At 38.8% G+C, this 110,916-nt stretch overlaps 1 long non-coding RNA gene across 1 annotated transcript; it reads right to left on the bottom strand.

The window, feature by feature from the left end:
* Nucleotides 1-9,160: 9,160 nt before the first annotated feature.
* LOC112995466 (uncharacterized) lies at nucleotides 9,161-107,992 on the bottom strand. The gene is made up of 5 exons (XR_003262186.2): nucleotides 107,750-107,992; nucleotides 106,442-106,892; nucleotides 36,617-36,719; nucleotides 12,782-12,874; nucleotides 9,161-9,269 (listed from the first exon to the last, which is right to left on the bottom strand). It is a non-coding gene; the product is annotated as an uncharacterized LOC112995466 (long non-coding RNA).
* Between the last annotated feature and the right edge of the window lie 2,924 nt (nucleotides 107,993-110,916).

Genomic DNA, 110,916 nt, shown 5'->3' with positions numbered 1-110,916 from the left:
CCTGTATGCTGCGCTGCAAATGTCCCCCAAGTATTACACACAGCAATTAAACTATACATAGACAGGTATTGAATCCTGAATTAAAGAAGCAACAAGTAATTATTGAAGTTACAATGTAGTTCCCTAAACAGGCAGAGTCACTAATCCCAAACTCTGAAATTCTTGAGGGAGAAAAAAAGATGCTGGGTGCTCTCTTTTTTATGGTCTCTGCATCTCAGATTTTTAAACTACGTTTACATCATTGCTTTCCAGGATCTTCCCTAAATTGTGAAAATTAGAAACATATTGAATTCAGTAGTAGAAGCTGAGATTTTCATGTTTCCAAGAGCTGTGACTTTAAAAAGCCATAAAATCTTGAACTCTCATGATAATTTTGTGAAGACTGATCATGATGCCTATGTGAAGTACATGAAGCATTTATACAGTTTCCTATTACTGACTCAGGTAGCTATCAAATTTTGGACATTTAGTCACTTATTATTTTCACTAGAGAAGAAACAGTTGAAGGGGCAAGATGCTGTTGGGTCTTTTTTTCATATGATTGTGGATATAAAGAATGTGAGAAGTCCTGTTTCTCTGATCATGATAGAAATCAAGCAACCACAAGTAGTTTATTTGACTTTGGTTCTACTTTCAGGCAAGACCATCCAGTAGCTCCTTCCTTTTAGTGATTTCCTGCATCAAGCTGCCATATAGCTGCGAGCTATATGTGAATAGCCCTTGGTTTTGCTGGTTATTTTGCATATATAGACAAATACAGTGTGTCTTCTCAATTCCCCAACCTTTTGGATTGTTAATTAGAGATGTCAAAAAAAATCTCTTTAACTGTGTGGTTCACAGTTGTACTTTGGGCAGAGGTTGCTGTAGTTTCAGCTAGCTGGTTCCATAAAATATGACTGTTTTTTACAGTTATTTTAAATGAAGAACAATACACTTACTCACTGGTTTCCACAAGGTTTTGATTAAATTCTACAGTAACAGTAGTTATGCCTCATTACTATCCTTGTGTAGCAGAAATAGAAACTCATACCTGAAAATGCAATGTGTATAAACTTTCACACTGGGATAGACCTCCCAGACTGTATGTCACGTAGCAATTATAACAGCCATTATCATCCAAAAGGAAAAACTATGCAAGTGTGAAAATGAGAGATGAAATCCAGGTGAATTCCTGCACAGGAATGCATTGATCATTGAGCAAGTCTTGGGGCAAGACAGGGCATGAAAATCAGCCATAGCACTGCGCAGCCAACATCATATGTAGTACTTGATTATCAACCATTAAGCAAAAGTAAGCTATGAGCTTCTTAAACAAAGAAAAGCACAAATAGAGGGCTGGATCCCAGACATCCTACAGTCTAACACGTTTTGTGGGCTGTAACTCTTTATTGAAGTCAGATGGAGCTTTCTGTTGATTTCCTTCAGCTCTAATTTGCGGGAATCAGCACAGCGTGGAAAAAGGAAGGAAGAATCAATTCTCTTTTTCCTTGATGTTCATATTTGCTTTTATTTATTAATGTTCTTGCACATTGCCAATCTTGCAAAACTGGCAGAGACCAGAATACCAGATACAATACCAGAACAAATCTCTGCTGGCTTTTTAGGACAACAATGTTAAGAGATTGCTACTTGCCCATCCAAAGTACTTATTTACCCACAGTGAGTTGACATTGCAAAACCAGGAAACTATCTATAAAACAGATATTTCTGATTTAAAATATACATGGACTTTTTTCCTCCCTTATTTACCTCAGTGGGAGTTTCTGACTAAATAATTAAGGACAAAGTTAGCTTTAAAATTTGAGGAATCAAGTGCTCCTTTGAAGCAATGAAATAACAGGAAGCCAAGAACACCAGTGGACAAAGCGGCTTACAGCATGATCTGAATCACTTAGGGGCAAGTTACGGAGATACAAAGGCTCCCTTAACCAAATTTCAGCCCCAGTAACCAAAATCCCAGAAAAAACACAGATGACAAGGCAGAATATAGAAATGCAAGCATATTTATACTATAGGATTTACTTTAATCCATATCATAAAACTAGGTCAGATGTCTATCTAAGCAGGTAAGGATTAAATGAAGAACAACTACAACAAATAAGAAAGGAAGGAATCAATGAAAGATAAGGTGAAAGAGCAAGGCAAACACAAAACATTGTACTGGGCCTAAGCAGCAAAACACGTGCATGAAGCGCTGGAAGGTTAGTTTGTGGTGCTTTGTATGTGAACGTAAACTCAAGGAAAAGATTCCAGAAGGTGATAGAGGGATTTTTAATGTAATTAATTAAAAAATATTATATTTTAATGTTCATGGTTTGATGTTTTCTATACCAGTTTCAGATCACATTCTAATACAAAGGTCATGACACCGTTTTTGTAGAATCCATAAAATGGACAAAGAAATCAGGATTACTGATTCCATATTCCTTGATACAGCTCCAAGTATTTCACGCACTGTGTTTCACTCGGCAAGCTGAGGTGATAGAAAATAGCCTAATGTTACACTTAATGAGCCAAGGTGAGGACATCAAAGTTTTGCAAGGTAAATGGACCTTGGGATCATCCTGCCTGTGTTCATGAAAGATGTGTATTTTACTGGAAAGCCAGACTTTCTTCATTTGCCCACATTCTTATTTTGTCTTTCCTAAAGTTTCTCATTCCAGGAAAGTTTTTCCAAAGGCGAAAAGACTGGAGAGTGGGCAAACATCATGAGAAAGGAGAAAAGTTATTTACAGAGAAGCTGGACTTAGTCTGATAAGTGACTATTCTAATAAATGTTTGACTTTTCTCCCCCACTTTCTGGAGAGAGATTCAGGCTTAAGAAATAAAATGACTAAATTAAGAAACTTAATAGTTTCTGCATTTAAGCTGACTCGGTGGCTTGTGGGAATGCTTAAGGTTTATGCTAGAAATTCCCTTGCATCCTAGGGATCAGGAGTGGAAGCTGATAAGATAACTTGAGGCACGGGAGCAGCATGCTCTGCTAGCTCTGCCTTCAGAGAACATTAGTAGCTGGCATGAGGATGAGTCTAGGTCTGTTTCAAAAGCACAAAGGAAGCAAAGACAGATTGCTACAGTATACTGCCTATAGTTACCACCATGTGCTCCCCTGAGTGTGGGAACTCATTTCTATTTGCTCAGTGAGCTTTTTCAGATTTCTTCATCATGGTAGAATTGTTGTCAGGTGAAAGGAAAGGAAATAAAGCTTTGCATCAATTAGTATCAAGCATCATATAGCAACATATGTCCAGGAGTCTTGTAACTCATTTTGTGGTCAAAGCAGTAGGAAGAAAAATTGTTTCCAGATCATCTTCAAGCAGAATCAAGACTGTTTCCCTCAGTCCAAATGAATATAGAAATAAATCCATTGAACAGATTTCCTAGCATCATTTCTCCCTGCTGCACAGGAAACAACCTATTTACCTAGGACAGTATTTTTTCTATATATCTAGAGAAGATACCACCTAACATTTGGCAGAGAGGATGTGTAACCCACACTGCTGGGCTTGAGTAAGGGAATTAAAGATTAAAAGCTTACACACTGTCAAAGAGCGAAGCCTAGGAATTGAACCATTCACCATAATTGTGCTTTTCCAAACCAAATATTTCCTCTTCTTCTTAAGAGCTTTGGTGGAGAGGGGGAGGAGAAGATGGACAGGAGGTTTCAGAAGCTCCTTGCCTCTATTGAGCCACACTGCATTTTGAGAAGCTACTTTTCACGCAGCCCTACTGCACACATGTGGAAGCAAGATGATAAATGCAAAACCACAATATGTATCGTACAGTTTGGTTAGCTACACATTGCTTTTAAGTAGAGATATTTAGTGCCATCAGTTAATGGCTAGTCAGCGTGACTGAACACTGCAAAATACCCTCTGTGAACGTTTGTTTCAATTCCTAGTCAAATTTGCCTGCAATCGCATTCCTTCTGCCTACAATTCTCACAAATGGGCTATTCATTTGTTTTATGCTAGGCCAGGAGTGTGTTCTGAAAAGGGAGCTGCTCAAAACGATTTCCATTTCAACATTTAAAAAAAAGGGAAAAGGAAGTGGAAAAGTTTGAGTGCATTCACAGTTATGAAGAAGAAAGAGTGGAAAGTAAAAATTGAAAATGAGTTTCAATTTGTGGCAATAGCAAGTCTCTAATGGGTCTCTAACAGGTAGAGACTGCCAGAGTGGCCCTATCCTATGCATAACGCTGAAGTAGGGGCATCCCTGCATGTACTAGGAAACTGGTCCCAAACAGCATCTGAGGACATCCAGTATGTGCCAGTTAAGGATAGGGTTAGATAAAGGCTTGAAATTCTAGGACAAACTAAAGGCATGCCAAAAAGTAAGGACAGAAGTTGTATTCCTGTTGTCTTCCATCTTTTGTCTCTTTAGACTCTAAGTGCTTCAGGGCATGTCTCCAAATATGCACATTTCTAGATAAAAACAGCAAAGGCAGGCAAAAATTGTAGTGTGTGGTGAAAATAACTGAGAAAAATGGTTGAACAAGTAAAATCATGAACGTATTCTTCTGTTCAGATTACTCATAAAATGTTCGGAAAGGAGCTGCAGGTATTGCCTCAGGGTTTTATTTAACCAAAACTGATATTAAGAGTTGGGAGGATGTGTCAAGAAGAAGAGATGAAAGGGTGAGGCAAGAGGAGCAAAGCCAGCAGCCCAAGGGTTAAGGCAGCTTTGAAAGAAAAAAAAAAAAAAAAAAAGCCAGGAAGATGATGACAAAGCAAACACTTAATCAGCAGTGTCCGAAGCCAAAGATCAAGCTATGGCATGTAGCTGGTAACACTGCCGGGGTCAAGAGGCTGCAAACCCCCTTATGATGGTTATCTCTGTCTCTCAGCTTCCCATGTTTTGGACTTCTGCTCTGTTTTTCTTTCACCAGCCCACATGGTAGGGGCCTAGCTGAGGGCTGTTCAACTCAGCCTTTGAGAAAGAAGGATAAGCCCCAGCTAGCATTTCTGCAGCTTCTGTTTCCTGTGTCAGCAAATAACTCTGAGTAACAAATACATTCAGGAAAATCAGGATCTGTTCATCGACAAATTGCAAACATAAGAAGATTAAAAAATTCAATGAAAAACTGGCTTGTTACAAATTATTGTCTCTGCCTCTTCTGTTTGCAGCTTAGCAAACAGGGGCCAGTCAAGGCAGCAAACTCCTAAAAACATAAAACGAATCACTTCTGACCTTGTTCTTCCTGTGACCTTATAGCTGTGGCTTGCAGAAAGAATATGCATATACAGCTATCTTGGCATAGCTTCAAGAGCAGTTCAGTAAGTAGTTCACAACCACTGACCATCTGGCTGTTAGATCTAAGAAGGACCTATTAATGTTAGAGCTAGAACATTGCCAAACTGCAGCAGAAATTGCATGACAGAAGTGCACATAGGCTCTCTTTAAACTCCCAATAGAAATCATTGCAATTGTTTTATCCACCCATTTACTCAAGTAATATCACATTATCTCTGGTGCCATCACGTCCAGGGTCACTGCCTAGGAAGGAGCTCCGTTGCTCCACATTAAAATGTTGCACAGCCCCAAAGAGCTTCACATTCGAATTTATGTCTCCATCATGCATTGGAGAAAGACAAGTTTTTGTGCCTACTCTTAAGAAGACTTGGTCTTTCCTGCCCTCTGAGCTCATCAAAAGCAATGGACTATGTAGGCACAGCTACTGTTAACACAATGCCAAACTCCAGTTAGAGGCAAAGCAAATTAAATACGGCTCTGTACTGTAGTGTGGTTACATGGCTCTCGGTCAGCTGAAAGCCTGGTAGAATAAGTCTGTATCAGCCAGCTGTTTACTGTGCTGGCAGAACTTACGATAAGCAAAGAAAAAAGAGAGCGGGGAGGAACTCAGTGGGTCAATTTATGGGTCAATTTATACAGCATTATGGGGGCTGATGCATGAAACCTGTACTCAGACATCTCTCCATCACCCTTTTATTTTATTGGTGTCATAGAAGAAATGATCTTGAGGGATTTGGCAGTAACAATATGTATCATCAGTTTAGGAAGGTCTTTTCATTCAGTGGGAGCAACGAGAAAGAAAAGCTAGGAGAAACGTACAAAAGTGTAATGGGTTGGAACTGTTGCTACTAATTTTACAAAATATTAAGTCATTCTGGAATCAATAAAATATGATAGTAAAGTCTGCATTTGCCCGTGAATAAAGATCGTGAAAACTTTCTAAACACCCATGCTATCCCTTAAAGCTGCATTTAAATGTATTTAGAGTGTGTATTGACTTTCAGGCCCCAGTTTAAAATGCATATTCTAAATATATTCTCCTTTTCCCACTGGGCTGATGAGTCTAACTTAAAATATTACCTCAAATTATGTTTCCCTCTTATGTAGGCCTCCAGTGATCAGATCAGTCTATGAAATTTAGGGAGCTGATCTAAACTGAACCCAGTATATAAACCTTTTGAGGTTTGCCTATCACTGCTTACATTGCTGTTTTGAAAAATAACCTCAAGGCTATTTAATTAATTGTTCATTCTTTTAGTCTCCCAGCCCAGGTAGATTAATACCTGCACTGCCCACAAATCAATGAGTTCTGGAGTCTCCTACAGATTAGCACATCTGTAGTTTAAAGCCACTTTGCATTAGAAGGAAGGAAGGAAGGGAGGGAGGGAGGGAGAGAAAGAAAGAAAGAAAAAGGAAGAGAAAGAAAGAGAAAGAAAGAGAAAGAGAGAAGGAGAGAAAGAACGAACAGACATATTCCCATGGGAAACCTTTCAGGGATCAATTCATAAGCAAAGGAAAACATGCTATTCTCAGCAAGGAAACAATGTATTTTATGTCTGCTGTTGTGATTAATAACATGCTATAGCTAGAGTATATTTAAAGGGCTCCATCAATCTATTTAGACCAAAAGCTGACCTACTTTAAATTCATAAAATATGATAAGAAACGCTCCAACAATTTTTTGAAACTTAAAGAAAAAAATCAAAGCCACAGAATTGCTACCAATAATTTCCTCAACCCAGAAAACTGAGTATCATAGTGAAGAACTCCCAGAATATTTGGTAGAAATGTAGCACTAATGCTCTTCGAATAAAATCTTAGGGCTCTAGAGAAAACAGTTTAAAAATCTCCAAATCATGTGGTAGGTGGGAACTGCAAGATATCCTGCTGCTAATTTTTTGTGAGTACAGCAATTCAGAAAGAGAAGGGCTTTTTTCCCCACCCAGATCAGATCTTCCAGGAAATGTTCTGCCTATCTTCTGACTTCCAGGACCATAAATACAGACCTGGCAAGACGAGAAGTGAGAACATTTCTCTAGAACTGATGAGATAACCTGGATGTCTATAAGCTTGCAGAAGCTTAAAGGTTACATGTTAGGTTACATTTAAGAAAATCAGCCTTGAACCTTCCCTCTTCCACATTAGTTGAAGTTCAATGTATTGCTGGTCTTCTGGGGCCTTTGTTCTGAAAGGGACAATTCCTTGCAGATGAGGTTTAGTCAGTAGATGAGACAGCACTTTGTATCTTTAGGAATCAGACCCTTGAGCTCTCCTCCAGCGAAGCGCAGGTATAGCTACTCAGCTGGTGAGTAATCTTGATGATTTCAGTAAGGCTTCACAAAGTCACATTGGGATTTGAATGGGCTGGGGGCCTTCAGAAATAAATAAATTCACAAATCCTCAAAGCATGAGAAGACTGAAAAAATAAATTTTTAAAAAACCATCAAAATCTTCAGTCAAAATAGATAAAAATCTCATTTTTCTTATCTAGTGAAAAATACATTTCATTGAAGACAAAAACTGAATTATTAATATACAGCCAATAGCCAAACATAAGATAGAGTGTATGCTAATTTCAGAGTTCAAATAGGCATTTATGATCCTAAATTTAGCCTCCCATTAAAAAAATATCTTGGCCAAGCTGTTTGAAAACACATCAAACCTAATAAGGGTGAAGCTCAAAAAGCTAGGACAGGGTCTTCGGTTGCAGACGACCAGGCAGCAAAAGGGCTAGCAAGCAATACCTTCTTCCATATCATTGCATGGATAGCATGTGGTAGGAACAGCCAGTTGCCAATGCCACACATTGCAATTAAAAAAACAAAGAAGAAGAAAAAAAGCTAACCAGTGAAGTTAGCAGGACTGATGACAAAACAAAATCCTTAATATAATACGGACTGGATAAATGATAACACATATTGTACTCTTGGGGCCCAAACCTGGGCAACTGGATTAAAAATATCTTGCCATGAAAGAGGCTGTGAGTTAACAGGCAGACAAATGCACACTAATCATCCAGCCTGAGCATGCAGCTAGGCTAAAACTATTGCTCTTGGGCTGGGACACGCGTTGGTTTGGTCCATTTAGTTGATGAGTGCCTCAGATCTGCCTTCCACCATCTTGCGAACAAAAGCTTCATGCCCCTTTTGCTCACTTTTTCATGAGAAAATCCTACAGTGCTGTAGGTCTCTAGCTGACTTCAAAAGATTTAGGGCAGTTCACAGCATCTCAATATCAGCCCCCCAGCATTTGGAAAATATGGGGTCTCAGGCTTATATGTCCTTAAAGCATTCCCCAGGTTTGGCCCTACCTTAGCAAAACGCAGTGGGTTAGCATTATCTGCATGTAGTACATAATGAAATTCATACTTGAATGCCAAGTACTTTAACTGCTTTTTCGTACTATATCACCAATGTATTTTCTGACTCTAGTTATTACTTATTTCTAAAACCGTCATTACAGAAGCAGTTAAAAAATAACTTTCTCCTTTTAAAATGTTGATTTGTTTTTCTAGCAGAGAATGTGCTGTGAAATGTCGAGGTAAGCATTAGTTAAAGGACTACTCCACCATGCCAGCAGGAGCAATTTACTGTTTATGCATATATTCCTGAACACTATTTTGTTCCCTTTCTCTTTGTGAATGGGAACCACTTCCTTACAGAAGTCAGAGTGCCTTGCTCCCCCCTCCCCAGCCCTTTCTTCATCCGCTCAACAGCAAGACCATGTTGAGGGCATGGGCAGTAGAGGTACACATAGCAGGTCCGTCGATCAGTAAATACACTTGCCCCAGATAAACGCTGTCTACAGACATCATTTCAAGCTGAAAATTCAACATTTTCTGTGTGTTAAAACTGTGTTAAGCTGTTTAATTGTTTTGTGATTACCAGAGCACTTACCTTGTGAGGATATCAATTATCCAGATATAAAGAGACCAAGTTTTTCTGGAAGGAGAGAGCCATTCTGATTTTTTAAGTTATTCTAGTTTCTTTTACTCATTCCAGTTAAATAGATCTTGCCTGGGAAAGAAAAAAAAATGGGTCTAAATGCAAATTAACATTACTGTTTAAATATCACAGACCATTTTCTCTGAGCCCAGTTACAATAACTAGTAATTATAAAAATTGCTTGCCTTGGGCTTCTGGCTAAGCCAATGCTAAACTTGTCCTTTTATTAGATCTGTCAGACTGAGTTAATTATCTTTATGATAATAGATGTGCCTTACCTCAAACAAAACAAATACCCTTATAATTAGCTTTTTAGTTAGAATTTTAATTTATTTATAAAGACTGTTTGTTTTTTTTTCCTTTTCATGCCTTACGAAGAAGTTCAGTTTTTAACAGATTACTAGTCAGCTTAGTAATGTTTAAGAGAAAAGGGACTCATTAAGCTGACCGAAAGGTTTGTGGTTAACACTGCACCCCTTCAAGCCAGTGTGAAAACTGTTGAGCTCTGTCAGTGTGTCTGTGTATGTTTGTGTGAAAGATGAGAGAAGGGGAGAGAGGAAGAAACAAGGCATATGCTTTTATTCCAGAAAGTTCTCTTTGAGCTGACTTTTGAAACAGCACATTAACTGAATTTAATAGCAAAGAGTACTAGCAAACACTAATCCTAGCTGCATGTTTTCTTTTGAATCCGTGTTCTGAAGTCAGAGCTGAACTTCCCTTAGACTGCTGAAAAGAGAAAGCATAGTCTGGTTTAACATATCTCTGTCTCTGCAAAATCCCTTTCAATCTCTCTCTTCTTCTCCTTTTTTTCTGTCTTATCTTCCTCACATATGCTCTGAACCCATCCTGCAGCCCTCCAAACAGAGCTTCCAGAAAGAACTGAGGGCTTGCAGAATGGGGGCTGTACTTTATGCAGGACATCAAATGTGTTTCTTCCACCAAAGAAAAAAGAAATGCCTTATGCCTTGGGACCACCTCTTTCTTTGTAAAGAGAAAAAAAAAAGAAAAAAAAAAGAGAATGCCCAAATCAGAGTGGAAAATACAGTTTGCAGATTAATGAACTAAAGAACATGGTTAGGAAACAAGTGTCTTGTATTTTATTTTAGTTCTGTCACAGCAGTAGGACCCACACTGGACTTGCTAGATGAAAACTGCCTAAATCAGAGTCATAATGCAGCTCCCTTAACTTTGCAATATCTAAGTGTCTCTGTCAGGGTAAAGCAGTCCTATGTGAAAATGCCGTCAGAGGCTCAGTCCATTAATATTTCTATCAACATTTGAAATCCAGGAGCAGATAAGTCTAGCTAATACTATTTTATCCTATCTTATTTCTTCTTATTGAAGTAGTTGAACCGGCTTGATATGCAACAAATGTAAAGGGAATGTGGATAAAATGTGGTGGCAATTACAGTAAGAGGAGACATTACTAATATTTACAAGTTTTTCAATTAATAAAGTAATTTCAAAAGTAAACAGCTTTGCAACCAAATGAACGCAAACGCAGGTATTTGGTAATGAAGGAAAAATACCATGGCCACGTACCTTGTGTAAGCATACAGAAGGAAAAAAGGGCCCAGCCAGAATCAACAGAGATATATCGTTCACTGTATGTATACATAATACCATCAAAACTTGCAAGCACCTCAGAAATACAGCAATTAATATGTAACAATGAAATATGTAATATTTACTAAAAATAATAGTTATAGCTAACATTAAAACTAACTCCATATAGACACAATTCTGTTTGAAATTAAGAATTTCTTCGTTTATTTTTAGTAAGTCAAAGCTCTTGCATGAAAAGACTATTTCTGTGGTTGCTAATTAAAATGAAAGCAACATTAGGTTATATTCCTAACTTTATATTTGAGTGGCCTAAGTCATCATTAAAGGTCGGATGATGGTGCCATATTTTTGAGAGATGGCTGGAGAAATGGGGAGAGAAGGAGAGAGCAAATCAAAATAGAAATGGAAATATTTTAAGTATGAGAGAGGAAGAGAGCATGAAATATAGCGGCAGCATGCCCTCCTAGAAAAGAAGTTTGTATGCATTCCATAATTGCCAGAAGTTTTATAAATTGTGTAAAATCTTTAAATTAGGAAGATCAAGTTTATAACTTTTTGAGTCCTTCTGTGGTCTTCCAGTAGCTCTGTTACAAGTAACAGGTCTGTGTAAGCTTCTTTTTCTGGGGGCACGGGAAGAGAGGAGGGGAGGCACCCTTGGTGTAGTCACCCTTTCGGTGACTGCAGTCTCTGGTCCCTGGTGAATAATCATGCCAGCTGGCAGCCCGGTGGGCATGGCCACCCTGGCAATTTTTGTTCCACACACATGAATAGTCCTAGTGATCCACTAGTGATGCAGAAGTACCTCCTCAAAACCAAGGATATTTTTTTGCCAGGACAGGTGCTGCAGCTGGATAAAGAGATTTAGAACAACAGGTCAACCCTTACCAAAAACAAAAAACCAGAAAAACCCATTCCTAAACTTGGCATTTTGCTCAAGCCAATAGAGGGGAAAGGACTCATTTGGTGCTTCTCCTGGAGCCCTAGAAAGACCTTTTCCACTGAAAACAAAGCTGATCTCCCTCTTTCTTAACAAGTCAAAGTGCAGCTCCATGACAACATAAATCAATCAAAGTTGAGGCTTCCTCTGTCAGCCCTCACTCCCACCACCAAGTTTTGCCTTCCTGGCCCCTTGCATCAGCATCGCTGCTTCTCTGACCCTGTAGGGAGCTGTTTCAGGGAGCTGAACTAGCAAAAACTTTCTTTGCCGGGTCCTTTTTCTGCTGGCTTAGCTGTCTGAACCAAGTCGCTGTGGTATCAGATGAATGCCAATGCCTGTACAGGGAGGGGGTAGAAATATGAACAGCTCCACACTAGATGGTTTTTTTGGGGTGGTTGCTGGGATTCTCTTTACCCAAGCCAGTATTTTAACTTTCCTGAATAGTTTCTTAAAATTTTCTGGTCTATTTCTCTGTCAAGCAACATAACAGAAACAAGACGTGCAAAATAATCTACATTTGTCCCAGTTTTCCAGACCCTTTTTCCTTAGTTGCCTTATTTAGATGGTGAGATTCTGATTGATAAAGATAAGGGAACTTCAGGGTTGAATCACTATTATCACCATTACTGCCTGTGTTTGTTTATAATAAGAAGTATGAATTTGCTGTGGGTTTATTTATTCTGTCTTGCATGGAAACATGCAATAACACTTCCTGCTCAGAGAATTTATATTTTGCATTGAGATGAGATACTCTAATTCTGTAGAAGCATACCTGAGATGTAGGTAGTCTATGCATAGCACATAATATGAAAAGAAGTTATAATATCTTTTATGTTTTTTATAGTCCTAGGGAACTCCACATACATAGAAAAGTACGTAAGGAACTCTCTTCATCAAAGCAATTAATATTTTCTCCCCCTATAACATTTTCCAAAATTCACCTTAGTCATGGTTGTGTATAAAATACATAGAATCCAAAGACAAAATTTTTTATTTTCTCCACAGACTAATGCAAATGTCCTTAAACATGGCTATACTTAAAATTATGTGATCGAATGCATAAAAATAGAGAAATTCTCACCACTGAGAAGTTGTGCCCAGGAAAAGTCAAAGTATTATTTGACCCAGTTCTGTGCCATTACAGTTCATGCAGATCCTATGCTCCACCTCTGTCCTGCAAAGAAAAGTGTGCCACAACATGGACATGGCAGGGTTAGTTCCTAGAAATCTTTAGAGTTATCCTTTTCATATTCTGGTATTTTAAAGTGAACTTCAACATGGACTGGAGAGATTTGTTGCATATCATAGCCATACAAATGATCCTGTGTGCACCACAGAATGTGAATATTAACTAAACCTATGGGGAAGGAACATTATTAAGGTTGCAAAGTCAGACCTTCCAAAGTTAGAAAATGTCACATTTAAGGTTGCAACCTTAACTTAACTGTCTTGGATACATGCATTATGATACAAGTTTTAATTAGTTCAAGATCTCTTCTTTTCCCCAGGACTACTGCTTGCAGGAAGCAGTAGTATGCATCATGGCTGGTTCCCCATATAATTTAAGATTATGAAAAACATTGTTACACAGGCTAAACATTATTTCTGAAACATCTCAGTGAAAGATAGACTGGTGTATATAAATTCTTTGCATCCGTATGTACTGTACATTATTGTGAAAGCTGCTTTCCTCATGAGATTAATAGTGTCAATTAGGCTGTCAAGGATGAGTGAGCCTGTCATGTGGGCTTTGACAGAATGCTTGGGTTGATTAGCTTCATGCAGATATCATGGTTTAATATTTACATTTGAGTAACTAACATTTTACAAACGCTCTTTGCATTTCTTTGGCTTAAAGAACTGCATCCATAAATATAATATACATCTTACAAATAACATCATCATGTATTGTACATCACTTAAGTATGTTAGTTTACATAGGTTTCGGACATAATTATCAAATCAAGATTAAAACAGCATTTTGCATGACTTTATGAATTTTTATTTCCAGGCAAAAAAACAGTGAGTGACTTTGTTTAGGCTTGTTGTTGTAAGGACACTTTTCTTATTCCTGTATGTACTTTATAGGGCTAGTCAAGGGTGAGTAATATTTAGCATCTACACTGCTGGGAAAGTGAAAATCTTCTACCTGTGGAGGAAATACAGCAGACAGTGTCCTGTTAGCTGGACCACACTCTGCAGTTCCTGTAACCCTTCCTAGCAAGCGAAGGACCCATAGACACATCTCCTGAATACCACCTCCTTCTGCTGCTTCCTCTTCACATGTCTTTTCTTGGTGGATCCTCTTTTCTGAGCAGCAGTCTCCCAGCTTGGGAAGTGGACAGGAAAAGGAACTGCTATTACCCCTTGCTGCAACCTTAATGTAAAGTGATGGAGGCACAATGAGGCGTGTTACTGATGGGAGCTGGCCACATGGTTCGTGCCTCACTCTGCAATGCAAATGCAGTTCTCACTTACAGACCAGCAGGACCTGGAGTGTGGTTTTTACCAATTCATAAAAGAGATCTTAAATTTTTAAAATGATAATACAATGTGTCAAAGGCAGATTTTCTTCAGAATGTCATATATCGCTCTCAGCAGGGCTTTTAGTTTTCAATGATCTCTGTTATATATGCCATCTGCTTTCTGTTGTGTCCTGACCAAATCTCCTCTTGGATGCTATTTCAGGGCTGTAGATCTTAGACATTACAAGGTCAGAATTCCAGGCAAAGCACTGTCACTGTGCCAAAAGACAAACAACTTCTCGATTTTTATTTGGTCCGTACTCAAGTTAACCTTTCATTGACTTCAAGTGAGGGCTCTGGAATTTGGTCCAAAATAATATTTCTAATAAAATGTGATTTCAAAAAGTAAGATAAATAGAACCACATATGTATGCAATGTTTTAAAACATTAAATAACATGTATCTTATCCCAAGGACATCTTTCATCATACACAGACTGGGTTCTTGGTTTTGTAGCAGGAGTTTTACCCATTCTGGTTCTGCCTAGGTCATGTGTGGTCTCCAGTGAGACTGCAGGGGAGTTGGATGCAGGCTGAGCATTCAGGCCCCTATAATTTCAGTGCAAGCTTTAATCTTTCTTCACCTGGGTTTATCCATAGCACAAATGAAGAACAGCCAACGGGCTAATCTAAATCAGAGCAGTAGTACTCATTCTCCCCCATACTGTGACATTGAAGGACATGTCACAGGCTCACTAAGTGAGGCAAGAGGAAGGCTAGTGGCTCCTATGTTGGCTTTTCACCACGTCAAATCTTGCTGTGTCAGGGATACTTGATCACTATTATGGGAATTAGTAACTATGTAGGAAAAGCCAGGAAGGATTGTTCAGAGAAGTGTATTTTAAAAGAGGGATTTGAAGAAACACCAGCGGAGCAAATGAATAAAACATGACAGAGGTAATCAGAGAAGTAAAGGAGACAAAGGGAGCATTAAAGTGAAAATATGAAGTGAATGATAGGGAGAAGGAAAAGATGCATGGAAAGTAAAAATGAAGATGTGGGGTAAGGCAAGATTGTCAGGGACTTTGGGCGTTCAGGTCAATAACTTGAATTTCTTTATTATTTATTTGCATTGCAGTCATGCCAGGAACAAAGACAGTGAGCAGTAAGATGGCATGAGAAAAAACATAGCATTTGGAAGTGAAGGAAAGAGTATGCTTGGCTGGCACCTTTAGAAAAAGCAGTGAGGAGAATACCTCTCTGATAAACTCTTCTTGAATGTGCTGCCAGCAATTTAAACATAGCAGTGATCGAGCTGAACTCTCCGTTTTTCACACAAAACCTCTTTCCACTTCTCAGCTATAGGGTCACTGGAGAGATGGTGGAGGAGGGAGAGAAAAGCTCACATTAATTACAGCTTGACTGTGTCAACTCCATTACAATATGAAAGAACAAGAGCTGGTGCTGTGAGACAGGTAGAGGGAGCACATATAAAAAGTGGAAAGATCTGAGAAGGGGCTCATAACCTCCACATCCCTTACTGCGCCCTTTGCAAAAGAGCAGTAACCAGGGCAAAGCTCGAGTGAGCTACAGGCTGTAGCTGAGGATAAGAAATTAGGCAACAGCATTCTCTCTCCTCCTATTGCTTATTGTGGAACAGGCTAAAGCAGGAGAGAATTCGAAGGGGATCACTTAAAAGCACCATAGCTGCACTAAACACACCCATGTCTTCTCAGGACTTGCAATATATGTGACCTGCTAGGGAGACATGGGACCTGTAAGGGAAGATTATGTAAAGATATTATAATATCAGACAGATCTCCCTGTCCAATTCCCAAGGTGAAGAATTACCTGAAATTCACAAATTAGTTCATTTCATCTTTACAGATCACAAAAGTTTTCCAGGAAAGAAAAAAAGGAAGTCACTGGATTATAGTTACTACAAAGCCAGAGGGAAAAATTGCACAGTAAGTCAATATATTTGTATCTACAAAAACATAGAGTGCAAACAAAACAAAATAAAACTAAAATACCCCTAAGCAATCCAAATTGCATTGCAAATAAAACTTTATATTAAGAGATACATTTGCATACAAGGAAAATTAGATGTGAAACTCATAGTAACCATAGATCAAACCCTGAACAGTAAAATGTAGTCTATGGAAATCTTGACTGAGTGATGACTGAGAAAATACTCAGTAAGGCCTTTGTGATTTGACCTAATAATAGGATTTGCATGTCCAGTTTTAAAATGAAACTCCATGGAAGTCATTTTCTCTTGATACATACACGTGCTTCAATGTAATAGTAAAGGGAGAAACATGAACACATTAAGGATAGAATATACCATGTAAGTATCCCAAAAGGACTTAACTGAGTTTAATTTAGATTAATAGGATACTGCATAAATACTTCTTGCTTGTTAAGCACTTTTTGTTAAGATATAACTACTGTCTTATGCTTTTCCATCAGTCACACTGCAGAAACATAGAGAGAATAGCATTCTCAAAAGTAATGAAGTTCCATTTTCAGAAGCAACTAAGACACTCAGAGCTGGGTTTGTTTTTAGGAGTGTAGGAGTGGTATTCATCTCTCCTAATTTTACCTCTTCAAAGGACAATTTAATCTCGTCATTTAATCTAGTCTAGCTGTCTAGGTTTCTGTCTAGGTTTCTGCAGTCAATGGAGAGCAATAGGATGCCTCCAGCAAATAACTCATCCATCCTAAAAGAGGAGTCTAGAAAAGGTAGGCTGTGTCATCCTCTGGAGATGTTTATTTCTCATCTTTAACACTGAAGTCATGTAGATGACCACCTCAGACCAGACTCCTAACCTTTACATACCTGAAATGAAGTTAGATGAAGCTCCCCTCAAGTATAATTTTCACAATCTCCAAACTGCCGATTATTTCAATACTATAAGTATGTGTGGCCCTTAAGCTACTTCAGATGGGACATTAGTGCTCTTAAATCGTCTAGTCATTTTAGATGATGTAATCTCTGCTATTTATAAAAACTATTAAATGAGAATGAGAACTGGTACTTGCTATGGAAAGAAAACAGGTCATGACTCTTTATTGTTTTATGTTAATGGAAAAATATTAGCACATTTATTTTCACCAGTGTTAGTGTCCATATATGTGACTATTACTCTAAAGAGAGAGTACAACCTAGTCCTGTTACCCTGAGTTGTAAGAAGGACTTCTCACTTCCCTTTGAAGGCAGTGAGAACTATATGTAGTGGGACTGTAGTTTCAGGGGCATGTTTCTTGAATATGTGAAAAATAAGTATCATGAACTGGAGCAGGCAAGTGATGGGAGACAGAAGGCCAGACAAAATTGTTTTACTGCAGAGAGAAGTGTAGAGGAAGGATGCCTGCCACTGACAGAGAGAGAAATATTTACATGTGCATATTGGCTTAACTGTTATATCTGAATGTCTCTGCAAAATGAACAAGTATATCTTCACAGTTTTATTCTGAGGTAAAAAAACCCTATTATTTATATGGAGAAAACTGAGGTCCAGAGAGATTAAAGACTTGAGTCAGAAAAGCATTCATGGAAGTGCTAGACTTTAATGTCAATGAGAACTGTAAGCTTAACACGTGCTTGGAGCTTTGCTCAATCCAGACCATAATTCTCTTTTCAATTCTTCCAAGTAGTTAAAAACTAAGATGGGTATAAATTGCTATTTAATTGTGTACATTTTATAGCATTTCCATAGGACCTGATTTATTATGTATATAACCCTATTGATTGCATCTTTATTTAACTCCATTAGAATGCTACTGAGAATGAATGAATTAAGAACAAACTCACTCTTACATTTAAAATCCCCACCAAGATAGAATTTTTTTGAGGCTTATAAAATAAGAGATAAATATTTAAAAATACACTTTCTAACAGGCCCATTGTTATCTGTTGTCACCCGGGACAGAAGGAACAATGGAAGTCAGTCATCATGATACTTCTGACAGAGCAAAAAGCCAAGGAAATTTTATGAAGCTCCTCTTCCAAATTCTCTGTTCCCGTGACATAATACAGGAACTTGCTAACACCATTTTTCAGAGGGTAGGAGTCACCTTACAGCTTGGATAGCAACTTGCTTTATATAACCTTGTTGAAAATGTATTACATATATTTCTTCTGTTTTTACTTATCTGTAAGAAAATATCCACTACTGATTATAGCAGCTGGTAGAGGAACAATATACCTTTAGTCATGCTAGCGGTAAACATGGTCAGAGTTGTTTGCAACCACTGTGCTTAAACAGCCAACTAGCAAGTCCCAGTCTCCCCAGAACCAAGTGTTTTCAGAAGATTATCCACACTTCTGGATGTCTAAATAATTTGAAATCTCAGGTTTTCTAACATTCACCTATTGCTCATTTCTTTATATTTGCTCTGAGTTGCTGTTTTTGAAACAGTGAAAATTCTCAACGCGGGAGAGGCCTACTAAATGGCAGGCTAACAGTAAGCGTTTCCTGAAAAATGACATCTTATCCGAAATGTGGAAATATAGGGTCAAATTCTGGTCTCAGAAAGCGAAGCCATGCTCATGAAGGGATTCATTAGCATGATGTAATGAATCTGAAGAGAGTGTAGCCTTCAATGCATTGTGCACTTCCAAATACCATCATTCCTCTTCTTACATATGTCCACCTAGGTATAGGCGTTACGCCATTGCTTACTATTAAGGGCTGCTTTTATCTGATGAGTTTTGGTGACCTCCTTCTACTTCTACAAATTTCAGTGTTTATAGTAAACAGAAGATGATGAAAGCTCTTTGAATCAACATCAAAATACTGTAATCACCATTTTTCCTAAGACTGACTCTCCTGTGCTATACCTTAATGGCGTGTGCTTTAATCTTACCATTTTCAGTTTGTGACAGAGTTCAGCTAACCACAGTATCCTCAGTTCAACACCACCCACCGTTTCTATCCATTTTGTACTGTCAGAAGCACATCAAGCAGCCTCCGAGTGTAATCACATCAAAATCGATTTTCATGGCTGAGAGAAAAATAATGGAAATTTCTCTAATGTAGAAAATGTATGTGTTCCTTTTGGTTAACCAAAATAGACTACATATCAGGGCTGTCAAAATTAAGGTTTTTTGATTCAGTGCTCTTCCCAAGACTTGTATACAAATTACAAGCCCTCACTACAGAATGTCTTTAACATAATTTTCTGTTGGACTCCCTCAATGTGGTTCCCACAAAATGAATGGCCCACCCAAGTGATAGACTACAGATCATTCCCCTGATCAGATCCACAAGTAAATTATTTCAGGGGATATAGACAAAATCCCTGAATCTAGACTGAAATGGGCAGCCAGGACTTTATACTTGCATGGAGCCGCATGACATTACTCTGACTCCTAGATCCTGCAGGGTACCGAGGCTGCACATGGAATCACGGAGCAATTTGTATTGCCTCCCGAAAAAAGTGAGACCTTCTGTGCAATATTGTACAAGTGAATCTGAACAAAACTTTTAAGAACAGTACTTTACAAAGCAGAAGTGTGCTGTAAAGAAATAAGAACCTCTGTAATATAATCATTGTTTTTAATTATCTGACAGCATTTTCTGTGAATGGTGTTTAGCTGTTGGTTTGCTATTTGAAATGTGTTGCTTATCTGTGAACACTCAGACCAGTGTGTGATACTGTGTCTGTTCCAGGGTTGGACTTCCGTAGCTCTTTTAGACAAGTTCGAAATACTGAAGTGAATGTACATAAGCTTACTTTCAGAGATTCTTTTAGGAACCAGAAAGAGAGAAAAAGCCCAGATACACTCAAATAGCAGATGTTGTTTCCTGGGGTTATCTTAGAAATAGGTGCCAGAGAAGCATGTGGCAGTAGTAATAGCTAGGCACATGTATTTGGGATGCAGCAAAGGCATTTTCTGTGGAAATGCACAGGAATCTTCTGAAGGTAATTACAGATGGCCATAAATATTTATTAAACTTTGAAAATGAATATGGTAGTGACCTACACTCTTAAAATGGGATTTGTTCATTAATCTTAAAATGTGCTTTTTCTGGTGCATATGGAAAAATAGGAGTGTCAGGTTTTGATATAGAAAGGCTTTTGTTGTTGCGTCACCTGATATTCTGTTACATATGCTAAGGAGACAGTCTAGATGAAATTATAATGCCATGGGTCAAAACTGGTTAGGGAACTTAATTCAGAAAGTGGGGGTATCAGATGGGGTTCTGCAACAGCTTTTTCTGGATCTTGTTCAGTTCAGTCACTAACTATTTCGACAATGGAATGAAGAATATGCTTATTAAATTTATAGCTTACACAAAGCTGGGAGAGCCTGTGGATAGAGTTAAGGACAAAATTAGAAATCAGAATGGTCTTCACAGATTGAAGAAATAGTCTGAAAAATGTATAGTGCTATTTAATAAGTATGAAGTATTAACAACACACGCAGGAATGAGCAGTTGCATGATGCAAGAAACAGAGCAGTTGATCAGCAGTGAATCGGGAGGGCATAAGGGCCTACAACCTGAACATGAGCAGCACGATGCCAAAGAGGTTAATGCCATATTAGGATGCATAAATAGAAGTTTAAATGCAAAATATGTGGCACAATCTTTCTTTTCTACTTAGTCCTGGTTAGGCTTAGTTAAAATAACATGTCCAAATTCAAGTGCTGCACTTCAGCAAGAATTGAACCACTTGGAAAGACACTTCCAGAGCAGAGCAACCAGAATAAGCAGGGGACTAGCAAACACAATCTAAGAGATAAGATTGAAAGATTGAGTTATTTAGTTTAAGAAAGAGAAAAACTTTCAGGAGACCTGAAGAGGCTGTTTCACAGCAGAAGGGAACAATACATTCTCCACGTCCTTAGCTCACAAGATAAAAAGTGATGATCTCTAATTGGAGCATAGAAGATTCAAGTTACAACTTAGGAATGATTTTTTAAATTTAAGATAGTGAAGCTCTGAGGACATGCTTTCAGTGCCAGAGAGCCTTCAGTGTTGGAGATCTTTAAGAACAGGCTAAACAAGAACAACATAGATTTGCTGTGCTTATCTCTAACCAAAGAGATGGATTAGATGAAGTTCTTTCCAGCTCTGTTTTTATATGAAATGATGACTGTGCACTTAGGTGTGTCTGCACAGACACTTGCACAGGTCCAATTATCTTGGTCATGATGGTATGTAGCATTTGCTGGTGACAGATGCACCTAAAAAAGCCATCAGTGTTGTCAGCGCCTGCAGTTTTACATTGGTTCAGCTCCTGAACTCATATGGTGACAAGAAAATCTTTGTTCTCATAAAGAGAGAAAAAAAGTAAATTTCTAATCTTATCTTTGTGAAGAAAAACTTGAAAATCTGAATCCAAATGGCTTAAAAAATCAGATGACAAAGAAAAAGGCCCAGTGTTTCTACACCATTAAACTCTCATGGTTTTGGGGGGGGCCTGACTCATGGTTTTTCAAGGGAGTTGGCATTAATGATAATGGGCTAATTTGAATAGACAAATTTAGAAATTGATATTCCTGAACTTCCTATTATAGAGAAGGCAATACTGCCTGAACAGCAGGTCTATTTCAGGAAATTAAAACCTCCTCGTATCCTTTCAGATGACTTGATCGTTTCTACATTTCAGTCAATGTTACACAGGGGACATTGCACAACGCTTAACATGGTGGCAGAAAATTCACCTAGCAGAGAGTTGTGGAGGCCCAGTGTCTCTGCTGAAAGACAGTCCAGCTGGGAACAGACATAATGGGGGCACAAGGAATTCATTCTTGGGCAATCTCGGTTGGGAAGCTGTTGCCTCAAATTAGCAATACTTCTCCCACGGGGGGATCAAGGTACAAATTGCATGCAGAACAGCTCTCTGCTGCACCAAACAGACCCAAAGACATCCGCGTTCTCAAAAGACAAAAGTTAAAATGTCATAGATGTCAAATGAGAGATTTGTTTGATGGAGGTTCTGCCTGTTGAAACAGAGAGAGCACAGGATGCAATCACAAAAAAAAAAAAAAAAAAAAAAAAAAAAAAGAAAAGAAAAGAAAAAAAAAAGAAAAAAAAGAACTTTCAAAATGCCTTTCTCCTGAATAATCATGTCCCTTATTATAAACTTTATTTTATCTCTTCCACAGTATGCAGCCTTACTGTCTGTCTCTATTTCTCCTTTCCTGGAAACAGGTGTTTTCTGTCATCCATCCCCTCCTTCTCACAGAGAAGAGAGAAGACTAGTACCATGACGGATCACTTTCCAAGGATGGAGAGGAAAGGAAAATCATAGAAAAGACCTTTCTGATTAGCTAGTCTACCTTCTGCAGCACTTGTCTTATTAAGACCTGGAATAAGTATAGTGTGTGTTTTACAAAGTTCTGATTGAATTATGTTTATAGATGGGGTGTTTACAGGTGTTATTTAGGCTCTGTAGGACTTGGTCATGTGTCAATTGCCAAAGCAGCCTTTACCAACATCACAGCCCTTCTGTGGGATCTCCTCTCTCAGCTTTCACAAATTTATAGGAGATTCATAACACAGAGACAGCACAGAGATGTCTTAACTACTGCCAACCTCTGCCTCTTGACATTTGGTTCCTTCTGTACCTTTATCTCTGGATTTAAAAGATCTTGTATCAGATATCTTCTACAGGCATTGCTAATCAACTTGTCCTTTGGCTTTTTCTTTACTAAGATGGTAAAATGAGTATTGTAATTCACTCTAAGTAGGTAGTATTTTTTGCACTAGGAAGCATTTTCTGTAGTACTCATTCTGAATCCTCACCCAGTTCTAATCATCCTTTTGAAAATGCAAACTTCTCAGAAGGCTTCAGCTGAGACAGCCTTTCCATTTTGCTGCTCTTGCTCCAACTACTATCAATAAGGCCAGAAGCCACTGAAACTCCACCGTCAAGCACTAACTTTCCTGCTGCTTCCATTGCAATTGCTTGTTTCATGAACTTTCAGTTCTGCAAAGAAGAGCAAGAGGATCTCTGAAGCATTTGGGAATGCAAAGAAAGGGAAGAAGAGCTGTTCTTCCTTTGATGGAGTGGAGAAGCCATGTATACTCATGCTGTCTCTTAGCTTAATATCTGCTTAGAAACACCCGTGATCTGAATCGCTGACAAAGAAGGCACAACAGTGGGACTTTTGGCTTCACAGCTGCAGGGAGACGAATTCTTCCCAAAAATCCTTGGAGCACAGTGTTGTGTTCCCATAGCTGGATTTAGTCCAGTGAATGCAAATATGCCCTTAAGTTACTTCTGAAAAGGAAGAGCCTCCTTGCAAACCTTAAGCACAGTTATAATGATCCATACATAAAGATCAGAGACCTTGGAGAAAAATCCATTACTGTTGCTGCAAAAAACTGTAGCAACTCATGAGAGTTTTACTTTGTTTATTCATGTTGCTATTAGGAGTTGCATTATTACTAGATCCTGGCTGGCACAGATGGCTGCTGCGCTTTGAGGTCTGCTTTAGTCATGTTTTCAGCTGCTTTTTTCTGCAGATTTTATAGGGTTTGGGCTGATTTTAGCTTCCTTCATTTGCTCGATAATTGTTTTGTTTTTTGTTTTAGTTTTTACTTAATTAGCAGGAATATGTTCATGTTTATAGTGTGCTTTATTCACTCTTTTTGAACTTGTGGTAACCAGAATGAGCTATACCTTCTGTTGTTTGTGTGGGACTGGCACAGACCAGATGCTTTGATGATGGCAACAGCTTTCCTGGAAGGTCAGTACCAATTTGTTGGCACTACTGGACTGATATTTCTCACCTGTTGATAGCTCTCTCCCTTGCATAGCGTCTTTCTCAATATCACTTTTTGTTTGCTGCTAGAGCAATGAGGAACCTCTCATTCAAATGGCTGTTTCCCTGAGCCCATCCTCTGAATCACTGCCCAAATGCTGCTGATGATTTCTGCTTCCTGGGCTCCTCCTCAAACATACATACGCTCATCTTAGACATCATTTCTACTGCTGCTATTTTTTGCTTGCCTAACAGATTATCTGCATGCAGAATCTTCTCGTTCTTTGTGCCTTCCAGCTGCTGTCTTTAATATTAGGACAAACACCAGGAGAAGATTATTTGGGCTGCTGTATCTGGTCACCTCTAGTCATAGGTGTGACTGAGCAGAACCTACTGATGAACTTTAGGCTGCTGTTAGGCAGCAGGTCAAGTTCCATCACAAACAGCTGTGCCTACAATGCAGTTTACCCTGGCTGCATCCTTAATGTGGGTGCACGTTTCTGTGGGCACTGCTTTCCTCTGAAATGGAGCATGTGAGCCAGAAGAGGAGGTGTGGTGTGTTCCTGTACATCTCCTGGGCTGCATGATCTGTATTGGGCCTCTGTGGTAGACCCTGCCAGTAAAACTTGTGGAAAGTGTCTGTATACTTACATGCTGTACTTTGTCTTCAGTAATTTCCTGTAGTCCTGTTCTTTGATCACTAAATGTCTGGCTGGCTGTGTAGAAGGGTTCCTGAAAAGCTTTGAGTCTTGGCAGCCTGTGGTTACACTACCTGTTCTCTCCCTTACTCTAAAAATCACCACCCATTTGGAACAGGTAAAGAGAAGTTTTAAAGTATAAAGTTTGGGAGCAAAAGCTTCATTTTACTGAAAAATGAGTGCTTTGCAGGCATCTGTGTTAAAATTTAGTTTTGAAAACCTGTGGGTCTCACAGCTCTCCCGCTACAGGAGGCAAGTAATTAATTACCATTGTCTCAATGTCATAGGATAGTTTTCAGTGTTATGACCAAAGGGAAAATATCTTGAATAGGATGCAGTAACTTACTGTAATTGGCTCCTAATCTTCTGCCATAGGATTTGAGTAACGGCTATGAAAGTCCATGGCAGTTGTTTGTATGCTGTGGCAGGGGACCAGGCCCCTTAGCTTTTACCTGCTCTCCATGTTGGCCTGCCTGAAAGTCTATGAGCCCAAACTATAACCCCTGCTCCAGATGCCCCCATAATTTGGATCTGGCTGAGAATTTAGGAGCTCAGGCCCATCTCTAATTACAACAGACAAATTATTGGATAATTTCTTCTGCTTTATCTTTTCAATTCACTGGAGCAGTTAATTTCTCCAAAAGCAGGCACATCCTTTCTCATTAGAAATTCCTTTTCGGCCTTTTTAATACGAGTTCCTTATTATTACACACATACACAAACACGCACACACACACAAAAAAGTTTTGTCAATAAGGGATTATATAACTGGTACCTACGATAACATGAGATGTTTAACAGAAACTTGGCTTTAGCCACTGGATAATATGCCACTTCATGGAAGCAATTGCAGCTGACTTCTTTTTTTCACAGCTACAGCCAAAATTCAAAGAATAGAGGAGGAAGAAGAAGAAGAAGATGCACATTAGTTCATATGTTTTCATAATACAGAGCTGGTGAGCAGCAAGGAAGAGCTGAAAGAGGAAAGGACGGGCTAGCCACTGATTTGAATAGCCACTTTGTGGTGCTATGGGACATGATTTTCTGGTTTCTATTTTCACAGTTTCTGGTTTTGTTTCTTTTCTGCCCTATGGTGGAAGTGAGATATTCCTCAACTGCTAACTCAGATACTTGTATTACCTTTTCTCCACCTTTCTGACCTCTTTTTGCCCAGTGCAGGCACACCCTTACTGATTATTTGCAACACCTAGCCCTACCCCAGCTCAGCCCTGTACAAAAGCACACTGGAGAAGCAGAGAAGTTTCGGTCTGTATAGACTAAACAGAAATAAGGGCAGGATGTTTGTGATAGGTGGAAGTGCCAGTCCGCAGTTGTACAGTCACCTGTGGCATAGTCAGAAATAAAACTCCAGTTTCTTGCTTCTTCTCTGCTTTTCTCTTGCTGTGATTCTTCCCATCCTTACAAAGCAGCTGGAGAAAAAGAACTTATATTTTCACAAAACATCCCAGAAAAAGACACTTTAAATACCATTCTGCTTTGCTTCATATTGACTGAACACTGCATTATTCAGTTTGAAGTTACTCCATAAGAATGCCAGGGGTTTATCCTGAGACTTGCAGGGCAGTAACAATGGCATCTATAATTTTGAAGCTGTTGATTGTGATTTTTTTCCAAGATCTCTGCTATTAAATCAGTAGTGTTACTTAGGAAGTCCTGGCCGCTTGACTTAGCTGCAGAACTGCATGCCTCTCAGTTGCATGATATTTTGGAAATGCATGCTTCATTGAAGTGTCATTGATTTTCAACTAAAGTGAAAATGCCCTCATTTAATGCTTTCTTAAGAGAATTAGAAAGGAGGCTGGAGAGGGTTTTGACAAAGTCATTATTAATTGTACATCACAAAATTGGGATTTATATATTTTTAATGCAGACATTCTTTACAGCTCCTAAATCAAAACGCTGTTCTAAAATTATGTCTAATTTTATAAATGGAAAGACCCTATTTTGCTCAAGACTTTTAAATTCCTTTGCTTTGTTCAACAAACGCCTGTACTTGCTGTGAGGGGATTGCTGATTGCTTTGTCAGCAAGACCAATGATATTCAGTCTTTGATTTCTGATTCATTTGCTTCTTCCTTTCCTTTGATGAATAGAATAAATGTCTAGATTTCTCCTCTCCTTTCAGAAATACTTCTCGTTTCTCATTTCCTTAGTAGTGAGACTGTTTTATGTGTGAAATATCCTGCCCGTCTTTTGGACTATCAGTTCCTGTTCACTGAGCTCCGAGCTCCTTTACAATCTTGTATTAGAGAAAACAAATTTCTGTTTCCTTCTATTGTGGCCTCTGATGTTGGGTGTCAGCTCTGCCTCTGAGGCCAACACTCCCTGCCCACGCCTCAGGCCTTCATACCAGCATTGCCCTCTGAGGCTGCCAGATTTATCCCCTGCTCCCATAGGAAATGGGTAAGATGGCCAAATTCTGAAACTGGTGTACATAAAGTATGCTGTGAGACTATGGAGTCTGGCCTAGCCTAGCGTTGGCATTGGAAGTCCAGCAAACCCTAAAGCATAGGGGATTAGCTTAGTTACAGGAGCAGGATTGCGCCGTAGGTGCAAACAACCTGTCAGGCACTGTGAAAGCTGCAACCCCGCCGAGAGCTGCCGAGAGGGGCAGATGGTGAGTGCCAGCCCTGGCGACAGCCAGCTGTTTGGTGCCGCGGGAATTTGAACAAGCCAATGGAAAATCGAGTGTTCTCTACCCAATCCTGCACCCGACAGTGTCCAGAGTCACTTGGGGAGACTCTGCATGGGTCCCCACCATGCAGGGGACCCCTGGCCCGGCCCCAGGACCACGCGCTGTGGGGCTGCAACCACTATGCTGACTGTCCTGACGTTTCTCCTAGACAACATCATCTCCTTCATGGGGCAGGACAGTCATGTAATTCATAAACTGCGTATGTCTGTCATTACAGTGTTTCGGTGTCTGAGCCCATCTAGTCTCCACATTGTCAGTTAGTCTTTCTTAGACTGTGACCCAGGCTTCTGAAGTTGTATCTTATTAACATTTCAGAAAGTTGCCAGACATGCTGGCATGCTATGTGTCACACAAACGCACGGCAAAAGGCAGTTCCTGCCAGCTTGAGCATGATGTACAAGAAAACAAAACAGACACTAAATTGGAAAAATTAACTATTAGCATTCGTGTTTAAAGGTGGAGGAGAAAGGCTCACTGGGACAAGCAAACTTACCAAAGGTCAGGCAGCAAATCTGAGAAAAAAACAGGGTTAAAGATCAAAGATAGGATCACAACCACGTTACCATGTTACAATTGCTAGTTTTTCTTGTTTGCTAAAGAAATCTTAAAACTACAGTTCACCTGATCTATGCTAAATTATAGTATACTTTGGTTAACATGAATTACCAGATGCTAATGGTTCAGCTAATAAAAAGATCTTTGTCCTGTGAAAACTTGACCAGTGTAGTTAATCGCTTTGAAAAAGCAAGCATGCTTCCTCTGAAATGCTGACTGCAGCTATCTCCTACCCGCCTCAGTAGATATTAATTGCAGTAGGAAAATCATGGCTCATCTCACTGGGAACATCTTGCCAGATTTGGCTTTTGCTCCCACTCTGAATGTTGGAGAAGTCCGAAGGCCCCTTTTTGCCATGCACCTTGGCAGACAGCACAAATAAGAAGCGTTAGGCAAAATTCCTGCCTCAGAGTCTATTAGCTGTCATCCTGAGAAACTATTTATTTCAGTGGTACTAAAGAAATGTGAACAAATATGTACTCAGAGATACTCAGGTGAGACTGAGGCTGCAGATACATCATGCTTACAGCATGAGCTTTATAAAAACCTTTGCAACGTAAGCAAAAAAATCAAAATATTGATTGCAAGGTTTGATCAGTTGCTCTTTTCAGAAGAAATTTCAATCTGATTTTTAATGTTATTGATTTTTTTCTTGCTCTTTGAGTAATTATTTTCAGTTATTCTTAGCTTCACTTTGAACTAGTATCAGATATCAGATTTGGGAGGTTTTATTTAAATGTGAGAAAATATTAGAATTAAGAAGAATTATAAAGTCAGATCTGAAAGAGAAAGCTGGTATGTGTCCTTTGGGGGAAAAAAGAAAACAGAAGCACTTTCTACTTCCTAATATGGCAAGTAAGACTATTTAACAGTGTGAGAAAAGTAGAACGTGGTTTATTATGTTCAAAGGTGGAAGATAACTTATCACATCTGTAATTCATCACATGCTTTACAGTGCTATTTACCTAGGTATCACTTCCAAATGTAGCTAGAACATTTGTAAATGTGTAATGACATACCTTTAATGCAATAGGTATTCTTTTCTATGATTCAGCAAAAAGTTGAGTAGTATATACAAAGTTTGCAGCTCCATCAGTAAAGGTTGTTAAATCTGGACAGGTGACATACTGAAATGAAGAGACTTTCTCTGCTTGCTACCTACACAGGCTGTTTCAAAATTATTCTTCCCTCTTCAAGTAGAGTGAATAAATAAACTTAAATGTTTCCTGATTATTAGTCTACTAAGACTAAATGATCCAAAGTTTGCTGAGATCAGTCAAAACAGCCTGGCAATTTTGGATCAAGTTCTCTAGTTGCTTATGATCATTAATTGACTCAAAATGCACTATAGGCAGTGAAACTTCACTTTTTGAACATGGATTCTTCTCTCTCTCTCCTCCTACTTACTGTAATACATAAATGTATTTTCTACCTTTGGCAAAAATGATAAAATCTCAGACATGCCTTTTTGCAGCACTAATGTGCATCCAGAACATACTGACTTACTTAATATGCAAATCTTTTGCAGAGCATTCTAAATAAGCTTCTTCTCAAAATTTGTCCCAAAATACAAATACAGAAAAACATGGAATGAAATATTCAGTTTCTTCTCAGAAAGTCTGTATTTAGGTACATCACAGATTATTGCAGAGAGCACACTAGCTCCTTTTTTTTCCATGGCACAACACCTTTTCCTTGAAAGAAGATCATCAGCTTGAACACATGAATAGGCCTCCTCTTAAGAAAATTATTATGTGTACATTTTAGAGAATAAATCTAAGACCATAAAATAAAGTAGCATAGTTTTAAAGTCTCTGGAGAGGCATAGGGGGGAGGTACACTCATGAAAGTACATACATTCCTATGAAGTAACTGATCCCCGTTTCTTTGCAGATTATTGTACAAGTTAAGCACTTTTCCTATGCAGCAATAAGTATTCCTGAAGCAGGTTCACTGCCTAATGTGCACAAATTAAGGACAGTCCCTGCAGCCTTTCTTCATATGCAAAGTGTTGAGGTAAAAAGAAATAGGATCTTGGTAGCAGTTAAAGGAACAAATATTTTTAAAAATGAGAAGTCAGTTGCTGGAAAAAGAGAGCTTTTAAGGGGTTGGAAGAGAAAAAAATGGCATTTTTACAAATACATCCACATTTTTATATTTTGTCTATTTAAGATTTCAGGCATTTTTTACATAAGTATGAAATTTGAAAACTTCAGTGTAGAGATTTTCTGGATTTGTAATTATCGAATCACGGAATCATAGAACAGTGGTGGCCAGAAGGGGCCTCCAGAGGTCACACAGCCCAGCCCCTGCTCAGAGCAAGTCCAGCTAGATCGGATTGCTCAGGGCCATGTCCTGCTGTGTCTCGAACACCTATGGGGATGGAGATTCCTCAGCTGCTCTGGGCAACTTGTTCCAGTATTTGACCATCCTCATTAAAAAAAAAAAATCTTTGTATATAATTGAAATTTCCCTTCTTGCAGTTTGTGTCTGTTGCCTCTTGTGGCACTGTGCATGTCCAAGAAGAGTCTGGCTCCATCTTCTCTACACCATCCTCCATTCCTTAGGTAGCTGAACACAACAATAATGTCTCCCCTTCACCTTTTCTTCTTAAGGTTGAACAAACCAAGTGCCCAGTGTTTGTATCAAGAAAGTCCGCTCACTAAATAATTCAATTTTAGAATTCTTCTTTTCAGGGTTATGAGGACAAAATATGATGAAGTATGATTTCAGGGTGGTATAACTGGGATTTCTTAAATGTTGTTACTGAAAAACATGGTTGTGTTAGGATATTTGGGGAAAAAAATGTTAGATTATGCTCTTTGATTAATTGCAGAACTGGAAAAAATAGCAGTTTAAAAAAGATTTAAGATATTTGCTTGCACAAGCATTACTCAGAGCCAGTTTTATTTTTAAGGATGTAATTTTTCTGTCAGTCTATAATGTGGTACTGTGACTGGGTAATATATCTTCAGGCTTTGCAGACTCTTGGCATGACATACTCTTTGACACAGTAGATCTTAATAGATCCTTCTGCATTAATCCTGACTAATGAGCAGATGAATAGTTAATTAAAAATGCTCCACACAAGCTTTGACACAGTAGACCATTGCAGCTTCACTATGGTTCTTGCTTTCTAATAGATGAACAGAACTTAACTTCCATTTTTCCATTAGATCATAATGGCTCAAAAAGCTCCATTACAGTTTGCCAGATCATTGATCTATGAACTGAACAGTATTTAAATATTTCTTGACTTGATTTAGTATGGTATATGATCTTCTGTGCCTTCACTGAATCCATACAGTAAAAGAGCCATTATGTCATTTCTTTAGTCACTGATCTAGCAGATCATTAAGTCGTCTTTCACTCTGTGGGCCTTAGGTGTAAAGGCCTTGATTTTTTTCTAGTGTTCTGGCTGGGTTCTCTACACAGGGGGAAGCTCTTAGATACGAATGGTTCTTTAAGGGCAGTATGTGCAGCCTGCCCCATAAAGGCAGCCCATATTGAGTTAAAATGAGTCTTCTCTATCTAAATAGAATCATGTTTTTATTTCCTGAATTATACATTCACTAGTTTCTGATAACAGTGCACATTTTAAAAAATGCTGGGAGGTGTAAATGGATGTAAAAAGACTGAGTTTTGATTTATACCAGAGAAGAATGTAGCCTTCAACTTCTTACTGAACTCTCAATGAAGTTTACTTGTGGGCAAATCTTCTTTACTTCTTTACTTGTGGCCAATGACCCACTGAAAACAAGGAGTGGACTCTAAATGGTAAGGATAGCATGACTGGTCTGAAACATCTACGAAACAGATTCAGTCAGATCAAGGTCTCGGTAACACTAACACTAATTTTTTGCAACTTAGTATTTTAGCCCTCAGTTACAAGGGAATGGTCATATCTTCATTTAGGAATAGATTTAACCTTATTTTCCTTTACTGAAATCCAATCTGTTTTGGGAGTAATCAGTGTTCTTATATGCAGTGATTGTATCTTGCTTCATTAAACCAAAAGCAGGCTGTCCCTTGTTTAGCTATGCAAATTTGAGTCCTTTTTTTTAAAAGACAATATATTTCACAAAAGGACTTTCTCTAATTTTTCAAATTTCTGCATTTAAATGATGCATACAATAAAATTAAGCAAGGTTTATTATTTTTGTACTATCAACATTGTATTACAAAAAATGCATCAAGCTGGTACCTTTGGAACAAAGATCAACCCAATCGCATTGGATCAGAGCATTTCTTATGCATTTGCCAAAAATAATGGTTGATTTCAATGTTTGCTTTTCAACAAAAAATAACACTTTTCGCTTGAAATTTTGCATGACTAGAAACTAATACCAGGTGCTCAAAGGAAAGTGCAAGAAATCAGAGAGGACAGCAGACGACAAATGTGCCCACTCTAGAAAACTCTTTATATAAACACTACTTAGATCAAGTATATGCCTGAAGCACCAAGATTTACATCCCTTTTGGTTAAAAAATATGTTCTATCTAATATAACTATATTTTGTAAAATATCTTTCTATAGTTTGAATGCTTCTCAGTGGAATCAAACACATTAGTTGGATTAGGTTAGAGTTTTTTGAGAGATCTTTGTTCAATTCTAAAAAATAACACTGCAAGAGGATTATCAAACCAGTAGAAATTAGGAAGAAATGAGTCATGGTAATTAACTTTCTACAGGACTCTCATGTCAGAACCTAAATGTTACTCCTTGATAGATTTAGCTAAGGTATAATATTCTACCTACAGTTAATAGTAACAAATGCTCTATTAGCAAAGCAGAACATTTAGAAATATGATAAAGATAATGCTCAAGAGAGCTGAACGACTGCTAGGATTGATTGTTGTACTACTTTGATGTCCAAGTTTAAGGCTACTTACACAGTTATTTTCTGCTTTATTTTGCAACTCATTAAAGAAGAAAAAGAGCATCCTACCAGCAAGAAGTATTGTGTTCCTCCCAGTAATAAAAGAATGTTACACTGGAAAACTACAGGGACACTGGCCAAAAAGCAATAAAGAGAGACCAGGAGAACTTCTGAAACATTAATGATGCCCTTCTGCCAAAGCCTGTAAAAATGTGCTAAAACTTTGAGTATTCATGAATATGGCAGCTTGAGATTTAACTCACCTTATCAACTCCCTAGGCTAAGTTTTCACTTACCCCAGACGGGATCTTGGTAGGTTTATGAGAGAGAAGGGGGGGAACACATACAACCTCCTTAGCCAAGAGATAATTAAACAGAGTCATCAAGGCCAGACCTCTAACTGGGCTGTGAAATCTACTGCCAGATGTTCCAGATACATCTGTCTACTAACAGGATCCCTCTCATTATAATATTCAAGCTTTTCACAAATATTAATGGGTTTTCTCTCAGGAAAAGAAATATTTTTTCATTCTAATATAGTAATAGACAGAGCTGAACAGATAACCGTAATAACGTAGGGGTTTTTTTTGAGTTTAGGGATTGTTTTCTAACTTTTCTATCTGTGATTTTTTTGTATATGGGGGGAAAAAAACACCTAAACTCTCCAAAACATGAAAATCTGCAGTCTAGTTGCTTCCACATAAAAGACTCTTTCCTCCATAGTTCTGCAACTATTGTTCTGCAGCCACACTTTTTCACCCCAGTATATTTTTAGGTCTACAAGTCTTAGATAGTGTAGTAGTAGTAAATGTGGCCTAAAGATTCAAGAATTGAAAGACAAATGTAAGGAACTGCAAATACATATATACATATGTAGACAGGCATAAACAGCAAATTAAATGTGTGCATGTATACAAATATATTTTTATAGAATTTGAAATCTGTCTGTATGTATTTATAATCACACACAGAGGTCCATTATTTTTCATCTATTTCATGGTGCTTGCAGGTTGCCTTATATTTTCGGAAGAGTTTGGGTTGGCCATCCTGAACTGCCTGCAATTGCATACTCTCTACATGAACACAGCTGTGAGAGAGGTAGAATATTCTGCTTCTTCAGTTACTTCGTTTTCTTTATATTACTGTGGGTTATCATCCACATTGTGAGTAGGAACAAAGATGAGAAAGGAAAAATGGGGAAACAGCATCAAATCTCATCCTTTGTATTAGAAAATAGAGGCCTTGTCTGCAAAAATTCAAGGAAACCTTACAGACTAGTGGAGGAAAGCTTGTGTGCACATACAAGTGCAAAAATGGGACATTTTCAATAGTTTTGGTATAAGATGACAAATAACCAAGTACCACGTGTAAGGGATCATTATATATGCACATCCAGGTGCTGCAACAGAATGCAAAAATATTTGTTTAAATGTCTGCAGTGTTGCATTTCAGGAAATTAATACGTCATAATTGGAGATGTTACTGAGGGAACGTATTAGTAATTTGGCTATGAGGTTGTATTCTTTTTGTTAGTGAATGGCGTCCAGGTCACACTAGCTATTACTGCGAATAAAAAGATAAATGCTTTCTGTCAGTGTCCAGAAAAGAGGTACATTTCCATTCAGTAATGCTAGGAATAGAGGCTAAAATTCACTTCAACGCCCCTGTTGCTGATTGCAGAAAGCATTTCAGCTAGCTGCCAGTGTATATGTTGGTCTACCCTCGTTGCCTTGGTTCCCCATAGGGGTGCCAGGCAGCCCAAGGAACCATTCGTACCAGTCCTTGGGCAGACTCCACCACACTCGTGCCTGCCTTCCTCTGATGACTACAGAGAGAACCTGAACCTCTGTGTAGACCTGGCATGAGCTGTCTTTAAAAGGCTGAAGATGGGGGATTTGATCTGGAGATATTATCCTGTGCACGTTCCTTCCCTAAGCCAGTCAATGCTGAAGTATTTGTTTTCTTACAGAGCAGTACAGATTTGGCAAAAGCAGCTGAGAATAGAGTACACCAGAAGCCTTTCATATGGTGACCGTGGCAATCTTCTTAGGAAGGCAAAGGGAAGAAACTGGGGATCTCCTGAAGCCCTAGGAGACATCCAGCAATGAGGCTATCAGTGGAGACAGGCACAACCATGAATGGAGGCTGGGTCCCCTCCTTCCAAAGAAAGGAGAGGGCAAGCAACCTTCAGGGAGGGCGAGGTGCCTCCGTGCTGCCCTGGCGAGGCACGCTGTCCTTTTTCGGTGTTTCCTATTAGCTCACTCCAGCCAGCTGCGTAATGAATGTGCTGACAGAAGGTATCTTTGTGCTGGGAGCCCTGGCAGCTGTCAATCTCTGCTGTGTCTCACCCTCCAAGCTCTGTACAGGGAAGGTCAGCTTACAGTGTTTAAAGACTTAGGCTAAAGTACATTAATCCATTATGCAGTTTCCTAAGTATCGCTTGCCAAATTCTATGATGGCATCACATATGTCACACATGGGCACCTGCTCCTAATCTAACTGGCATTTCTTCTTCTTCACATGCTAATTAATGATGTAACTGTGCTATACAAAGTTTTAATGTAACTATTACAGGTGCATAGAGTTAGGATAAATAAATGAAAATTTATTATTAATCATTTGTTAGTTGTATGCTGTATATAGCTGCATATGCAATTATATCACTTAAGAGCTCTGTATTTTACCACTTTATTCACATTTTTAAAATAGCCCATTTGCATTCTTGATTCTGTCCCAAGGGTTTAGCTGGACCTTGCTGGAACTTGAGAGGTTAACCAAACCAGGGTTCTTCTTTTTTTTACATTTGAGCGCAAGCTTCAATTTACAAAATTTTGTTAGCTTTTAAACACATTTTTTAATTCACTTTAGAAGATGAATTAGGTTATGGCCAGGAAACATCTTGACAGTTGCTAAGCAGTTCCACAGCAAATGAAACAAAATTGTTTGGGGTCCATTTATCTGTCAGTAAACTTTGATGTTGTCACTGGAATAAGAGTGATATACTTGTGATATTGATATATTTGAAAAACGCATGTTCTTTGGGCCTTTTGGTTTTTTAAATATACTTCCCAAGATTAGTTAAGTGTTTTCTATGATGATGTATAGTATACTTGATGCTATGAAGTATTTCACCAGATCTCTTGGGGACCTGCTAGAACTTTTAGCACAAATGTTCCTCACTGTGTGCTGCCTATGTTCTCTCTACTCTTTTCAAAATTGGGAGGGGAAAATGAGTCTCTGCAGAGCTGTGTATGCTGGGAATTACATTACAGTCCTGTTCATTGTGCTCTTGGAGGTGGAGGTAGAGTTTTGTTTGGTATATGTGGAGTTTGTTGCCAATTATTTATTTAAATCCTGCAATTTGTGCCAGAGAGATTTAAGGCCTTGGCTAGTGACATATTACCAGCAAACTAAAAGAAAAAAATGTGATGCCAGTCCAAAGGTAGTCACTGCCCTGTTTGGAAGTTGAGTGTGGCTTAGTTTCCTTCTGATCTTTGATTCTCAGAGCTGTTGTAAACCATATCTCCCTCTAACTTCAAGATGAGCAGAAGACTGCACATATATCAGGCTGATAACTGTCCTTTATGTTATTTCACTGATGTAAGAATTCATAAATTCCTAATTAATGCCAATATTTTAGGACCTGCATTTTCAAAGTTAGATCTAATCCTTCATCCTGATCTAATGACATTAACATGCTACAGGCCCAATCATCTCCATCACTTTCATTATTAGAAATGTTGCTCAAGTGCTCCAAGTGCCAGATGATCCTTTTTGCTGGAGCAATGTACGGAAAGCTTGGGACAGTGGGTAAGCAGAGTGCCCCAAACTGTGAGCTGAGCCATATAGATTAGTTTCAAAAACTACATGCAGTACCCACCTTGTTTTCTTCTTAACATCATCTTCATTCATGTGCAGATGTAACTCAGACAAATCAGAGGTTTTTACTAATATTTTCTCCATTCAGGAAACCACAAATAGGACTGGAAAAAAACATTATATTAGCTAAATTAGCCTTTGCCACATTTCATACAGAGCACTCTTCTGTACAGTCAGTAATGGGACTTCCAATATTTTCCTTGGGAAGCCTTCCAACAATTTAATGAATAATATCATTAGCACACTTGTTCTGAAGTCCAACTTAAGCTTTTCTCTGCTCAGCTTCACTCTATTACACTTAGTTTTACCTTCTTGCATTTTAATAAACAATTTATTTCTATCCTTTACAGATACTAATAGATGAATCTCAAACACTCAACTCTTTCTAATAAGTTGGCCATATATATCCCTGAAATTTTCCTTATTAAACATATTGGCTACTCCCTGAATATGTTTTATATTCTTTTTTAAATTGCTTCTGGTTTGCAGATAAAGGATACAGAAAATTTTAGTTTTGAGTTGTCACAAATAAAATTAGTCATTATTCTTACAAAGTTCTTTTTACACTGGTACCCCAAAGTTTATTACAAACATTACACAATTAATTCTTTTCATGCTTCACTAGCAAAGGTGTTTCATACTTTACTTGTAAAGCTGTGAAACAAGGCACCCCTCAGAACTGCAAGATTGGTTTTTGACTTGAAATTGCTCAGTCCCTTTGAACATCAGGCAATAGGGTTTTCAAGTTGGATAGTCAAAAATGCAGACCTGACAAAAGAAATTTTCAAGTTTGATTCCATTCGTCTGCTGTAGTCCTGCTTACAAAAGCAGTGAAACATACGCTTACACTTAAAAAGTGCTTATAACCCATTGACTTCAACAGGACATAAACACATTCATCAAGTAAAAGTATGTTTTGGATCAGAGCCTTATTAGTATATCACATACTGCCTGACTGCATATGTACATAGTATATTCACTATGTCCATACTATACTAATGCACACATTACTGCTTTGTGAATAAATTATAATACTGATTGTTCCTTAATCACTGAAATGTGAATATACCTTCTTTCCTTCAGTTGGATAGAAATTGAAAGGGATCGAAAACAATGACTGGAAGTCTCGTCACAATTGTTTCCTTTGGTTCATAACATATGTCACGCAGAAATGCAAAAGCAGGCATTCAGAACTAAGTGGTTGTCATGGAGGGGGGGAATATTAACTCTGGGTTTATTGCAAACAGATTTATTGAAGACAGCAATATAGTGTAGTCATAGCAAACAAATCTTACTGCACATTTGTTATTGCCCAAGCCTCAGTTCCTTACCTCTCCAACAGTTTCTTGTCAGAGGTTCCCTTAACTCCTTGAGGCGTCCCAGCTCAAGGGGAGATTCACTACCGTGCAGCCCGCTGCCGTGCAGGACAGTTCTGTGGGCTGTAGCACTATTTATGGGCATAGAGTTTGACTCATGGTCATACAATATTTGGTGTGGAGATAGACCTTTTTTGGTGACCTCATGCCCTGTTGGGGAAAATAAACTCTTTTTGCTGATCTCATGCCTGTTTCTGGCCTCACCAGTCACAACCAGTATCACGTAGTTCCTCCTGGTCAGCACTGGGCTCTGTGAGTTATTTGTGGTCAGCTGGGCCTGAGATAAGTGGAGGGGGATTGCACTCTGCCACAGTGGTCAGGCTTTCAAGGCTAACTACATCAGTCCTGGGTGAACGACAAGCATAAAGGCTCATCACGTCTGGATGATGAACAAGAGAAATTAGGATGATCATCTATCTCTTATTTTAAGCAAGCATCCCTTACCACTGTTATTTTCCTCTTAGTTGTTACCTATCACTTATTTTAAGAGATATTCCTTAATTCATTCATTTGTGGTAGGGATAAAGCAAAGGCTGAATGAGTTAATCAAAACTTTGCAGATGTTGCTTACTTTCAGTGAAATAATTCAGCATGAAGAAACCTTTATTTGCTTTATTTTTTCACAAAATAAATCAAAACATAACAAGAACAAAAACTCCCTTTCTGAGTTGTACTGATGAATTAAACAACCAAAATACAAAACACAGATCTTAGTCTACAATTCTTGCTAATTTCTTCCTCACTTCAGCAAAAGTCTACATGCAGGGAGTAGGTACAAGGCTAGAAAGTGTCCACAGTCATCTCATATCAGTTCATTCATTAGGCCACTAGATCATATGTCTTATGGCTTTGGACCATAAGCCACCCCTTGAAGAGCCTTAGCTGTAGTGTGATGGTGATGTTCTGGGAAGCTGAGGCATTTATGAGAGAGTTCACTTTTTAAGATCCTAAAAGGTGTATTTACAGACATTGTATAAATATGATATCGTATGCCAGAAATGCAAGAAGATAGTTTTGAGACATTTTTCCAGAACCGCAGCTAGCAGCCTGAACAGTCAACTATTTAGTATCTAAACATGATTTTGTCATGTTTTTATCATAGGCTAAATACTAGATATGTGAGTATCTAGGGTTCACTGGCCTGCTCCATTACAGATACAAAGCAGACAGTGAACATGGTCTTAAGTAGCATTTAAAGGTTATTTATGTGTTTCTAATTGGCTGAGTTACAGTCCAACCCGGCTTATGACCATGACAGCAATTGCGAAGGAACATTCATTCAACAAATCAAGATACAACCTGCTAACTGTCTCATAAAGATAGGGCTACTTACTCCTTTATTCATGTCATGCTTCTGAAGACATTATTATAAAAATGTTATTACTCCCTTTTTGTAGATCTGCACAGCAGAAGCCAAATAAGACCTAAGTTAACTTTTCCATTGCTAAAATTAAAAGAAAAACATGAGTGAGGAAAACCTCTTAACAGGTTGATATCATAAAATCCTTAGCTTGGGAGGACGGAAGGAATACGAGGAAGTAAAGATGCCATCTTCAGAAAGCAGACCAAAAAGATTATCTTTAAAACGTGTCATCACATACATTCATTATGTCACATATTCTTTTTGCTAAACTTGAATATGTGCCTTACATTCTACTGGTGAACCATAACTTATTTGTTTGCTTTACTTCTACATTAACATCATTACGTGATTCATTATCGTTATAGTAGCTTAACCTTGTGGGTGTCTTAACAAAATGTCCAGTATCAGAACAACCCTGGGACTTAGCCTGCACACATTCCAATCTAACAGATAACCATATCTTTGTAGTCTGTTCTCCAATTAATACATGGTAAAATTAGCCTTTCTGGGTAGAAATCTACATGTATCATCTTACCCATAATTCATTTGCTTATGCTAAGTAGCAAAACTTCTAATTAACTAAGCCTCTCAGGGGCCTGGTTAACTTCTACTTGCACTGCTATATTGCTAAAAACCTTAGTATGGTCAACAACCCCCTAAAAAGGAGATGCTTTGCACTTCCTGGCATGAGAGGAGAAATGATTTTGCATGGATCGGTAAAGATAGCGATAATTACTATAGGGCTTACTGTAATCTATGCAGAATAAGTTTCCCAGTAGCCTATAGTGGACTGTCAAATGTGAGACAGCATGCAAATGAAGCAGATCACAAAAATAATTTCTAGCCTAGATTCTAAGAACAAAACTCTCAGAACTTTTCTTTATTGCTAAGAAATGTGGGCATACAGAAAACAAGGTCTTTTCTAGAAAAGTAAAAAAAGTGCATATTGTATTATTCATACACTTTTGTGTATCTGCAAGAAACCAAATAATACAGTTTTCTAAGATTTATGCACAACTATAACTTGGTAGGACAAAACATTTTCTTATATTGCCAGCAGTATATTTGTCTTCTTTCAGTTTAGGAAAGAGTTCAAGTTTTGGTTGATATGGTGTACCTCTCTGGCCACTTGGGCCTTAAGCCATGGAGATACAGAATATTTCTTGTAGTTGAAAGGTAAATAAACCATTGTCTGTTTGATTATTTTCAAGACAGCAATGAAAATACATTAGGAGTATTTGGAAAGTAAAAACTGAACTGAAGTCACATAGTTTGAACTTTGGCAGTTGCAGTAGATACTTCTTGGAAAGAAGAATAAATACTTACAGGCAGCTGATTGTCTAGCTCCTGTACCGCATATCTCAGCAAAGTATGGTATATGTGACCTTGAATATAGCACTTCAAACACTTTCAGTCACTTTCTACCATCTTCCTAATGACTTCCAGCATTCTCAGATAGCTTAGTTAATTTTGAATACATAGAAACATTGAAGCATATCTTTCCAAGATGGCTTCCTCTGCATTTGAAAGGATCTTAAAATGTTTTTTTAACTATTAGCATTCATCTGTATGCATTGCATGTGGGACTTGTCTCTCCTAAGTTTAGCTATATAAAACTATGTAATGTCTAATCAAAACTAGTTGTCTATTGCAATCATCTAAGGAGAAAGATAAGCACTTTCAGAGAACAGTTCATCCCTCATGCTTGGCCAACATGTAGGAAGTGGAAAGAAAAATCCTGAGGGAGTATTTGCTCTACACAAGAGTTAAGGTTTTATTGCTGCGATGTCCTAATACTAAACAATACTTCGATAGCAACTTAGGACCTTTCCCTCAACTATGCTGTGGTCTTCTGAGAATCTCACCTCAAAGCTAGTTCCTGTAGTTGGTATTTTCTATGCCCTTAGAGTACAAGCTGCATCCCCAAGTGTATAAACTCCTTGCCTAGCAGCCTGTACTCTCTGTATGTCAGAGAGGAAAGGCAGACTCCTCATGCAGGTGCTCTGAGCTGCTCTGGATGGTCTTTTACCCCAGCAATTCTAGATCTCTAACATAAACTGCTAAATTAGGTATCAAAAAGCAGTGAGAAAAGACAGATGCCTTCGGTTCTGCTTCATGTGTTAGCACTCTAGTTCACTGTTCTTCACTTAACAAGGACAGTAATATTTTGGACCACCTGACCCTCCTAATCTTACTGGCTACAGTGTCATCTTCCAGGTTTTATTATGCTCTGCTAATAATTAAAAGGGCAAATGAAAATATGCTGTGTAAAAAATATGCTGTGTAAAAAAGAGAGCTCCACACTCTATATCTGCCGATGACCTGCCTACTTTTTTTTTCTTTAGCCTACATAGCTGAGTGACAGTAGACATCCCTTTTTCTTTTTCTCTGCAGAAAATACACTGCTGCTTCACCTGTTCCTGATCTTGTTTTACTTTACTTATCTTTGGGAAGACATAAGTCTTGGAGGGATTTTCGGTGCTATTCAGAACCTGACTGCTGCAGATCAGTGGCTTTAGCATTTGCCTGTCAATGGCAGATGTTTGTGTAATCCCGCGCTCCATACTCAGAATGCTGGACGTTACAGCCCTGACATTTGGCCTAAGATTGAGGAGTCTTGATTAGTATTTCGCCAGGAAACTGACACTTGATGGACAGGCTACATAATCCATGCTTGGATACGTTTCTTAGTGAATTGATCTCCATTTCAAATTGACATGGGCAGAGACACAAATGTAGTAGATGACCATCTATTCTCCACCCACGCTGTATTTTAATACAATGCAACATGCATCACAGTGTAAGCTATGAAGTGTATAAATCAGCAGCATGCAGTTTGAAATTTGCTTACAAAATACTATGAATGCCTTCCACATTTCCCTAGTGTTTATTTACTTATGCAGTAAGCCTAGAAAAATATTTTGATGTATTGCATGCCATAATTTTTAACATTACTCAAAATGTTTCAAAAGATTTTTAGGCAAAGTTAACCTACATCAATCATGACCTTGACATGAAAAATTACTGCCAACCTTTAAATAAAAAAAGGAGAGGGAGCAAGAACTCTAACACTCCTGGCTGATGCTGAATTGTTCAGAACATTCACAGTGTTATGCACATACTCTGTCTACAGTGGAACTGTGTAAAAGGAAGCCAATCATTTATTACCATGGTGAATGCAATTAAAGATTTTTTATCTTTTCAACTTATGCGATCCCAGAATATGCACTTCATGTAGTGAGACTATTAGTAACTATAGTAACTATTTCTACTTTCGATTAACACAGATTCCAGTGAATTCCCTGGGAGCTTTTCAATTTTAGTAAAAGAGTGCATTCCTGGCTATGGCTCTGTAACATATGTTGCTCCTTCCTCACTGTATTTCCCCTGCTGAAGATGTAACTGTTGTCCAAACAAAAGATGATGTTACTAGATGAAGCAGGTTAACCTGCTTTTCCAGTATTCTCCTTACTAAGGGAAGAACAAGGAACTGCATGCCAAGGCATGGTTGTCTCCCAGGATCTGAATATAGAAAACTTTCATTTTGGTAAGCACAAACAGTGTTGCCTCCGACTCCGTGCCAAAAACTCATTAATGTGCCTAATAAAGATGACATATATCACATAATTTCTCAGAGAGGAGTAGATCTTAAGGGAAGCCTGAAAGTTAGGTCATCATCTCAAATTCCCTGCATCTATGGAGAGTTTTGGTCAATGAAATATCCTTGGGCACAGAATTAAATATGATTCAGATGAGGAAATGCTTCTTTTCTCTGTTGTTATGGAAAACTTTAGCCGTAAAATATTTTAGCTGTACATTCCTCTAGACTAGATGCTTTATAAAACCTTGTTATTACAAATCCAGCTTATTTCAAAACCTTGATCCACAAAGCCTCTTTATATACAGATTTCTGATGTTTTTACAACACATCTAAATCATATCATCTAATTTATTCAGAGTTCTGACTGTGCTTCTCAGTCTCTTACAGCATTTCAACAAGTTGTGAGATCTATGAAATTTTATGGAAATATTCTATCTACCTTAGGATATAGAAATTGCTGTCCTCCATCTGACTTTTTAGTCTGTTCTTGCAGTGGTCAGATTCACCCATAGATGTCATACTTCTAAATCATGCAGTTCTGGATATCATATGGAAACAGAGAAAGGCAATTTCCTTTGCTCATGGTGGTGGTTTTACGCGCTTAACTTGAACTCTCACTGCCAAGTGAACTAGAAGCACTTTAACCAAGCTAGTAAAAGGCCTAGACTGGGCAGCATTCTTGAAATAGCCTCCTTGGGATCGGAACTGATTCTACAGTCAATTTAAGAAAAACAGTTTCCAGAGAACATGCAGTGGTATGAACTGTGACCACAAACAAGAAACTAAAAGTAATGAAAAGCAGGTGCAACTATTCAAGTTCTTTCCTATGACCTCTTTTTACTGCCTGAGACTTAAGTTTAAATTCAGTGTTCTTCAGTAGTAATTAATGAGACATCCAGGACTGAGTTTATAACTATGAGTCTTTAATATAACTTGTAAGCAGCCAATATTAAAGGAAAACACTTTTGAATGAGAAAGTGGGATCTGTGTGTACACTCGTGTTTCTTTTTGTCATATTTCTCACCAGTAGCTGGTTCAGCTCTTGGAATTCAGAGGAGAAAACAATTTATTCCCAGTATCTTGAAGGACTGGTCAGACTTTCATCTCTCTTTTCCAAAGTAAAACAAATGATTGACAGCACAGACATTAACAGTTTTCAGTCATTCTTAGAGCTGATCTCCTCTGTGTTAGATAACTCCAAAGCATCTCATGATGTTTCAGTCTCCTCATTTGTCTGTTTTTTGTGGGAGATGCTGAAAGCTGCTTCTTTTCTCTTCTGCCTGTTTTCAGTAATTGCCTCATAATGGCAAGGAGCACTTCAGGAGAAGGTATTGGCCATGTTAGATTATGTCTGACCACTAGACTGATACTCTAAAGGCTTTAACTCATGGGATCCTGTGTCATAACTCTGCTTCCAGTTCATTTTTCATGGCATGTGCAAGAATTTATAATGCCCCTATTTTTAACATCAATGTGAGACAGACCCAGTTAACCTGCAGTTCAGTAGTATGTAATAGATGTCTGAATTTGACTCTTGAGTTATTTTAATCATTCTTTTCACATTTTAACACAATTTACATGATGCTCTTTGCTTGTAAACACCCTTGGCTCAAAGTCTTGTAGTTAAAATCCTATCTTTCAAAAAATACTTAAATGATTATGTAACACATTATAGTCAAGCACCTGTGTTATGTTTAACAAATATGGAGTAACACATGAGATTAAATTTTTAGCGATGTATTCTCTATTAATAATTTTTCTGAATAGTGGAAACAATAATTCAGAACCAACATGTATTCTTTATAGTGGTGGAAATTTGAAAAAGCTGCTGTAAATTTGAGATTTCCTTTCTTATCTGTTGTATTTTAAATTAGTTTTGCTTCCTCTGTCTACACTTTTTATTTCTATCTCCCGTGGCTTCTATCCTTTGATAGCAATTCCCAGCCTTTTTGCAGCCGTGGTCAATAGCCTTCTGCACCAGAATGTGCACTGGTGAGAACATGGAACCCTGTTTTTTCCTCTGACACGTGTTTTCATGTGAATTATTAGCAATAAGTTTGCAGTGTTACAGCAAAATTTGTCAAACCCCAAGCACCAATCTGAAATCCAGTCTGCTAAATATGTCTACCAATCTCTGTCTGGGATTTCCCACAGAGAAATATCTTCTTATGTGTGGTAAAATAAGCCCAGTGCAATTATAAGGCAACTCTGATGTTTCCCAGACCGGTTGGATTTATTTTATTGCGTATGCATAGAACAGCTGTGCAGCACAAATATGGTTGCTCTTGCAGAAGCCTCTCTGCAAATTTCCACACACCTAGGAACCCTATAAGGTTGAGTGCTACTATGCATATCCAGTGCAACTAGCCAGGCTACCAGATGTCAACAAATCCCAGACAAGTTCACTGCAAATGTGCCAAGCAGTAAGGAATTACAGGCATTCAACAGCGGGATTCCTGTTACTGCATATGCTCAGCAGCAAACAAGTTCAGGATGATCTGATAGGACCATGAGAGAAAAATAAGTATTCTGTAAAAATGTAGAATTATCTTCTCATGCTTTGCAGGCTCCTTTTCATCTGGAAAAGGACATGTCCCAGGGAACCCATTTGTGCGGTAACTCTGATTAAATAAATAATAATAATTAAAAATAAATGAACAAAAGAGTAGTGCTATGTTCAATCCACTTCAGTTCTGCAGGCTAATGAGGAGCTTGGACAACCTGGAGGATGGGAAATGGCCACACCAACTCATGCTTAAGATAAGATTTACAGATAGCACACTTTACAAGAATGTCCATCCCCAAAATGTTTTTAGCCCAGAGCATTTCAGACACCTTTGGATAGCTGTAACTTTGAAGGACTTAGCTTAACTGAGCTCCAGAACTATGTATATAACATGCTTCAAGAGACTAAACTGTCACAGCTTATTTTAAGCACTGATACGGAAGAGAAAACATCACTAGTAGTATCCTCTCCCAATTTTGTGGTAAATTTTGACTTGTATGTGCTGCATTTCCACTGTACACTTATATCGCATTCATGCCAGCAATAGCAGAGCTGAGACCTTCTGTACATATCTAAGAGGAGATTTTTGTTGCTGGAGAGGATCTCATAGTGTCTGAAGGATATAGATTTGTTTGTGATGAGATTTGGTCATTGTTCCCAGAGCTCTGTAATTAGTCTTAAATGTTCTGGATACAATCCTAGCACGGATTTCTATGTGTAACTGTTGGTTATTAAAGCAGGATATGAACAACAGAACTGAGCTTTTACTCTCTATGAGGAGTGATATATGAAACTGCCCACTGAAATCACTGAGAGTTTTTTCTGCTCTTTGGTGAGTCAGGATTTTCCCCTGTGCCTGGCTGAGTACTCAATAGAGAGTCATTCTCAGAGCCTCTATTCCTTATCCCTTCTCTGCTGGTTAGATAAGATGAAGTATTTTCAAGAAAAAAGTAAAAAGAGGACTAACCCAAATAAATGCATAATTTCGATATCCTATTTCTCCCTAGCATAAAAGGAGAAAGAAAGGGTTTATGCTCCTACTATAGTTTTGATTCTAAATCCAATGTAAATACAGAATGAAATGTAAAGCCACTGGCTTTTCATGTTGTGAATTTTATGAACATTTTTAATATTGATTCAGCTATGTACTGGAAAGTGTCTTTCATTAAAAAATCCATAGACAGCTGAGGAAGGGTTGAGGTCATGTCCTTGTATCTGCTGAAGTTTAAACTCCTCTTGTATACAGCCAGGTGAAACCCGGGAGCAAGCAGAGTGACGTAAATTACGTCCTTCTCTAATCTCCACGATTTTAAGCCATACTTGCCTTTATACTTGTAACTCCTTGGTTACATTTTAATTGAGCTCTCCCTCACTGTGTCACTACCTTAAGTATTTTTCACTTTTCTAATGTCAAAAGCTCTTCTGTTGAGAGGACTCAACAGGAAGTAGATGCAGGGAGTATGAGCTCTGATGAGATCCTTTAATCCACCCCTAATCCCACTCAATTAAAACTCCATTGATGACAGAAAAACCATTAAGTGCTGAAGAACAGGAAAATGAGGGAAAACAATCCTGCATGAGAAATTAGATGCTTAGCTTTTAACAAGGGTGTCCTGCTCCTTCCTCATATACCTCCTTTCTGTGCCATCCCTGGAAAGCCAAGTCCTTAACTCTTACAGTTGAATAGGTAAAAATGTATAATCTAGTTGGCAGTTTAAGTAGTGCAGCTCTCAGGATGTGCGAGGAGCGTTACACACAGAATCCCTCACAGATCGCACATCCCCTGCTGCGGGGGGAGGCGGAGGATCCCGAGGCTAACATGAGGTGTCCATTCAGTGACTGCTCTCTTCTTCGGTTGAACTCTAAACATGTATGCATTGCTGCTTGCATGCGTATTTCTGTAAGTAACTTCCAGATAGGAAGTTTGCAGAAACTGGAGAAAAACTACAAGGAAAAATAAAAAATTCATCATTCTGTTTATAAATAAGATTTAATTGCATTCTTTCCTTTTTCCTAATGTAAACTACAGAGGGAATTTATTGTCCAATATCTTTACATTTAGTGTCTCAATTTTTCTGCTGTATCTCTTCCCTACTGCAGTTGTGGGGAAAAATGAAGTAAAAAGCCAGAACAGCAATATTTAATGCTGCCCTTCCCCTTTCATTGCATGTCCTACTCCTCCAACGCATGCAGGTGACTTTTAGGTCATAAGGAAATAGGAGACATAGTAGGGGAGGTAGAAAGAGCTAAGGAGCAGCAGGCCTAAAAGGTACTTTCCACTGGGAAACCTGGGAACCATATGCTGCAAATGTTGAGTAAAGTTAATGTGGCTTGAAGCAGCATTAAATTCATTATACACTGCGTAAGCCCCCTCCTCCCAAAGTGCACACATGGATCACAGAGACAAAAGCAGCACAGCAACCAGCTGGACCATGTTGCTGGTAGTAGCAGTGGCCAGAAGAAAGCCTTTGGGGATAGTGTCTTTGCATGTCTAGGCCAAAAATTTATGGCATTGAAGTCCTGATTTCTCATGGATTCCTGGTCTTAATTTTTTTCTTTTCTTGGCCTAGGCTAGCCCTGTTTGGCATCTCAGATAATCTCACAGATGTAAGGAGGGCATGAGCTAATTTATAGAAACTTAAGGCTCAAACAGTACCGGGTTTCTTGGACTTGTTCATTCCCCCAATGTGATTTTACACTGGAAGGGAGTATTTACACTTTCATCTTCCTTCATCACTAACTTAAAAAAAGAATGTTCTCGTACTTTTCCAGGCAATCTGTGTGCACCTATAAACTGAATTGCATCTCATAAACATTAACCATGTTGAAACAATACACTCGCTGTTTGCGGTCACATTATAAACAACTTGGATGTAAGACACAATTTGTAGACATCTGTAATGTCACTGCACTGCACAGGGAAACCCAACCTCCACACCTAAAACACAGACTAATTGTCAGCACGTATATTTTTGGCTTGCTTTCAACCGATATTTATAATGTCCATGTGACATTGCTTTTAATAAGTATTTCTTCATCGAATAGCACTGGTAGTTAACCTCTGCTCACTTGTTTCATGCCTCTTCTCCCTGTTTCTCTGCTTACACACTCACTGCTCTCTACTTCAAGCCACAGATTACCAGAACTTCTTTGCGACGTGCAAAGTTCCTTCTTCAATGCCTTTTATGCCGATTCCTATTTTGTACCCTTAGGCACTGCGATAAAAATAATAACTCATGAGTCCTGGACCTTGAGATACTTCCCAGCACAAGTAATACCCACTAAGGCAAGCAAGCGTGTCCAAGAACAGGCTGATGATTTGTGCCACTGGCAAGCAGAGTCTCAGTAGGTTCTTTGGAGGTTTCACTTGATAGACCAGCGAATGTTGCCATGCTTGCATTCACTGACATTTATTTTGATACAACAAAAAGCTTTTGAAAGATATGCAATTTCCAAGTATTGAAGTACTTTGCAATTTGGTTGTAGATTTCTCTTGGACAGCTCTGAAGTCCTCTTGCTTGCTTTTCAGTCACCAGAGACATAACCGGTTGCCAGTTGTCAGCTTCAGCTACAAAATTACATGACCTGCAAATCTGCCACAACTTTGAGCTCTTTTCATAGGACAATACTCTGATCTACGCTCACTGTTTCTGGTGCCAGCGATAATTTGAGAGGCAACTTGGCTGGTGTCTTCTGTCTCCTTTTTGCACTGTTTTGAGGCAGGTGAGGAAAGGTCAGAGTCAAGATCATGCTGAACGATTTCTCTATCATAACTTTTTGTTATTATCAGTTACTCAGTGCTGTTGCAGAGCAGTCCACTAGCAGACACTCTCTATCAGTTTATTTTTTGTATTGTGAAATAAAAAAAAAAAAACAGCTCTTCTGGGTTTTTGCAGGAGTAGAGACCACATAGTTTAATTAGCCTTATAAATAATAGTCGAGACTGTTTTTTTTTTTTTAAATCAGCCAGAGAATTTAGTTACATAGTCCCCTGAAGAGTCAGAGGACACACACAGGAGCTGCAACACTCAGATGAGCCCCACAAAATGTCTGTTCTGTATCAGCTGTGATACTGCTATTCTGACCAGCAGGTAAGCTGGTTCCCCTCCTTTGGTTGCCTCAGTTTTCTCATCTGTTAAATAGGACTGAAGTTCCTGATCACTTGTGAAGGTTCTGGGTCTATGAATAGTCAGTCTATTACAATCAGATAAATTACGGTCAGAGTTCATCCTGCAAAAGAGCCATTGCCTGTTGGCAAGGGACTGTTACCGCCAACACATAAAATAATCAGATATTCTACCTTCACAGATGTTCTGCCTATACAAACCCAAGCACTATTCTACACTGAGTGTAGCTCTCTGAAAAGAGATGTGTTCATCTCCCCAGCGCCTGCTGTTGCTGGTGACCAGCACCCACTCACTGACTGCAGCTCCTTTATGATGTGTTCCTCTATGAATAGGAATTACAAACGATGCAGGCACGTATGCTATTTTCCATCCATGGATAAGGACTTTAAACCTCTAAGCAACTCCAGTGAAAACAGTACAAGTTGTGGGATCAACAATGGCTTTGGCACAAGTCAGGTGTAAGAAGCAAAGTGTTCAATACGCTGCCCCGGGGAGCGGTCCAGGACACAGACGGCAGCATAAGAGACCCACAGCCTGCTGCCTGCCTGGCCACGCACCAGGGATCTCCACCAGACCTGCACAGAGCCGTGGCTCGGCAAGATGAAAACAAGCCTCTACAGGTTCTCCTCTCTTCTTTAGCCTGCACAGTGAAAGAGTTGGCGTTAATGAGGCTGCTTTCCCACCACCCCACCAGTTATTGCAGTTGAGGAAAAAAGGATTTAAAAGTGCTTTATGTCCCCTTATTGGTCATGCATTATGGGCGTCTATCTAGCCCTGTGTACATAGGAGTAAGGGGTTAATATTTTTCTCCTGGTGGATATTTTTTTTAATCTCAGTCTTACCAGAATCAGCATTTCTAGCATCAGACATTTATGTCCAGTACAAGCCAGAAAAAACACCTATGAAACTGCCTGTCTGTGGAAAGCAAGTCAAAGGAGAAGAGGTGTATGCTTTTAAGATGTGTACTATGGGAAGTCAGTAGTCTGTGGGAGAGGCAGAAAAACAGGTGGAAAAATAAAATAATAATCAGAAAGTCAAAATTCAGGACCTTTCTGGTGTCTTTAGAGATGAAAACAGCACCTATTCCAAAGGCAGTTATAAGGCACTTGTGATACGATATCTGCTCAGCTAGAGGAGACCCAGTGCTGTAGTAGCTGATGTGCAGGGTAATGGCAGGCCACCAAAATCTCAGATGCCTTTTTCCCTGCCACTGCAGATACAAGACTGGAGCGAGAAGTGATCCAGACAAAAAAATGTGAGATGCTGCCATTCATTTAAAATGGTTTAGATCATTTCTAAAACACACTTGCTTGCTGAGAACAAATGTACTGGGTATCTTTCATCTGTGTTTGTTCTAGTTAGCACTGCTAGCCTCGCAGATATTGCACTCACTAAACATGCAGTAAGAAGCCAGCCATAGCCTTGATCCAGCACTGACATCATGAGCAAGATGTAATCATTTGTACCTACTTCAGTTTCAAAACCTTGTTTAACTCAGGTGAAATAGGGGACTATGACACTGCTGCAGTTGTATTGGCTGATTTCTACTAGTTTGCAGAATTTGTCTTGTGAAATTTAACTTTGGGGAGAGAGCAGATGTCTTAGAGAAAGGCTCGACTCAAAGTGCTGGGAACGCTCTTGTTTCTTCAATTCTACTTGATAAAACAATAAACTACATTAAAACACGAATGTTCCCGATAGCTTCTTATATCAAAAAAGTTTTAATAGATGCAGCTCAAGAGGTCACTCACAAATATCACCAGTTAATACAGAAATATCCAAAGTAGGGTTTCTTAGATTGTTGATAGTTTTCATACAGATTCCTTGCTGAAAAACAGTTTCAGTAGAAACAAAATTTCACTAAAAATGCTTATTTTGCATTATTTTATATTTTCATTGTTTTGAAAATATTCATTTCATTTGGACTTGAAATATCAGGGTTTTGTGATATACAAACATAATAGACTAACTGACTTTGGATGTTTTTTTCTGATTATTGATTTGAAAAAGGCATTTTCTTGTTGCTTTCTTTTTTCTTTTGGAATTCACTTTTTCCTCAGAAAACTAATGCAAATCAAAACTTCCTCACAGAAAGGAATTATTTTTTAAACTACAACCTTAGAGAAAACAAATTTAATTTCTTCCAGGATAATAATCAGATTTACTATCACTAGGATTTTAATGGTGCCCATTTAGCAGGGAAGAGCAATTACAAGCAGCTTACCAAAATGCAGTCAGGTACAAAGAATAAGGAAAAAAAAAATCACAAAACCACATACATATAAAAGCACATTTTTAAACAAAGAATACTGCATTATTTGTTCTTATGGATTGTTATGGCTTGCCTCTTTATGAGCTGTTGAATGACAGCTTAATTTGCAAGTGGGAGAGCAAAGAGTATGATGTGATAATTTATCTCCAAATGAAGACAGAGCAGTAGCACATACAAAATGAATCAGCCCCCTTCATAGACTGATTTTGAAAATAGTCTTTTAATAAAAAGTATTTCAGCATTTTAAAAAACAATTGTAGCCAACTGAAATTAATTTATCTTGTCTTCTTAATGGCCTTTTTAGATTGGAAACTAATGCACCACTTGCCACTTGATAGGGCAGTATATGGGTGTCTTTCAGTTTGAGAGGAGGGTGCATTTTAATATGCAAGTCTAATGGTGCTATTGGGTTTTTAAGAATCAGAATGATCTATTTTGTTTCCTAAATTGAGCCTACATATCGTGGTATTCAGAGACATGTTGTGTCTTGTTAAATTTCTTCTGTAATATAGAAGAGGAACACAATAGCTTCAGTAAATCAAACTAAAATGAGTGATTAAGTACCTGATTTAATACTGTGCATTAATTTTAGTTCAGATGGTCCTTGCTTTGTTGTATAGTACAATTGCATGCAAGTCTACATCATTTGCATGCTACAGCAAGGTGCATTATAAAAGTAATCTTAAATTACCAAGACCTGAAAGGGAACAATCGTGAAGATATGGTATCCACATATCAAAGATCAGCCTCTAGTGAAGGTGCTTCTTGATTTCTCATTTAAGAGCATGTACTTTGTTGCCTTAGCAATTCTTCCTTTTCCTAAAATCCAGTCACAGTGGCATCCCTTCAGGTTTCTAGAGGCTTAGCCATTACTGCTCCTCCTGCAAACTGTCAGTAACCTCTTACTTAGCAAGTTTTAAATTTTCCTGCATCTATCTCAAAACTACAGGTGTACTGTATCACATCCTTCCAAAGGATTCGCAGCTAAAAGGAGAATTGCATTCCAAATTACTGCTTTAAAGTACTGTAGATCTACCCATCTCTTTGCTGGGTCCTGCTATCTTCCTTCAAGTGATTATTCCACTTCTTCAGGTTTTTATCTTGGCTGCTAGTTGTTCATTGCTCCATCTGAGATGAGCACCTGGCTTTGGAAGCAGGGCAAACTGTTCACTAGTAAGCATGCGGCTTGTTACATTGGGTGCTTTTAAAGCAAAAATAGCGGATTAAGAAGGTAGCTGATGTGGTCTTTCGGAGAAACTTGTGGCCACCTCACCACATGCCATCTGAGTTGTGTCTATGTTTCTGCATGTTTGCAGTTCTGCTACTACCACACATCACTAATACAAATAGGGTATAACACCAAACATAGCAGCCACCAAGAAGAGTTTTAGCATTGCTGAAAGGAACCTGATCTGTGCTTTTTCCAGCTATCAAAGGTCCCTTCACTGTGCAGCTCTTTTAAGCTTTATCTTGCCTTTTTCCCATGCTGAAAGAGCCTATACATCAAAACCCTTTTCATTCAGAGAGTGGAAAGGCTCGTCCTGAAGCCTGGAGGTCTCCTCAGGGCCCAGGAGAACAGCCATTCAACCCGGCAAGAACCACTGCCCTCCACCTGCCAACTCAGCATGATCCTTGAGATCTTCCTAAGATGCAATGGAAAAGCAAATGCATTGAGTTGTTAAGCCAAGAAGAGAATGGACCTTACTGATCTCAGTGCAGTGAAAAAAAGTTATACATGTGCCCACACCCATGTGCAGGAGAGGAAATCTGAATGAGTGCAAGGGATGGCTATAGTGACCAGCTGAGTTTGGGATGGTGCATAATGGTACAAGCCAGAAATAAAGGAAAACACAGGGGGTAAGCACTGAAAAAGTTTTGCAGAGAGACATGATGACCACAGGGGTACACTGTTTAACATCTCTTAGGCTATGTAAATCTTAGATGTTTTGCTATGCAGTAATAAACAGTTTTTTATTCAGAGTACCACTGAGCAAACTAACAGACCAAGAGGAAACTCACGTTCATCACAGCTCTTCTTCCTCTGTGTACAACTGACTCACTGCCTGTTCTCTCAGGAAGGACGTATTTTGAAAGGATTACAGAAAGGAGAACAAATCTGCATTCACAGAAACACAGTTTTTTCACACTAGGAGAGAGCACTGCTTCCTCCTATCCAGTGTCCTGCTTATAAACACAAGCACGTTAATAAGAAAACAATGGTGTCGTAGCTCAGTTGTTAACTGTGTTATAATAGAGATGACAATCTCCTACTGACCCCCACAGATCATCAACTTAATCTCTGAAGCATGAGGCTTCACTACCCTTGTAATTCTTTGGGAGCAAGGCTACAAAACTGATGTTGTTTCTGTTCGTATGGATACCTAATCCCTTTTTAATCCTCCCAAGTGGCTTACCTCAGCAATTTCCATGGCAGTGATTCCACGCACGGGCTACCCACTGTGTAAAAAGGGCTTCCTCTTACTCTGCCTAAGTTTGCTGACATTGATTCTCACTCAGTGCTCACCAATTTACAAATCAGAGAAGGAAGGAAGGTCTCTGATTTGTGGAGATCTCCAAGTCCTACCGTGTTCAATGGGAGCTATGGGGTGCTGAGCCTATCTGTAAATCAACCTCTAAGTGGAATGTCCATTGCTTGATAAAATATTAAAAGCCTGTAATTAGTGCATAAATTGTAGGAAATGCTACAGTTTCTCCAGTCAAACAATGCACACTTTTAGGATTTATCCATTACTATGCACAGATAGACATCTTTAGATATTTCTTGCACTTTCTATGTATGTGTCTGTTTGTGTAATGACAATTATTAAAGAAATAATATCTAGCAGTGGATACTATTGAGTTTATTTCACAGAAGCAGCTACTTGCCTGTAAGGAAGCAGCCAATTTGGCTAACAGAAAACTCTTTCTCATTAGCTTGTTTTCAGTTCTTCTTGCTTGAGAAACTTCCTTTGTTCTCATCAATGTGACTTTGAAATGAGACTAAAGGGAAAGAAGCTGGCTGGCACAGAAACTTCTCTTACACATTATTCTAAGTCTTCATAGCAGAATTTTTATAGAAGAATCTGCAGGCATAGGAGTCAACAGAGAAGTCAAATGATTCCCTGTAGCTGTCAGGTGTCCAAAATAACATAAACTTAAAAGTCTCACCTCAAAAATATTTAAGCCCTAAAAGTCTTTAATACTATGTGGTGGATTTTACCTTAAAATAGCCTTTTTATAAATTCCTCCCATATGACTCTTAGCAAGTTGTACCTTATTTTGTTACTTTTTAACCTCTCAAGATGCCATTATTTAATTGTCCTCACTAGTATTCACAGTGTTTCCTAATTTAGTATCACTTGTGAATTCATTTGACATGCTACTTTTCCTCTCCCATATCTCTAATAAAAATGTTGTAGGAATCTACATCCAACAAAGACCCTTGTATCATACTTCTTGTAACCTCCTACACTGTTATCTTTCAAAACGTATCAGAAAAAGGCTATATGCTTCTCATATTGTCTATGGAAAACTGATCTGGAAATGCACATGAGCAAATACCTTAACTAACCTATTTTAGGGAGGGAAGGGACAAAAGACCTAGAAGCTGTCTCCTTTCTTTCTCTGACTGTTATAAATAAGCCAGTTCTTATTTATGTGCATTTTTCAGCCCCCATTTTCCTCTACTTAGTTTCCAGTAAACTCACTGGCGATCCTTTGAGTCTGTCTTTGTTTCTCTCATATTTATATATTAATCATTTTACAGGACAATGGGAAATAGCTGAGCAACAATGAAAGCAGATTGTAAAGCAACTATGGTAAGCATAAAGACCAAATTCCAATCCAGTTATATCAATGAGCTATGTATTCCTGCCCAGCAGGACTCCCTTTTAGTTCAGTAGATTATCTACAGACTTTTAACAAGAGAATAAATGGTATAACTTTCCTCTTGGTTCATGTGAACCTCTAGGAGCATAAGTGCAAGACATTTAGCAATAAAGAATGCCAGGGAGAATTAGCAGCAGTGCAGAAGTCTCATTTGAGGAGTGCCTGGTTAGGGCAGGGAACAGGCTCCATCTCTAGAACAGATCTCCTATGGCAAAACTCCTGGGAACTGAACAACGCAGGCTAAAGCTGCCCTCCTTCTCCAACCAGGCCTTTGGGGACAACTGCAGGTAACATGACCTGCCTCTCCAAGGATGCATCAGTCTCTCTGGGGAGCAAGGGACTTGTCTGGTCGAAGAAAGTCACCCCCCCACACCCCAGCAGGGGGGACTCTGTTCTCACTCCTAAACCATGGGTTAAAATCTATCAGTCATTTTAAATGCGTCATACACAGAGCTCTAGCCTACAGCATTTGAATAAACAATGTGATACTGGTTTTGTATTATTTTTCTTTCATGTACTAAATAGCCTCTTGTACACGCCAGTACTACAGTAATAGGCTCTGGATAATAACTTAAACAGGAGGAGTTAGTCTTTAACCATATTGCAGTGTTTGTCCTTACAGTACAACAGCGTCATGGCATTTTACAGCAAAAATATGAGAGAAAAGTGATGATGAACAAATATGGTTGCATCATGTTGAGAAACAATAGGCTAAATGTCTATCTTTTGGCATTTCTAAGTGATATCCTTGTGTTTATACTATTAGTTCAAGCAACATTACTCTGCTTCGTACTAGAATAATAACAAGAACAGAACCGTTTGTTCAGCCTGACTGCAAGGAAAGGAAAATGACGTTGCGTGTAGAACTGCAGGAAATTATATTGACTGATAACAAATATAATTATTTCCGAATTGTTATGATTGTGTCGCAATCATTCCAGGAATGCAAAAGATTTATTCCACTCCTCCCTTCCCCCTCTACACCATAACTCCTTATCTTCACTCTTTGTTCTTACCTTCTGCAGCAGTTGCAACACTGGCACTGTGCCCCAGCACAGGAAAGCTATAGTATTGTGGATTATCAGAGTTTTGCCTGGAATAAGATGGATGCAGAAATACTCTGTTTAACAAAGGCCCTCCTTTATCTTTTCCCAGTCTTCTTTTCCCTGCTCTTTGAAGCTTGAGTTAGGTATATTTTGTCACAGGGCAGCATAAAGAGTAGCTAATTTCTAAGAGAGTTTATAGGCTGCAGAAGCAGTCCAATTTTTGGAAACAATATGGATCAAACAAAATATGTCAGATGTCACTGAAAAAAAGGTTACTGACTAGGGGCTGAGGTGTTCGCTGATAGTGAGAAAAAGTACATAAAATGAATTCTAACAGGAACAGAGTAGAATAAGAAACAATGATTGAAGAAGGCCCCCAAAATAGGTGAGGTATTGAAAAAGATTATAGCTGATGAGGTACATTTTAAGGCAGCTGAAGAGAAAGGAGATGGCTTGCGAAAATTAGATGTAGGTGAGGAGAAAAGTACTAAAAAAAAGTACTAAATTAGAATTGATCAACAACAGCCTGTTAAATAATATTGAAAAAAAGTTACCTGAAATGGGAGAATGGTCCAGCTGTTGGATTCTGGTTTTGCATGAATTAAGCCACAGGAGATCATTTAGAAGCGAAACTAGCATCACCTGAGACTACCACAGCTGTGTCGGTGAGGAATAAAAGGTGGAAGTCTCTGTTCTAAAAACGCACTGGCCATAATACAGAAAGCCCTCAACTCACTGCATTCAAACAATCTTTTAGTGGCACCTGGACCTAGGAAATACCCAAAGATGAAGAAATATCTAGAAGGCACTGATGAACTTTCAATACATTCATTTGTAATGGCTAAGTGACAACAGATAGGACAGGTTTACAGAGGATAATTATAGAACATGTCAAAGCAGAACACCGACTTCAGTGCAGAAAAGATCATTAGTCAGTTGCAGAGGCCAATGTCCCATGACGTGACAGCTCTAGTAGTCCCCAGCCGCCCCTTTATTGGGCTATGAGCCATAAGAGCTGGAGGATGGAAGGCAGATTTGTTTATTCGATTGCTTTGCTGCATAAGGCTGGCAGTGAACTGCTGGCACTGGAGGTCGGTCACTCAGAACTGTGAAAAATCTCTTTGAAAAGGGCCATCATGACTGTCTGCCTTGCACAGTGTAACCAGTCACATCTCATCAGAGATGTCTAATGTCCTAATAATGTCTGCCGATCTTAATGATTGTGCGCAATTGAAAAGACTGTTTCAGAGAAAACAGTCTCTCCCAAGTACTAGCTCTGGATTGAACTCAGTTAAATCAGGTTTAGACATACTCAAGCTAACTGTATCAGAAGGCTGTTGTTTTGAAGAAGGCTATGTTCACTCCTCCTACTCTCTAGGTCTTGGGTGCCATGTCTACTTTTCTTCTCTGACTGGTAGAGCGGGGATCTGGAAGCCCGGGATCATAGCAGCAGCTCCTAGTAGGGCTCTTCAACATAGTGAATCTCTTGTTGGGCAAATCCCACATAAGGAGAGTTTCAGATAAAGTGTGACGTACAAGCACAGCCAACAGCTGTTTGAGGCCTTGCTCTTTGTGGAAACCTTAGATTCCAGGCAAATCTAGAAGTTCATAATTTTGCTTTGTAATAGATAACTCAGAAGGCCATTTCCTACCAAACTCATTTCTTTTCCTCTTCAAACTGCCGTGTGGAAGGGAAGCAACTAGGCTTTCATCTTGCCTTTCATATGGCCCAAAGATAGCTTCTTTCTTGTACCATCAGAATTGGCCTTTTGATCTAGGGGAATAACACAAACATCTATGCAGCTTTATTACACAAATCCATGAGGCCTCTGACCAAGTTTGTACTGCTGCTTTGATTCTTAAGAGTCCATTTTGGAGTGTATGTCTTGCAGTACATAGGAGAAACATGAGATCTCCCGTTATTACATATAAGGTAATAGAAGTTAAAGAATATGAAATATTCTGAAACAGCTATACCCTTTTCCTTCAGAAAGAAAATGTATTAAAACTACCTTAGCTGCAACCTGTCAAAGAAATACTAATCATGGGGTCTTAGACAGGGAAACTGTTTGTAAGGAACATTCAAGGAAATGGGTCACGAACTCCCCAAATAACATTGTCTTGAAACAATGAAAGTGGAAGAGACATCCAAGTTCTGGAAGTTTATCTTGGTAGATAAACTAATGTTACCAGCTACTTCTTAAGCAAGCTAATGTTTAATTTCACTAACCTTGCGTTACGGCCTGTGTAAGAGGCCCAGCTGGACTCAAAGGAAGAGATAAGGAAAAACATAAAAGGTTTATCAAGGAGAAAGGCTAGTGGGGGATTTTTTCTGTTAAAAAAATATATTCTTAATGAGAACCAGATGTAGAAGAAAGGATTTTAGAACATACTAAAGACAAGAGATTTGAGCTATATAAACTGTATTATGCAAAAGAACTGATTAATATATATTTAAATATAAATATATATACACATATATGCATTTTGCATAGATATGAAAAGCTTTATATCTTGAATCACATTCTAATCATATTTTCCCTTTCTGAAATCTACATACTTTGATGTTGGCAATGGGATTACACTATTTGTGTTCTCTCTATTTATCTTTACTGTATAAAACTGTTAGATATATATTATGTTACATCCAAGGCTTTGATACACAGTAATACTTTCTCTTTTAAATTATTACCATTCCTTTTTGCTCATCAGGAGCTTCATCACAGCTACTTGCCTGTAAGAGACCAGATTTATGCAAAACATCCTTTGGGCTTTATATCGATATACCAGGTAATTCATATGGGCTGAAGTGGGCCATCTACCTGTGAGCACCTTATGAGAGTATGCTGAAAAGAGCAGAGAACATAAAGAGACCTTGTTCTAGACCCTGTCACAAGAGGAAGGTAAAGGAGCATGAGGAGACTTTGTCCCAGCTTCCTCATCCAACCGTGAAACACAATGAACATGCAGCGAGGGCTGCAGTACTGGCTTGTCATGAAAGCCCTGCTCTGCTGCGCCAAGTTTCAATGGATTGGCCATCTCTAAAGCTGATCAAGAGCTCAGTCAGCTTCTGGGCACTTCCCAGGAAGCCTCAATTTCACAGAAGTCCCCATGGTTTCTGTTGTCTAGATATTGCTAAGGACCTCAAGATAGCCAATGGAAAATACTACATATTAGGACTTTACTGGAATTTAGAGCATCTGAATATGGCCCTAGGTTAACCATCCCAAAAACACAGAATGGCTACAAGAGTAAAGAGACAAAAAAGATGACATTTTCTTTGTCCAAATTCCATCAGCCATTGCTTAGGTGGTTGGATTAGAGATCAAAAGGGCCAAAGGACCACACCATTATAGTTTCATTTATCCATATTGAAGTTTGTATTAAGTGCAACAAACGCCAAGGGTATTTCTGAATGTCAAATACATGTGTGTTTTATATACTCCTATATGCATGTATATAAATTATATATAATGTATGTAATAAATATGTAATATATAACACCATATAACACATAACACTACTACTCATATGTAGGTAAATATTAAAATAAATATATAAAACAATGCCAGTATGTGTAAAGGCTAAGAGTGGTGGTAGTATTACTAGAGCAACTAGATTTTTTTTTTTTTTTAGTTTTAGATTAAAGGACCAAAGAACAACTATAAAGTGCCTTAAGTAACAAACAGTATGAAGCATCCTCAGGCCATAGGTTCATGGGCATAAGAACATAAGCAGTTAAAGCCTAGGGGTCTTGCTGGGTGAGTTTTAACCCAGATTATTTCCCCATTCTGGTTCAAAACACAACATAAGCACATGTTGACAGAAGAGAGGAGAGAGGGCACAAAGCTGGGAATGAGCATTCCAGGGAGAGACTTCTTTTACTGGCTTTGCTGGTTCAAACTGCATGTGAAATTATGGCCCCAGCAACAGCAGGCATCTGGGAGGGCCGTGCAGGAGGATTATAAGAAACCAGTTCTGTTGTTATATTGCCACATACACCAAGAGCACATTCTGCCCCATGTGCATATCAGGCCTTTATAAATAATGCATCCTTTGAATCTTGTTACCAAAACAAACATGCCATTGCTAAAACACTGCGCCAGCACCTATCTCTTATTTCTACTAAAAATATTCCTTGGACTTTAAAGTTTCAACTGTCAGCCTTATAAAGCAAGAGGAAAAGGTCTCAGACAACTTGTAAAGAACAAAACTTTAATCGAAACTTCAGGGTAAAGCATGTTTAAAGTCCTTACCTGTTCAAATCTTTCTTTTCTTGTATTTCAGTGTGTTTTACTATTAGCTCACTGGCTAATAATAACTTCCTGCATGCTTATTGGAAGATTGATGTGTTTTATTTGCCTGTGTAAATCCCCCAAATCTGCCCTACTTCAGCCATATGAAGATAAAATATATTGGTTCATGAGGTATGAATAGGTTGCAGTAAGGGCACAGTCTGCTGGGATGAGACATTTATTCTTCCCATAAGGGGCTATATCCAGTACCTTCCAAGTTTCCAGACGTGCTTGTGCCATAATGAAGACAGATATTTCAATTTCTCCAAGTTTTAAAAAGGGAAGAGTAGAAGCATTATGGTTAAAGACCCTTTCTGGCATGTGTGTATTAGTTTTGGACCAAACCTTAAGTCTTTGCTTAGGCCTAAATCATCATAAGTGGATATGCCCATGGAGGGGGGGGGGGGGGGGGGGGAAATGCTTATTTAAATAGAACGCTGACCACAGAGGAGAAAGAGAAGGAATGAAGGCAAGAAGACTCATCATCCCACATCTTTCTGAAGCACAATGTGGTCTGATGCCTTGGAGATGGCCACAAAAGTCGCCATAGGTAATATCTACTCCTTTGTGCAAATGTTCACAGAGTAGCCTTCCTCTTTCCCTTTGCCACCCCTGCAGTGAGTGCAAGGTCTCCTCCTCTGGTGTGCATCGCTAAAGGCATCTGGCATCCCTTTCAATCAAGGAAATCAAAATACAGGGCATGCAAAATATAGCAGGCAGTGTGCAATTCAGATCCAAAGTGAAGGAAACCACAGCCCCAAGGAAGATCTTTAGGTACGCTGTAATTGCTGCAGGATGCATCCCACTGGCATAACGCACAGCTCCAGCTTGTCTAAACTAACCTGCAGGGCTCTACCGCAGCGTTCCTCATGGTCTAGTTGTTCAGTCAAGCAGATCTGACACCTATTTGGAGCACACCGCAGTTCCTGTTTCTTCCTGTGCCTGCCTTTCGTGTCTGTGAAACTGAGAAGAGAGAAGGTGGAGAAGAGACTTGCCACTGCAAGGTCTCACACTGGGGCAGAGTCACAGAAGGGCTGGGGCATGTGTCCAGTCCTTGGAGCTCCTAAATTTCCCAGATCAGAGGCTGGGGCACGTGTCCAGTCCTTGGAGCTCCTAAATCTCCCAGATCAGGGCCTGGGGCATGTGTCCAGTCCTTGGAGTGCCTAAATCTCCCAGGTTAGTCAGAGCTGCTTTGTTACCGTATCTTTGTACTGTGGTAGTGACTCTTGTCCTGAGGTATTTATATGGTCCCTATCGTTGCCATGTCTGAGTTCCTCCCAGTCTTAAATGTGTTTATTCTCATAACACCACTGTGAGGGCAGCAATCCCAGAGCTAGGAAGCTGAGACACAGGACTATTAAAGTCTAGATAAAGTCAAGTAAATAGCTGTCTTTCACCAATTTCAGTGGTATTTAGACATCTAAGCATATTTGAGTGCCCAGGCCTAAACAATCCACCCAACACCACTTGGTAAGTAAAGGACATGGGAATTCAATCTCTTGCTACTATTAAGCTGGTCCACCACCCAGTAGACAGCTTTCTTTTCTATGAGGAAGATATCTGGCAATGAGGAAGCTATGAGAATCACACTGTATAGCAAAGATGGTACCAGCCCAAGGAACAAGTATTGTGGTCCCTTATTACTGTGTAAACGATTTTTAAAGATGAAAGTGGGAGAACACTGAGCTAATGTAGAAGAGAAGTAATCATGTGGTTAAAAGTTAATCATTGCTTCCCACAGCCTCTGAAATTTCTTTCTAACGTTACGCCTCCTAGAGGCAAACTTTTCCCCTGGCGAGATCCCGATAGGAAATTCACATATGAGTAACAGAGTTTTCCTGCTGTGCTGTGGGTTTTCCTGTTCAGGATATTCCAAGATTCTCAGTGCCAGGAATTTTTCCTGCCTAATGATTACAAGATTTGGTCTTTTAATTGGTTTCTGTATATTAATTGGATCTGAAAAGCTAAGGTATTTATCTTTGTAAAGCAGTTCTGAATGCTGAATAACCAACTATTTTTCATAAGGAGTTTTACTATACAGCCTGAAAGGGAATGCAGATTTATACAACAAATACAACAGCTCCGAAGGAGATCAGATTTATCTTAACAACTGGTAAAGTCTCTCTAGAATTCATCCCCAGTCCCAGCCTATCAGTCAGTGTATCTTTCTTCTAAGGCTTTAATGCAATAAAGCATACTCTTTTATAAATTATAAAAGTTTTATTTTGCCTGAGACATGAGAAATTCCTTCAAGTGAGAGGTTTTTACCCTTAATGGATCACATTAATAGCAGTAATATTAATAATTTACCTTGTGTCCTAATCAGGATTGTATCCAAATTATTTGGCATGTCCTTGAGCATAAATGAGCAAGGGCAAGGGCAATTTAGGGTGACAAGTTCAGCACAGTCTCTAGAACCAATAAATAAATAAACAAAAATCTTATCAAGAAACAGCAGAATCTTAGCAATTGCCAAGCCAGCAGGATGGCTGGGATCTTCAGGAGTTCACCCTTTATGGCCCAGGAAAAATACATTGTTAAGCTTTGTTGTTCCTACCAGCAGACCTTGAAGTGGAAATTAACGAGTGGTGGTATTCTCTCACACCCAATCCCCTGTACATTTGCATTCATTTGCATATGAATGCCCAGCTAATTGTTTTGAAGTAACAATTAAGAGAACAATAGAGGAAAGAAAAGGGACTCCAGGCAGCAACTGACACCTGGGAGTCTGTATTAAGAAAAGCTTTTACATATTTGAATTAAAAATAGACAAAGGAACAGTAACAGACAGGCATATAATTCATTACTAAAAAAAAAAGGAAAGTAGCACACCACATCCGTGCATGCTATCATGCTCCAGGATGTTTCCCACTCATGCAGCCAAGAGATGTATAATGTACTGGATGGTAGAGGTGGTTTTTCCTTCTTTTGTGTGTTTCAGAAAAGGTTGCTTTCTCACATTCCCGGTGTGCCTGAATGCAAGAGCTTGAGTTCAGAAGGAACGGAGCATTTTGCCAGTTTGGCATCTGTTTCAAAGTGGATTAGCCCTTCCAGAAAAGTTCTGCTGTGTACGGATGTACTACAGTGCCTTTAAATCATTTGCTTTTAGTTAGAATTGGATCCACTGCAATGTGATAATAGGGGGTATAATTTCTGTTATAACACCATTGGTGCAGTCTGAAATTATCACTCAGGCTGCATTTCCAGTGGCGATCCAATTACCTGATTGTTCATGCAATGTGTGTTTTGTTAGACTCACTCCTCCCTGCTGATAATGATGATGTAACTCTTTTTATGTAGAGCAATTGCAGTTGTTAACTGCATGACTTGCAAATGCTTAGGCTCTGCCGTCCTCTCCTGCAAAGAGACATGCGGGGCTGGGAAGTAAACTAGAAATGGAACTAGACGCAGTTTCATTCAGTAATAACCCCTGCTACTAAAGAGGTTTATTGGCTCCAAATTAGTGATCACTTTAAGAACTTTTGTACCCAGTAGGATCATCTGAGCCCTTCTGTAGAGAAAAATACCAGCACAGAGAAGAAGGAAACGAAGCTTGAGGCCATGAGGAAGGCCACTTGGGCCAAAGACATGGGGAGCCGGCGGAACTGGAGACCTGAGACCAGAGCACAGATCTGGACAGAGCATCCGGGGCTGGGAGTTTGCTGGGGTGAGCAGCAATCTGGGGGTGGGCTCCTGAGAGGAGCTGGAAGATCAGCCTCAGGACAGCTTTCACGGGACAGTAATTTGTCACTTAAAACTCTTCCCTCAAAATTTGCTTTCATTGAGCAAAGAGAAGGCAAATTGTATGCCATGCATACTTTACAAAATAAAAAAAAAAAAAAAGAGAGAGAGAGAGAGGTTCAAAAAGAAAATTCAGGCTCACATCCACCTATTCGTGATCCAGGTGGGAACGTAACCTGCAAAGGATGTCTGGGAGATACTCTTAGAGCAAAGATGAAAAATATAATATGACCATAAATTCCATTGCTTGGAGAACAAAATCAATAGTCTTGGGACACTGTGAAGTAGTTCAGATGTTGCAGATAATAGCACCTTGGTGCTCTGCTTGCTCACAGGTGACAAAATTCCCAAGTACTCACCATGCCTTTTTAAGTGAGAGGTCTTATTATCCAGAGTAATCAAAACCTACTCTGTTTTAATTAAATAGAGCTTATTTTAAATGGAACATCATATAGTTACAGGAACAGGATATCTTTTTTATTATCCTTCCTTAGCTATCTCTAACTCCTGTTTTATTTTGATAAAGATGACTGTGATGTAAATAGGTTATGCAATTGTATATCACATCACACAAGGTATGTGAATGTAGAGCACTATATATGAAGGTGATCCTATTTGTGAATGAAATGTTCATAATACACACTTTAATATTGTCTGTTCAAGTTGTCTGAATTGCTGGAGAAATAAATTTCGTATCTATGTATTCTTATAATGGCTTTTCTCTTACTTTATCACAACGATAAGTAAGATAGACCGCAGAAAGACTGATAGAACTTAACTGTAAAGGATTCAAAAATATGGAATAATCCATCTTTACATTATTTGCTGAAATGCTGTACCATAAAGCATTTCTATCTCTACCTGTTGTTTTACTTTTCCTGCTTTTCTATTCTTTTCATGTACTTCTAATACATTAAATAGAATGTTATGGATTGAAAAATAAAGGTCTCAGTTATGGATGAATTATTTTTTTCCATCAAGTTGTCTGAAGGTTAGACAGTCAACACCTACAAATTACATAGATGTGTCATATTCCTAAATGAATTGTATTATGCTGGCACACCTATGAATACTAAAAGAGATCTGCCACAAACCTCAGTATAAAACGTACCTCTCTAATTTGTCTGGGAGTATCCTGAACGCAAGAACGTTCTGCCACTCTAAAAAGCAACAGCATGTTCTTTAGCAATTAGTTGTATTTGGCCTCCATTATTTATCTCTTTGATGAATTAACAGCTCTCTATCCAAATATGCAAATAAATGAATGACTATGCATCAGTGATATTGTTACACTGTTTTCTCATCAAAAACATTCCACACGCATGTTGTGCAAAACAAGCAGTACAAAAACACAATGCTGGAGGTAGGTTCTTTAAAGGTCCCCTTAAAATATAATCCCCTATCAATTGCCCTCAATGAGATGTCAGGAAGGAGAGAATTAGCTGCCAATTTATAGTAGCAACAAATGATAATTACTCCTGCAAGAGAACCAACCTTGGAACAGTTGATTGAGGAGCCAAAGCATCTGAAGGAGAGTTGATTGGGTGACCTTGTGATGGGGATGAAGGCAAGAGAGTATATGAGTAGTCTCCACCTAAAAGCATGGTGGGAGCAGGGGTGGGAAAGTCTGTTGCTAATGCCAGGACAGTTGGCTGTTTGGACTGATTTAACAGCAGAAAGACAGGAGAATTTTCAGGTGTAGAAACTATGGAGTGAAGAGGGTTGGTCACTTGGGGAAGGTAAGATGAAGAATGGGTTGAAAAAAATGTTAAGGATATTAATTGGGACAGGCAGGTAGTGGTACATTTGGAAGTCATGCAATTTTAAGGATGATTAGAAGAGGGAATTTGGAAGTGGCACAAGCAGAGATAGACTGGTGCTCAGGCAGGCCAGGAGAAAATATAAATACATATAAAACTATTATTACAGTGCATAGCATAGCTGGGCCCAAACCTTTAGGTGCTACCATAATACAAATAATAAATAGTAATAATAGCTTACCACAGAACTCATCATACCATAAAATGTTAGTTTTAAACATATGATGCCATTATGACTGTGGTTTATTCTAATATGTAGTTATTTCAGAACAGTATATATTTATTTGTTTATTTTATGTGCTTTTAACTTTTTAATTTAATATTCATCACACTACAAAGTGCCCTATTATTTCATATTTATTAGTGACAGCTTAACCTAAGATGTCACAAATTGTAATTTTGTTGGTGGACCTAGTGAAAAGTAGATTCTATTTTCAACACTAAGCTCCAGTGGTAGTATGGTAGTAAAATAATTAGAATGTATATGTGAAGGCTGAGATGAAATGATTCCCAGCGGGCCACTGCTAATGCATACAGTAGTATAGTAGAAATACATAAAAAAAGATTATACACTGAATAGTCCAAAGAGATTCTAGTCAATCTACCATGAACAAGAATCATAATTGCCATAAACTATAGCAAAATGTGCACCTAGTCAGAGGTCACAAAGACACAAACAGGACAAGCAAAATGAAGTGTGGTCAAATAATAGAACTCACCCTGAAGAGTTTTAATTAGGGCACTTACTACTTCTTAATCTTTAATTGTGCATGTGTAAGGTGTGTTGTCTGCCAAGACAATTCTAAGTTGCATTTTCTTCTGTGTGAATGTGTGAATCAATATTAGTGATTGAGTAAGACAAGCTCATCTGTTCACTCTGTCTTGAAACATGACTTCTGTGGTGAGACTACATCTAGTGGGAGGGCAACTGAAATACTTATAGCCAAATAAGTGAGAGCTTGCCAAACAGGTTTTCTGATCTGTAACAAAGGCATCTGGACAAGTGTTAGTGCTAAAATTGTCATTTAGTTTGGGATCAAAGAGGTCTGCATTTACCATAGCTTCTGCTCTTTTGTTTGCCTCAACTGAGTTGTTAGGTGAAAATCAGCTGTGTCCATATGCCTTCTTGTTGTGGAGCCATGGAAGCAGCAGTTTCATTTTTTTAAGAGCAGCATTTTTAGACACCTGCAGCTTGCTACTCGCGTATTTCAAGGAGGAAGAATGCTGTAATGCAAGACTAACCTACTGTTTTTGTGTCCAAGTTTATGAAGCTGGTATTTGGTGCTCTTATTCAAGCTCATTTCTATTCAACACTCTTTATTCCATTATTCACTATTCCTCAGACTAACATGCAGTGTAAATGCTCAGCCAGTGTTTGGACTGAACTTGTAACTGCTTCAGATTCTCAGATTTTGAAGAAGGGGCAGTTATTTCCTCTTGGTTGATGAATGCTGCTCACATTTTACCGTGGTAAATCCAAGCTCTGCTCTGAGTTGCACAGAAAGAGATATAGAGACTTCCCCTGAAGCCAAAGAGAAAGGAGAGTCAAGCTCAGAAAGAGAGTGTATGGGCAAGAGAAGAGCTACAATGCTCTTCATTAGCTTCATTAGATATGGTAAATTACATGTTAGCAAAGTTTATGAAAGTCTCAGTCGCTTTATGTTTATTGACATTGTCTACTATGCAAAAATCTGTAAGGTCGTCCTCTTGAATCATGGCATGTGAAAAAATCTGTCCTCTGAAGGCATTCTTGCTACTACTGATGCTGTTGTGGTTTCTTTTTGTGCTTAGAAAAGAAGACGACATGACTGATGATTGTGAATTAAATGTAATCCAGTGAGTTGTCAGTGACAGATATGCATTACGTGCACTAGTACTGGTCCAGATGTCATTGCGACACTAGTATTCTCCCTTTAGCAGCTTACAGCCCATAATTAAGGTTTAACTTTTTTTTTTGTCACTTTCACACCCCAAAGACCCACTTTATCACAGTTAGGTATTTGAGAAGAAAGAAGGTGCCATGACATGCTCATATATATGTAAGAATTTTTGAAAAAAAATATTATTTCTTACCAAACGGAAAAAGTAATTTTCATTAGTATAACAAACAGGCAAAAGAATACCACCTCCTAAGAAATGATAGATAGTCATTTATTTTCTTTTTAAAATGTTTATGTGGTGAAAATTCAAGAGTAATCTATAGCCACAAGCACAAAACTCCGTCTGTATCCACTTCTGCTCTAACAGCTTCTTTTTCACTTTTTTCTTTACCCAGTTTCTTGTTTCTATAGTATTAACCCCTACATTTCCAAATTGCATACAGGGTTTTAACAGCATGACTTCCACTGACTTTAATGAATCTTGATGCTAAAGATTTTGCAGTTGACTGATGGCTGTAGTCTACATGTACGGTATGCAGCCACAGATCATTACACTGTCCTGTCTCTCTTGCAAGCTATAAGCAGTAGCTATAGTCTCTAGCAATCAACTTAATTTGCAATGGGTTTAACACAAAATATCACTGGAGTTGAAAGGAAGTGTTATGCTTCCGAACCCTGTGCTAAAAAGAGAAATCTTGACTTAATACTGTCTGATTGGAGAAATCTTCCCCTCCCTCAAGGGAACTGGTACTTCTCTTTTGCCAGTCCAACTTCCCAGGTCACTAGTAAATTCCTCTTTCTGTGAATGAACATTGACAATTTTCAGGTTAAAAGGTTGTTCAGTTGTAGCCTAATCCATTACCAAAGGGTAAGATCTTAACAGAAAATGTATTGGGGTTGTGTGGGTCCTGAGACTTTCCTGTCAAAAATGGATGGGAAACGTGCAAATGCTTTGTCTGCCTGCCTCCACAGCCACTTTGGAGAAGAACGGAGAGCAACAGCTACGTCTGGAAAACAAGCCTCAACTCTCAGAACAGGCAAAAAGGGCCTGGCACGTGTGACTCTCCTGGGACTTTGGGAGAGAGCCATATAATAATGACGATCCTTCCTTTTTTCTTCATGTGGCCCAATTTTTCTGCCATGGTCTTGAAAAGAAACTCTGGCTGGAAGCAGTTCTATTTTCTTGTCTTCTCTGTTCTCCAAGGAAACAGCCTGTGATAGGACAGGCAAAGTTGCAGTAATGAATGGGAGCTGCAATCATTTGGGGTGGCTGCTTTAAAAGTATACGAGAACCAGTGTCCTGCTTGATCTTGACACTTTTGCCTTGACATGGCTGCATTACTTCAGTAAAAGCACTAAGAAGATTTGTATGGTGCTGTCAGATTAGAGCAGAGAATGGAATTTTTAAATTGGTTCTTTTTGTCTCACTTTTCTCAAATACTTTATTATCTCTCTTGAGATTATAGTTGAAATCTCTTGCTTCCAACTCCTTTTAGTCTCATACTAGTCTCACCAGTAGGAACGAAACCTGAAGTATAAAAAACAGTAAGTTTTACTTGTGAGGCAATATTAACTTATTAGTTTTAAATAAGTATTGTAAAGAGTTAGCAAATTAGTGCTATTATTGCTGATAATGAAAGGTACATAAGCTCTATATGTTTCTGTTGTATGGAATGTTTTATGAAAACCATGCAAGAAAAATATAACTTTGGATTGAGTCAATAGAATATTATCAAAGATACATTTAACAGAGATGAATATGTTATTTCTGGCCATGATACAGAAATGTGCAGAAAATAACTAAAGAATTTTTAAAAAATACTTAGTGGTTCATAATATAAAGGGGCAGGTAAGTAATAGACACACATATGGTCAGACCTTCAATGAGCATAAAAATGCTAATTTATCTGGTCATATATACAAACAATGAGTTAATAATTATAATAAGCTACTAATGAGAAAGTGATTAAACTTTGTTAATATAAGTAGCATTATGTAGTTAATTGGAGGCTGTTCAATCATGAACAAATATCAAGATATGTTTACACAAAAAAAGTGAATACCTGCAGGTCTGTATAGGTATGTCACATATATCTTCAACTTTACCATATTTCTAAGCACCCTTCCATTATTGATGTGCATCAGGCATCCCTGTAATAGGTGAGTGCAATTACACCCCCCCACACACTTTACCATTGGTCAGTGTGAGGGACTGAAGTTCATACAGGAAGTCTGCAGTGGAGCAGCAGACTGAAGCTAGCTCTCCCGGGTCCCTGGCTAGAGCTCTTATTTTATTAAGAACCTTTCAGTCTGGGAAACACCCTGAAATCTTCAGGAAATTATAATATTTATAAATTCATAAATTGGGTTTGCTCCACAAACAATGCAATTTTTCCACCTGCTCTCAAAATTGTCTTAATCATAATGATTAAAGAAATGTAAGAACAAACAAAATTCTTACCAATAAGGGCAAGTGGCTGTTGAAATTGATAATGGGTTTATAATACAATGATTATAAAGTGAGTGAAATCATTTTATCCTATTTCCTGTACCATATAGATCTTACTTGGATTGTTTTTGAGAAAAAAAAAAAACAACCTTGACTTTAAGATTATCTGGAAAATCTTTCTGTTATGTTATTTTGGATGTAGGCTTTTGTCAGTTTACCTGTGTTTTGAGCAGCTTTTCTGGGCATCATCCCATCTTCATCTTTTGTCTCTGTAGTCTCACTGATGTGCTCTAGTCATTTGGCTGCCCTCACCATTGCTTTTTTATGGTGCTCTCTCATGACTCTTCTCATCTAGAAGTCTACCTTGTGCTCAGAAGTAACCTGACATGATCATTTCACTACAAGAAGCATAGCCAGTGCTTCCTTTTTAACCCGATGTATCACTTTCCGGTGTCTGCCATGGCCTCTTTAGAGCAGGCTGTGCAAAAGGGGGCTTTGCCTCCTCCAGAGGTACCAAGTTGTAGCTCCAGCTCTTCCATAAATACTTTAGCACTTTAAGGCTGGTGCTCACTTATAATTTTATTTACTCTTTCAAATACCTACTCCAGGTCTTTGGCACATCCCACGCTCCCTCACTGTAGGCTGTCTCAAGGGTTCAGAGGCATCTGAAGGACAGATGCAGAATCTGCAAACATACTGAAAACTAGACAAATTCATCTTCATATCTGTTGGCTTGGGCGTTTTCTTACAATTTCACAGTTTTCACAGTCCTTCCAAAGATCATCAGAATGCATATAGTATAAGAGGAACTCAACTCTTCTCACCTTTGCTTGTAGGTTGGTAGGTTAATATTCTATTACCAATATTTGCTAAAACGTTGCTTCAGTTTGGCTTCATGGATCCAGATTGCCTCAGCATCCCATCTTCTATAACAATCATGTCATAACCTGTGATGATCTTTACATCTAGGAGTCCAGTTTCAGCCCTTGTCATGCCTGGGCTGATGCCCAAAATATCTGCCAATAGGTATGGCAAAAGTTGTCAAGAAACTAGATAGCTCACCTCGTTTAATATGCCAGAATCCATTCTTTACATCACAAGCAGTTTGACCATGAATAAATCACAGTTGCAGGTCTCCAGTCAGTGGCAATGGATACTGACTTCTTTCCAGTGCTCTGTTCAGTGATTTTGGCTCAGCACAGATCCTCATTTACCTGAAGATTTTCCAATGACTTTTCAGTTGCTGATTCACTCTGTGCTAGTTTCAATGAGCATAATAATACCTCTTGTTTGCAGTCTTGTCAGTTCTTTCTTCAATGGCCTCATCACAGTTAATGGTGCTTTGCATTGCAGTAGTTTCACCAGCTACAAATAGGGATGCATTTCTAGTTTGACTTTGCCCTCGGGGTGTCCAGTTCCTTGAAATATGTCCTTAGTTTTAGATTCTTGACAGGCCCCAAGATGACTTCTCTGTGTTTTTCCTTCTTGGTGACGATATTCTCAGTCTGTACTATGACCAGCTCCATGACTTGCTCTGCCCTGTATACCAGCAGTCAGTGCTACCTACCTCTTTGTGTCAACAGCTATACACACCAAGTAATGACATTGCCTGTTTCTGGAGACTCTTTATTGACAGCATGCTTTTGCCCAGCAGCCTCAGGAAGCTTTTATTATATTTCAGTCCTTTGTCACATTTCTCAGATCTGATATTACCACTTACTCGCAGTGCTGGGACCATACTTTTGTTGGCCCTGCAATTCTGCTGGACTACTGAGCAACAGTAGGCTGTTGATCATTTAGTACCCCAACCAATATGGCAACTACTGGTTTGCAACCTTCTTCTGTAATATATTTATTTATTTGAAGCCCATGTATCTTTGAATTTGCCAAAGTCACTTTCAGGCAGCTTTCTCTGTATTGTCACTGTTTCAATCCTGGGCATTTCAGCAGTCCATGCTCTTTGGAATAAGATCTGAATTAGACCTTATTCCCTCAACATTGTCTCCCAAGGATCCAGTCTGCAGCAAGGGGATCTGTTGCTTCCTCCAGTACATGAGTAGTTTTGGAGTTCTCTAGCACAGAAACGAAGTTCCCAGCTCTGCTATATAAATGTTTGCCTTTCTTGCAGCTTCCAGGATCCAGGTGAAAAAAGCATTTTCCTCTGCAATTTCACTCTATATAAGAAAAATATCACCTACCAAAATTTACAGCTGACTCACTTCTAATGTTTTTTCCCAGTGGGATAGTACCTATCCTCCCTATTCTAACATGCTGATCTCTGGGTAAGGGCTCAATTCTCATTTCCAGTGTTTTCATTCTTCTGGGATGGTTTCTGTAGAAAGTAATGGTTTTAAGAAAGGACATTTCTAGTGATAACTTCATACTGTCTCTTTGGGTTCTTTTCAGTTGAGACTTGCCTATTAACCAGACAGTTTCTTGCTGTGAAACTCAGTGGACTGACTGTTGCCAACATGTTTCATGGACTGCCTCCTGAGCAGAAACATGAGAGGTCTCCATGTTTTAAAGCTTAACTACTTAGTTGTGATGAGTCATGTCCACAGAGATGCTGCAAGTGCAGTTAGCGTTCCTGGCCCAGTTTCCCAGTGACACCCCCAGAATTCCTCTCTCCAGCAACTTAAGTTTTTCTTCCTCCGAGGACCGTTACATTTATCACAAGTAGATGCTGACAAGTAAATTTGTTGGTAATGCTACTCCAAATATAGTTATCTGAATCAGGAGATGAGTAACACAGAGCTATTTGGCCAGAAAGATCCAGTTGTATCAAAATGCAAATATCTAAGTGGAGAGAGTAGAAATCTTCTCTTTTGCAACTCTAGCTTCTAGAAATTGTGATAAAATGAGACTGATTTTAGTCATATTCCTAAGGAGGTCACGGTGTGTGCATATTTGTGTCTCTCAGTTTGTATCCCTCTGCTAATAACTTCTGACCTCATTAGCTGATTTCAACCAAATTTGACTGAAGGGTGCCTTTATCCTTCAGTCTAAAAAATAATTAAATCTGCATTTTATTAATAATTAATTAGTGTAATTAGCTGATAATTAATGAAATAATAAATCTATGGGTTTTATGAAAATAGCCACAAAAAGAATAAAACCCATGTAAGTATTCCCTGTACAAGAAGGCAAAATCGCCATGTGAGCATATCCTTCACATGCCTTAGACATCAACGAATCCACATCAGAGATACAGTTTATAAATGACAAGGACAAAAAATATTTTATAATTAAGACAAAATAAAAACTGAAGGGAAAACAGGCTGCTTTAGTTCCAGAATTCCCATGAATATTATTTAAATATCATCCCTTCATTCCAGTGCAATTTCCAGGTTTATCCATACTGGGAAATTGCAGACTCGTTGGACAAGTTAACATACTAGTGATCATACACAACAACTGGTAATGTAGAAAAGTCAGACGCCACTACTGGAGTGTGTAAAACCTAATTGCCAATACAGCTGAGGGCTGCTGTAATATGTCAGCAGTCTTCAGTCCTCCTTAGAGCATCTGCAAAAGAATTCATGTTAGCTGGTGACCTAACAGAGACTGGAAGCAATGACACGGGAGATCTTTTTTAGTCCTCCTATGCTCCTATATCCACTAGCTGTAACGAACTGACACAAAATCAAAGGGGTTTTGTTTATGTCAAAGACTTTTTGTCTACTCAGACTGTTAAGACATGCTTAATATCAATGTTACTTCACTTATCTTTAACATTATGCCATTTTCTAGAAAAAACTGTTTTCCTACTCATATTTACAATGGATAATAATCCCCAGTAACTCATCTCATGGGTATTTGAAACCAGACTGTGAATGGAACATGTTTTATTTTATACAAAAAAACTGTCCTTGCACCTCAACGAATATTTGGAGATGAGATTTCTATCACTCTGGTTTGAAGACTGAGACTTGGTCAAAACAGCTACCAATAGAGACCGTATATTTCATGCCTGTATAGCTGCTGAATCTGCTTTGATTTTCCATTCCTTGCTTCAGAATAACATACTAGAGCTTAACCTTCATCATATGATTATGTCTGTACTTCTCATGGTAATTAAGTGACCTTCCAGAACAGTGAGCAAAACTTTCAGACTGAGAGATTAGTTCTGAGAGGTGTGAACTGTTCTGTTCATCCCAATCAATGTTAACTCTGATGCCTTACAGATAGCTTACACTTCAGTCTGATTAACTACTTCATGGCTGAGCGTTTTGAGTGAAAAAGCTAGCTAATGTAATTAGGCCCCAACCTGGCTTGTCTCAAACGACTGTATCTTCCAGACTCACCAGTTTCCTCCTATCTCTAGCATCTATAATGCAATTACTTGCTACCAGAACAGGCCTCTATAGCATAGTGAAGACCAAGACCAGAAATGTGGGAAAAGCACATAATAAATTAGATTTCATAATCAAATAAATAAAGCAGGGGCCTCTGTCCTGATTTTATTATTCATGCTCATATTTAATTCAGGAAATACCTCTTTATTAAATGTAGATGAAGCTGTTGCAGAATTTCCAGGCTTACTCCACAAGAATGGAAGAGAAGCTGCAGCAGAACATGGGTCCAGCTGGAAAAAGCTTAGCTCGAGTCCTCATCTTAGACAAGCAGATCAGCACAAAGAGAGAGCCTAAATGCTTTTATTTGCAATTACTCAGGGAATTTTATTTGCAATTACTCAGGGAAGTAAGAAGGTGACTTTGTTCCCCCTGTTTCTAGGTGCTGATCATGTTTAACTCTCACAAATACTCAGGATTTAATAGCGTTAGACTCTCTGTTATTTTTTATGCCTCATGTATAACGGTTTGTCTATGTTTGTGAGTTATGCCAGGGTGAAGTGTAAGAGGAATGTGAAGCAGCTGAAATAGCTCCCCATGTAAGCCTTCTTACTCAGCAACACTTTTCCACCATAGATTAAACAACATCCAAAGCTATTTCTCAGCAGTACTCCAGTATATGTGTCTCTTGTGGACAAAGCCTTACGCATCGTGGGTGCTGAGCACCCAAGAGCGAATGCACTCTAACGTGGTGGTTGGCCCACCTCCACATCAGCCAGGGACTGGGGGGTGTTCGCAGAGGAACAGCTCAACACTAAGCACCCAGCCACTCCTTTTAGGTTGAGAAAAATATGGTGCTTATGGCTGTGATAAGGTTGGGTTTAGTCACTTCTCAGGCGGAAGGAATGGGAGGGAGGGAGCTTGCTGAAATCTAAGCACTGGCTTATGAAATTTTTGCTGTTGCTGCTGGAGCTAGTCAGCATTGCGTAGTTCCCTGATCACCAGGGACTTTATGATCTGTCTTAGTTTATTTGTGTTCTAACAGTAACTCTAGCAGCTAGTTACATGAGTTCTGCTATTTACAGGAAACAATAAACAGCGCCAGAAAATCAGCAGGTAAAATACGTTTTTAAGGAAAGGAACAAAAAGAGGGCCACACAAAAATATTGAAAAAAAAGCTTTAGGAGATTAATGAACTCTAACTGGTTCCCAGATAGAAAGAAAGAAAGAAAAAATCTCTGTAGCTTGTTGTTTTCTTGTTATTTTCATACGTCCAGGTTTCCATCTCTTTACATCAATCTGATGAAAGCTTGTTAAATCATTATTTGAATTTTTGTTTCTCTTTCCACCTAGCCCTTTACAGTCACTCACATAAAAGTATTTTTTTCTAGATCCACATACAAAGTAGTATCCCAAGTTTTAGCCATCAAGACTGGCTAAGAGAATGATTGGAAAATAAAGTGGAATTTCTCCCTTGAATACTTAGATAAAGTGAGTATATTCCATGGATTCTGTAGAAGAAACAGGATTCTATCGACACTCCAGCCTGTAAAGTCTGCTTTGCATCTGGGTTTTTGAGGGATTTTTTAATTTACTATTCCAGTATAACTTAATCGCTTGTCAAACTTTGTTTCTTTCAAGTCTTGTTCATCAGATCTCTGTGGAACAGATATTGCACCATCCTGCATGTCCGTATTTATTGTGTTGCACTCACACTGAGTAAATGCATAACTGGGTTTGGAGAAATATCAGTCTATTCACTCTATTTTATTTGAATGCAATATATTAGTTCAACACACGTATACATTTTGTAAAGATAAAATGTTTGAGGAAACTTGATTTGTTTGCAGTAGTGGGCTTGGCTTATGGAAAGATATCCTTTTTTTTATTATTGTTATTTTTTTTTACAGTATTTTTTCAACCACTGCATGTTTTAGTACTCCACGTGCTGAATGGACTAAAGTACATGGGTGTTTCCACTCAGATTCTTATTAAGATTTTCGATGGAAGTGTTTGTCCATTAAAGAATAATTTTCCACACATCACCTTTGGGTTTTTCAGCTTTTCTTTACTAAAATCTTAGCAATATTATCAGTGATTTGGGCTTTGCCATTTGTCTGGCAGTGATATAGTGATGTTGCAATATGGAAAAATTCATATTCATTGTCAAATTCCACAAACTTATGAAAAGTCATCCAAGCTCTCTTATCCCAAACTAATCAACTGGGATGGTACATTGGCTGAATTGCTTCCTTTTTTGCTTGTGATGGTCACCGCAGCAATTTCTGGGAGTTTGTTTGTTTCCCAAGTGTCTTGAGAGGTATTCGGTGTTAACAAGATTCATGATGTACGGTGAAAAGGCCTATTTCTGCTCTGTTTCATGATCCTTCAGGAACTCTGTAGATTTACATTAACCCATTTTTTGTTACTTGGCCTATCTTTGTATATGTTTCAAAATTATTAACTAAGGCTTAGATACCCTTTGTCATGTTTGGCCACTGTACCAAACCATCTTTAGTTTTTCCATAACAGCTTCACAGCATTCTGGCTGTGGACAGCCTGGAAATATGACATGGATACCTTTAGGAATGACATTTTCTGGGGTGTTCAGAACAGTAGTTTCAGAGTTCTTGGGAGGCAAATGGACTGACCTTCCAAAAGGCATACATGAGCATCTGGTTTTGTGAATTTCTTACAAGTTGTCTAATATTTCATCACAGGTTCTTTTTAGCCCCGGCTCTTAATTGGCATAGAGATGCCCTGGTTGGTGCTGGCTATCACTTCTGAATTTCTATGAGGTCAAGATTCTCATGTTCCTGTATTTCTGTTCTGGATAGAAAAACTACTAACTACATCTTGATCATTTTCTTGTAACATTCATCTAAAATATAACACGGGTATTTCAACAGCACTCATTTTCTACACAAACAATTTGCCAACTTTGAGATGCAGATTTACAGATTTAAGAACAGTTGCAAGTAATTCCTTTTCACATCAGATGCATTTGCATCAGTTTGCTATTTGGTGCAACTGTCACAAGTTTAGAAAATGGTGATTCTTACCACAATGTTTTATTTTTTAAGCATGCTGTGCACATTTAAATTGTCAGGTGCTTCCCAGTCGTTTTTAAAAATGAAACCCTAACGGCCAGATTTTTGGAAGAGTGGAAATTAAGATCTTAAATTAAGTGGTTAGATTTTTCAGAAGTGTTCAATATTTAACCTGGTTAAAAAATACCTGTCTGACCTGTAGATTTTATTAGTAGATTGTGTTTTCAGTTAGACGTGTTTTCAGTTAGACGTGTTTTCAGTTAGTTAGACCTATTTTTCTGAGGTAGTGTTATTTGTATTTGAAGTGATCTAAGAAATTGCAAAGAAATAATACAACCTGACAGTAATGAAAGACTGGTGCTGGTTAGAGCACAGCTGTTTCTGTCTCATAACCTCACACAGAATCCCACAAAGTTACATGGAATCGTTGAGATAGGAAGGGACCTCTGGAGTTCATCTAGTCCAACTGCCCTACTCAAAGCAGGATCAGCTACAGCAGGTTGCTGAGACCCGTGTCCAGTCAGGTTTTGAATATCTCCAGGGATGGAGACTCCACAAGCTCTCTGGGCAACCTGTTCCAATGTTTGACCAGTAAAAAAGTTTTTTCCTATGTTTAAATGGACCTATCAGGTCCAATGGACTTGTGTCTGTCCAGTTTGTTGAAATTTTCCCTAACCTAATCCTCCTGCAACTAAGAGGATACTCCAGACTTTCTCCCTGGTCTCAGGGACCTGGAATTGCTGAAGGCAAATCTTACCAGTAAAGACTGAGGCAAGGAAAACATTGAGCACCTTGGCCCTTTCTGTGTGTCCTGGCACCAGGTCCCTTGGCCCATTCATCAGTGGGCCCACGTTTTCCTTGGTCTTCCTTTGCCACTGATGTACGTGGAGAAGTCCTTCTTGTTGCCCTTCACATCCCTTGTCAGATTTAACTCCAGGAGGGCTTTGGCTTTCCTAACCCCTACACATCCCTACACATTCAAACAGGTCAGCTCAGGGGAGCTGTAGTATGGATCCTGCATATCTATCCTTCTCTGTGGGATCTAACCAGCCATTTTAACTATATATTTCTTGATATACTCTAACCTTGAGACTCCCCTGACATGCCACTTTCAATTGCAGAGGAGGAATTCCATGATTTTTTTTCAAAAGAATGAAAAAGTATCTCTAAATCATTTGATGGGGCTGGCCACCAACAAGTCAAGATATTTTGCAGAGCAAATGTATCTTCTAATGAGCTTTAGTAAAACTCATAGTTCCTACTGAAAATAGTGGGAGCATGGAGAGGTGGATTTCTTTGGAAAATGTGGTCACCTCATTTGTGAATGAAAGCTCAGGGCTTTTGAAGAACTGAATTCACTGTGAATGCTATGCCCTGAAATTAAGAGCATTAACTGCCAACTTCATGAGACTGGCAGCAAAGCATGTTCCTTTCACAGTGTAAAGTATAGCCCTTGGACAAGCTGCACTTTTAGAGAATGTAAAAAGAGCCTCTTACAGCATCTTAGCTCTGAGGTCACTTGTTCTTTTCATCTGAAGATGCCACCCTACAGGCTTGGGAAATCCTGTGTTGCAAAATAGCTGTGGGTTGGCCAGAGACTGTAAATCACGGTTTGGAATTTGGGATGTTATCCAACATGAATGAGACCATTCCCTTTATATAAACAACTTGGTATTTTTTCCTGTCCATTATGCTGGTGCTAAATATAACGTATACTAATGTGCTCTGTAGGTTTGAAGTGGATTTCCTCTTGAGGTTCAATATTTTTTGAATTAATTTATTTCTTATGTGTTCCCACTCCTATCCCTAGCAACATAGCATGTATCCCCACACTCAAAAAGAAAGAAAGAAAGAAAGACAGAAAGAAAGAGATAGGGAAAGAAAAATTGAAAACCACGATTTATCTTCTCTTTGAAAAAAACATCTGCAGAACAAAATGAGCCTCTTGATGCCGGAATTGTCATCAATGATGACTTTGACAAAATGAGCAATACATAATTTGCTAGCTCCCTTGCGAAGCTGAAACAGATTGTCGAATAAAATACTGGAGGAGATGCATATGGGGTGAGTAGACCAGCTTTGAATATGAACACATGCAGGTGGTCGTTTAGTAGTGGTTCTAAGAGGCAGGACATCCCTAATTTGGAGGGTCATTTGCATTTGGAAATGCTAACTGCTAAATAGTGATGTAGTCCCTATAGTAAAGCAGGACTGATACTGGCAAAACTACAGCTATTTCTGTTCCAGGGTAACTTGAACAAACCAGACAGCCCAAGGCAAAGCAGAAAGTGGTTTACACTCCAACAAACCTGCCATTAGTGGTGGATTTGCAGAATACAGATTAGTAAAATATGAAAAAGTGCTCTCTGATAAATAGGAAAACCAAACTTCTTCACTCTCTGGTATGAAATGATGGATTTCTTGCAAGGCAAAAACAGGAGCTGTATTCACTTCAATGCTGTGTGAAATAGGCAACCTTCAAAAATGTTTTATCACAGTCTCCAATCTCAAGTACAGCTACCACTCTGAATTCTCAAATTGCTCACTCCACAGTCAGCCACTTGACAGAGACTACAACATGCAAATAAATACGTTCCTGTATCTTTCTTACTACACTTGGCTATGTGTCTGGCTATGTTGTGAGATGATATTATCTTAAAAAATGTAGTATTCATAGCATTTAAAGAAATCTTACCCTTTTTCTGTTTAAATGTATGCTACTTTGGAAAAGATTGGTACATGGCCATTTTGACTTGCCTTCCATTCCATTCAAAGTACCTGCCTGCATCAACCAAATTCATTATATTTCTTCAAGGAACTACTAATCTACCCATTAAAAAAATGTTTCTCTGAGATGCTGTTCCTGCAGAAGCCTCTTCTTTATATGACTTTGAAGCCTGTCATTAGATGTTTTGATTGCCATCAACACCAATGAGATTAAATGACATCGTGAGCCTTGCGGGCCCAAAGCATTCTTCCAGTTTGGACAGGGGATGGTATCATGAGGCCCTATCTCTGATTGGGACCTTCAGGTATTAGTGTGCTATAAATAACTAACGGTAATGTCAGCTTGGGGGCACTTAGCAGTGTGTAGGAGCATGCTGCTCTTTCAGCAATAGTTCTATAATCTCAGTCTTTTAGCATATTACCTCTTAAAGAACATAACTTCCTCTGGAAGCTTCATTTCCATTTAACCAGCCTTGTCCTTTCTTCAGATACACTCCCCTTGACATGTGTAAAGGAAATGTGAGCCAATATCCCGGTGAAATCTTGTTCAGATTTGTTAATTACCTTTGATCAGACTCCTTTCTCCATACCTTGGCTAATAGTGTAGATTGGAAAAAATAATAGCCAGATCTGTTATCCCAGCAATTATTGGGAAACGAAAGTGACAATTTGCTTACTTGCCTGAAAGATCAAACAGTAAAACCCTAATTTCAGTCACTTGGCACTGGATTATATATATTGAATTTGGCAGGCACACTTTATGCAATGTCCAAGCAAAAATGACCTCAGGCTTTCATGGACTGAAGCACAGTATCCTCAGAAGTGCTCTGCCTACTGACTGCCTAGCTTTTAAGGGACTCTTTCTTTCCTTTTTTCTTTTTTTTACTGAAGTCTTTGATAATCATACATATATATAATCAGAAATTCAAAGAAATGTGGCCTAATGAATATATCATACATCACACAAAGTACAGTGTGGTGTGCCTTGACACTGAGTGTTTAATAGCCCATCCTTAGAGACAGTGGAAAACTACAGTAATTGAAGAAGGAAGAATATTTGACTCCTGAGAATGACTTTTTATGAATGCTATATAGTTCATGGTACACTAGGGATCTTTTAAATGCAGAGCATTGGTGTACAGTAAGTTTACTCCTTTGACAAATGATTATTTTACCACATACTCAGTTAGGCAACTTTTACTACTGCAGATGAACAAAGACAAAAAAGCCACAGAGAATTCTCCCTTTCTTTTTTTTGTGTTTTCTCTTTTATTTGCATCTGTTCCCCATGTTGTCTTTCAGGTTAAGGAAAAAAAAAAAAAAAACTTTCAGGCCTAGTGTGAGTCAATTCAGCTTGCCAAGATCAACATCAGATTTTCTTCTGTGTAATAATTTAAGTTGTTGTTTACAGAAACCTATACTGACTTGCACTCTGAAACTGAAACATTCACTGTGTAAAAGTGTATTAACTAATGAGTACCTGATCCTACATCTCCTATCCACGGGAGAGGTTCTTGGTCCATTGAAACTACTGTTAAACCATTTTTGACTACGAAGGGCTGCACACAGCCGTATAGAGTAAGGTAAATGATAAAAAAATACAAATCTTTACCTCAGTAAGAAACAGAAACCTGAATTCATCAAAAGAGGTCCTCTATAGAAAAATGGCTCATCAGTTCTGCTTAAGCTTTGCACAGTGTAGTCTCTTTTAAAGCCAAACAATTCACAAGACTATACATACGCAACTAAAAAAGTTCTCTGAAGATTATCTCGTATGGAAATCATAGTACACTCCATTAATTACCCTCTCTGAGGAAAAGAAGGGTGAAATTTGTTACAGAATCAGTCCACAAGACAGAAAGTCCCAGGCATCCATTATATAATTTACTCATGACATAGCACATTAAAATCTGAGAAAGGAAGACCATTTTACTGTTTAGTCAGCAAAATGCCACAGAACTAAAAACCTCCTGCTTGCATATCACTAACCATATCTACGGAGAATAACTGTGCTAACAATCACTACTCTAACAATCACATTGGTGTTAAAGCTATAAGAAATTTATAATGCTTTGACTTCATCCTCTCACATACGCATTTCAGTTGTTCTAGCAGGATTTTCAAGCTTTGAGATTTTGGTGAAATATTAAACCTCCTATTTATACTTTCGTGCCTTTAGAGTCTGTGAGCTTATACGACAAAGGCACACCTATACAATGAATGCACATTCCTGCTACATGTTTCTGAAATTGTTCGCCAGGTGTGGGAGCGAACACGCTTGGCCAGGAGTTTCCAGGAGATTACCAGGAGTGAGACTACAACTTCAGGCATAGCCCTGGGCTCACAGCACCGCCTAAGTTGCACTGTCCCATGAGCAGCTTGAGGCACAGTGTGACTTAGAGACTGAGCCACCCTCCCTGACCCCTCCCTGCTCCTGGCTTTTAGCGGGTAGTAATTTATAAACCCCAATACTGGCTACATTGCATCAGCCAGTAAACAGAAGGGCTAAATCAAAGTTCTCCCCTTTCCCCTTTCCCTTCTTCTAGACAGGAAAGGAGAGCAGATCTGGTTTTCTCCAATATACACGGCAGGAAAATTCTTAGTTCCTTATCTCTCATTGATTTCAGTGAGAAATTAGTCACCTCTTTGGTTACGGACCTTGGTATCAAAGACCTAATGCTCAGAGATGGAATCAAAAGAGGTTTTTACCTTGCCCCATTCCCTTGCACAGTCCACAGCGAGGTCTAGCCCTGTGTCAGAAAGGGAAACTCAGTTTGGCTCTCTGCACACAATTCAGCCATTCCTGTAGCGGCGTCTGGCGATGAGCAGTGGACTGGATTTAATGATTTTTGCCATCTTTATGCACTGTCCAAGAACATGCTGGGTGCTTTAGCCACCCACTGAGCTTTCAACTCACCACCTGCATTTTCCCCCTCACGGCTGGGTACACAGTATGGAGCAGCTCAAACAGCTTGCTGAGTATTTACTTAATTTACATTTTCATACATTCTCTGATTTTACTAAAATTATGAATAAATTAGAAAATACCACATGCTTTGCCTACTAGGACAACACATGTTTTTCTGGTATTTCAAAACAAACGATCTGTTTTTGTGCTAAGGTTCACTGAAGCATCAGTATTTGACAACTGGTCAGCTCAAAGTTCAAAGATCAAAATGTTATTGTGCATGGATCTGTTTTGAAAACAAATGCAGTACAGTAATGGGGACAGTACATCCTAAGACAACAAAGAGAATATTTGTTTTCAGCATGCTATTTGCTGAGTGAGGTTTTATCCAAATCCATTAAAGAGCACAGCTAACAGCACTGCTGTGGCTATGAACACCCTTATGTGATTGTACTTCATTACGTGTTAGCCCTAAGAGGCCTCTGTAGACTAAACAAGTAAAGCGTACTGAGGGATGAAAGGATCAGAGATCAATTTATAGGAAAAACAAACTCTCCCTGTACCTCCTCTCTTCTCAGAAGCAGGTGATTAGCAGCTGCGTGAGGCACTTCAGCTGGGAAGCCAGTTAATATCCGCGTTGTGGAATACCTCCCACTTAGTGCATCCCACAGATCGTAATCTCAGCAACCAAAATTCATGATTTCATAGTAGCAGAGAAGCCTCCCCTTGCTTTTGACTAGTAGACTGGTGGTAAAAAATGCTTCTGATTACAGTGTTATTTGTTTAGTGTCATCCATCACAGAGAGACATGATTTGCATGAGCAACACCCTCTTTAGCTCAAGCTTCTACCTGATAACCTCCTGCAGTCTACATTGGCCCTAATACAGCTTTCTTCCACTTATTGTTAACAGGAAGAAAAGTCCACATGTTTAGAGCAATACATATAGACTTCAGTTTCTCAATGTGTTTTTTGAGAGAAATAGTTTCTTTGCAGAGGATTTCCTTGTTGTCTATCTAAAGAAATAGATATACTCTGTTTCTAAGAGATAACATTTCTTTTTTTGGAATTAAAGAATCAGCCTTGGCAAAGAAGAAAAGAAAAAGCTCGGGGTGGGTAGGATTTTAGTTTTAAGGACGGAGTGAGGAAAGGCAGCGAGAGATGCCAAATGCTAGTAAAGCATCTAACTGCAGTGCTGTTTGCCAAAAATAAAGGTATATTTTACTTAGAATTCTTTGGAGAAAGTTATATTTCAAATATCTTTTCCCATTATGGCCTGCATGAAAGCCCTCCAAGTTTGCCTCCCCAAAATGTTATACAGAACTGTTTCTATCTGAAATTCTTAAAAACAGCAAGCTAATGAACTATTAAAGTTGTTCATGCTTACAGCATACATAACAAGTCTTGACTGGAGGTGAACATACATGCAAGAGATGTACAGGGTTTAACAGGTTATGTTCAGCATGGGACAGTGCCTTTAGTGGCAAGGCCTAGTTACAAACCACAGTGTTGCTTATATCCCTCTCTGCTTCAATCTGATGCCTTCAGAAGAATACACCATGAAAGCGTAAGAAAGGCAGTACCTAGCTGTATGCTCAGAATAAATTAGTTTTTCCCTGGTAGTAATCAAGGCCAGTCAGAAGAATATATTCCATTGTCCTTTGATTTCTGGAACCTGCTCAAGAAAACAGCCACATATAATGGTTCCAAGTGTGTAACAATGGATTCAGGGAAGTGTTATCAAAATTACTGGAAGATGTTCATAGAAGCATTAAAATCTTAGTTGTAGTCCCCTTCATTCAAAAGCTTAAAGCAGACTGGATATTTTTGGAAATTGATTTGGGCTTTGAGGCATCTCCCCTACTCAGTGAAGATGGATAGACTCACAATAACTGTGAGTAAGAGGCTGAAAAATCACAGTGTTATTGGTGTATTCCATGAACACGACACATTGTGTTGATTGACCTACTTCAGTATTCATGTGAATATGAATGAAGCATTCCCAGATCCTTAAAATGCTGCCAAACATATCTGTGATAGGGCATATCGCTTTCATTCTATGCCAAGATGACAAGCTCGACCCTCAGATCCCATAAAGCAGCTTCCAGGACGTTTTATAAGCAAGTTTGCCACATTCCCATGAGTCATTTTAACCTTGTCTCAACCACTGTGTCTGACCAATTATAATTATTTTTTATTATAAAATATTTTAATAATGTTTGGAAATAATGATAATGGTCTCTGAGGAGTTACAAGAAATGAAGAAATGTTATGCAGATTGCAGTATTTACCTATAAGTAAGCACTCTTTAATAAATGAAAGTTAGTATTCTAAAATGTGGCTATGCAGAAACAATTGCTATGAAAGCATGTTAAAATCAGCAGCTCTCTCACATCTGTATCTTGGAGTTGCCCTTTGAAATCATGCCTCATGGGAAGCTATTATGCTGTAGAAACCTGCCTGAAAGCTGCTCCCACATGAGAGCAAAAGCTAAATATGTTGTGTAATACAACAGTGCAATTACAACAGCGAAAAACAAACAGAGACTCCAGTGTTCTCCTCTGTGTTGTAGACCCAGTGCTCTCTGCTCTGTGTCATGGTCAGTCACTTGTTGCAGGCATTTCTTGACCTCTTCCTGTTTTTAAGAGAAATATGCTTGCAAAACCAACAAATAACCCTATCTGGGATAACCCCAAAGCAAGGGTACGCCACAGCTACAGCTGATACGTCATTCCTGTGGGCTGCCTAACAAACTTCCTCTGCTCTGTGTTTTAATATCCAGCTTCATCCCAGAACCAAAATGTATCTTTCTAAAGCCACCATGTTTGTCAATTTTGTTGGAAAGCTACTACATGTAGGTTGTGAGCTGTAAGGACAGGATCTTGGTGTGGGGGGACTTTTCTCATCAGTATTTCTCCAGTAGAATACATTAACAGCTGTTTCTAGTCAATGACTTTTACTGAGCTTCGTTTGGGTTTGTTGTCTGCTGAACATATAAAAATTATAAATATATATTTTTAGCCAAAAAAAGGAACTAATTGGCTGCTTTAATGCAAAATCAAACACCTTTTATAATTGCTTTATGTACACATAAAAGTTCCCTGCTAGCTGTGCCAGTGAAGCCTGTGTTTTATCTGCATCATCTGCTTCTTTTGAGATCAGAGGATTTCTGACTCAAACCACATACCCTCTTTCTCAGTATCTCTCTGTATGTATATTACTATTTCCTCTTTCATATAATCTAACAATCTTATAAAGATGTTATAATTGTACCTTAAGCATCTACATTATCTGAGTGGAAAAAAACATATAAGAAGATGGGAGAGGGTGGAAATGTTTCATTTCAAAACCATATTTCACAACATTCAGTTCATTTATATCTCTGAGGGTTTCTGCTTCTCTCTTGCCTTCGTATGTGGGCCTCTTGGCCCATTTATCCCTTCCAAAATAGCACAGTGGGCTTCCATTATGGAAACATGTAAGCATGCAAGACGCTTTCTTTATCCTTGAACACCATTATGAGGAAAGCAAGCCTTATTATGTACCATGCATTACTATGATTAACATCTGGAGGGTGAAGGCTCTGTGTTCTGCCAGTCTCATTCTACATCATTTGAGCTGTAAAGATTCCGAATTTACACCTTTATACTTTCTTTCTTGGGAGTGCAAACCTATTCCTACAACTGAAGAACTTTGCATCATTTGATCCAAGCATCTGCAAAGAATTGTTCACAAAGAAGACCAACAACTTATGTGGAAAAAAAAATAACATTTATTCAGTACAGTTCTCCTAGTAATCAGTTATTTTCTAATTAGCCACGTTCTGTTTTCCATAAGGAAAGCAACAATTTGGCTCCACCTCCTGGTTTTTAGACTATAATAGGAGGTTAAAATTTGGGATACCATGGAAGCTGGTCGCAAGGTGCCACTGATCGCAGCATGGCAGCAACTAATCTGATTTGAAGGATAACCACCAATGACCAGACTTAATCCTACTGAATGGTATTAGGAGCTAAAGCAATACTTCAGCAGTGCACAGAGATAGATTTTATTAGCTATACAAATCCTAGCAGCTGTGCCATATAGAAGCAGGAATGAACAAGCCAGGTGGAATATCAAGACATTGCCAGAGCATGCAGGGATGGAATTGGGAAGGCCAAAGCTCAGCTGAAGTTGAAACTAGTGAGTGATATGAAAGACTACAAGAAAGGCTTCTAGAAGTACATCATCAGCAAAAGTAAAACAAAGGAAAATATGGGCACATTGATGAGCAGGGCAGAGCATCTAGTGACAAAGGACATGGAAAAAGATTAGGCATTCAGTGCTTTCTGTGCCTCAGCTTTTACTGAGAAAGTCTGCCTATATGCCTCCCAGGTTCCTGAGCCTAGTGACAGAGTCTGTGGGAGTGAGGCATTACTCAAAATAGAGGAACATAGACTTAGGGACCACTCAATCAAATTGGACGTTTATGGGATGGGCTGCACCCAACAGTGCTGTGGGAGCTGGCCAATGTTGCAGGGCCACTCTCTATCATCTTCAAAAGGTTGTGGCACTCAAAGGAGGTTCCTGATGGTTGGAATAAGGCAAACATCACATCCATCTTTCCCAAGGGCACAAAGAAGGATCGGAGGAACAATAGACTCGTCATCCTAACCCCAGTTTCCAGGAAGATTACAGAGCAAAATGTCCTGGAAACCATATCCAAGCACACGAAGGACCAGAAGGTGACTGGGAACAGGCAGCATAGAGCATGTATTTATCAAGGGCAATTCATGCCTGACCAACCCCAGCAGGAGTAAATGGCCTGTATGCAGTACTGTGCAGATGTGGTCATGCTGCTTTGTGTTCAGGACTGGAGCAGTCAAAACCATTTCAGGTAAATGCACAGTGCCCCATTGTATGGTGCCCATAAAGCAGCGAGTAACTGCTTTGCCTGCAGTGAACAGTATCAGTGACTGTGAAGGTCAGCAGTCCTCTCTGTAATTCTGATCAGTGGATGTGGTTACTAGTCTGGCAAGCATGCCAGATCATGGTTTAGAAAGTGGTTTAAAATGGGGTTGGTAGTTGGCCATGCTTACTTTAACTTCTTATACTTCATTTCAAAAGGAAACTGTAAAGTGGTTCTGCATCTTTGGTAAATTACTCTGGTCTTTGTGATAAGATGTGTCCAGGCGAAGGAGCAATATTTAGGCATTTTGCATATCCCTCTATAGAACTGCACACAATATGGCTTTTGGTTTTCATCCCCATATATTTTCAAATGCATGCAATAGACTTCATACCCACACCTGAATCAATTTTTTTGCAGTGAAGTTGAAGTGCTTATCCCCAGCCTAACCATCTGGTGGTCCCAAACACAAGAAGGATTTTTATTTTTTTAAGCAAAAAAAGAGGGAAAAGGCTGAGCTGGCTGTTCCTTCCCCTTCAAAGATAACCTTTTGGGGTCTTTTCAGCCCAGATAATCTCATTGGCTTCATATGTTTTAGCAAATATCTCTAGTTCCTCATTCATGTCCTATTAGTATAAGTGCTCCTCCAGGCCTGCTGTTGTGATTAAAAATGCTGTGTAGAAGCACAGTTGCAGAGTTACTGGAAAATCTTCTGGAAACACTTACATGGTTGTTTTGATCTCTACTACTATTTGGAAACTTTTTCTTTATTTAATAAAAATTAAGAACTATGGCATTTTCAGATTTTGATCCAAGTGGGCGCTTTTAACTTTTCATCTCTTACCAATAGTCACTTGCAGAATTTATTACTGCAAATTTGCAGACTTTGGTTAACCTAAAATCCAGTTAGAAAAAAGTTCAGTTCAGAAAGATCTTAAACAATCCCGATTTATGAAAGGAATTAACTGTATATGTAGTACAAAATCTATCAACTTCTCTGTCTCTTCAAATGATGTAACCAGGCTGTTATTTTTAGTGTTTTCATGTGGCTGTGCCCAAAATATTCCTGTAGAAATTAGGAAATGATTTGCAATAATATCAATACAGTAAATGCAATAATACATTATAATCTTCCATTTCTAGATCTTCCTCCCTGTGCAGCATCCCACAGCAAATTACAATCAATACAAAGCTAAACTTAGCACTGTTATGTCTTCCAAGTGATGGCCAGACGCAGGGGCAGACCTATCCAATTTAGGGACTCTCTAATCTAGCGGCACTGCTCTGTGTGTGTGCTCATCCTTCACCTTCCTGCAGGAGCAGCTCAGAACAGTGCAGTCAGCTGGCTCAGTCCTGTTGTTGTTTGATGCCGAGGAGACTTTTGAGACTGATTTCATAGCGGACATACTTGAAGTTTAATATGTGAGGAAAAAAATCAGCGAGGTTGGATTTTGTTAGAAACAGCACAAGATGTTCTATTCTCACCACATCCATGATCTTTTACATCAGAAGTCACACAACTATACACAACTCACTTCAAGTCATTCGGAATCTTGTCTTAAATTTCTAAGGAGATGAAAGGTAGGTAGGACTGGCCACACTCTCAAGGAATTCCTATATAGGGATCCAGAATGAAAAATTTTGCTAGTACTTAGATCTCAGAAAGCTATTTTTAGGTGACAGTTACAAAAGGGGCCGCAGGATCATGACCCAGATGAATAAAACCCATCACAATTTGTTCTTTCCTAATGGTCATGCCTTAGAGGCTCTGTCTGTACTCTTAACTAGTGTTAATCAGCATCTTCTTTAAAGCTGTAAGGCCTGTACTGATTTATACCAGCTAAGGGTTTGGGTTATGATCAGTAGTATCTAAAAGGCATTCATTTTGAAAATGCCACACAAAGATTTAATATTTTGAGTGGCTAAATTGGCTTTTCCATTCAGAGTTAGTAGTACTTCAAAGCAATCTTGCACCATTAGTAGTTTTACTGAGTACAAAACAATAGTAGCAAACCATTAGAGAAGGACCATGATTTCTTTGTTGCAAAATACTGGTTGCCTCCCCTTCAAGAGATTCAGCACCTTATAGTGTTGGGTCCAGTGTTAACATGAATTGTGAATGAGAATACTAACTTAGCTCCAAAAGTTTCTAGTTGCTTTGGAGAAGGATGTCCTGTACCTGCCAGAAGAAATCCCAGGAGAGCCAGGAAACAATTTTGATAAATTAGCAAAGTCAGTTTTCAGCATTTCTGTTTTAACTTAAAAAAGGTTCGCTGCCATATGCATTTGTACCTTGGCAATGCTTGCTGACAGAACAGAGGCTGTCTTGGCACATCACTTGTAAAAGCAAAATAGATTTGGCTGTCATTTCCATAATAAGCATAATTCATATTGTAGTGTCTAAAAACATATGGAAAGGGAGTATGTCAATATGAGAAGAATATGCCTTACAAGAGCTTGTAGGAGCCTCACAGTTAACAGGTACAGGGCCAGATGAAGTTATAATAAAAACAGCTCCTCCTTCTCCCACTATAATAGTACTTGGTTTGTGTCCAAATTATGAATGAGTTAACTAAGTATGCTACTTTGAACATGTAGGGCCCAATTATCCATTCACACAAATCTTGTATCAGTGTAATGCAATTAACCTCAGTGATTCATATCAAAGCGAAAAAGCAAAGAGAGTCAGACCTATAAAAAACTAATAGAATAGGCTTCTGTGTAGATAAGGCCTGACTTTTATTTACTCCTAGTGTGTGCCCGTGGTATTTTGCCAGGAACTGAGAGTGGTTTCTGCTTGTGATCTGATCTGTCTAGAAGCTATTGAACATGGTTAGGAAATCACCCAGCCTAAGTTTGTACAACTTGCTTCTGGCTACAGGTAGGAGGCTGAGTGTTTGTACTGCACGTATCAAGTTCACACTGCTCCCAGATATCTTGGAGTAGAACAACGTGAGTTCTTACCTGCCTACAAAGTACTATATAGACATATATTTGATATAAATAAGTAACAGGTCCCCTTATATATATGTTATTGGGGTTCTACAGTTCTAATTTGCTATTATACTTGTATAAACAACTGATGTTAATTGTTACACTGGTAATAGGTAATTACACTGGTATAAACATCCTAAGACCATATTCTTATGTTTGATAGTCAGCATGGAGCCAACCTAGTACAAGTTTCAAGTGAAATAGAACCTTATGCAAAATACATTTGCACCTATTTGAGGGCCCCGTTTGTCTGCCAGTATAAGCGGATCAGAATACAAATGAAAATCAGGCCCACATATATACATATATAATTTACAATTTCTTCATTGTTTTTTAACTGCTACTACTCTTTAATATAACTGCTTTTGCAATGCACAAGGATTTATAATATAAAGAAATGGGCACAGATGACATTTCATAGTACTGATATCTGGCATACTAAGATTATGCATTTCAATAAAATGGAATAGCTGGTCTTCAAAAAGGACAGGTAGATAAATAAAATGTGATCCCCATATCCCAACCTCAAAATGATAGAAATGTTACTTGGATTTTACACGCAGGCTAGAAATCAAGCAAGTTGAACTTGTACTATAACTGTGCTATAAATTCTTTCACTTTTAAGTTTATACATAGAGCATGACAAGTACAAGGAACAGTAGGAAGAAAAAAAATATATTATGTATCAAAAGTGAGTGAATTAATAATCTTGGGCCCACTTTCAGAAGTGAATTAAGCTCTTGGACACAGACCACCTACCTGCTGTGTGATCTAAGTATATCTTTAAGAGTATGCATGCTAGATTTAAAGGCGTTTCAAGTGCTAAAAATACAGAGGGGTACTTAGAATAATTTTCAAAATGTCTAAGCATCAAAAGCCCTTGACACTTTCAACACTTGAATTCCTTTAAAGATCTTACTCATGCTGCCCAAGTCACTTCTGATACTGTAACAGACTCCCAAATTCCATGTGGCCTTATCCACAAAGGGTGTTTATTGTTCACCTGTAATCTCTAGGCTCCCTGTAAAATCTAAAGGAATAAGTGACAACACTGGAGTTCTCGGTGCCACCATGCAGTCTAAGCCATAGTTTATGTAAAAAGAGAAAGAAGAAAAGTTAGGTCCGGCAGCAGGAGTTCTTAGGTGTCTAATTCTGGGTCAATGGGATGCAACTGTCTCTGCTTCCAATTCTTAGATCCAGACCCTTTCCTAGAATTACGAATCTAATTCCTCTTCAAATTTTGAGCAACAATTTGACAGCTCCACCGCTAGTATGAAAAGTCAATCTTATAGTTTTCTCACTTTCTTTGTCTTACTCCACAAACACTGTAATGTGATTACAATGCAATAGTATACATAACAGCTACAAATAGAAATTGAGGAAGAATGTAAAATTACAAGATGGTCTAGGCAGGCAGAGATGAATTACATGAAAAGTTTTGTCGAGACTGCTTTTCATCAGAAGAAGCAGTTTTGCCAAACAAATTTTCAGTCTTAACTGGAACAAAAATAACATTTAAATTATTGACTTTTCTATGCAGTGGAAACTCTGAGTTCTGACCAAGTTTATTGAAGACCTTGTTTTTAAGGTCTGTCCTCTATGGGAATATTAATCTTGCAAAAGCATTGTGTAGAAGATGAATAAGAACCACTCATTGATTAAATAAAAGCCACATTCTTCCTGCAACACCTTAATGGTATTTGAAGGTTTCCATGCAAGCTCTGAAACAGCCTAGTCCTCATTAATATATAAGAACTTTTGATCTCAGAGATGTATTATTTTAGGTCAGCAATAAAAAGCTAGAATAAAGAATTCTGTCAAATAAGAAAATAGGTAAATTGTTACTGCAATAAAGAGACACAGAACTTACGTAAATAAACTGCTTTCTTTAAATTTTTCATAAAATCAGAAGAGATGGACTAGAGAAATAAAATTAAAGCTTTGAGGATAATAGTCTGCAGTGTGTTAGACCCAACTAGTTATCATTTTACATAAATATAGAATGCATAAGATTTATACCTGATTTTTTAGCATTAAACAAAGGGACTATTTATCGATAATCTTGAGGTACAGTAACAGTGGCAAGAAGTATTCATAAAAACTAGCTAAAAACTGCAGCAAGTGGATATTTGCTTCAAAAATGCCATAGATATGGAAAACAGAAGTGCTTGGAGAACTTTCATCTGATGGATTTTGATCTCCTTCCACCATTTCCTCTGATGCCACCTTGGCTATGCCCGTATCACTATGCATGGGCCCCATTCTGCCCAGTGTCCTTCCACCCCCTTCCTCACTAATGTCCAGTGAGCCATCTGCAGGAAACCTACATGGTCTGGGTAGTGGGTGCAGAAGAGTGGGCATCCATGGGCGCACTGGTTTCTGCATGCTCCAGGGTGGTGCATGCTGCCCAGGCTGCGGTCATGCTTGCAAAATGCGCAGCTGGTAAAACCAAAATCAGCAGTATCCTGGGTCTGCCTTTGTGAAACGTGATGCAGCACAATATTTGTGGCATATAGACCTTCATTTTCTAGTCACTCTGCTAACAGCTACAAGACATAGTTAGACTATGTGTAACGACTCTTGGTCTTAGAACTTCTTCAAAGTTTATAAAAGCCAGTTATCTAAACGTCCTAGTTCAGTTCCCAGTAACCAGCCAAGGACTAACCCTATATATCCAGGTGCACAGTCAACTTTGCTTTGACCTGCTGTATTTCATATGTATACAGGTTTGCAGGTCTTCAGAGTAGGATGTAGGTAAGCATCTGTCCCAAAGTTCTCTGCTCCCAACAACAGATCATTGAGTTCTTTTTGACCTCTCTTTTTTAGTGCAAGAAGAAGGGACAAGCCCAGAAGGAGTGATGAGTTGACCACATTGCAAATAAGCATGGAGTGAATTGTTAGAAAAGGAGGGTGTGACTCACATGGGGCGATGTGAAGGCAATCTCAAAAGTGACCTTAAAATATCAATATTGTCTTAATCTTTGTATAAGCAAAATTCATATTTGTTGCCAGTGGTGGGATCTCTACCTCCTGGCCACCCATTTTATTTTCTGAAAAAATCAGATCCTTGATATTTCTTGGAGTGACTAATTTTGTTTCACCATCATGACCAACGCTAATGCTGAGAAAATAAGTTAGATTAGACAGAAGTCAATTACAGAAGAGTAAGTTTTAATAATGCCAGTCATAGCAGCCTTCTGGGGTTTTTCCTTAGTAAATTAAAAGGCTTTCCTTTTCGTCTAGAATCATCTTATCACTCATTTCACTATCAGAAAAACACTCTGAAGATAATAATGAGAGATTCTTTTAAAGAAAAAAGTATCGAATTTCTTCTCAATTTTAGAGGCGAGGATTGTTTTGTTTTATTTAGTTGATATTCTGGTTCATGTTTTTTTGTGACATACACTGCTGATAACAGCAAAATTATATAAGGTGAGTTGTCTGAGAATTGTGTTTTTACTGATTACACTCAACTAAGACTGTCACAAAGTGGCTCTCTTCTTTACAACCGTACCTCTCGCACAGTTCTTGTCGTTTACCTGGAAATTGGCAATCCACTCCTGCCTCATCTTCTAGCTTCTTGCACTCAAATTCTGCAGTTTATTCAGAATTCAGCAATGTTACTCATTTTGATTATGTCACCCATTTGTTCAGCAAGTAATTTACTACCTTCCTTTAAGAATCAGGATACCATTTAAGATTTAACTTCTAACATTTAACGCACTTAAGGTGCCATTTCCAATTTACTCACAGGTACTGATTGATGTCTACTTTCTCCCTAGACTTGAAACTCCGCTTTGGATTACTCTTTGTCTATTCCTGCAACATCCTGTGTGCAATGAGGAGGTGAGCATTTCTCAAGTCTGGTAGCGCTCCTAAATAGACCCGCAGCTTTCATTGCGTTTGATTCAAACAGAAGAAGTGAAAACTTTCTCTCAACAACTTTAACTGTGTGGGTTTCATTTCTCAATTTCAGTTCATTTTTGAAACATAACAAGGCATTCATTTTGCAAACATATTTTGTAGAAGTCCTGAGAAACTGTAATCAGTCAGCCTGGTATCCTTTCTCTGGCAGTGCCCAGAGGCGGACAGCCAGGCAGGCTGTCAAGCAGGGCAAGCATATCCAGTGTTTCCTCTAGCAGTCTCTCAGCTCTGACAATTTTCAGAGAATTTTCAAGGAAATTTCTGAGTTTGTTGCAGTTTGTCCATTTTGTTACCTGCAGCGCAGCTCTCTTCCAAGTATTTCTCCAGACTGCTCTTGAATCCTGGTAAGCTTCTTATGCGCAATGGACATCCTTTGGCTTTGAGGAGCTTTGCAGGTCGACTGCCTGAGATGAAGAGACATCATTTTGTTTACTCTGAACCTGGTTCTCACTACTTTAGTTTGATGGCCCCCTATTCCTGTACTGGTAGTGAACAGTCAATTCCTTGTCAAACCATCTCTATGGCATTCATGATTTCAAAGACCTATATTCCTCCTGCGCTCAGATCGTTGCTTTTCCAGCCTGAAGAATTCCACTCTATTGGACTGTTCCTTGTCAGAAACTGTTATATCACTTTGACCACTCTTGTTTCTCTTATCCATGTCTTTTCCTGTTCTATCATACACTTCGGAGATAAGGGGACAAGAATAATGCACAATATGCAAGGTTTGGTTCAACCACAGCTGCAGAGCTGTAATGATGTTTTTGTGTTTGACTTTCCATGCCTTTCCTAATGATTCCTAAAATCCAGCTTTTTTTTTGATAACTGCTGAGAACACAGCTCATGTTTTTCAGGAACTCTCTATGATAAGACCCAAGGTCTCACTCCTGAGTGGAAGTACCCAGGTCAGAGACCATTATTTAATGTATATATTTAGGATTATTTTTTTCCCATCTGCACCACTTTATATTTATCTATATTGAATTTTACCTGCCATTTTACTTCCCAGTCTCATAATGGCATTTTGCAATTCTTCACAGCTAGCCTAAGTCCTGGCTACCTCAGATCAGCCAGGTTTGTCACCTTGCTGTTTGTTGTACTTTCCAAATTATATCAACTGGATCACCCTTAATAACATGCTTGTTGTCCACACTTCTATTGTGTTTGAGGGGCAGGGCTAGCCTCTGCAGCAACTATTTTTTTTATTTTCCAGACAAGTCATATTTATCCAGATTTCCACTAATTCTATCTTTTTTTTGTGGCTTGTAGTAATTTGCCAATTGCAGACATCAGGCTCACAGACTTGGAGTTCCCAAGATGCTCCCCAGGAACCTCTTTAAAAATTGGTGTCACATTTGCCATTCTCTTTCCTTCAGGAATGAGAGAAATTTTAAGAGAATATTGCTATGAATAATTCACCTATTTCATCCTCTAATTCTCTGAGACCCAAGTGAATACCACAGTCCCAGTGGTTTCTTAGTGTTTATTCTGTCCCTCTATTCTAAAACTTCTTCCACAGTTTCTTTGGTTTCAGACAATCCCTTGCTGAGTTCTGTCAAAGGAAGGGTTTGGGGCTGCCTTGAAGCCTCCTACAGTGAGCACCAGAGCAAAGAATTCGTTTACCATCACTGCCACAGCCTTGCCCTTGCTGAGCTCTCCTTCAGTACCCTTGTCACCAGCTGACCTACAGGATTTCTGGCAGTGTTTCCTTCTGTTATGCTGGGAGAAGGATTCTGACCTACCTTATAGTGTTGTGAAGAAGAATGGTGCCTAGAGGACCTGTGCCTCATTTGCTATAAAATCTGATTGCTCGGGCAAGGATTTCAGGAAGAAAAAGACAGTCTTGAGTTAAGACAACTGAATGATGGTCTGGAAAGCTGGATTTATGTCACTGCCACAGATACTGGGCAAGTGACTTAAAGAAGTCTTCTGTTTGCACTATTTGTGCACTCCTGATTTTCTGGGTGACTGACTTAACACCTCTGGTGTATGAGAAGTGCTATGCAATGGGATCAGCCTTTTGAATATACAAAGTAGCACACTAAAAATTCAGACCTCATTGTCTCAAAGCTGACATATTAGCAGGTATTTTTTACTTTCGTCTTGCTATGTCTCATTTCAGCATCTGCAAAATGGAAGAATGCTACTCCTCAATTCAGAAGGGTAGTGTGCATATAAATTCATTAAAGTTTGTAAGATGTTCAGGTACTATAGCAACAAGCACCGCTGAAAAACCTGGAAGGGATATAGTAATTATCTTCATAGCAGGGTTTGGATACTGTGCAGTAAATAAGGCATGGGGGACATATTGAGCAATGGGAAGAGAACTGAAATTGAATATTTGTTTTTGAGCTAAATTCCTTCTGTCCTGTGCACAGACTGAAGCACAAATAGTTTAGAACAAACTTCAAATGTGATAATGTAATTAGATAGTGCCATAATGCTCACACCCAATGGGACTCATTTTAGGCCATACAAGGCAATTCTCAAGGTTTGGCAAAAATACCAGCAATTAAAAATAGTATTTTACACTAGATAAAGGGTCAGGAAACTGTAATAAAAGGCAGTCTGAATCTCTTCTGCTACTCCACTGAATTGCAGGTTGAAGGGGTAATAAATATTGCCTACAATTTTTGAAAGTACTTTAGAGATTTGAGAGCCTAAACTCTGTGAAAGTCATTGCAACTGAAGCTCCTATGACTCCAGCTAGAGGAAACTCTGCTAGTTGCAGAAATGGAAGCATTAGGAAGATACCTCCACATGGCACACCACGCAGAGAGGAAAACCCAAGAGAGGAAAGGTTTATTAACTCGGCCTTAGCCAATGTATCTGGGCTAGTATCATTACAGAGCTTTGTACTGTGCCACCTGAACATACTGCAGATAAGGTATTGAGATTAATCTGATTAATATGATTAAGCTTGACAGGATTTGGCCCTTTTTTATGGCCAGCTTTTGATAACCTGACTCAGACTTGTTAGCATCTTACTCTACAAACCTTCCTGCTGAAATCTGTGGGGCTGCTAACAATGAAAACACTCAATTTAAGGGGTTCAGTATCTCTCCATTACGGACAGACTGTGGGAACCTTAATTTCCACACACAGCAGAAATTCTTTACTTTTCAAGTCTTTCATGAAATATCTATTTATAGCTATTATGCTGTTGTTGATAGTAAAGCTTCCATCGATTACAACAAGGCCTAACTTTCACCTATAATAAACAACTTAATCTACCTTGAAATGGCGAAGGACTCAGTTGACCCTGCCAGGATTTCATCCTGATGTCCAAGGAAGGGTAGATATTTTAAGACTGTAGCATCTAGTAAGCAACCTTTTCCAGTGATCTGAGCAACAGCAGTCATTTCGATTTTTAAGAAAACTGGCTATAAATAGTAGTTTTCTATCTGAAAGAATTATCGCTATGATTTAGTTGATTTTGCTACTGTGTTGTAAGGTATTTAATGTTTAAGACTTTAGAAACTTATAGCAAATACAAATTAACTGATAATGGTAATAACCATCATTACAGTGATGGAATCCTCACTTTTTTTTTCTATAGGGTTGCATTTGTTCTACTAGTATGCACATATATTTGTTTTTTATGGAAGAATCCGATTTGGGCATTCATTATTGACACACACAATCAGATTTTAAGTGCAGTTAAGTACACCATCTGGCTTTTCTTTCTTGTCTATGCCTCTGTAGCCATACACAGTTATATGCTATTGCAGGAGTGTCTGGTGTCTATTATAGCTGCACCAGTTGCGCTACAATCAGCTGAGTAGACATTTCCCTTATGAACCCTGATTTCAATGTTTAACAACTAATTTGAAATTGCATCAAGCTCAAACATGGCAGGCACATTTGCAGACCAAATGTGTTTTTGTTTATCCTTTTGTTTTTAAATGCCAAAAATGGCAGTGTTTAAAGAGTCCATCCGAATAATATAACATTTATGATCAGCAAAGGCAGATCTGCTCTCAGTTTGGGGATATGGTCACAGGATGTTTGGAAGGGGGTCTTAGCGGTTTTGTCATCATTCTCACCTAGATAACTACTAGTAGTACACAGCATGTACTGCAAGCCGCATTTAATGATGGGTCTTAAGTATGCTTATGACAGACTGTTGGCATTCTGCATAGAGGGGAATTGTGCTGATTTACCCTGCAACTAGCCTGGCAGAGTTCTATTAATCCCAATGTAGAAGTAAAAATAGTCTTTATATTTCTCTGTAAATCTGAGCAACCTAAGGAGTGAGACAGAGGAGCCCTCCAGAGAGAAATTTTAAGAAAGAGTTCAAATTCATAAGAGGGCGTAAAAAGGAAAGAAGGAGAAGAGGGGGGAATGAATTAAAAACATTTTCATTTAAGTTTTTCATTTAAATGTATTTTGTTGTTTTTTTCTGACAATCCAAGCTTCATGCTCGCTGCTGTGTGAGAAGATCCAGTCCAACAACATCTTGTCTAAGTTAGGGGTTCTAAATCCACCAACGGCTATTGAAGGGCCAAGATTTATCAGGCATAGCCCTACTTCATCTGAATGTTCTCTTGGCATTTACTTTCCCACATAAGCTCCTAAGTGCCTGTGCTGGGGAAATGAATGCTTACCTCTCGCCTAACGCTCCACTGCAATTCAAAGCACCAGCTATGTTCCACCTCTGTGCAGCAAGTCCTTTTTGCAAAATAGCCTACTGGTTAGAGCATTCACCCAGCATGGGGGATTCCTGTGCCACAGTGCCTGGGGGGGACTCAATCCGCATCGTCTTTGATGAGTGCATTATCGCTCCTTCAGCCTAACACTGAAGCTCTGAAATGGTTTCAGGAGGCTTCTTTGCAGATTCCCCGCTAATTAGAGAGAAGTGTGTTTGAACCATTTCAGACTGTGGAAAGTATTGAGCCAGGGTGTCTTACTTCCTCAGTGACTGCTCTGATCACTAATAGAAATTGAGGGAACCACCTCTCCCTGCCTGTATGTTAAAAGAAAAGAGAGAGCTGGGATCAATTCTTTGAAGAAACAGTTACAAAAGACTGTTGCCAGGAGAGGATTCTAGGTTTATGATCCCGAGTGGAGGAAGGCACTTGCCTGTAGCCAGGAATAAAACACTCGGTACCAGGGGAGGAACAGAGGCCAGTTTCAGAAATATGCCACATGTCATTTCCTACCAGTGGGCCCTGCTCGATGTGCTTGAGCGGAACAAGGGATTCAGATCCTTAACAAAGGGGTTTTGTCTCTACACAGAAGTCAGGCACTTAGCAATTAGGCATGCAGCCTCTATAAAGATTTATATTTTTGAAAATAAACTGATAAAACTTTACTTCAGTTCAAGCAGCAGAGTAATTTTTTTCTGTAACGAAAGGTTCTGTGTTTGACTTCTACTGCACATTGGATGTTTGATATTTTGATCCAGAAGATACAAATATAGCATAACTCCAATATTAAACCAGCACTATTTTTTGCCTGTTGAAAAGGTTGATGTTGAATGTAACGCACACCTCTGCCTTGCTGCATTTCTCCAGTCTTTGAGAACTCCTCAGTCTCCAAGCAGCTCCTTGGAGCAATCCCCTTTCCTCCTTTTCAGCCACCTGCTATTTTCACCTTCCCACTCAGCTGTTCCCTAGCTCTTAAGCTGAATACTCCAGTGTGCCCTGCTCCATCCCCAGCCAAATGCTGCCTCGACTCCTGCAGAGCAGGCCCAATGTGGAGGTAACTTGATGAGCAATATTATCAATTTCAAATCTAAGGCAGTACATGAATGCAAGGCAAAAAAATGTTCTGAGAATAATTTTTCCTGAAAATTTATCTTCAGCAAAGGAAAACATGATATGCCTGTGATTAATCTTAAGTACATAAGTAGTCCTAATGAAGTCAGTAGGGCTATTCGTTTACTTGAAATTAAATACATAAACAAGTCTTCACAGGACGAGAGTGTGTATATTAGCAAAATTATTTTCTCATCTCATTCCACAGATGTCCAGTACCCATATGTGCTGCTATGATGGCTTCTTCTCCTGTCAACTATTCAGCTGACCTGCGACTCTGCAGCTGATCTGTTTAGATCATTCTAAAATGTTGTGCTCTCCATCCACACATTCCTATGGTGTCAAAAGGGTCCTTTTAACTTCTATATTGGTCAAATATTTCCAGTGTAAAACATGTTCTCAGACACTATTAACAGTCCCAGATATCGACCAGAAAACAGTTGATGAAAAAGCAAAAACCTGATTTAGTCATGTTAGCGGAGATCAGAAGTAAGTAAGGGACAGGTAAGTTTAGACTCTAGAGTCCCACTTTATATCGTCTGTGCTTTATGCATCTGGATTCTTTTAATTTTATTTATGGGTTAACATTTTAAATGTAATCAATATTGGCTCCCCAAAGAAACACCTGTATGTGAGATTTGAACAAGTACAATTCCTTTATTTTTCCTACATTTATCTTTTTACCTTGCTTATTGAAAAAGAATGTGTCATGTTATATTATAGAACATATACAATATATAATATATTCCACACCAATATGTTATTGCATAAGTTTTACTGTATATCGATACGCACAGTATATACTAATATAGGAGCTGGAGCCAATGCAATTTATGTATTAGGTCTGCATGTCATAACAGGAGCTAACAGAGCCTCTTCGGTAAACCCACATCCATAATGTGATGTCTGACTTCTGTAGTCAGACACATATATGTAGTGACACATATATGTCTGACTTCTGTAGTGAAAAAATGTAGTTGCTGTTATTATATATGTGATTATTATGATGATGACTTTATTCCTCATTTATTTAGATATTTTACAGGTGCTCAGAGACATATAAGTTAGGAGATCTATAACCAATAGTTCAGGAATGAGGACTGATTTTCGCTGAAAGTATGTGAGGGCATGCTCAACAGGAGCAGACACTACAGTGGGCTTTGGAAAACCTGCGTTAAGGTCCTGGCATAAACCTCTCCGATGGCCCTAGACAAATCAGAGGATACTCTGTGGTTCCTTGGCCCATGGAGTGTGTGAATCTTGTCCTTGGGTGATCCACCACAGAAACAGATGATTTGTTCTAGCGCCTGCTTCCTTTTTACAGCCTTCTCCACATTCAGCTCCATTTTCTTCTTTGCGCACTTCTTCAGAGAAGAATTTATTTCCAAGACAGAGAGACTATAGACCATTAAGGGGTAGCAAGCACCCCAACACAGACAAACTCCTGAAGTGCCTTCTGATGCTTGCATCAGAATTAATGCTGCTTAATGTAAGGAAATGTTCAAAGACGAGCTGTTCCTCTTGTCTCAGACTCGCAACATGATGCCTAGCCTGTTGTTCTGAAGGTAACACAAATAGGGGCTCTCCCTTGCTCATTGCTTAAGTCAGACTCACAACAGAGCCTTGAAGGTACCTTTGGATGGAAGCTGCCATATACATGAAAAGTATTATTCAGATAAAGATACACAACAGTGATGAAAAAATATGCAAAAATAAAAGCAGAAAAGACAACAGGTGATACAGAAATATGGGCATCCAGAAGGTGGCAAATATCTCACTCCTTGTGAAGTCCACGGGAGTGTTGGTTTTTGACTCCTGTGAGACCTCACTGCTATGTAATATAATGTGGGGTGCTTAGGGAAGGACTGAGAGAGGTACATAAAAGATGCAGCAAGAAGAAAAAAAGAGCAAGGAGAAAAAGGGTCACAGACCAGAGGAAGAAAGGCACCTGAAACCAGTCTACAGGCATGAGACTGGGAATTGGAAGCACAGCATCTTTGTATTTCTCTTTATATTCTGTATTTATAATTTCTCTTAATAAAGACCAAGGTTCATTTGGAAATGAAGTCTTTTCACAGCGTAATGCTGGACTGAATACACAAAATGAAGGAATTAGGGAAAAGAAAGAGTGTGAAAATCAGGGAAAATGAAGAGTGAGAAAGTGAGAGCAAATTCAAATACCTGGGGCACAAAAGAACCTTAAAAGGCATGGTATCATATAAGATGGATAGAGAAAGAGGGTATGCTATTGCCTGGCTTAAATCTTCCCCCCTCACCATGATAGTTGCTATAAATCTCATCGCTGGAGCCAAGCTGTTCTGTTCCTTCAGCCTGTGCCCCACTTCTGGCTGTTGCACAACTGAACATTGCACTTTGCCAGGCAGCCAGAGATCCTCCTAATACAGAGAAGAAACTGTGGTACAAACCACTGAGAAATGATCAATATTGTTTGAAATGGTAGAACATTTCCAGCAAAGAAAAATAAAATCTATATTTATATATGTAGTTTTCAGGCTTAAGTGAGTAGTTTCTGCCTTTTTTGACTGATTTTGCAGAATAAATTTAATTCTGAGCTATATATATAAAAGAAAGATTTTCATTGGCAAATGAATAAATTCTGAAATTGTTGTGTAGCCTACTTAGGCAAAATTTTTAACATTTACTTTGGAAAAGAAGTATACAAATCGAATGACAATGTGAAATCTATGTCTGAAAAAGATACACATGGGCTTTTAGTCGCAATCCGGTGAATGAGCCAAGATGCATGCTGATTTCTTCTCCAACTATCAAGCACTATTTTAGCTAACTTTCAAAAGGCTTTGCAATACACAACACTGTATGATAAAAGTCCACATTTCCGGGCTGCAGCAAGATCTTTTCCTTGAAAATTGTATTACTGATTCGTGTCTATCTTTTTACAATGAATAAATACAACAAATATATGGCCATAACAATAGACTTTAGAAAATAGAATTGTTCCTTCTTGATATGAAAACAATTTTCTTTTGCATTAGTTGAGCAAAAAATCAGCAATGAGACTACTTAGCATAGCAAAAGGTTCCTTATCTATGTTTATTTTCTTTCAAAAACCTTTCTCAATTCTACGGAAAGTTGAAAACTATTTTAGACACATAAGTTAATGATTTAGGCAAATAAAATATTACTAGGACACATTCACCTAAAATCTCCTTTATCAGCTTCTGCAATGCCCCACTTTCCCACCATTTCCTCATAGGATTAGATCACAAAATTGATATTGTTTAAATATATGAAGAGCATAAATGATCTCCATGAAAATGCCACAGTTCTTACTGTGGCAGAGATTGCAGTGCTAATACACTACCTACATTAATATGAACAGTTTGTGCCCATTCAGTTGTTCCACCTCCATTTCATGATTACTGGAACAATATAACAGACTAGAACTGAAGAAGGATCAAGCTAATAAAAAAAAGAAAAAACAACTTTGGAGGAGGTAGCTAACTGAATTCAAATGAACTGCTAAAAACAATGCCCCATACCATCCTTTGTAAACAGTTGCCTAAATTATCTTGGGTTTTGAAGAGTGCTAATGATTACAATATATTCAGTGGAAGTTGTCTCCAGTGTCATTGTCTCCAGATTTCAGTATTCTTCTGAAAGGAATACTAGATGTTAAAGTGCTTAAGTGAACTCGACAGATGAACCCAAATTACAGTGTCTATTAAAATCAACAGGAAAGCTTTCAATAACTTATTCATCATTATGATTACAAGTGTTTGTATAAAATAAATAAGGCCAAGATCCAGTTCTAGGATAAATAATAAATAGGACCAAGACCCAGGTTCTACATGCACATATAGCATGCCTCTAAAATGATTTACTTTAACCTTCAATCTCATACCTAACTCCCCCCAAAAGATTGTTTTAATTTTATGTTTAATTTAATTCAAGTGAGTGTACGCATGTTTTCTGTGAACATGTTGGTTTCAAATATGGCCACAAGTTTTTAGCTGAGCTCTTGCAGACACAGCAGGAGATAAGCTTAGTGCTGAGATCCGTGAGAGAAAATTCAGATTGGATGTTACCAGATATCCAAAGGAATCAACTGCCAGATTTGTTAATGTAATCCTTTGTATCAGAACTGTGATTCAAAGGGTGGTTGGTGTATGTCCTGTCCAGCCACTCAGGGAACAGAAATACATACTCTGCCCTGTGTGTCCAATTAGAAAAAGCTAATTTTTCAAATGAATTTCTTTTCCACAATATACATGGGGACTGAGATGGAGGTAAAGACATTTTCACAGAAATGCAGACAACTTGTGAAAAGTCCTTTTTTTAAATCCTACCATCCCCTTTTGAAAGGGAGCTAGAAATGTAAACCATGCTATTATGTGGCTCCTGTGCAAATTAGCTCTATGGGAATACAAAATAGAACAGATTTATACTAACAACAGGCTGAGGGAGATTACTTGCAAACAACAAAGGCAGCCTGGCCAGCAGTTTAGGCCTTCTCTTGTTAAGAAAATTTTCCCATCTGTAACTAAATCAATTAGTTATACCAGTGCAAACCCCTGATAGAGACATGCTGCACCAGCATGAATTGGGGTTTAAAGCCATTTAGGTTAATTCAATAAATCCTTGTCAGCATTGCTTTGAAGCAAAGGATACCATAGAAGCAAAAGTTTATCTGGGGTAAAGGAACTGACTGACATGTAGGCAGGTATCAAGTTGTCATTCTTCTGGCTACAAGCATGTGCAGCTGAGAGAATATACATGGCAGGTCTCATTTGGATCTCATCTCAAGCCTGTGTAATGAAGAACAACGCTCTTCCCATTGCAGGCCTTTCTATTCAATAACTGATCTTAAATGAATTTTCAAACTCTTTAATTTTAAAATGTAACAAGACAATTATAAATGCTGGCCCTTAACATGCCATACCTTTTGGAAATAACACCATACTGTCCTCTTTCTCTCTTCCTCTCTCTTTCCAGCTTTCCCCTTTTCTGTGTTGCAGCACGGCTGAGTCCACCAGCTTCCTTCTCATTAGCAGAAGCACCGATGTCCGAGGGAAGGCACGAGGCAATCCCCAGAACTGCTATGTGAGGTGAGTCCTCCCACACTAATATCTTGCTTATTCAGAGACGTGCTCTCAGGAGGTCAGCAGCAGCGTTACAAGGAGAAAGAACAGCTACAAGAGAAGTGCTCTGCCATCTCCTCCTCATTAACGCTGACTCTGGTCACTAGCTGGGGCTCAGAGGTTAACAGTGGGAATGTCAGAATGGGTGCAATAGGGCTCATTTTCTCTGTGTAAGCTCCTTTGTGCTGCCTTGCCAGTTGTAAAAGAGCGCTTGTTTAAACTGACCGCTTTTCCAGATTCTCTATACATCCCCTGTTTTACGATAAAAAAAAAAAAGAATTTCATAGAACACAAGGAATTATTGTGTAGTTATCACTGATGTCACGATAATCAGCCGTATACTTAACACTTCACCTGGTTCTAGCAGAATCAGTTCTTATTCCCTGGGCTTCATAAAACAGAATGTCCTTAGAAAAATATGTGTGTTTGAAAGTAAGAACCAGCTCTGAACTTTAAATTTTAAAACATAAAAGCTCTTGTCAGGGACTCTACAGAGCAGGGACTCTGCCTATTGCCTACATCAGACTCTTTCTACTGCCCAGGAATATGGGACTGGAGGCCTCCGGAGGTACTGAGTTCATGCCCCTGCTATCACAGGCTCCATATCAAGTAAGTTTTCATAGCAAATCAATCTCCACTCTGACAATAATAGATTTTTGTTCCACCAGGCAGATGGTTCTGGAACAGAGCTCCACAGTTTACTGAGCTGACGCTTAGGAACCTGATTCTGATTTGCAGGGTAAAATATATCTGGATTAAATAAATTCCACTTTGGATCTGTTTGTTGTTACGATAACATTTTCCAACAGTTTAAATAGTTTTCTTCCTTCCCTTGTATCTATCCTCTATCCCCTGCCCCGATGTATTTATAGCAATCATGCCCTCTCTGAGACTTTGTTTTGCTGAGCAAAACTAGCCAAGATCTTTTCATGGCCTCTGGGAAGACAGGCTCTCTGTGCCCCAAATCTGCCTCGCTGCCCTCCTGTGCACCTGTTCCAGTTTGCATTAATCTTTCCTGAGCGTGTCCCAGGACTGCACACAACGCGGTCCGTGATGTGCCCCCCATAACATGCACTAGTACTTCACTATGTCCTTTGGAATTACTTCACCTGAAACAGCTTCCAACTTCTTTTTTCACATCGTCTAATTTCCAGAGCGATCCCATTGCACTGGCACAGCTGAGAAGGCAGCAATCTGTGGCACAGGAGCAGGAATGAGTGCCCTGTGAGATGTGGGAAGACAAGCACAGCAACTAGCTTTACTGCCAAACAAACAGAAGGAATTTCATTTTCATATTCACCTATGATCAGACTATAGTCTCAAGTCTTTTCCTTCTCTTCAGTTGTTTCCAAAATACAGGCTGCCGGTTCTTGGCAGAAATACTTGTTGGCCTCTGACTGTATGACCTTGAACTCTGTACTATTAAATTTCATCCTGTTCTTTTTACTTCTATCCTCAGTAATCCAGCTGTTCCTGCGTGATATTTTGATCCTCCTCTGCAATGGCCATGCCGCCCAGCTTTGTGTCACTAGCATAATTTATCAGTTTACTCCCACTTTTGATCTTCAAGCTAAAAGTAAAAATATCGAATAAATACAGAATGTTTTCCACCAGTAGCCTCCCTCCTGTCTATCACTTCCCTCTTCAACACTCGCCAGTGTCATGTCCACTTTAGTCAACTTTTTAACCTCCTTATGCAGCTCACCTACCTTCCCTTGTTTGGCTGACTATTTGTCAGTGAGAATGCATAAAAAAATGAGTTGGACAGCTACCAGCTGTTACATTGATCTTAATAATATGCATTTTTGAACTACTTTAAAAGTAAAAAATAAAGACTGGGAAATAAATATAAATGAGATTAAACGAAGTAAGGTTTTAGCTAAGGCAGATTGTGCCAATCTAATTTGACACTACTCTTAGGTAGAGATACTTTTTTTTTCTGCAAACAAAATACAATGAATATCATCTGCCTGGACTTCAGTAATCGATTTTATAGTGTGCCACACAGCTAGTAAAGACTTGTTAGCATTTGCAGTTTAGGTGGGGAAAGGGACGAGAGAGTTAGCATAACTTCATACCAGTTAAAAATAACTGTAGAGACCAAGAGTGACTGCTTGGTTGAGTGATGCCATTCACCACAGCTTCAAATTACTGTGGAATTGTTTAAGCATTAGTTAACTGGCTGCCATGAATCCCATGATGGATCTCTTAAGTAAGAGTTAAGTAATGGTTTACCCTAGCCTGGTTAATGGTTATACAGGCTGTTCAGGTTTGATTAGGTTTTTTCTTTCCATTACTGTAATTGTATGGTAATTAACTCATCTACATCTCTTTTTTTGAAAATGTATGTATTTTGTGATTTTACAATTAGTATTTTTTTCTGGGAAAAAATCTTAGATTACAGAGCATGCCACCATGTCAATCAACTAGCTGTGCTTGCAGAGTTTACATTCTCAATTTTCCAACCCAAAATAACTGGTACTTAAACTTTTCCACTAGTAGAAAGTACAACAGCAGAACACAGAGTCAGTGCTTGATTGATTGGAATTGCCAAGCGGAAATGTGCATTTAATGCAATATAGCTCTGAATGTTAACTTAAAACAGAGGAACATAACTCCTTTAAAGAAAATCATATTTACTGAGACATTAAGCATAAGAAAGATTGTGTGACATAGCTAGAAATAGTGATAAATGTAAAAATAAACAAACACTTCAGTGTAAAAAGTAGGGCATTAAATATGCTATTATTTCCATTTGATTTTTTGGTAGCATTTTGTCCTGTCGAGCACGTATTGTACAGTAAGGACCTTTAGCCACACTAAGTGTACTTCACTCAGCACTTTTAACCAGTCTTCTTAGGAAGGGACAGAACATGATACTCTTACTGAGAAATATGAACGCAGAGCCAGAATGGTGGTCCCTGGGTGGGATAAACCACCTGCAGTTGCAAACTAGGATAGAGCAAGGTTCTACTGCATTAATTCATGCATAAACTCTGAGATGTCCCTTGGAGATAAGATGGACAAAAAAGGGAGGAAAAAGTCTGATTCAGTGTGCTGAACATATGCCCTTAAGAGCTAACACTGACATGTACTTTAGAACTAACATCTAAAAATGTGGTCCTATGGCATATCCAGAGAAATATACTCAGAAATAGAAAAGCTTTCAGGCCTTGCAGTCCTATTTCCTATGTTGTTATGTTTCTCTTCATTGTAAAAATTTTGTTCACATAATTCTGGGAAACTGTCATCCAGAAAGCTGGGTAGCATTATGAACATCCATGGCCAAGAAAATGAAGTCATATAACAACAGGTGCAGAGAAGGGTGGCTGGCATCAGCAAGGGAATGGGGTGAGACTAGGAGAATACATCCCGATCAACCTACCAAAGTGAGGGCTTTATTTGCTTGTGGTAAAGCAATGGCATATACTGAAAAATCACTTGGAGTAATTAATTAAAAATGTAAATGAAACTTTAAATATATGCATTCACAAATGACTGCACCAATCCATCAAGAAAAGAGTTAAAGATTTTAAGCAGTTTCTTTTATTCCATGAAGAGCAGTTTCACCTGCCATTAGTAGGAGTCAAATTTACTACCTTGGGAAAGCATAAAGAGCAAGGCTGTGAACAGAGGCCGATATTCATATTCATTTGGGGATTTTTAGTGCAAAATTCAGATAAAAAATATGAATAAATGCAAATTTCACCTGGTGTGCATTTATCCAGGGGTGAAATTTCATGCATAACCCTCCTCCTCTTCTGCCCACTGAAAAAAAGATGTGAAACTTTAGTCTGGCAGGTCTAATGTGCTCATCCAGCTCATGGATTTGAACAGCTATTTCAGTTTTTTATAACAAGCTGTCTATAAATGATCATAGCATGTGATGCTAAATGGTGCCACAGTCCAGGAGCAATACCAGCAGTATTTCCCAGGTTGTGCCGTGTAGTGATAGTCCCATCACCCCATGGTCTCCTGAGAGCGAGTTCCAGCAAGCCACTTACGCAGGCAGGCTGGGAGCTTGAACGATAATGTTGTGCAAGGAAATATTTCAAATACTTGTTACTTAAAGACCGTTGAACCTGAATTCTGGCCTAGCGTCTAGGGGAAATGACAGTAGTTGCACTTTTGCTGCATTGTAACTCACACATCATGCAGCTCTTCGAAGTAGGGTGGGATGCTCTCATAACTCATTCCCACAATAAAGGGGTGCGCGCGCACGCACGCACACACACACACACACCGTCTTCTGTCTCCCTGCCCCGGTTGTGTTTTC

This window comes from Dromaius novaehollandiae, chromosome 4 (genome assembly GCF_036370855.1).
Source record: "Dromaius novaehollandiae isolate bDroNov1 chromosome 4, bDroNov1.hap1, whole genome shotgun sequence".
NCBI classification, from domain to species: domain Eukaryota; kingdom Metazoa; phylum Chordata; class Aves; order Casuariiformes; family Dromaiidae; genus Dromaius; species Dromaius novaehollandiae.
Note: the sequence above shows the minus strand (reverse complement) of the source record. Positions and strands in the feature narration are given on the sequence as shown.